Source organism: Gallinula chloropus (assembly GCF_964237585.1).
Source record: "Gallinula chloropus genome assembly, chromosome: 15".
In the NCBI taxonomy this organism is placed as follows: Eukaryota; Metazoa; Chordata; class Aves; order Gruiformes; family Rallidae; genus Gallinula; species Gallinula chloropus.
Genome location: NC_140100.1, coordinates 6,288,727 through 6,416,487, shown reverse-complemented (window position 1 = coordinate 6,416,487; position 127,761 = coordinate 6,288,727). Strand labels below are relative to the sequence as shown.

At 51.1% G+C, this 127,761-nt stretch overlaps 3 protein-coding genes across 5 annotated transcripts in view; 1 reads left to right on the top strand and 2 right to left on the bottom strand.

The window, feature by feature from the left end:
* Positions 1-12,080: 12,080 nt before the first annotated feature.
* Positions 12,081-20,702, top strand: FSCN1 (fascin actin-bundling protein 1; the record flags this gene model as incomplete). Its single annotated transcript, XM_084270880.1, has 5 exons — positions 12,081-12,903; positions 19,206-19,362; positions 19,843-19,964; positions 20,226-20,393; positions 20,500-20,702. The coding sequence occupies 5 exons, from the start codon at positions 12,081-12,083 to the stop codon at positions 20,700-20,702; spliced, it is 1,473 nt and encodes a 490-aa protein (XP_084127006.1).
* Positions 20,703-26,497: 5,795 nt separating this feature from the next.
* RNF216 (ring finger protein 216) lies at positions 26,498-88,537 on the bottom strand (the record flags this gene model as incomplete). The annotated part of the gene is made up of 16 exons (XM_084270995.1): positions 26,498-26,957; positions 27,587-27,656; positions 35,819-36,041; positions 38,472-38,569; positions 73,278-73,356; positions 73,809-73,957; positions 74,899-75,036; positions 75,993-76,043; positions 76,996-77,135; positions 77,435-77,549; positions 78,473-78,637; positions 79,383-79,485; positions 83,484-83,560; positions 85,244-86,098; positions 87,183-87,319; positions 88,471-88,537. 16 exons carry the CDS (start codon positions 88,535-88,537, stop codon positions 26,638-26,640), a joined length of 2,787 nt encoding a protein of 928 aa, XP_084127121.1. The 3' UTR covers positions 26,498-26,637.
* Positions 88,538-111,613: 23,076 nt separating this feature from the next.
* SMURF1 (SMAD specific E3 ubiquitin protein ligase 1) overlaps positions 111,614-127,761 on the bottom strand; it is a 42,365-nt gene continuing 26,217 nt past the window's right edge. The window contains exons 2-18 of one of the 3 annotated variants that reach the window (XM_084271143.1): positions 127,101-127,139; positions 126,332-126,440; positions 125,596-125,729; positions 125,412-125,477; positions 124,480-124,555; positions 123,875-124,113; positions 122,942-123,063; positions 120,627-120,805; positions 119,164-119,368; positions 118,899-119,002; positions 117,601-117,715; positions 116,517-116,695; positions 115,572-115,709; positions 115,033-115,153; positions 113,408-113,609; positions 112,501-112,585; positions 111,614-111,748 (exon numbers count right to left, since the gene is read on the bottom strand). In XM_084271143.1, the coding sequence (XP_084127269.1) occupies positions 111,649-111,748; positions 112,501-112,585; positions 113,408-113,609; positions 115,033-115,153; positions 115,572-115,709; positions 116,517-116,695; positions 117,601-117,715; positions 118,899-119,002; positions 119,164-119,368; positions 120,627-120,805; positions 122,942-123,063; positions 123,875-124,113; positions 124,480-124,555; positions 125,412-125,477; positions 125,596-125,729; positions 126,332-126,440; positions 127,101-127,139 (2,213 nt within the window). In that variant the 3' untranslated portion in view covers positions 111,614-111,648. The remainder of the gene's footprint in view (positions 111,749-112,500; positions 112,586-113,407; positions 113,610-115,032; positions 115,154-115,571; positions 115,710-116,516; positions 116,696-117,600; positions 117,716-118,898; positions 119,003-119,163; positions 119,369-120,626; positions 120,806-122,941; positions 123,064-123,874; positions 124,114-124,479; positions 124,556-125,411; positions 125,478-125,595; positions 125,730-126,331; positions 126,441-127,100; positions 127,140-127,761) is intronic. The other 2 variants (XM_084271145.1, XM_084271144.1) reach the window with 2 other exon arrangements.

Below are 127,761 nucleotides of genomic sequence, written 5' to 3'. Positions count from 1 at the left end.
AACAGCTGCTCTGTCACCCCCAAATGTCAGGGTACAGCTGCCTGAGTCACTTCTTTCCTTTTTCCCTTTTTTTTAAATATTAATGATTCAAATGACTCAGGACATTTCATCATCTGGAGCTGCTCTGGAGTCATCTCACCCTGCCCCAGTGACTCCTCAGCAGCCTGGGGCTGGGGACACATCCATCCTCCCCCTGGGGGGGCTGGCTGCTGCAGCTTCACCCCCAAACCAGCTATGTTTGGCTTCAAAATAATACAATAAACCAAGAGGAAAATCCCCTCCCCCACTCACGGGGAACTGTTTTGCCTGTGGCTGCTTGTGGCAGCTCAGGGTGCTACAGCATCCTGGGGCGGGGGGGGGTGGGGGGTGTGTGCTGGGGGTGATCCCAAACACCACCCTGGGTGGGAGGGCCCTGTAGGACGAGGCACCGCCATGGGGGTCCCAGGGGTAATGCCTGGGTGTCCCCCAACTTTCCACACACCATCACTGCTGTGACCCCCAGGACCGGCCCTGGTCTCTGTCCTCACATAGGACCCCTGTCCCTCCCCGGGGACCCAGGCATCCCCCCCACCCTCCCATTTGACCTAACCTCCTGTCCATAAATGGAGAGGTTTGAGAGCTCGTCCCTGGGGTGGAGGAGGAGGAGAAAAAAAGGAGAATAATGCCAAGAATGCAGGACACAACGTGAGGAGCCTGGTCCCAGCCCCCCCCCCCACCCACCCACCCAACGCAGGCTGGGGCTATGGGGGCGACTGCCCCGGGTGCCGTGGGAGCCCAGCCAAATCCTGTCCCCAGCCCCGCAGGCTGCTGGAGGGAAAGGCACCGGGTGGTTTCTCTCACTCTGCATTTCCCACCGGCTGGGGACTTTCCAAGGCCTGGCTGCCTGGTTTCTACCCTGGCCCTACGGAGCCGCCCCAGGGTGCAGGGCAGTGCCCCTTCCCGGGGAATGGGAGGGGATCCTTTGGAGCAGTGTGCCCCCTGCATGGCTGTCACCTTGCAGCAACGTGTCCCCGTGCAGAAGATGCCCTCACCCCCACAGCACTGTGTCCCCCCGCAGAGACATGTCTCCTGCAGCCCCTCTCCCTGTGGGACCCCCAGCCTGTGGGAAAGCCTCGCTGGGATGGCTGTGAGATGGGGGGGTGGCTTCCAAGGCAGGTGGCACGGAGGGTGCCGGCAGCCGCACGCCCCGGCTGGCACCGTGGGCTGGGCCTTGGCTGGGGGCCAGCGTCCAGCTCCTTAAAATAGAAAGTGAAAACATGTGGGTGCCCCATCCGGATGGGGAGAGGGGAGTTGATCCTTGCCTCCACCAGCTGCACCATGCCCCAGCCTCACGCCACCCGCCCCGGTGCCCAGCCACCTCCAGCCACCCTGTCCCCGGCCCTCTGGTGCCTGTCCCCAAGGTCAGGGTGGATCCCTTTGGGTTCCCTCGGAGAACTGCTCCAGCGGCTCGCTCGAATCCTCCATAAAAGGAAAAACAGCCGGCAGGTAGCACTGCCAAACTTAGTCATCCCCAGTCCGGCAGCGCTCGCGGCTCCGTCAGCAGCAATTTCCTCCCCGCGTTCCCCTCTGCGCGGGGGGGACAGGGAGGAGCAGCTCTGCCTTCAGCAAACGCACCCTGTGCTGGCTGTGGCACGCCAGGCTCGGCCAAGGACCACTGCTGGGCTCACTGGGATGCTGCTGTGGTCCCACAAGACGTGGTGGGGCAAGATGCACCCAGGGAACGCAGGAAGCACCTGGTATGGCGGTGCCCCAGTCGGTCAGGCACCAAAAGTCTCGCTTTCTACAGAGAATCCGGTGTAGAGGCACGGAGGTGTAAACACACCCCACAGCATCTTGAAGCACCCAGAGTTAGGTGGGCAAAGCCTGTTTGCTGCCCATGGGACAGGCCCCATTGGAAATCTATAGGACACCCAGCCCACCCAGAACACAGGGACCAGATCCTGCTCCCCTCCCATCACCAAGAGTGACCCCCAAGCTGGCCAGCACTCCATCCACACCCAGGGTAGGATGTACAGCATCCATAAGTCTCCCCGTGCCACCTCCTCTAGCCCCATCGCTGCCTCATTTCCTGGTGGAGGAAGTGGGGCTCGTTGCCCACTCCACCCTGTGGTGGTTTGACAAGCCCTGGAGAAGCCACCACAGCTCTGCTCATCCCTGGTGGGGATTGCCCGCCTGACACATTCCCCTGGGATTACACCAGGGAAGCAAAAGCCGCAGGGCACGGCAGAGGAAGCGCCTGTCTCCCATCACACCAGAGGCAGCCAGGGTGTCGGTCCTGGCAGCTGTATCACCCACACATCCCCTGTCACCACGCTGCAGACAGGGCAGTGCCCTGCAGTTCAGAGCCTAAGCTGGAGTGAGGGGCTGGGAAGGAACTGAGGTGGCGGCATCCCCATCTGCACGATGGGGCAAGCACCCCAAAACACTGCTAGGGAGGCCAAAGGAGCAGCAGCAAACCCTGCAACTGCCCTGGCAGTGGGATTTCAGTGGGGTTCTTGCTCCAGAGCTTTCCCAAATTCTGGCTTAAGACACCCACCCCTGATGGGCAGCCCCAAGAGGCAACAATTGGGGTCACACCCCCATCAGCCTCCCATCTGCTGTACTCCCCTTTTGCAGCCTGTCCCTGCACAGGACACTGAACCATCAATGCTTCATCAGCTTCATTTGGGGGGTGAGACCCCCATCCTGGCTGTGCTCAGCTGGCACCAGCTGTTACAGGCAGCTGCCTACCCAGGTAAATGATTCATCCCAGCAATAAAAAACCTGAGGAAACATTCTCATGATGTCACACAGCATCAAAGGTGCGTCTGAGGCCACAGGGTGGGCAGCATCCCAGGGCAGGGGTAACACCAAGGGCTGGCCAGGGCTGCTTTGGGTACTTTGTGCTTCTCTAGTCCAGTTCTCCTACATGTTTAGGTAAAGGGTAATAGAGGCTGTGCCAGGGCCAGGTGTTCCCCCAGTCCCTCCAGCCAACAGGGAACACCAGTGTGGATGATGCTGAAAGCATCACATGGGATGAAGGGTCTGGGGGACCCACAGACTCTCTTGTCCCTGTGCTGGGATCACAGTCTGGATCAGGCTGCGATGGAGCGAGCGGTTACACCATTACCTTGAGAAAGAACCAGCCTGAGCCCTCAGGTTGGAGCCAGCTGTCAGCAGCACCGAGCCCTCAGCTTCACTACTGGGGAGCAGCTGGCACTGGAGCACCCAGTTGCTGCCATGGTGATGCTCACTCCCACCCCGGGACCCTGGAGCACCCACTTCTTGTCATGATAAAGCTCGCTCCCACCCTGGGACCCTCATCCTGCAGCACCAGCTGCCAGACTGCTGCAGCATCCTGGTTTGCACGTGCCAGCGGTGCTCAGGAGCAAGGGATCTGCTCTTGGAGACACGCAGCATCCCTCGAGGGGACAAGACGCTGACACGGGGCCTGAGCAGGCAGGGAAGCCTCCACCCTCACTCCCCAGAGCCGCTTTGTCCGTCTCCACGTTGGCCACCCTTCCAAGGGTTTTCAGAAGCTGCAGCACCCGTCCTACCGCTGCAGAGCGCGGCCGGGCTGCTGGGTGGCAGTGTTGGGATGCACACTGGGATGCACACTGCGCTGCGCGGCGCTACGCGGCGCTGCGCACGCCGGGATGCGCAGAGCTGAACACGGGATGATGCACACTGCATGTGGGATCACACACACACAAAGATGCACGCTCCACGCAGGGTCACACACGCCGGGATGCAGGCTGCATCTGGGATCGCACACACCGGGATGCAGGCTGCATGCAGGGTCACACACACACCGGGATGCAGGCTGCACACAGGGTTGTACACAAGATGCAGATCACATGTGTGCACCCTGGCACACATGACCCCAACACTACATGGGACTGTGTGCACCAGCGTGCTCAGGGGACTGCACACAGCAACATGCATGTCCCCAAAGGGCTTGCACAGCGAGGCCCATGTCACACGTGGGATGACACACACCAGGATGTGCAGCACACACACAATGACCACACGTACCGAGGTGCACACAGGATGCCATGTGCCAACACACACACTGCACACAGCATCACCTGCAGAGGCACATGCCACACACGGGATGACACACACCAAGGCGTGTGCTGCAGGCAGGACCATGAACTAACCCCAGAGCTCAGCACTCCAGCCCCGCACGCCCATCCCGGCTGTCCAAAACCCTTCCTTTGCCCCACAAGGCAACACCAGACCCTGCCCACCACCCCGCACAGCCCCGCGGGGACTCTGCGGGGACCCAGGGCCCTCCCCCCGCTGCGGGGAACCCAGTCTCCAGCGCAGCTTTTCGGGCTCAAGCCCTTGCCGGGGCGGGGCTGGGGCAGGGAACCGCTCTGCGCCTCGCACCCCCAGCCCCGCACCCCCCAGGGTTTATTCCCTCCGCTTCCAGCAGCGGGGTGTGGAGGAGGGGGCTACCAGCACCGCTGCTCAAAGGGCGGGGGGCTGCACCGGCGAGCCAGGACACATCCACATCCACATCCTCATCCTCCGCCCCCGCGGGCGCGGAGCCCAGCCCGGGCGGCGCAGCAGCCCCTTCCCGGCCCGAAGCCGAGGGGCCTCCCGGATGCCGAGACCCGGGGCCCCTGCGCGGAGGTTTTAGGTTTCAGCGGCGGCCCCCCCCCCGCCCCGCCCCGCATTCCTGCCTTCCCGGGGGCCTCCCTGCAGCCAGCCCGCCCGCCCGCCCACCGCCCAGAGCCGCCCCGACAGCCCCCGCAGCGGCAAGCGGGGGATGGAGGAGGTGTCCGCCCCCCACCCCCGTTCCCCTCCCGCTCCCATTACCACCGGCGTCACCCCAGGAGTTGCCGAACGGGCACCTGCTCGCAGAGCACAAGGAGGGGGGTGTGGGAGGCTGTGCCCTATTCACCAAAGAGGTCCCCATTTCTTGCTGTCCTCTCCACCCCCACCCCCCCCCCCCCCTTGCAGGCCCACCAGGAAGGGCAGCCTCCATTTTCATCCCAGATGCCCTTTTCCACGTGCTGCTGGATGGGGAGCACAGCTGGGCATCCCCTGCGTGTGGCTACCTGCAGCCGTGCCTCAGTTTCCCCCATCTGCAAAGCTCCCTCCAGCCTCACTGGGCCCCTAAGCCCGGATACTAAAGGGGGATGGATGGGGATGTACCTAAGGAGACACACAAGGCACTGCAAAGATTCCCAGGGGTTCAGGCTGCGGGTGAGGGGGTGGGGGTGCAAGCACACCAAGGAAACGCAACAGGGAGTGGGCTAGCCAGCCACCTGGGGACCCAAATCACCTCTTCCCACCAGCTCCCCCATTTCTCAGCCCCAAGGTGTGATAGGAGCCCCCTTCCCTCCTGTACCTAAAACCAGAGTGGGGGGACAGTGCCCCAAGGAGGCAGAGATCCGTCCCCCAGGAAGCAAGGGACCGCTGGGTGGGAGGTGCAGGGCTAATCCCCAAAGGCCCCGTTCCTAATCCTGACTAATGGACTCTTTTCACCATCGACAATGGAGTTATCCATCTGGAAGGGGATCTCCAGCCCAGGAAGGCACAGCTGGTGGGGGCTGTGCCAGGGCAAGGAAGTTTGACCCCCCCCCCCCCCCCCCAAACCTCAAACCACAGCCTCCAGCCCCTTCCCTAGGCCAAAAATCTCAGGCACTCACCCCAGTGCTCCCCACTGTGGGTGTGGGCACAGCCCTACAACCCACCTTAGGTTACCCCACTACCACCACCAAAGAATTGAATAACCTCTTACCTTCCTAGCCCACAGACTGTTAAAGCCATGACCACTCTCCCCTCCCAGCCCTTTATAGGGATCCCCTGAGGCTTTCCAGCTGGCTCCTATTACTGTTCCTTAAAGAGATGGGCCCCCTTGCTCTGGAGGTCTGGGGGAATCCCTTGTTTCTGTTGGGGCTTGGCCTCAGTGTCTCCCCAGACCAAGCCTCAGCCTCACCCCACTGCAGGGGTCTGCACACAGACCCGTGCCCACACAGGGTACAGCCCCCAGGGTTTGGGGGTCTTGGTACCAGCCCCTGGCAATGGGTATCCATGCACCTACCCCAAAGCTGCACCTCCAGCCCTCAGTGAGATACTGGGGTGATGGCAAACACAAAAACCACAAGCTGCCTCCTCATCCTCCTCATCCTCATCCCCCATCCTGGGTGGCTTCCTCCTGGCCCACTTGCCTTTGCTCCCTGTTGTCCCTCTCTGCCATTTCCAGGCGCTCCAAGGCTTCTGCATCCCATCTCCTTGCGTTATGCTGTTCCCCATCCCAAGGTGAGACGCAGCCAACATGTTGTTGCCGATTGCAGTAGAGTCACCCCAGGGATGTCACACCACCCCAGCCACACTCAGGTCAGCTTTTCGGCACACCCTGTGTTTGGGGATAGGAGCTGAGCCCTGGGGCTCAGACAGTGCCATTCCCCTGCCCACCAAACCCTTGGGCAGCCCTGGACAAGGCCATGAGGAGAGGTGGCACTCTGGGGCCGTGCATCAGGCTGTGGAGGGAAACATGGATCCAGGCATGAGCGAGGGAGAGATCGGGAGCAGAAAGGAGCTGCTGCCGCACGCTGAGTCACCTGCTCGGGCTGGCGCTGCCGGGCGGCTGGGGCCCTGTTATTTCGGAGCTGTGTGGGCAGATGCTGATAACACACTTTATTCTTCCTCCTGAATTCTTCCCTGCTGACTCGGTGCTGCGCTGGGGAACTAGAAGTGGGGATGTGTGGCGGGCAGCGGGGCCGGCACTGAAGTCTTCCTCTTAGCCCCCTGGTTTGGGTGGCAGCTGCGGCTCCCCCACTGAGGGGTGGAAGCTGCAGATGAGAGCTGAGCACGCGCGTGCTCGTTGCACCTCTGGGCAGCAGCTTCCCCTGGCATTACCCTCCTGCCACCACGGACTGACCCAGCCCCAGCCCCGGCCAAAACCTCTGTGCCAGAGCAGCCCTAGGGGAGGAGGGCAGCCGGCATTGCCCGCTGCTGGAGGCTCCTCTGGAGCAGTTTTGGGGCTGAGTGTCACCATCGAGCTCCAACGGGTGCCCAAGACAAGGCAAACGCACTGCAAGGGCCAGAGACAGCCTCCCCCATCACGTGTCAGGGACCTGCCACCATCACATGGACATGGCTTATTTCTACCCCTACCCCCCAAAAAAAAGACTACAAAAAGCCCCTGGGGCTCTTGCCCCCTTTGCTCGCAAAGCATGCTGCAGCAAGATGCGCAGCCAAGAACAGATGGGGCCCTACTTTTTAGGGGATCCCTTGGGGTTTTTTTGGTCTTTTTATTAAAGGCTGGGAAGCATCCCAATGCTACTGGCTTGGTTTGGCCCTCCAAATGCCCCGTGCCTCTTGTCTGTGGCTCCTGGGTGTCTCCATGCGCTACAGGTGCCTCATGCCCCAACAGAGTCCCTAGGGACCAGGCAGGGTGCAGCATCCGGGACAAAGAGCATTGTCTCCACCACCAAGGTCAATGACTGCTATGCAAAAGCTTGCCCAATAAAATTAATTATCCCAACGGATGAACCAGGATCTATCCCCCTCCCTGACCTCTGCAGGGTCCTCTGGGGGAGGGGCTGGAGGAAGGGGCAGGTTTCCACCTTAGCTTCGGATAATGGAAAAGCCACTCCAGAAAACAAGCTCGAGCAGGAAGAGAGGGACAACGTTCCCAGCCCGGGCCCAGGGCTGTCCGGCTGTACGTGCTTTCCTGGCCTCTTTCTTCCTTCGTTTGTTCCAGGCTTGCCTACACACAGCACCCAAACCCTTCCAAACAGCACCCTTCCAGCATTTCCCTCCCACCCTGGAAGCAATTAAATTAGGGCAACAGGATAAACCCATCTAATAATGCACCCAGCAAGCACTGGAACCGGTACTGTGACGGTTCCTGATGGCTGCGAGATGCAGGGACCTGTCTGACACGCACTCTGCCTCTGTCCCTCATTGCCCAGGCTGTGGAGCTGAGGAAGCCCCCTCGGGGCAGCATCCCCTGGGAAAACTCCCCCCAGCACGATCCAGCCCCTCTCTTAGGGCTGCTCTTTGTTTCCCCTGGTGCTGCTGGGGTTTTTTTTTGCTTTTTAAATACCGCCTAATACAATTTTAATGAGGCCGGGGCGCCTGCCAACTGTCGGGGGAGCCGCTGGAGATCCTCTGCTGAGCTGCTGGGCGGTGTAAGGCAGCGAGGCCGGGGCGGCCGTGCACCCCGGGGTGTCCCTCACGGCCCCCGGCTGCGGCAGGGGACATGTTGGGGTCCCCTGGGAGATGCAGCCTCTGTCTGCAGCAGTGCTGTGGGTGTCCGGGCTGTGCCCGGGGCTCGTTGCTGGCCCTGATCCGGTGGTCCCTGGCTGCCAGGTGGTCCTGGAGAAGCCCTTTATCCTGCTTGCTGGGGTGTATGGGGTCGCCCAGTGCTGTGTGAGGGCTCCTTGTCACCAAAGCCTGGCTCACTTAGGGACACAGGTGGCTGGAGAGATGGCAACCGCCTGGTCATGTCATCTCCAGCCTCTGCTGAGCCCTGTCTGTGGGGTGAGGGGAGCACCGCTCTGGGGGAGCTTCCCAGGCCGGCCTTGGACATCTCACAGCCGCTGCCATCACCACAAGGGAGGGACAAGGACACCCCTGAGCCATCCACCTGCACGTGCCAGTGACATAGAGCTGGGCTTCACAGCACACAGGGGAGGAGGTGGCTGTAAGCCAGCCTGTCCTCCCCGTGCCATCACAGTGCCACTGGGATGAAAACCCATGACAGACCCCTCACAGCGAGCCCCCAGACTCACTCCAGCAAGGCCAAGGCGAGTCAGGCCAGGCTTGAGGTCAAAGGACAGCTGAGGGGGACCTGGTGGCATTGGCTCCGTACGCCCAGTGACACAGCAGTGCCCAAAGGGGCTGAGTGTACCCGAGGAGAAGAGGGGACTGAGCACAGCCCAAAGCATCCCCTGGCTGCTTCTGTGGCCTCTGTGCTGCCCCTCCACCCCGGGACCTCTGCTGCTGCCCTGGGACAGCTCCTCTGCCCTCCATGGGGACACTGGCATGAACCAGTCCATTGCACCCCAAAGATGCTTCACCAGACATTGCCCCCCTGCCCCCTGCCCAGCCCCTCTGCGCTGGCCACTGGCACCCTGCCAGCGTGCCCTGCCACCCACCCTCCCTGCAGCCGCCCCGGACACCCCCTTTCTCTGTACTCCAGGCCTCGGGACCGCTCGCAGGCGGAGCTGAGCTGCCACAAAAAGCACCCAGGCCAGCATGAAAATCCGAGGGCGTTCCTGTGCCCCAGGCAGGCAAGACAAGGGGTCACTCCATGGCCAGGGCTCCTTTTCTCTTGGCTTTTCCTTTTTGGAGCCGGGGTTTATTTGAAGTCCCAGCGGGTGAGTCACACAGCCCCTCCGAGGGGGACAGGGCTGCGCTCCGGAAAGCCCTTGTCATGGATGCGGTGCGCCAGGGATTGGGTCTCCTGCAGGGGGGCGGTGGGAGGGCTGCGGATGGGGCTGAGGGGGGGCAGGGTGACCTCAGAAGCGTTTAGTCACGGTGGCTTGCGGAGACGACGGGAAATGCAATGTAGTGAGGGAAGCCCAGCGCCTTTCTTCCTGCTCCAGTGCATCCGGCACACATGGATGCACATGGGAGATGGGGCTTGGCTCCTGCATCCCCTGACCGGGGGACACCGCTCACCCTTTGCCACCGCAGTGACATGCAGGAGGGACACCCCAGCCGGTGTTTGGGGCTCTCCCATCCCATGGGATCTGAGGGTGCAGGCAGGGTGGGTGCAGGCAGGGGGGTTGCAGGCAGGGTGGGTGCAGGCAGGCTGCCTGCTCAGCGAGGGCAGGCCCTTGAAGCCAGGCAGTGCCAGCCATCCGCACCGCTGCTGGGTAGTGGGAAGAAAACAGGGTGGGTTTTTTTCTTCCCTCTGCATAATTGCTTTTTTTGTGTGTGGTGTTTTGTGTGTGTGGCAGAAAAGCTGCTTCTTTCTCAGGCTCAGCACCATCTGCCTGCTGAGGCAGGAGAAGGCAGATCCCAGCAGCTGTAGGCCTGGGCAGCTGCTCGGCCTCGTGGCTGGGTCCTAACGCCCTGGTGCCTTTAGCAAGAGGAGCACAAGGGGTTTTGGAGACAAACACTCGGATCTGCCTGGCTGGAGCTGGGAGGGATTTGTTTCCAGCCCGGCTGAGAGGCTGTGGGGTTGGCTCTGGTTTCAAATGGTCGCTCTGTCTGTCTGGATTTGCAGGATGGTGTGGCAAGCATGAGAACCAGAACCGAGCAGGACTGGCTGAGGCATCCGGGAAAACAAACCCCATCCGGGGTTTGCCCCGGGGCAGTTGTGCCAGTGACCCCCCTGGGGCAGGGGTGGCTGGTTGTGGTGCAGCCCCGAGGTGGAACTATCTCTCTAACCAGTATGGCCAGTGTGGAACCAGTGGAGCCTGGAGGGCCTGGGGACATGGGGGCTGGATGCAGCCCTGCCTTGGGGTAGCTGCGAGCCTGGGGACGGTGTCTGTGCCAGCCCCAGGTACGCCCTGTCTCACCCGTGCCATGCTCCAGCCCTTCCCCTGGCTTTCTTCAGCTGGGGCTCGCCCTGATCCATCTAAAAACCATCCCTGTGTCCCTCCCATCCCTCTTCAGCTTTCTGCTTCTGCACATCCCTCCAGCAAACAGCCCATTTCCCCAGGTGCCCCCCTGAAAGCACCTGGCAGTGTGTGTGCAGCCGGGGGGGGCTCCAAATCTGCCACCCCAGCCAGGCTCCTCTTCATCTGTGTCTGCGTGAGAACAGGCACAACAAGTGTCCCCATCCCCAAGGAGCAGAGCCCCTGGGCAGCATCCAGCCTGGTCACCTTGCCATCCTGGGGTCGCTGCTCACCCACACGCTGAGAAGTGGCCTCAAAATGGCCTGGAAATGCAGGGACCACCCGTGTTTGCTCTGGGCTTAGATGGAGGGACTGTGGCATCCCCAGGGCCAGGCACCCTGGCATCACCCGAGCCTGGCACAGGGCGCTGGGCAGGCTCAGAGGTGGCAGGGGGCCACCCACCCCTGTCCCCTTCTGTCCTGCAGCCCTGCAGCCTGGCCAATGGCCCGGGGAGGGGGGGGATAGAGGGGTGCAGGGAGGGGTCCTGCAGTGTAGGAGGAGCCTTGCAATGGGATGGGGTCTTGTAATGCAGCTCAAGGGGGTGTCTTGCAATCTAGGGGGTGGTCTTATAATGGGGGGGGGATATTCTGAAATGCACATGTGGGGGTGGGCCTTGCCATGCAGGGGTGCTCTTGCAATGGGGGGGGAGTGTCCTGTTATTCAAGGGGGCTCTTGCTATGCAACGCCAAGGGGGTTTGCCATGCAGAGAGAGGCCTGAAATGGAAAACATCCTGGCTTCCATTGAGGGAGAGTGGCCTTGCAATGGGGGGGGAGCCTTCAAACGTAGGGGGCCCTTGCAGTTGGGGAAGGGGATCTTGCAATGGGTGCAGGGGATCTTGCAATGGGTGCAGGGGACCTTGCAAGGTGGGACCTTGCAATGGGGGGGGGGCTTGCAATGGTGGGGGGGCCTTGCAATGTGTGTGTGGGGCTCTTGCACTATGCACAGAGTGTCCTTGCAATGCAGGGAGGGGCCTTGCCGTGCGGTGGGGGTCTCGTGATGAGTACAGGGCCCTGCAGTTCAGCGGGGCTCTTGTGATGCAGGGAAGGGTCTTGCAATGTAGAAGGGTCACGGGGTATTTGGGGGTGGGGGGTGTGTTGCACAATGCAGGGAGGCTCCTGCGACGCGGGGATGGGTCTTGCAATGTGGGGGTCTTGCGGTGCGGGGGAGGGGGTCCTGCAATTCGAGGGGACGTTTGCGATGCAGGGAAGGGCCTCGCAATGGGTGTGTGTGTGGGGGGGGGGGATGGTCCTGCAATTTAAGGGGGGCTCTTGCTGCGCCAGGAGGGGCCCGGGGCTTCCTGAGGGAGGGTGGGGGGGCGCGCGGGGGGTGCAGCGGCGGAGGCCGGAGGGGCGGCGGGGAGGGGGCGGGCGGGGGTCGCGGCGGGGGGCGGCCCCGACGGGCGAGGATGGGGAGGGGGGGCGGCGCCGCGGCGGCGGCGGTATAAAGCCGGTGCCGGGGCGGGCGCGGCGGCAGCGGCGGTCGGTGGCGGCGGCAGCAGAAGCAGCAGCAGGATGACGGCGAACGGGACGGCGGAGCCGGTGCAGATCCAGTTCGGGCTCATCAACTGCAGCAACAAGTACCTGACGGCGGAGGCTTTCGGCTTCAAGGTGAACGCCTCGGCCGCCAGCATGAAGAAGAAGCAGATCTGGACGCTGGAGCAGGACGGGGAGGACTCCAGCGCGGTGCTGCTCAAAAGCCACCTGGGCCGGTACCTGGCCGCCGACAAGGACGGCCGGGTGAGCTGCGACAGCGAGGAGCCGGGGCCCGACTGCCGCTTCTTGGTGGTGGCTCACGGCGACGGGCGCTGGTCGCTGCAGTCCGAGCCCCACCGCCGCTTCTTCGGCGGCACCGAGGACCGGCTCTCCTGCTTCGCCCCCGCCGTCTCGGCCGCCGAGAAATGGAGCGTCCACCTGGCCATGCATCCTCAGGCCAACCTCTACAGCCTGGCCCGCAAGCGCTACGCCCACCTGGGACCTCGCCGGGACGAGCTGGCCGTGGACCGCGACGTGCCGTGGGGGGTGGATGCCCTCATCACCCTGCTCTTCGTGGAGCAGCGGTACAGCCTGCAGAGCTGCGACCACCGCCTGCTGCGCAGCGACGGCCGCCTGGTCCCCGCCGCCGAGCCCGGCACCGCCTTCACCCTCGAGTTCCGCTGCGGGAAGGTGGCCTTCCGCGACGGGGAGGGTCGCTACCTCGCCCCCTCGGGACCCAGCGGCACCCTCAAGGCCGGCAAGAGCGCCAAGGTGGGCAAGGACGAGCTCTTCGCCCTCGAGCAGAGCTGCCCGCAGGTCGTGCTCCGAGCCGGCAACGACAGGAATGTCTCCACCCGGCAAGGTACCAGGGCATGGGGGTGGGGGGGTGGGGGGGTGGGGGGTGGGGGGCGAGGCTCCGCTGCCCCTAAGTCCCTGGGGTGTCGTCGCCCCGAGGTGCGCCCCTGCATCCCTTCCAGCATCATTGTCCTTTGGGCATCGCCCGCCCCGAGCTGCATCGCTCGGGCATCACCTCCTCTGCATCCCCTGCATCACCCCAGAGTCGTCCCCCTGCAGCACTGCCCCGCGACAGCACCCCCTCCACACACACCCCCATCCCTCCAGCTTCCCCTGCCTTCTTGCAGCAGCAACCCCACAGGGTGCCCCCCTATACCCCCCCGCCATCACCCCTTTAGTCTTGCCCCCCTCTTGAGCCCCTCTTCACACACACCCCTCCCCTTAATTTACCATTTCCCCAGAGCACACACCCCCCCTCCAGCATGGCTGCCTGCAGTCCCTCCCCCAATCCCTCCATCATCGTCACCCCCCCCCCCCCCCCCAGCATACTCCCCCCCCCCCCCCCCCCCCCCCCCGCATCCCTCCAGCACCGCCTGCCTGGGGGCCCATCCTCCAGCACCCCCATCCCTGCAGCATCGTCTCTGCGGGGTGCCCCGGGTGGGGGAGGAATGGCGAGGGGCCTGCCGTGGGGCGCCGGGATGGACGGGGGCGGGGGCCGAGGCGGGGGATGCATGGATGGATGGATGGATGGACGGATGGATGGATGAATGAAGTCTTCCCCTTGCCATGAAGGAGGCAGGGCTGCCATCTCGCCTTCGTACCTGCGGAGCTCATTGTTCACCCAACAAAGCCTCCACCAGACTCCCCCTTCTCCCTCCTCCCCAGCATCGCTGAGCCACACACCCCACAGAGTGGGGGCCCAGGGTGGGGGGGGGGGGGGCGGGGGGGCTGTGGTCCTCCCCGGTGGGTGGGTGGGGGTGTGTTAACATCCCCCCCAACCATGGCAGGGTTACATAAATGGCTTCGCCAAAACGTGTGGAGCCATGACCTACATCAGCCCACACAAAGGCAGCTGCCTGCACCCATCCCCTCTGCTCTGCAGAGAGGCCACCATGCCACCTGCCTCCAGTGCAGCCCCTTGGGCACACGGGTGCCCCCTCCCCCTTCAACCACACAGCACCCCAACTTGAGGGGCGCTTGCTGGAGGACAGGGGGATCCCCGCTCCACTGGCAGAGTGATGCTGGAGGTACACTCAGCCAGGATGCTGTGGGAGCCCCGGGGCCCGAGTCAGGCCGGCGCACGCCGGGCACGGGATGGGTGCGAGCACGTCTTCCTGCAGCCCAGCCCCGAGCAACACGCACCGGGGGATTTTCCAGGCTCTCGATATAAATGTTTCCAGGTTGCAGCTCAGCCCCGGTCTGTGCTTGGGCAGCTCCTGGCTCCGCGCCTTCCTCCATCCAAGAGCAGACCCTGTGCTGCTCAGTGGGCCCTTAAGAAAAAAAGCCCACCCCAAAAAAGCCTGAAAAGATGGGTGATGGGGATGATTTGTCCAGGCGCAGGGATTTGGGGAGGAGGAGGAGGAGGAGGAGGATGGTGATGGCGGGAGGCTGGCGGGAGGCTGCCGCAGCGCCGTGGGGGAAGGGAAGGCTGCTGCAGCCCTTTGTCACTGGAGATGGGAAAACCAGATGTGGGGGGCAGATGTGCAGGCTGGGGTCCCACACGGTGGGGTGGGAGGGTGCGGGGGAACCCCATGGCGCGGGTGGAAGTGGTGCTGCTGGACCCGCTGGCTTTGTGTGATTTGGGATGGCTGGGGGTTGAGGGGGAGAGAGGAGGGGGGGGGGGCCCAAATCTCCCCAGCAACAGGGGGCTGTGGGCTATGCCCGGCCCTTTTCCAAGCCAAACCCAGCGGGAAGGGCTGTGCTGGGGCTGCACGCCCTCGCTTAAGTCCGTTTTGGCCGGAAAAGCCGTTTCCACCCAGTTTATCCTGCCTGGCAGCAGTGAGGGGCTGGGGGCTGCTGCAATCTGGGGTTTACTCCCCCCCATCTCCCGTCAGGAAAGCTCCTTGTCCCAAGGTTAGCAGGCAGGCAGCCGAAAGGCAGCGGCTGGAGGAAGCGGTGGCAGACAGCCCTTTCCCCCGCCGAGCTGATAAGCGCCGCGCTGCCGGCAGATGTGCCGGAGGCCGCCGGGGATGGGGGACGTGGGCAGGGAGCGGCTGTGGCTCAGCGGGGGCTGGTGGGAAAAGGCAGCTCCCGCCTGTGGAGTTGGGGTGGGAGCGGGGCTGGCAGCGGCTGTGTCCCCCCTGCCCCGTGGGACGGGTGGCGATGGGGCCGTGGGGCCTTTTGTGGCTCCCCTGGTTGGGAGCTGGAGCCCGTCCAGCCTTGGGACTGCGCTGTCCCACAAGTGCCGAGTCAGCTCCTGGCCTGGAGCCGCATCCCTGTTCCCGGGATGGGATGGGATGGGATGGCCAGCGTGGCCATCCCCTGCGCGTGGGGCGCTGGGGCACCGACAGACTGAGGGGAGCTTGAGGGGGGGGTGCCAGACAGCAACCCTGCCTCCAGCCCTTTGCAGTGGATGGGGTCCCTGGGCAGCCCCAGGCTCTGTGAGATCCCCCATCTCCCCTTTGCGCCCTCAAGCAGAGCAGAGTCGGGGTGCTGCTGGCAGAAAGCAGCCTCCTCCCTGGCTCAATGGCCCCTTTCTAGCCCCCGCTGCAGCAACAAAGGGCCCTTTGTGGGCGCGAGGGTCCCCGGGGGCAGAGCGCTGGCATCCTCCCCGCTCCGCTGGGCCCCTGCCAGCCCCCCGCCCAGCAGAGGTGTGCTGCCTGCCTCCCCCACCGTGGGGGGGTGGGGGAGGAGAGGATGGGCCGAGTCTGGAGCGAGGCATTTTGGGAAATGGGGGTCTGGGAAGGAGGAAGGGGGGGTGTGAGTGAACAGTGTGGTGACGGGAGCGCGCTGGGCACGGCTGGAGGCACGTGGGCTTGGCTGCTGGCTTTTTACCCTGAGATGCCAAGTGGCATCTTGGCACTTGGTGGTACCATGAAGCCACAGGAAATCCATAGGGAAGGGTGGGGTGGGTTTTCCAGGAAATCCATGTTTCGCCCCCATCTGTGACCCCCTCATGGAGCAGCGCCCCTGGCAGAGGAGCTGCATGGGTGCTTTTAGATAGCAATGTGCTTGGATTTAGGTAGGGGTGCATCATTAGCCTGTCCGAAGGGTAGGGAGGGGACAAGGCTTGGGGCAGCATGGGGCAGCGTGGTGCAATCCCCCCCTTCCCCCCCCACCTCCAGATTGCTGGGGCCACGAGTGCCCAAAATCCTGCCCTGCTGCCCAGGAGGGCTGGGGGGCTTTGCAGGGGTGCTGCTCCCTCAGAGGGTAGGGGGTTTGGGTTTTTCAGGCACAACCATGGGGTTTTGGGGGGGATCCTCAGGGCTCTGGGGAGTTGGAGGATGGGAAAGGCACAGCATCCCGTCTGTCCCCAGGGCTGGGCTGGGGGAAAGGCAGTGAGCAGAGCCCCTGCATGGGCAGCTCTGGGGGTCTAGGAGGGGTGGGCTCCAAGGGGCCTGTCCCAGTTGTTGGCTGTGGCCTTGCTGGCATCCTGGGATGGCTGGGGAGAGGCCTCTGTGTGCCGTGTATGCCGATGGGATGTGGTGGTTGGCATGGCCACAGCCAGCTGCTCCTTCTGATGGAGAAGCCGTGTCCGTGGGAGGTGGGGGAAGGCCTGTGCGTGCTCTGGGGTGGCCATGGGCCTCCATGTCCTGCGCTGGGATTAGCGAGGGCTGGGGCATCGCTCCTGCAACCCGGGGGCTTGGAGCACCTGGAGACCTCAGCAGCCGGGGCCTTGGGAAGCCCCTGTCTGCTCCTGTGCCGGCTCTCCTGCCCAGCACCCTTCCCTCCTCCCCTGGGACCTCCAGCCCAGGGGCTTTGTTTGGAGGGGGCTGGGTGTTAGGAGGCCCTGGGGACATACACGCCTCAGCACCCCCCCAGCTTACACCTCCCCCCCCCCATCATCCTCCCCAGGACCCCTGTAGCCAACCCGTGTTGAAGATGGTTGAAGACGGAGCCGGCGGGGAATTTTTGGGGGTGCCTCCGCCCTCGCCCCTCCTCCCCGCCTCCAGCTGTAATTAGCAGCTTCATCAAGGTCAGGCTGAGTGGCGGGGGCTCCAGGCTGTCAATTTACCAGGAGTGGTAATTAAAGCCTGACGGGCGCTGCGGGACGCCTGCTCCCCGCAGCCGCCAAGCGCCAGGCTGGGGGGTGGCTGGAGGGGCAGCCTCTGTCCCCCCCATCCTGGGGACATCTCTCTTGGACTGCCATGGGCCTGCTGCCCCTGACCCCCTCCTCCCCAGCCATCCAGCCCTTTGAAGCCCCCTCCTCCTCAGCTGTATCCGCATTCCTTGCCGCTGAGTCGGTGTAACCCAACCCAGCACGCTCTGAGGAGGGGGCCCTGCGAGGCACCCCGAGAGGAAAGCCAAAGTGCTGCGCATGCTTGGGGGGTGTCTGGGGGCTCCTGAAGCACCCCAGGGCTCCTGAAGCACCCCAGAGGTCAGGGGCCTCACCTAAAAGTGTGGTGAGGAGGAACTGCCACGTCCCGCCTGCTCCCACACAGTCGCCAGCAGCTCATACAGGTTTGGGGTGCCAACAGCCTCAGGCGGTGGGCTGCATCCCCCAGCATCCCTGCCCGCTGCCCAGTCCCTCTGTGACCCCCCCCAGGGTCCCTCTGTGAACCCCCCAGAGCCTCTCTCCCCTTCTGGCAGTTGTATGGCTCTGGGGGGCTGGAGCAGGCTGCTGTGGTGCTGCTTTCCCAGCGGGGGTGCAGAATTGGGACCAAATGTTCCCACCAGCTGCTGGCTCAGTAACAGGGGCGACCACGTGAGCCAGGGACTTGGCCTGTGGGGCTGGGGTCAGCTGCCTTGCAGCCCCCACCCCGTGCTGCCCAGATACCCCAGGGATGGCAGGGGGTGGCTGAAGGTGTGGTGGGATGCAGGATGCCTGGCAGGGAAGAAGAGGCACCACGGGACAGTTTGCATGGGGGGAGATAAGATTAGGGCTGACAAAGCCAGTCCTTCAAAGCCTGACCCCTGTGGGGAAGGTGGGGCACCCACATGCAAAGCAGAAGCTGCACCCTGGGTTCTGCTGGATAAACTGCCTCTTCCCAGGTGGCAGGATGGGGTGACAGACACAGTAGGATGGGGTGACGGACAGAGCCGCCTGCCCTGGGTTGGGATGCTGGGGTGGGATGTGGGAGGAGCCATCACTGGCTCCTGGGCTGGTGTGTGCCCCAGCACCCAGGGGCCGTGGCCGCGTTGTGCTTGGGAACACCCATCCTGTTCCCCTGAGCTGCTGTCCCCTCCTGGGCTGTTCCCACTGGTGATGGACCCACCGTGCCCCACGGTGGTGCTGGGCCTTGGCTCTGCTTGTCCCAGCTGTGGGCAGATGGGGGGAGCGGGGCTGGGCGCTGTGCCTCGGTTTCCCCCCCGCCGCGCCGTGGCAGCGCCGCCGCTTTCCTTTGGCTCCAGCCTGTGACTCGCATCCCAGCAGCGTTTTTAGGCAGGAATCCACGGAGCGGGAGGGCTCTGGAGAGGACTTGGCCCTGGTAGCCCTGACTAAGCAGGTTCACTTGGGCTCTGTGCCTGCAGCTGGATGTGCACGTGGCTGGGGGGGGCCCAGTGCTGGCCCCAGGGCTGTGGCTGGTGGCCCCAGACTGGCTGCACCCACCTCCGAGGCTGCCAGAGCCCTGAGTGTGCCTCTGGTTCCTTTGGTGCTGGGACGTGTCATCCTGGCTGGCAGAGCTGGGGGACAGGCTGGTGCCAGTGGGTTTTTTGGGAGCCAGGGAAAGGCTTGGCTGCCCCAGGGCTTTCCTGAGCCTCTGTTCCCTCCAAACCTTGCTGCCCCAACGGGCTGGGACAATGAAAAGTGGTTCCATGGTCCTTAAACCATGCCCAAGCTGGGGACTCACAGGTGGTGAGGTGGCCTCTGACAATGGAGTGAATAACCTGGCTGTCACCTTGGTGTTGGTGGGGACACACTACAGCCCTTGTCCATGTGCAGTATCTAAGCTGGGTTTTGCTTGGTGCTTACTCGTGGCGAAGCTGCAGAGCCCTGGGCTGAATCTTGTGGTCATGCCAGCCCAGCCCAACCCTCCTTCCTGAACACCTGAGCGGCCAAATGAAAACCTGGATTTGAACCCAAAATTCCAGAGGGGAGAAGTATGAAAGGGATACAGGGGTCACCACAGCCCACCCAGGGGAGCAGGAGCCCCTCACAGTTGGGTTTCGTGGGCTGCCCCCATACCTGGACCCACTAGAGGCAGGTTGGAGCACCTCCCCCTTTCCCCCCCTGACACCCCCCCACCTCCGTCTGCCTCTGCCCCCCAGGGATGGACCTCTCGGCCAACCAAGATGAGGAAGGTGACCAGGAGACCTACCAGCTGGAGATCAACAAGGACACCAAGAAATGCGCCTTCAGGACCTACACTGGGAAGTACTGGACTCTCACCTCCAACGGGGGCATCCAGTCCACCGCCTCCACCAAGTGAGTCCCTGGCCGTGCGGGGGGTGAGGGGGCCATGCCTGGGTTTCAGGGACCCCTCTGCATCTTCCAGGGGCCTCCAAGGTGGGGGTTTCCAGCCTAGGCACTAGCCCCAAAATGCTTCCCAGCAAAGGCAGCAAATTCCCCAACGAGTTGGGGCTGGGCTGGGGCTTGCCACTCGCCCATGATGCTCAGGAAGTCCCTCGGGCCACGTAATCCTTCCCGGGGCTGGGGATGGTGAAATGCTTTACCCTGCAGTTCAACCCTGGAAACTCCCAGAAGTGCCTTTGGCCGGCTGCCTGCCTCCTGCCTGCGAGGAGAGGGCTTCCCACCAGGATGGCTGCAATGGTGTGGCTCATCCTGCAAACTCAGACTGAATCAGGGCCCCCCCCCAATCCAGCCGTGGCCCTTTCGGAGCCGGCGGGGCGGCAGGGGCCGTGTTCCCGTCCATCCCGCCCCGCTGACGGCTCTCTGCCCCCGCAGGAACGCCAGCTGCTATTTCGACATCGAGTGGTGCGACAAGCGCATCACCCTGAAGGCTGCCAACGGCAAGTATGTGACGGCGAAGAAGAACGGGCAGCTGGCGGCCTCCATGGAGACAGCGGGTAAGGGACCCCCCTCCTTAGGGACCCCCGTGTCAGGGGGCGTAAGGGGATAGAGTCATCCGCCCCCTCACACTGGGCTCTTCCCCAGGGGATGCTCAGGGATGCAGGCAATACGGTTCTCGGTGCCTGTTGAGATGGGAGGGGATGGGTGGGGTGGGTGAGGAGCACAGCTCCCCCTCCTCACTGCTGTCTGCCAGCTGTGGTGTCCAGGCCCTGTGCCCCCCAAAGCTGCTCTCACAGCCTCTCTTCCCTCTGGCGCAGGGGAGACGGAGCATTTCGTGATGAAGCTGATCAACAGGCCCATCATCGTCCTCCGTGGGGAGCACGGCTTCATCGGGTGCCGGAAGGTGACCGGCACCCTGGACTCCAACCGCTCCTCCTACGACGTCTTCCAGCTGGAGTTCAACGATGGGGCCTACAACATCAAGGGTGAGTCCCCAGGGGTGGGAACAGCCCACGGCAGCGGGGGTGCGGGTGCGCTGGCCCTTGGTGGTGGCTCACGGGGCCACCTCGTCACCTCTCCCTCTGCCTGCAGATGCCACTGGGAAGTACTGGATGGTGGGGAGCGAGTCGTCCGTCACCAGCAGCAGCGACTCCCCCGTGGACTTCTTTTTTGAGTTCTGCGACTATAACAAAGTGGCCATCAAGATCAACGGCAAATACCTGAAGGGCGACCACGCTGGGGTCCTCAAGGCATCTGCTGACGCCATTGATGCCTCCACCCTCTGGGAATATTAATGCACTTTAGCGTACCTCCCGTCGCCAACTTTTCTTTCCCCTCCTTTGTCCTTGGTTTTTTTCTCTTTTCAGTTCTGTTTCTCCTCTCTCTCAAGGATTCTCAGACTGGCTCGTCCTCCTCTCCTGCCCGAGTTGTGTGGGAGGTGGGTCTGGTCTCCATGAATCTCTGTAAGAACTGGAAAAGTGATGGGGCAGCTGCCTATAGCTTTGTAGAGGGGTCTGTCTCTTCTCCCATTCCCACCCCCCACCCTCTTCTGCCACTTCCCTCCAGGTTTGCTGGGCTTGGAAACTGCCGTAACCCCCATCCCGGCCCTGAGCATCACCTTAGGTAGTTATTTTCGTCTCCTTGACTGGAAAAAAGGGAATGAGATCACCTCTGTGCTCGCTGCTGCCATATCACTGCTGGCGCCATCTCTGTGCTGCCAGCATCCCCTGGAGCACCTGTCCCATCCTGCTCCAGCCAGGTGCAGAGTGAAGGTGCTGAGCTCAGCCGGCTCTTCCTGGCTCCTCCCAGCAGCTTCTCTCTGCTCCTGGCTTTTGGGGCAGGATTTGTCCCCAGCTGAGACATAAGAGGTGACCTTACATATCACAGCAGCCCCAGGGACAGGGCTGGCGTACGCCAGCACATGTCCCTGCAGAAGAGCCAGCAAGCCCACATCCCCCTCCCCATCCCCACCATGTACCTGGAAACGATGTTTTAGGGTGATTCCCATCTGGAAAGCCTCAGCCTTTCATCTCACAAAGCCCCACGCTCCTTGTGTCCCTCCTTGTGCCTCTGGCTCTGGAGGAGCATCGTAGACCCCCAAGGTGGGTCCATCCCAGCAGGTGCTCGCCCGAGGCTGGTCCTGTTGCTGTGCCTGGCAGGCAGGAGTGTTTTGGAATAGGGGGACACACAGAGCAAGCCCATATCGGGCAGGGGGCTTCATCCAGCCTGCCTCCAGCACCTGGGTCTCTGGTCCTTGCAGGAGCCCGTCTGGGTGATGCGACCTCCTGGGGCGGTGACTGGAAGCATCAGCTGCAGATTTTGGTTTACAGAATAGAGAAGTTCCTTAGCAAACTTTGCACAGTGATACTTGCTCAGTAGCTTTGTGGTTTTGCTTCCCCCCCCCTCCCTTCCTTCTCCTACAATACTGGAACAGCGACACAAATCGCTGAGCACCTGATGCTGAATTAGGAACTGCCCGTTCCCACGGGCTTCCCCCAAGGAGAGCAGCTCCCGGTCCTGCTCCCCATCCCCTGGGGCACCTGGGCTCAGCCTCTTGTCATCACAGCCCTACTGGAAAAGGAAAAAAAAAAGATGAAAAAAGACAAAAAAAAAAGACAAAAAAAAAAAAGACCAAAACAGTATTTTTGTTAGTCTCTATTTATATACGCTCCCTGTGGCACTGCGTCCCCGGCTGTTGTCCGTACTAGGTCTGCGTTAGAGATTCCGCTGTTTGTAACGGGTGATGCCGACGTGTTTGTTAGGGTGTTGAAGGGCACTTTATCCTTTGGGGCCTTCCCAGGGCTGGGATTTGCTCCCTGTGAACACACCAAGGAGCCTTTTCGCTCGTGGGTCCCCTCTGGGGAGGGAGCACCCATGCGTGTTGTTCCCATCCCCTCTGCGCCCCATGCCAAGGGTGCTCATGGCATCGCTGCCGTGCCAAACCAGGGCCGGTCCCTATCGCCAGAGGTATGGTAGGGGCTCGTCAGCCTTAAAGCCATGTGGAGGGGTAACCCGGAACCCTCCGTAGGAGCTTGGTGCTAAACTCCCAGCTGGGAGAGCGAGTGACCTGTCCCCTACCAGGGGGCACGCGGGCCGGGGTCCCTCCCCGGCGCAGGGGATCCCAGCTGGGACTCTACCTCGGCTCTGCGCTTACATCCAGGGGCTGCCTGTGCTCGCACGGGCTCCACGCGCCCGCCCGGGGACCACGATGCCTCTTGAAGGACCGAGTGTCTTGATGAAGCCCTGAGTGACCCTGTGACTTGGCACACACACTTCTCGCTGGCCTTCACCCCCTGCTCCCCCAATTCTGTGTCGCCTCCTCCCCGTCCCCCGGTGTAACTCCCGCTCTGGCTTCTTCTGTGTGACACTAGGTCAACATCTCTCCTGTCTCCTTTTATCGGGTGTCGTGACTCTCTGGAAACATCTCACTCTGAAGATTTAAGTTTTGGGTTCTTTTGGGGTTTTTTTTTGGGGGGGGGCTTTTGGTTTTTTTTATTATTATTTTTTTTTTGTAAGTGCCATTTGTATAACTTAAAAAACCCAAAAATAGCTTCAAATGGAGAAAGATGAATTAAAAATAAAACCTGCATTCGGATACGAGCAGCAGCGTGTGGTCTGTTGGGGTGGCAGCAGCTTTCCACTGAGGAGCACAGCTCCGGGCAGGGAGTGCTGGGAGGGGGGGCAGAGGCTTTGGGGTCAACTCAAGAGTCCAAGCTGGCTCTAGAGACCCTGGAGGATTTTGGGTAGGGGGTGGAAATGGTGACCCACAGGCTCATCTCCATAAAGCAGGCTCCAAGCCACAGCTGACTGGGGGCTGAGTCACCTCTGGAGATGCTCAGAGCAGAGTTAATCCACTGGGCCCAGAGGCAGCTTTGAGGATGGGTGAGCCACGGGGGGACCCTGCCCCCCTTTCCCATTTCCTTTTGCTTTTAAAGCCAAATTCCCTATTTACCATCACTCCAGCATGGGGTGGGGAAGGTCCCCCCAGCCGTTCCCCACACCATACACATCCTGGTTTCCATTTGGAGCGACTGGAAACCATTTTCTCTCCCATCCAGTTTTTCCCCAGGAGCATGTGGAACACATTGAGCTTTTCCAGGAGGGTCAAACGGGTTTGTGCCTGCGAGACTTCAACCACACAGGCTGCAGGTCTGGCACAAGGGCCCTGCCCATTCCACGCTGCAGCCAGGCATCAGCCCCAGCACCAAGTGGGTGCAGGAGGGATGAGGTGAGGGACACACACACAAGGGATGATGTTTTGGCTGTAACAAAGCACAACAGGTAAAAGCCAGATTGCACAAATTTATTTACAAAAATTCAAATTACAATATAATACAGGAACTTTTTACACACAGAATAGCCCAACAGGTTACTACTGGAAGGTCAAGAAAAATATTTTTTGTCTTTTTTCCCCCCCCCTTTTTTTTTTTTTAATAAACCACCTATGTGTTTTCCCCTATCGTTATACAAAGTTGCAGAACATGCACATCTTTACAGGGTTTCTGTCTTTTAATATAACGTTTTGCTAAGTGCAAATACTACAAGTATTTCTCTCCACCTTTAAGGCAAGTAGAACGGGACGCTGCAGTTAACTGTATGGAGTACCTGGTGAGGGACCGGCCTGGGCACAGCAACCACCCTGCTGCTTCTGAAAGGATAGATGGTTCCAAGGATGGTGGGGCAGGAGGGAAATGGGATGTGGGAGTTAGGGACCTGATAGGGGGTAGCTTTGTTGGGGTCCCAGCTGTCCCGATGCCCCAGCTGCGGAGCAGTTTTTGGGGAAAGGTGGAGTGTCTGGAGCCCAGTGTCACCCCAGGGCCGGGCAGAGGGCTCAGCCAGCTCAGGGCTGGCAGAGCGAGCGCCCATCTCTCCCTGACACAAACAAGCCCACAGCTTGTGGGACAACAGCCCCCTCTCTCCCCCTTACCTCTACTGAGCTCCTCCAGGACCGTGACAGCTGAAGACATCACAAAGCAGGACAGACCACAGGCACCACCCTCCATCCCTCTTGCTCCATCCCAGCACATCCCTCTTGCCAAGGCTCAGCTCAGCTCTTGACACACACACCAAAAACCAGGGTGTGAGCACAGGCTCTGGCCACTGCTCCCAGCCACGGAACACAGCCCACTCAGGCCACCAAATCCACAGCCAAGCTGCATCCCAGCTGCCTGGACCCCCTGCACACGCTCCAGGGAGCCCAGAGGGCTCGTCCAAGCCCCTAAGGTCTCGTCTGTTAAAAACCCAGGATGCCACATGCAGTTCCTCTGACCCAGGTCTATCCTCTTGCTTCTCACTAAGGCTGGGAAGGACAGCCCTTTCCAAACCCAACGGGACACCCTGCCCTGCCTACTGCAGGAATCACACACTGCAAGCTGGGATTGAAACTGGGCTGGGGCCCAGCCGAGCAGCAAGTGGCAAAAGCTCCTGCAGTGCCCAGACCACTTCCAGAAACAAATTAAAATTAAAAGAGTAAGGATAGCAGCAAGGGAATACTGCTCAGTTCTTAATGCTGGAGACACCACAGTGCTGAGGAGCTGGGACACAGCACTCTGCAGGAATGCCCGACCCATGGGTGATGCCCAAGAGTGAAGAAATTGCTAACTCAGCTCCAAAAAGCATGAAAATCCCCTCTGGGAGACCCTCCTGGGCCACAGAGGATGCTCTGGAAGCTGCCTCTCCCTGGGAGCATCCCAACAGCCCATGCCCATCGCTTGCTGTGCTGGGAGCAGTTCCAGGGAGCTCCAAGGTTTGGCAGAACCAAGAGGCGGAGAGGGGGAGTTTTACCTAAGCCCAAATAAACCCAAAACAACCACTGCAACGCTCAAATTCCGGGGAGGGAAAGCGCACCCCAGAGGTTTTCAGCAGGACAGAGTAGGACACTGCCCAGACCAAGCCACACCAGCACAACCAGGCTGTAGAAGTTACCCCAGCATTCCCAGGAGGAGGGTTTGTTTTCCACCCCAGCCCTTCTCTCCTCCGAAGGGGGCCTGTACCCAGACAGCCCAACCAAGGGCTGTGGGGAAGGGGCTTTGTGCCAACGCTCCTCCCACAGCCCAGCAACCGCCCCTCCACCTCTCACAAGGAAGATCTTTCCCTGAACCACTCACTCCCTAAGCCCATCAAAACTCACATTTGCCTTTTAACACACTTTTCCAGAGCCAATTAAAGCCGAAACACACATTTTTTGGAAGTCCTTAAGCACAGTGGACACAGCCAGCTTCCCTCACACGAGGCTACAGCTGCAGGGGCTCAGCTACGGGGGGCTCCCGGCTCGCTGCCGGCCTGTGCAGCTACACGGGGGGCTCCTGCCACAGCACACACACTGCTGCCCAGGCATCTAACCAGGTACTTGGCCCAGCAGTTTTGACAACAAAAGGTGTGGGTTCGGCTCCAGGTGTTTCTCCAGCTGCTGGAAGGAAAGGAGGGGATGGGATTTGGGATGCTGGATGAGAGTGGCAAAGCCAAAGGCCACGTTTGGGCAGGTAAGGGGCACCTACTTGTGGGGGAAAATAATAAATATGGAGCCCTTCAAAGGGGGTAAGTTTGGTTCTGGCAAAGATTTGGGTGCTGGATTCTTCTGGTGCTTGCTAAAGCCCTGAGGGAGAATCCAGCTTTGGGTTGCCTGCCCTCAATCTGCTTGCAGAGTGAGAAATGCTGAGGACATGGCACTGACGTGGGTTTGAAGGGTTTATTTCTGCTGGGAGGTGCTAACAGGTTACAGGGATGCAGGAGAACACGGGAACTCCAGCCTCCTGCCCCTCTGCAGGCAGAAGGGCAGCTGGCTCCTCTGACTTATTCCCAAAGGCCTCTCCTCCCTTCCCCCAAGACTCACTTGGTCATGCAGCAGCTGCTCCAGCAAGCAGGAAGGCAGGATGTGTTTTTGGGAAGTCCCTGAGGAACGGCTGCATCCCTGTACTCCACAAAGCCTCATTTTCCCCTCCCAACAGCTGCCCCACTGGGCTCTGCCAAAGGAAAATATCTGGATGCCCAATGTAGGGAGAGAGCCCTGGAAACGCAGCGCTGAGCCCTGCCACAGCTCAGCCTGAAAGGTTTGGCTGCAAAGGTTCAGAGAAGCTCTAGAGAGGGGTGCAGTGCAGGTATGCTGTGTCAGCAGGCCTCCTTGCAGCTGGCTAAAGGAACCGGGGTGGGGGCTGGAGCGGGAAGAGGGGTGACATTGCTGGGGTGGCTTTGCCCTGCAGTGACTCTACTCTAAGTGCTGTTTGAGCCGGGTCAGAACCGGTGTCGGGGCTGAGGGCCAAAGTGCATAGGCAAGTTGTGCTCCAGCGGAACGTTGATCTGGGGGAAGTCGTAGTTCACCCTCATGTTGGGTAAGGGGGGCACGTAGGGGGCAGGGATGGGCCCGATGTTGAGGGGGATGTTGTTGTACATGGGACGGACAGGAGGGAGCGGGAAGGGAGGGTGCACGAAGGGGTAAGGGGGCATCCTGGGCTGATGGAGGTTATGAGGAACAGGTCTAGGGATGACCTCGATTCTCTGGATTTTCTCCACGGGCTTTTCTGCAGGAGGGCCGATCCGCTTGAAGCTGTTCTCTGCAGAGGGGGGACAGACAAGAACCCGTCATCCCACCAACACCAAACCCATCAAGTCCACGGTTTTGCCTTTGCAACTGGCACCCTCTGGCCCCAGGACATTCCTTGGCACACTCTTCCTCAGCATCGCTCCCTGCTCCTTCCATGCTCCAGAAGTGCAGCACCAGCTTTGCAGGCTGGCTCCTTTCCTCAATACCATGCCACAGACAGCAACCACCACCTTTTGCAGGGCAGCCCCTTTCATGCCCCTGTGCTCACCCCCCACCCAGAGCACAGAGGTTTTGCTACCCCTCAGCTCCTTTGCCAAGCAGAGAGGAAGGAGAACAGCTCTGTGCACCCAGGACACGTGGTGCCACATGTGAGCCAGACACCCATAGTGCCCCAGCACACAGCACCGCTTTGAAGCCAGACCCATTCCCAGGAGGGACAGGGTGACAGCTTGTGCTCCTCTCCAGAGCAAGATTTGGGTGATGCCTGGCGCAGCACAGCAATGCATGGAGAAGCCTGCAAACAGGCAGGTTGTGGGGAAAACCCAAGGTAGATCCAGAGGCTTGGCAGGAGCCAGGAGCCCCGTGCTCTCCTGATGCACTCTGCCTGGTGTCTCAGTGCAGGTAAAGCCTGTGACTTACCCCCATTTTTCTTCTTTTGCTCCTCTTCTGCCTCCTTCTGAATCTCCTGAATTATCTTCTCATCGTCTTCCTAGAAACCACAGGAGTGTCAAGAGTCAGTGGTACAAGTCCCACCATGGCAACCTTCACACAGCTCTGCTTCTCAGCACCCAATCACGGGGGGAACGAAAGGTACGTTCGGCTGGACCGTCCTCCCTTGGGAGTGACTCAGGTTTAGTCAAAACCAAGGCTGAGACTAAAGGGGGAGCGCAGCACAAGCCGAGCCTACTCTCTGGAGTACGATTAAGAGGCTTTTCCAGGGAGATGACTGCTAAAATTCATTGACTTGATGGAAACCAGAGAACAGCAACCCAGCTCCGCCCAGCCGAGGCGCTGCTGGAGAGCAGTTAATCTTTTCAATGGCAAGAGGCTATTAAATATTTACGCTACACTGGCACTTCCAGAGGTTTTTGGCCCAACAGCTGGAATTAACACAGCTTAAATCCCGGCTCTAGTAGCTAAACAGTGCTGTGACGAGGCCATTTAGATCTTATCTGTAACTCTGAGGAGGACATAAATTGCAGTGTGTTTCTCTAATGTCTATCTAGAGGTTGTAGCAAGAATATTTAGACCCGCTACTCAACAAGAACAAGCCAGAAACTGAAACTGTCCTTCTGCCTCTCATCATCTGCCGTTCTCTCAGCCCAACGTAGCAGCAGAAGGCCAAAGCCTCAGGTGGCTGCAGGTATCTACAGAGCTAGCCTTCCCACCACGATGGACAAAGTCCTGGAAGAAGGCTATGCAACTCCTGAGCTAGGAGAGGCTTTGCCTGGAGGGAGAGCTGTGGGCACCAAGGGCTTGTAGGGTCCAGGCAGCTCTTGGGCTTCACACCAGCACTGACCTAAAACCAGAGAATCACCCTGACCCACGTCAGCACCGGCTGTCCCCTCCCAACAACGGCTGTGAAAACAGCTCTTAGGGTAACGACACCAAGGAACTGAGGAGACAACTCCCTCCTCGTGCCAGGCAGCAGATGCTCCGCTGGCCATATGTGCAGCGATGGCAACAGAGATCCTCCTGCTCTCTGCTGGGCCGCATCTGCTGCTGCTTCGTGTCCACTGGGACCAGGCACTACCTGGAGCTCTCAGAAAACAAATGCGCCTCCCAGACAGCGTCCGTACTCGTGTCAGGAGGTATTAGGGAAGAAGGCCAAGAACAGGAGCTGCTGGGTGACGCACAGAACCCCCATGAGCCATCCTAGGTCTCCCTACATGCACAGGAGCGCTTGGTTTGGTTCATGGGGTCACCTGCAATGTGGCAGTGTGGCAGGAGGGACACCCCAAGCCCCACGTACCCCACAAGTACAAGACTTTCTGATGTTACTCATCCCAACTCCAGCACTGCCAAGCCTGTACTTTCCTTCCCAAACACTCTTCACATGGAGAGCACCCTCTCTTTCAGAGAGCTCTGGGGCCGAATCCGAAACACTTTACGCCCGCAGCCACGCTGGAATTATTTCAAGCCCAGCCAGCTTCCCAACCCCGATCTCACAGCCCTGCACACGTGCAACAGTAACGCCTGGGAACTCCATGAGATGTCCCCTCCTCCTGCCACCAGATAAGGTTTTTCCTTGGGAGATTGGAGTTACCCTTATCTGCAGAAAGCCAAACTCAATGCTTCCCTCCCTTATTCTGGAAGCCAATGTTTAAAATTAAGACTTTCCAGGACACACTTCGCCCCCACCCCACCCCCAAAGCGGGCTGCTTCCACGGGCTGGTAATTACAGCCTGTCTGTCTCCATAAGAGCTGCCAGAGAATGGCTCCTTGAGCCTACACAGAGCTCCTAACCACCCCCAGGTACCTGGCTGCGACAATCCCCAGCTGGAAAACAACCCAGGCACACTCTCCAACACGCAGCCAAACATCCCCTGCTCCTTTGCTGCCCAAGCAGCGCTCTCAAAGGGCAACCCCAAAGCTTCAAGATGTCCATTTATTTTTCTTCATGGAACATTTCTGTGCAATGCTGTTGAAAATGGAGACAGCTTCTTCTCCCATCATGCAGCTGATTACTGGAAACCATGCGCCCGAAGGCTTTGTGTTTAGTTATATGACAAGAAACATATTCTAAGCTCAACTGAACAACATCACCCCGTCTCCTCTCCTCACACAAAGGCAGAGACCTCTCCTCTTAAAGCCTGGGAACATAAAAACATTCCTTCTAACTTAAAAAGGCTTTACTTGAGTCTCAGATTGATTAACCCCCTGAAACAGCACTTTCCTGGGACACCACCATCCCACCACCACTTGAGATGCTGCAGCCCCCACAAACCCCATTGTTGAGACCACTCAGTCCTGCAGAAGTCAGGGGAGTGAGACACATCAACAACACAACTTTACGAGATCCTCCCGTGGAGAGGGCCCCAGTTTAAACTGCAGCTGACCTCTACGCTAATGAGGGATCGACAAAGCCATCTGCCCCTGGGGCTGGTGAGCCAGCTGCACACACACCCAAGGTGATGCTGGCTCCAATTACCGCATCTCCCTGAGCTCCGGGGAAATGTGCAACAGCAAAGCCCATCTGCCAGGTCCCCAAAACGGTATCTATCTTGCAAGGACAACATAAACCACATCCCATCGAATGCAACAGCCAGAGATCCCTACTCAACCCCATCCCCTCTCAGTCTTCAAGAGGGGGAGCACCCTGCAGCACACCCAGGGTGCATAAAACCAGCCCCGGATCGGGATGACGAGTTCCATGACCGCAAATCACAGCAGCGGAGTAACAAGCTGTATCTTCAGGAGCAGAAGTTACTGGCTTTGTTGCTTCTCTGCTGATAAAAGCATGTTCTCACACTGGAAGGCTGGGAAGCGTTTGTACTTAACCCCACATACCAAGCCTTGGCTTACAATTTTTTTTGCATCAGTGTATCTGGAAAACCAGCATCTGTTAATATCGAAGGGAGAAAAATCCACGGCACAAGGTGCACCTTCCTACCAAAGGAGCCACCATTGAAACTGGCAAGAGATGAAGACACAGTACAGCTCAATACCTGCAGGATTTAGGAAAGATCCATGTTCCAGACAGAACAAAAACCTAATGACACATACACAGAGAGATAGTTTTAGACTATTTGTGAGGGAAAGCTGATGCCAAAAGTTCTGGTTATTACATATCATACTGGCGCGGGTCATAATTTAAAAAACCCCAAATGTTCAACACATGCAACAGTGATTTTTGCAAACCCTCTCTAATTCTCTGAGAAGCAAAGGCTGGGTTTTGATTCCACAGTAATTGGAGATGACAGATTCATCTAAGGGTGAAGCACCCACACCAAGCCCCAAGTTTTCATCAGCGCGCTGCTGGCTGGCTGCTGCGATAAGAAACCGTTCGATGGCACAGGGGGCAGAGGCTGCAGCACGAGTTCCAAAGCCTCTTGTGTCCGTTTTCCTGAGCGGGTTCAAGTCCCTTAATAAAGGATTAGATTATAATTTTAATAGCCTGTTCGCAGGCTGTGTGGATTGAAGGGATTTATCTTGTCAAGGTAACAGTCATCTTCCTGTCAGCTGCCTTGCCTGCAGCAAAAGAGAAAGAAAAAGGCGCAGAAAGCAGCCCCCCCAAACCCTGGGGGGGGGGGGGGGTGCTCAGCCCACATGCTTTTTGAGCAAGGATGTAACTTGGCTCTCCTCCCAAGAGAGAAAATGCTACAGCGTGGCCCTTCCCTGTGCTCCGCTGCATCACGGGAGAAGGGAGGTGGCCAAGAGAAGAATGCAAAGGATCTATAAGATGTATTCACCCTTCTTATCTGCAAACGCTGTGGAAAGCAAACGCTGTTATTAATAGCTGCTGCATTTTTAAGTGGCCAAACAGGACCAAGCTTCCCCCACACCTGGCCACAGGATGCTCTTTGTAGGAACCGTCTCCAGTCCCTGTAGCCAAAAAGCCAAACATTCATCCCCAGCCAGCGTGAGAGGGGCTGAGACCCTGCCTGTGTGATCTATGAAAAGATCTGGGCATGGAGGCGGCTTTTCTGTTCAGCCCTCTCCCATTGATCCCAGGGAATGCGGCGAAGACGGAGCCAATCACAGCAGGAAGGATGGCTCGGCTCTGTGGATGGATTAACTCCCGAGCTGGGCTGGGTTGCTAAGCAAGGCACCTTTTCATGGCAGGGACACAACACTGGTGCAGAGAAATCCCACCTGACATACACGCAGGGCCCAGCATGCAGGAAGAGCTGCCAGAGAACCCCACATCCCATGGAGAACACGAAGATAGAGCAGCAATGAAGATAAAAAGCTCTGCAAGTCACACAGAGACAACTCCCCCCCCCCCCCAATAAAACCTCCTCTTCCCAGAACAAAAGTACATTGACAAAGCTTTAGGAAAGCTCTGTTTTTATCTGCCATGCTTCTCATTATCTTTAATTATGAAGTGTCACAGGAAAACGGCTGCCCGCCTCCTGAAAGAGCGAAAACAGGAGACCTGGTGACTATTTCTGGGCTGTGAAACCCCTCCCCTGTCTTTAGAAAGTGCCTTCCCCACCTCCTCCCCCCCCCCCTTTCTGGCTTTTCAGCGCTTTCTTTTTCCACATACGTGTGGCCACAGCCGTTCCTAATAAACTTGAAATGATTTTTCACGACAGAGGCTTCCAAAGGACTAAGGGGTTTTGTTTCAAATCATTCCCAGATCAGCTGCGGAGAGCCTGAGCAAGAACAGGCATCGGGCTGTCTCCGGCGTGTTCCTCCATGCAGCAGGAAGCAGGGGATAAAAGCTGTGTTGTAACTGGAACAGGGCATCCGCAGTGCTGCAGGAAAAGGGGGGCCGCCACAGGGATGAGGAACACGCCGGCGTTTCAAGGGAACGCGGAGTTATTTTAGCAACAGGCAATTCCTTATCGCTGGCTGGCTGTGAACACCACAGATTAACTGTGTGCTTATGATTAAGGCAGTTATAGCACCAAAAAACCCCTCCTCTCTCCAAACACCCTAAGCTTAGGGGTGCTTCTTCCCTCCTTTCTGAATCCTAGAGGCAGTGCTGTGTGCTTCATTCATGCATTTGAAGTTTTACACCCTTTTTGCTCCACATCTTCTAGCGCTGGAAGGAGGGATAATTGCAAACACCTTAAACTGATTCATCTCCTGCTTTGAGTTTTAATGATGGGCTTTTGGGGGTCTTTTAACAGTTTGCTGAAGACATCTTAAAACTTGAAAGCCCAAAAAAAGGCCTTTATGCGTTATTATTGATAGCCCAAAGATGAGTATTCAATTAAAACCAACACATGTGAGAGCAGAGCTGGGTTTACCAGAACAGAATGCATTAGTCAAATTGCACTGAGGGATTTCAGCCTCAGATTTGCACCCCCTATACTTAGAAAACAGGGAGAACGCAGCCCCCGAGTCCCAGAGCCTGTTGTTTGCAGAGCCAATTCTCACCGCTCCATCCCGAGCTTTGTCTCTGGCAATATTGCATCAGCCCCTCCCGCAGCCAGCAAGGTCTGGTGAGCGGAGCCAAAGCCAGCACGGGCTGCAGAACAAGCACACGAGGACTTCTGGCCAAGCAGCTTAGTGACAAGAGCTCCTGGCCCGTGTTCATGTCCTAGGGGGGTGCAGGGCACCGATTAGCTCTAGAAGAAACGCGGCGATTAAGCGATTACTGGCTGCTACCCTGGAAGCTGCTGACCACAGCTTGATTGCAGCTTGTCTCTGAGCCAGCAAATATTGCACCGATACTTCTAAATCAGCCTCTGATTACAGCATGGGACAAGATTTTAACTGAGCTTTTATTGTGGGAAATTCTGAAGCGTCTGCTTTACTCTCTCAAGATCATCTGAGACAAAGACTAACAGATGCTGCAGTTCCTAAAGGACTGTCTTTGATTTGGTTTTCACCCAAGCTGATGAACAGGTTTACTGGTGCTTTCTCAAGAACCGTTTCTGAGTCAGGAAGCATTAAACATCTGGCAAAGAACAAAGGTTCCTTCTTTTAAAGAAACCCAAATTTAGCTGTAAATAACGGAGACCTAAAATAGACCCTTCAGAAAGGTGTGAAATTATTACCCAGGTCTGACAGAGCTGAGGTCTGCCCATGGCACTGTGACTGTGCCACCAGTCTGCTGTGAAGACAGTTCTGCAGTTGAACGTGTACTCAAACGCATCAGAAATCAGATGAGGAACATCCCATCACCCTCTGGCAGCCAAGCTTAGGTGCCACCCATGTACCCCTGCCGTTCTGTAGCAAAGCCCAATCCAGGGAGAGGAGCAGCAGCTCCAAAGCGATGGGCTCCAAATTCCACGGGCAACGAGATGACCCAGCCTCATGTTCTCTGCACTGGCACACGCAGGGCACAGCTGCCAACACGTGTGAACCCACACTAGATCCTCTCTTCCTACATACACAGCATCAGCTGTCTACTGACTTCAACAGGATGGAAGACATGGAGCCAGAAGAGGGAACAGAGGAGTTGAGAATGGCATGAGAAGATGCTGGGATCCCTCAGATGGACTTTGTCCCTGACAAAGGATGAGACACTACTGATGCAATGACGTTTTGCTCTTTCATATCCCCAAGCCAAGATTACAAATTTCAGCCCTACCACATTAACTCCTGTTTACATGTCCCACAGGAGAGGGCAGATCACCCAGGTGGGACTGGGTTGGGGTCACTGAGCCCCTTCAGAAGGGGCACGGCAGACACACATCTCCATCATTTCAGTCTCAGAAGCCAAGAGCTGACCTTCACCTTACTCTCTGCACGACAGCAAGAACAGTCACCCAACTTCACCTCCCCAGCCCACCAGCACTCTGTCTCAAAAAAGAAAGGAAAAAAAAATAGGGGGAAAAAAAAAAGGAGCAGGCAGTGCCAGGTCTTTGCTGACGGTGGGAAATTTCTCTTTGCCACAATATTGGTTAATTAGAGAGCTGGAAGGGGCCTGGTGACAGTGCAGCCTTTGTGCTGCTTCTTTATTTATTTATTTTAAAGTACAGTACGAGCTTTTTGAGAGGCCTCATGTTTTCTCTGGCTCTGAACAAATGCCATCACCCAGCATAATCAGCAGCCTGATGGGAACAAAGGACGCCAGCGCTGCCGAATCCTGAATTGCATCCTGGTGGAAAACAGGGAGGAGTGGGACAGGAATCTGAGGACCGAGACAGGAATCTGAGGAGTGCATAACCAGGTGTCAGAAACGCTGCAGGGTGCCTGGAAGGAGGTGTCTGTGTTTAGTTTAACACCTTACATCGATGGGATAACACAGGGAATAAAGGCAGGCAAGGACTAGGAAGTTTACACTGGGTGGGACATAATGGGGAGATTCCAAGAGCCTGCAAGTAGAAGGGAGAGATTTAGAGTGGCTTTTCCTCTGCTCCATGCAAGCACAGGACTGTACCTATCATCTGCAGAACAAGGGGCTGGCAGCAGCCTCTGCAAGCTCTCTGCAAGCTGCAGCAGTCTGAGACAAAGAAGCATTGGAAAAATGAAGCTCAGATGAGCCCTGGGAACGCAGCTCCACATTCAATCGGCTCCACCGATTGCCAAATCCAGGAAATTCAACTCCTGCTCCTACCTACTCCCCTTCCAGATTTCTGGTCTATGAAGACCTCTATTTACAGAGATGCTGCACTAAGTTTTCCCATGCTCGTCACAGCTACAAGCTGTATTAAGTTACTCCATCTTCCCTTACAGCTCAGGCCATGGCTCATTTCTTCCTTTGCAGCTGTTGACAACAGCTGTGAGAACGGACCCAACTGTAACCTCAGCCCCTCAGCCTGTGGGCAGAGTTCACCGTCTCTGCCAAGGGACTCTCAGAGCGAGCAGAAGATCTGGGCACCAAAGTGACATGACTCCCCTTGTGTTCTGACACAAAGCTGTACCAACCTGTAACTGGGCTTCAAAACCAGGAATGGGGCCCAGTAATCCCAACACTGGCTACCGAGCCCAGTACCAGCACACAGTCCCTCAAACCAGCTCCTACCACGAAACCACTCTGCAGGACAGCGCTCTGAGCGCTTCCAACCTCATCTACCAGGGGCTGGCTTTCCCCAAAGCAACACCAGCCCCTTCCCAGTTGTGGTCAGAGGTGACTCTGTGCTGATGCAGGCTTCCAGTGCGATTTTTAGCTGCCTCAGGAGAGGAAAAGAGTTGTGCTGCCTAAAACCAGTTGTTTTCCTCTGGTGGAAGACATGTATTTCAACACTGGCTGCACAGAATGGTAATTAAAATCAGAGCACGAAGCGTTCGCAAGAGTCCTTCGTTACTTACTGTGGGATCTGTCCAGAGGGAGCACTTTGCACAGTCCTGGCAGGGAGCCCCGGGCGAGCGGGGGTGCTGGCAGAAGTGGTCGTACCCGTTAATGGCAGCGCGGCAGAGGTAGCACATCTGGGCACCGCAGCGGCAGGACATGCGGTTGCAGCCCTCTGATTTGATCAGGCCCGTCCCGCACTTGTGGCATTTCCTAATGCGGGCAGCTGTCATCTTCTCTTCTCTGCAACGCAACAGGAGGGAGAAGAATTAAGAGATGAGACCTTCGCAGTCACCAGCCCGTGGTAACATTACTGCCACCTCACCCCAGTGATGCTTTAACCCCCCTTTCCCAGTGCACTTCTCCCCTTCTCTTTCCTCCAACATCACCCCGCCCCAGTCCGCTGCTGTTCCAAGGAGGTCTGGGCTCAGCTCCACTTGGAGCTGACCCACAACAACTCAAGAACAAGTTAAGTGAAAGAAAGTCAATCACTGGCTGCACACTGCCGGCCCAGTCCCAGTTTCCATGCGAGCTGGAACGCCGCGGTGCCCGGCTCTGGCTCGGGAGGAATGTAAGCTGTGAGTCGAAGGACCAAAAGGCACGTGGGTGCTTGACTTGGCTGTGGAGAAACACAGCCTGGGAGATAAAGCTCAGGAAAAGAAAACCCTTGGCTGTCATCTGCTAGCTAGTTTTACGTTTGCCTGTTGCTCTGGCTATAAAGTTACCACAACCATTTATAGATATATATAATCTTTAATATTTATAACCAGATTCATTTGGTTTTTGTTACATTAAAATCAGCAACTGAAAAAGAATCACATTTTTCTGGGCTTTGCCTGGTCTCTTTAAGATTCCCTACACACATTTTCCAGTGGTGACTGCTTCAGGCTTGAGATTGGTTTTACTCTAACAGCACAAACGGGAATCAAGGGCAAAGCGCGGTCCCTGTCCCCGAGAGACATCCTGGCAGCGACACGCGCTCAGTGCAAAGGCACAGCTCACAGCAATGCTATTTTGGCCCAGAAATGGGAGGAAAGCCTCAGTCATTTAATTAAAAGACTTAAGAATATAAGTTGTCATCCTAAGGGCCAATTTTCTGACCGCTGGAGATCATGTTACAGTTTAATTCACAACCTAGAAGTGAAATCTGATGACAGAAGAGTAACGAGGCTGATTTCATTGAGGCAAGCACAGTTCTCTGGCTGTGCTGACCTGACAGCAGGGAACGATCTTCCCTAGCCAGGCATCTCCACCCAACCCCTTTAGTGGACCTGCAAAGTCAACATATGTTTGGGAGATGACAGGGAGGTATTTGTGAGGAGGATCACAGCAGCAAACCAGGCTACAGCACAGCCCCACAAACCGCTCCGTCAGCGCAACCGGAGGAGCAGGGAACGGCGAGGTGGGAACTTCAGCTGCCTCGCAGCCACACCAAGCTCCCACGCAGTTATACCTGGTGTGACCTGCACCCAGGAGCTTGGAGAAACACTAAAAATAGAGACAAAAAAAATAGAGCTTGAGCTTGACTTTCCTCCGAGCTGCAGCTGCTCTTCCCTCCGCTACTCAACAGGATGCTGCCGATGCAGATTTTCTTTTCCTTGTGTTTTTTTTTTTTTGGAAAGTTTGAGCAAGGCAGGAAGCTTGGCCTGACCTCCAGCTGTGCTTCCCTTTCCTTATGCAGGGCTTCAAAAGGAAGTTATTATTGTGCCAGGCAGTAAGACTCATCTATCCATAGCAACGTTCTGCTAAGGTTTTGAAACTGGGTTGGTTTTCTTTTTCCTTATTAGGGACATAATTCATTCCTCTTCCCTTTCCACCCTGCTTTCCTACAGGGAAAGGAGAAGCAGAGGAAAAATGTAGAATCAAATGTGTAAAGATTTTGTTCTGAACTTGGGACAGTGGGATGAGCAAAGAACAGTCATTCAGCCTCTCAATGGTGGTAAAGCTTTCCAGCCTTTCCTCATCCCAGAGAGACTAAATCAGAAAGGAAATGGGGGGGGACAATGTGGACAAGTCTCATTTGGCTGGACCTGACATGCAGCTCCATGGATGAGTTTAAAGGCAGAAACTTCTGTTGTTTACTGCAGCTAGTGAGAGATGAAACTTTAGGAGATTCGAGGAAACACTCGAGATTGACCCCTGAGTACTTTAAAACACACCAATTCCAACAAAGACATGCTTCTGGAAGAAAAAACATCCCCTCCCATGGAGCCAGAGAGCTCAGTACCTGAGCAAACTGCTCATTGTCACCAGTCCAGATTTTCAAGGGGTAATAAGGACTCCCTGTGACTTGCGCAACACCTCCCTTCTTCCCCGCAGCAACGCTAATGGAGGTTTCTCACCTCGGAGCAGGACCAGGTGCCAGTCTGAGAGACACCGAGACACCGGGCCAGCCAGAGGAACAGGCTGGTCTGGTGACAACTTTCCCACGTTCTTCAATTACCAGCTGGATGGGCCGCCAAGTGTCTTTCACAGAAAGAAATCCCATCCTGGGTGCCTTCTGGCCTCTCAGCTTTGACACCCCTAGGACCTGCCGGTAGCGGCACCCAGCAGAACTTTAGGGCCTCTGCAAGTCCCAAAACCAGAGGGGTTTCTCACCCCCTCCACACCAGAGTGTGCTGCCCTCCCTAGTTCAGCCACCCACGGTTTTGCCTGGTTGGGGAATTTCCTTACATGGATGTCCTGTATTTGATGTCATCCTTCTCAGCCAGCTGCTCACAGGTGAGGTTCATGTGCTCCTTCCACAGCCCCTGGCACTTCCGACATGTTTCCTGAGGTGGATAACAAGTATTAAAGAAAGAAAAGACCCAGCACACTGCTAACAGCATTAAGAATTGGAAAAAAATCCCATCTCTTCCCCCACCATGCTGCAGGTACCCAGTTGAGGGTACCTGGCAATATAGCACAGAGGTCTGCAGGCCTTTCCTCTACCAGGGACCTGGAGAAGTTAATCAATAATGAATCAAGGGTTTTTCCAAGGCATGAGAACTCAGGTACAATCCTAGTTCACCTAAACTCAGGGAACAGCTACTAAGTTCTCTGGTTACTGCCCCGAGGTGACTGCGCAGTGCCAAAGGACATCAGGTTCATCTGTTTCCTGGCCAAAGTCCTTCACCTGCATACAAAGGGCTTTAGTGCAGCTGCATCAAACCCTGACATCACTGTACGTACAAACAAGTCCATACTATGCTTTGTAAAACCTCAGAAAACAAAGTTAAAGCAGTTTATATGAGTAAATAGCTTAAAAAAAAAAAATCAAGATCTGGACAAATGTCCATAAACCAGAGGTGGGATATAAACAAATATTTATGGATTTAACCAGGAGAGTGGACCTGAACTCAGAGCAAGTGGCTGCACAATCCTGTTCTTGTACACTCTTTAGGAATCAGGCTGGAACCTGGGACTGGTAAAGCTGCATGGAGCAGGAGAGCTGTGGAGGCACTACTGGCACAGGAACACGGGCTAACGCTGGGGATACAGCTGATTTTTTCAGTTGGCTGGCCAAGGAAAACATAATTTTGTTTTGGGTCAAACAAGAGATTTTTCCTTTAATTTAAGGAAGATTAAAAAAGATCCAAATCAAACTTGGAAAAAGTGCATGTTTCACAATCCAACTGTTTCATCTTCAGGATGGCTGGGGCTCAAGCTTTCAAATCCAACTTTCTCCCCCCCGGCAGGAAAACCCATATGGCTGTGAAGCATCCTCTTCCCTTCCACACCAAAGAAGGTCCCAAAAGAGCTTTGCCCGAATCCGGTCACACTATTAGCAAGAGACAAGAGCTGCAGGGACAGATCTTCACTGATTGCATTATCTTCATCTGATTCTATTAAAGAAGTTGGACATTTATGAGATGTGATAGAAGTAACTGCTTAGAGACACACGTAGGCAGCGAGGCGCTTTTGATCACAAATCAGACAAACAGGACGAAGACCAAAGCTTCCAAGGAAGCCACCCCTAGGAGGGGGTGCTAAATGTTGACTTGTTTGTATTTGTGCTCGCTGGGAGACGTGCAACAGCTTGTGCTTTTCATCTGCAGAATTACAGGCTCCTGGTCCTGGCTGGTGAGCCGGACGTGTTTGCACACTGCAGGGTAAGGGCTGTAGCAAGAGGAGAGCCAAGTGTGCGGCAGTGCCCTGAGAGCTCAGCACAAGGTTTTGGGATCTCTCACTTTGCAAACTCACCCTCTGGCAGGCAGGGACTAGTGCTGGGGGGCAGTAAATGCTTTGGTCTTGCTGATCCTTGTGAATCATTCACCATGCCCCATGCTTTCCTGCTAAAGCCATTCAAATGGGCGCCATTCTGCATGTGTTCACTGGCAGGCTTGGTCCTGGCTGTTATGGGCACAGGAGGAGCAGGCTTGGAGCCATTCATGCACCTCGATGAGGACCCACCTTCCCCTTTGATTCTCGATGCCTGGCCACATGCCATTCCCAGATCAAAAGTGCTGCAGTGGGGTTTTTTGTACCTACACTGAGGGTTAAAGCCAGTCCCTGGAGCCCTGCCACACAGAGCCACTTTCACACGCCAGCAACAAAGATTTAACAGCTTTTTGCCAGAAGGGCTGGCACACTTTCCAGCCAGGAGCCTACTATTCCCAATTACTGAACTCCAGGAGCCTCCTTCGCTGCCGAATTAGAACCGATGCCCTTCTGAAGCAGATGGTGCCGCTTATACTTTTGTACCAAGTCATTCTCTTTGCCTTTTGTCTCTGCCACCAGCCTCGCTTTGCAGGCTGCAGCTATTTAAAGCCAACGCTCTCCCTTGAGCTGAGGCTGCTGCTGTTACTTGCCAAAGAGTTGTCTCCTACATCCGGGAAAAGGGATTCCTGTGGAGGCAAGGAGACAGGGAAGAGGCATGGCCATGCAGATTCCCTAATGTGCCAGGACAGTGTGAGATAAAAAGGGGTCAGATTCTCTGTGCTACTGTGACCACTGCCCAACAAGTGCTCTCGTAGCCGTGTATGTTTTGGGGATCCCTCCCCAAGGCGTGTTGGCCACAGGCAGCTGCAAACCCACAGGCAGCTGCAAACCCACAGGCAGCTCTGCCTGATCCAGCACACCCCGTGAAGATGTCCCCATGGCTTCCTAACTCCGAGCGTCACCTGGTGCTGCTTCTGACCAAGCCAAGTCCTCTCCAAGAGCGAGGCAGGAGGAAAACAGACCACACAAGTACCATTAGCAGGGCTTGATGCAACTTCTCCTCCCCTTGTCCTACACCAAAGCAATGGTACACTGTTTGGAGCGACAGGAACCTGCACTGGACCACTCTGCACAGAAGCAGGGAGAAAGCCCATGGTTCAGACAGAGGCAAATGCTCCAGGGCCATAACTGAGGTCACAGCTCTCACCCAAGAAAAGGGACATTTTAAATTTTCCCTCTTCCTTGAATCCAACTCACTTGGCTGCCAAAGGTTTTGCACACCTCATCTGATGACAATTCTGATTGCTACAACTTCCACAGGGGGTTCTTTTATTTCAGAAACAGCTTTCACTTTGCTAAAGAAACACACTGCACCATTACCATATTAATTAACCTACACAGACAGTAGGATGGCTGATTTTTCACCACCAGCCTGTATCACTCCTAATTCCAAGAGCAGCACTTGGCACCAGGACTGGCTACCACAATATAAGGCAGCGCCTAAACCCACACGAAGAGGGAACGAGTCCTTCCCAGCTCTCAAATCTCCTACTCCAAACCTAAGGGCTGAGAAACGAGCACACCAAAGACCCTGCCCAACTCTTCCAGCAGACACATGGGTACCTGATGTGGGAAAGCACCTTTTGGTTTAGTTTTAACAGCTTTTCTGTTAAGTTCCTAATCTCTGGAGGCTGCACATTCCACCAGCCTTTCCCCTGCCTGCTCCTCACTGGCTGGTAGAGCTAACACAGCTCTCTGCACGAGGAGGAGCAGCGTGTTTGCAAGCCTTGGCATCAGCAAACGGCGCCAAACCAGGCACGGATGCAGGAGATTAAGTATCTGCTGCCTCTTACATCTGCCCAAGCTTGGCAGGCAGACTGGGACAGTCCATTAATGTGCCGGCCTGGGACAGCAGAGAGAGGATGTGATGGAGAGGGTGTTTAATCACACACTGTAATCTCCTCACTGTACATCTGTTAGAGGTAGTGGCTCCGTTTCCTCTCCCTGGCTGCCAGGAAGCAGCCGGGATTAACACAAACATGTTTGGGTTCAGGAGGATCCTTTGTTCCCAGGGTCAGCAGTGCGGATATGCAGCTTTCTGTGCTCAGGGCCAGCCTGGTTAAAGGCGGCCAGTTTGCTTTTAGCATGGGCACTGCAATCCTTAAAACACCCTTGTTAATTGTCCCTGCACCCAACGAAGGTAGACCGGAGCGTTCTATGGAAACATACCGCCTTCCTCAGCGCTTCCACTGGTACTTGCAAGGGATCCTAGAGTTTTAAAACACTGCCTAAACTTTTTTTCACTCTGCTGTCTACTAAAAATAACTCTACAAGGTCCAGCTCACATATCAGGTGGGGGAAAAGCCAAATAATCAGCTTCTCCCTGCCAGTCTCCTTGTCCTTTTGGCTACAGTCAGGCTGTTGTACGCACTGCTGGCAACGTAGATGCGCTGGCTTTCCTGGTTTCAACCCAAACAAATGCCACATGGATAAAAACATCAGATGATAAGCCCAGCTCATGGACCGCCTGCCCACGGCATTCCAGTGTGCCCGCTTCTTCTGTAGGAGTTTACACGAAGCCATTTACTGATTGAGCAAAACGCAAAGGGAGGAGGGGAAGCTCAACTTAAACAACAACAGGCAACGGACCAGGCTGTCATCACCGCCCTCCAGCTCTCAGTGGTGGCTCAGAGCGGAGTCCAGCGCTTGCCTTAGCTCTCCATATGCTGGTTAATTAAATCCTTTTGCCGCTGTGCTCTGCAAATCCCCATGTCCCCCAGGAAGGGCAAGCTGCACACTCCAGTGGTCTCTGCCGATCGCACACGTCTGCTGCTGCGCTCCTTGGCCAGGGCAGAGAGGGAGGTAAAACATACCGTGTATCCCCGCGGTGCTCGCTGGGACGGAGCCCCAGTGATTGATTCTCTGCTTCTTCCTGCTTTAAGACACACAATAGCGCAGACTAACCTCAAACAGGCCAAGTTTTACCCAAAAGCAGATGTGAATGCAATAGTCTCAGAATAGCACCTCAGGGCCAGTCCATACTGCGCTGGTTTAATTAAAGGGCTGCAATTCCCAACCAGACGAGTTAATGGGAAAACAAAGAACCACACAGTTTCCATCTCCACAAAGTCTCCACTGTCTATAAAGCTGCACTGACCTTAACTAAAAATGGACACAGACGTAGTTAAATGAAATGAATGCAACCTTTAAATGCAGATACAGTCTCACGAGCAAACTCCTTCAGAGCTGTTTCTGGGACTTCCTATATGGATAAAGAAACTATAATCCTGACCAAGACAATCCATGGGGGTGAGAGACCCCTGTCTAGAGATGAGCAATGCCCAGCTCAGGGAAGTGAAACCCCAACTCCACAGGTACTCAACTGCCCAGTGTTCCCTGCTCTTTGCAGCACAAACTGCTGCAGCAGCTCTCTGGTCTCGCAGCTGCCAGCATTGCCACATGCAATGGGTGAGATCACAGAACATCAGTTGAAAGGGATCTCAAAAGATCATCCAGTCTGACTCCCCTGCCAGAGCAGGATCACCTAGATCAGGTCACACAGGAACACATCCAGGTGGGTTTTGAAAGTCTCCAGAAAAGGAGACTCCACAGCCTCTCTGGGCAGCCTGTCCCAGGGCTCCATCACCCTCACATGATAAAGTCCCTCCTTACATTTACATGGCACCTCCTCTGCTCCAGCTGCACCCACTGCCCCTTGTCCTGTCGCTGCCATCCCTGAGAAGAGCCTGGCCTCATCCTCCCGACTCTCACCCTTCACATGTTTATACGGGCAGCAGATACCAGCTCCAAACGCCCAAAAATCCAGTGAGAGAAACGAATGCCATGCCTCAGACTGGCGAGAGGGTCAGCAGCAAGGGGCTGGGAGAGCACGAGTACCGCGTGGTTTGCGGCTCCCCGCGGGGAGCTGAGCCGGGTCCTGGGCAAAGCTGTTCCCCGGGCGATGCTGTTCGCCAGGCAGCGCTGCCGCTCAGCGGCCACCGGCCACACCGCAGCTCCGGGCCCCGAGACGAGAGGAAGAGGCGGGCCGCTGAGCGAAACCCAGGAAGAGCTGAGCTCTCTCGGTAACAGGGCCATGAGTTCTTCTGGGAGGAGCTGCAAGGAGAAATAAAGCAAGGGCACAAGCCTTCGACTAGGCTGTAAGAACGTGTCAGGTTGGAAAGAGACCGATGGAGAGTTAAAAGCTGGATCAAGAAAATAGGGATTTATATCCAGTACCCACTGAGAGGGCTGCTGAAGGGGCTTATAGCCACGTATCACACCTCACTACCAAAAGCAACGACTCCAACCAATGCCTCCTGCTTTACACGTTGTTAAATTGAGCATATTGTACTAAGACCCTGGAGATACACAACCCCCTCTTGCTACCAGAAACACACCGGTTCCCACAGAGGCTGGGGTCACCCGAGTTAGAAACTGAGAACCAGAAGCGTGCGGTAACACCCGCCCCGCGCTTGCCTAAGTCAGCAGGGCTATCTCACATCTGTAATTCAGAAGTTCCTGAAACACACATACCAAACTAAAAACCAAGCTTTTTCCTTTCCCCTGAACCTGACTTTAAAAGGCCAGATCAGCTGCCGGTTTGGGTGCGGTGGTTAGCAGCGCTGCTCAGCACCCGTATCACCCCGCCCCGGTCAGAGGTGGAAGCTGCTAGCACAATTAATGGCTTGCTGATCTCACACTCACTTACTGGAACTGGAGTTAAGAGAAGCAGGTCTTTCACTGAAAGGGAATCATGCTTTAATGTGAACTTGTGCAAAGCTTTAAAGAATTTCATTATTTGGGATGTTTTGAAAGAAGCAGTTCTATTTCAAAGCTGCTGCCTCACTGGTCTGGAGGCAGGAGTACAGCAAGAGCTGCAGGTCAGCTATGTAAATGAACACTCAAGTATTTGCATCACACATCCGTCTTGCCACAATCCCTTCTCCTAAACTCAGAAATAAGTGTTTCTTGTAAGGATAAGCTTCCCCTGCCCCAAATAACATTGTCCAGGAGCTAGTCCCCTGCCCTGAGCAGACTGACAGAATCACAGAGTCACTAGGTTGAAAAAGACCTTTAACATCGAATCCAACCATTCCTGTCCTGTGCTAAACCATATCCCTGAGCACCTCATCCACCTGTCTGTTAAACATACCTAGGGATAGTCTCTCAACCTCCTCCCTTGGCAGCCTGTTCCAGGCCCCAACAACTCTTTCAGTGAAGAACTTTTCCCTAACATCTGACCTGACCCTGGCCTGGCGCAGCTTGAGACCATTTCCCCTTGTCCCATCTCCTGTCCCCTGGCTGAAGAGACCATCGCCCACCTCTCTGCACCCTCTTGTCAGGTAAGTGTAGGTGGGGAGAAGGTCTCCCCTCAGCCTCCTCTTCTCCAGGCTGAACATCCCCAGCTCCCTCAGTCGCTCCTCATAGGATTTGCCCTCCAGACTTTGCACACATCATCTCTCCAGCTCAGCCCAGTGGGAGCTTTGGATGTGGCCAGGGTGGATCGGCTTTGAGACTTACTCAGAGGCACACCCACCAGCTTCCAAGAAGAAATCTCCACTCGGTCACTTTATGAAGGCAGGTTAAATATAGTCTGTGGCCTCCCCCTGCTGATGCTGTCTTAGTCTGTATACCTGAGGTCTCACTGCTCCTTCTCAGGGCAGAAAGTTGAGAAAATGAGCACATGCTACTGGAAACATCTGCAGCTGTAAGCCACAGTTCTGTGATCTGTTGGACTGATTGTGGAAAACAGCTCCATGCCTTCCCAGCCAATGTAAATAATGAAATCCTAGCAGACTAGTTCAAAGCACTCGGCAGCTGACACTCTTGCATCTTCCCCACAATGAGAGTTGCCTTACCTCATTCAGCAGAGCAGATCTAAGTTACCCATTTAATCCTACTCACCACTTCACACAACAAGGGATGCTGCTTCCAATGGCTGGAGCTCTAACTGATGGAATCTAGCAGGGCTAAACAACAGGGAACTGATGGAAACAATAGAGACCTTAGGAGAGGAACAGATTTCGATTGTGACAAGCAACTATTTTTAAATGATAACTCCAGAATGTCACTCAAAGGGTTGCATCCAAGGACATCTAGAAGGTGGAGGTGTAACAAAAGCCAGGTATCTTATTTGCAGAGGTACCTGCTAACGATGCATTGTAAGACTGAGAGGAGGAACAATTACTGAAGTTAATTTTGAAACTTCCCTCTTACACCACCACATGATAAACAAACCCCCCACCTCTCTGCCCCAGACACAAATCCCTACCCAGAGCTTTTGGCAGCAGGAACTGGAGAAAGCATCTTCCAGGCCTGTCCTATTTTTCTCGTGGTTCTCTCTCCCCCTACCGTCTCCCAGATTTTACTGTATTCTGAAAGATCACACAAGGAACTCTGCTGCAGTTGACTGGGGAACTAGAAGAGAAATGAAAGCAGAGTGATACCCGACCTTCTTGAGATCTCAAAAGTTCAGATAATTTATTGTTTTAATGCCTCTGTGGTACAGTGACTCTCATCGGCTGCTCCTGCGGAGAGCTCTGTACAGGCAGCACAGCGCTCAGAGCCCTGAGCCCTGCACTGCACACAGGTCACAGCAGCCAGCCCTGTGTCTATAGTATTTATAGCTATGGTGTTTGCAGCAGAGACGCCAAAATTGGCCTTCTGAACTGCTAACCTCCATCTCCCATATTCACCGACAAGACAGTGAGTCATCTGCAGCTCGTTTGCCACGCTAAAATAAGCTAGTGTATAAACCAGAGCCGATGGCCCGTACCAGCAGCCTGCTGAAGCTTCCTGGAGAGAAAGAGCACTGTGCAGGCTGCTCAAAGGCCAAAGCCATGAGAAGGGACATGTGTTGGAAGAATCCACACCTGAAGCTCCATGCAGACACACGCTGGATTTCCTCCTGTACCGCAAAAGCTATTCAGATGCCTGTTCAAAAATGTTGTTATTAATAAACAACAATAACAGATACCAAACTCACGAGTATGCACCAAAATATAACAGAGGAAAGTGCTGAAAACTAATTGGGGAAATAGATGCACCAGCAACTCAGCTGTTTCAGAGGCCCCAGCTGCTTCCATTCCTCCTGTACCTAAGCACCCATAAACCCAGCCCAACACCAGCTGGGCCTGCGTTCCTCTTTGGTGCTGAGGTGGCTTCTCAAGCCCTGCTATGGCTGTTTGCTCCTGCAGCTTTAGTGGATGCAATATGCCTTCTCCCTAGGGCTCCTTGAGGCACAAGGGCACTGGGAGGGAGAAACGGTGAGAAAAGTGTTGTCCAAAACCATCAGGCTGCAGCCATCAAGAGCATCTCGTATCCAAAGCACACCGTGCAAGCAGGGGAAAACACCAGCCTCAGCCCTTGCCAGCTTTATGCTGTCACATCCCTGTAGAGGTACTCTGCAGACAGGATCATGCCAGCCTTGAGGTTCTGAAAGAACAGAGGAATGCCCAGTGCACACCCAGCAAACCCACCAGCCCCAGCAAGGAGCACAGGGGAAGGGACACAGCGATTCGGGGCCATTGCTCAAAAGTACCTGCTTACCCCCAGAACAGCCTAAGCTTGACCAAAGCTGATCAGCCATCCTAACTCCTGAGGGACGACAGGCAGGTTAAATAACAGCGGTGCCACAGTACCCTGCCAAACAAGGTTAACTCAGGACACATTTGTCTCCTAATTAAGAAGAGTTTTTTTAATCTGCAATTTAATTTTCATTTAAGTCATATAATCCCTTTCAATTAACTTTTCTTTTTAACTGGCACAGAAAAACGTGGGGCCTGGAAACACTTTGTAGTAAGAGAAGGACCATCTTGGATGTGGGGACATCGAAACTAAACTGAATTAGCAATCCCATTGGGAGCCCCTCCACCTGTATGGGCTCCAAAACAAAAGCTGGTAATCCAGCAAGACAGGCTCACTTCTGCACAATCACATGAGATTGGGCAAGTGGCAGGGAAAACGAGACTGAAAACAACACTTTGAACCCTGTAACATTTGTCAGGTCCCAGCACCGTGCAGAATGTGGCCCTTTGTCAACAGAAGTGAGACGGGAAGAGCACACTGCAACCCTGGGCATTGTGAAATCCCAAGACAAGCAGTTCCCTTTCTGTTACACTTACAAACACTCATCAGAAAGTCCGGTTCCCCCCTCTATCCCCCTCACTTTAGTAGAGCGCCCAACAAGTTTAATTAAGCACACTCTTCAACTATTTGCATGGTATGACTTGTCCGTGAACCAGAAGTGTTGCAAGCCTGTTTTCTGTAAAAGCCAAAGCCCAAAAAAAGCTCAAGCCACCACGTCTCCAGGGCTCTGCTGGGGAGCCAGCAGCCATTCCTAAGCAGCCATGGTCATTTCTGCCACCGCCCAACCACAACAGCAAAACAAACTGGAATATTTCACGTCGTACCACCGACCTCGATTCAGTTTTGAGGGGAGGATCCTGGCTGGTTCAAGAGAAGGAAAAGCCATTCTACCACCTCAGGGCCACTGAGGAACACTGTTCCTGTTGCAAGAGGGGGTCTGCTGGTCACCTTTGCTGTGCACAGAGCAGCCCCCTCCTCCTCCTACACTCATACTGCAAGAAAAAAATTAAAAGAACTGCAAGTAGAGAGCATTTTGGTCTGGTTGAATGTAGGTGAGGATCCAGACTGGTGATTTGGGGGTTACCTTATCAAAAGGGTGGATTATTAGGTTATGCTGTACAAGCAGTTCCTCTGAAAGGATTAAGCACGATACCCTCAGAGGGGCACAAACCACAGAGAAAAATGCAGATTGTGGGATACTGAAAGATTAAATCAAAAATTTTGGCAGCACAAGTGAAGTATTTAGAAACTGGGCTGGTCTTGGCCATTCCCCCAGCTCCAGAGCAGCTTACAGATCCTGTTCTCATTTTCCCAGGACCTCTATTGTAAAGACAGGGAGAGGAAGTAAAAAAGAAGTGTGATCAGACACTAAACCAGTGCTGAAGAACATGCAGATGCTACTGAAAACCGTTTTTAAACTGCTTACCCAACATGTAGGGAAGCGTTTAGTAACCCTTGGGAAGAGTCCTTCCACGTCAGCAAACCCCACTGGCCTTCCTACAGTCAGCCACCAAGGCCTGGAGATCTTCAAAATACCTTGCTCTGGAAGAGAAACCCCAACCATACACCAGCCCCTAGAAGCAGGGATCTAGTTAGGAGTGGCTGGAATGAAACACAAGATCCATAACGTACTGAGATGGTTACACGGCCTACACGGAACCCACGGCCTACACGGAACCCACGGCCTATGCTCTTGCTTTCAATGTCCAAGCTTTCCATTCAAAGGTGCAAGTAGAGAAATAACAACGAGCTGGACCAGGTAGGAATGGTCTTTCTGTTGCCTGCTAGAGGGAAGAGCAGGGGAGCCCATAAACGAACCATTTTGTTTAGGTCAGCAACTCCTGGAAGCAAAGGAGACTCATGGACCATCTGGGAACATCGCAACAAAGTCTTCCAACCTGTTACTCTTTTTTTGCCCCCTCTTCCCTAATTTCACAGCTCAGGTTCTATATTGGAACCAAAACTAAAGCAGCAGCCAACAGATTTCACAGGGCAGAAACACGAGCTGTGCAGCTTAAAAATGGAGCAGTGGAACTGGCTGCCAGACAAGCCATTTGCATTAGTGCCATGAAACAGGATATTAAGCACTTTGTAGCGAGAAACAGGAGATTCCCTTTATTAGAAAAATACTTTTAAGGTTGAAATTCATCAAACCATTTGCAGCCACGGATGATTTGTAAAACACATCATTGGCCAGCAAAGCTGGCTTTGGCTTACCAACACCATCCCTGGCAATTACCATCCAGAGGGACATTACCTGTTCCCAGCTAAGGAGTGAAGCCAGTGCCAAGCCTCAAGCACAAAGACCACATTAACTACTATGGAAAATGCCTCTTTTGGATCCAGGAAGAAAACTATTCTAAGATATCCATAAGAGATCAAGACATTTACTTTGGTGTGTAAAAGATACCAAAGGCAATTGTCAGAAAGAAGCAGGTATTGTCTTCCTATGCTTATCTAGATTCAATCAGAGATATCTAGACTCAATCAAAACCATCCTGGGCTTGGAACAGATAAACTTCTCACCATGAAATTAAGGAGTCACAATTCCTAATTGCTGTCTTAAGCAACAACAGGAAACCTAAGGGACCCCTCAAGCAAACAAAACCAGCAGCTCTTGGTAGATGTTGTAACTTGGCTTATTTTAGCCTAGAATTTACCATGTTGCAAATCACATCCCCACCCATTGGGAGCTGGTAAGACCAGCCCCTTCCCCCTGCCCGACTTCTCCCTTCCACTTCTGGCCCAGGATTTTATTGCGAAGGGAAACCAGCGTTATTGGCCATAAAAGGAAAAAGACCCATCTGTCACATTTCTGCAGAGGGGAGTCAACGAGGAGGAACTTCAGCAACTTCCTTAAAACTCCGGAAACATGGCTATGGTCATCCTCCCCTAGAAGGATTAAAGGCTTTTTCCTCCTGTTTCCGTCAGGGATTCATGTAGGCAATGACACCAGAGCGTGGAGAAGCACAGATGTCTCATTTTAAAGGAAGACAAAAGAGGAGAGAAACAAAAAAACGAGTCAGGAATGAACAAGTGGGGTCAGGCAGTGTTTGGGGAGCTCTGTCCTGGGGTCCTGTGCACAGCCCAGGAAGCCTTCATGAGGGCACATGGCTGCACAGCACAGTGTTTCCAGGGGACTCCTTTCCATGCAGCCAGAGTTAAACATCATTTCCCAGCAGATGCCTAACAAGCTAAGCATTTGAAATCAGGAAGGCATTTGGTGTTTTAATTAGGGCATGCTTATGGTTGCTTAACAACCCCTTGAGTTTCTTCATCAGATGTTATTCTGAATTCCTAAGTTTCAAAGCAGACATGTTCAATTGAAAAATAAGAGCAGTAGGAGCAATGTTATTCAGTAACTTGGCTGCTTTTGTTAGTGAAACAGTAGTGGTGTAAATGTAAGAGAATAAACACGGCTGTACTTAAACCCACGTATGCAAAGACCAAGAACGAATGGTCCTGCCCTTAAGATCACTTATCAGCTCTGTACACCTTGCATTCCAGATGCATCAACAACAGAAGCTTCCAGGACAATGACATTTTTGTTTGGTGCTTGTTTCACTTTCAGAATCACCAAAACCAATGCAGCTGTAGTGGGTGGAAACCACAAAACTGATTATGACCCCAGAATTAATAATGAACCCGAGCTTCAGCTTGTCAGGTCTTATTAAGGGAGAGGATGCTGCACGATGGCATTTAGGGAGAAAGGTCAGCATAATGCTCGTAGGGCACGTTAAGGTTCCAAGACATCAGCTACTGTAAGTTTTTTTTGGAGGATGCAGCTATTACTGAGAAAACCACCTAGCTGGAGCTTGCTGCTAAAAAGGCATTTTGGGGAAAGCAAAACCACCACCACCTCACATGCACACCGTCTCTGGGCTTCTCCCCTACTGTGCTTCCCACATGTGTGACTCTTGAGGTGCCTCCCTGCTCCCCAGCATCGACCTCTCAAACCAGAAGACTTTCAGCAGGAAGGGAGCCAGACAGCACCAAAGGATCCGTGTCCTTCCCACCAAAGGCAATACCACCCCATCCCACCCCAGTCCTTAGGACAAGGTGCTTTACTCCGTGCAGCTCCTGAACATCACCAATTACCCTCCAGCCTAAGTGCCACCAGCAGATCACTCAAGAGCCTTCAGTATTCATCTTGAATTTCATTTAGCCTTTTCCAGGTGCATGAGTTTAACCTTTGGTAACACCCCCCCCTCTCCCCAACAGCTGAGCACCTCTGTGAAGTGGCTCGGTGTGGTGGGCTGGTTGATGCCTGGCACCCAGAGGGAGCAGCTATTGAAACCAATAACCCTTTTGCCCTATTTCTTCATTATAAAAACACTATTACTTAACTTCTGAGGCATACTAAGAGGACACAGTGTAACAGAAAGCCCACAAAAGCTTCACTTTTAAGTTTTGGCCAAGGATCCGGAACCTCTCCCTTGGAAGGGCAGCTTTTCACAACCAGCCTGAAAAACACCTTCACAGCGTTCCAGGCTTAGAAGCCAGTCTCACTACAGGACAGGTGAGCAGAGAAGAGTTAGCCTTCCTGAGAGACAATAAGCTACTAGAACTAAAAACAGCTCAGACATACCAGACAGCTTCAGGCTGGAAGGTTTCCTTGGGTGTATTCTTTGACCCATATTCTTCTTAAATCAGATCTTTTGTACCCAGCAAAGGTTCAGCTGGTTGTGGGTCCCCTGCTAAGCCCAGTGCTGATGTCCTTTTGTAAGCAAGCCAGCTGTGTTAGATACCCCAACAACTTCCAGAGCCTGTTTATTTTATGAAGCAACATCCTCAGTATGTTCAGTTTGAAAAAAAAGAGGAGAAAAGTGCAGGTCCAACACTTCATTTGACTCTTTTCAGACACAAGACCTCACAAAACTTTTTTTGACGTGAGGCTGCTAAAAGTAACCCAGCCTTAAAAAGCCCTGTTATTTTTATACAGTCACAAGAATCACTGGATTGCTTCTAATTATCCCATCCTTCCTTGGAATTTCTATTTGTGCTTAACAAGGCACAAGAGGCTGCGACACCAGCGCAATCATCCCACATCTTGAATTACAGGCAACTGGGTAAAGTTTAGTTTCTTCTCCCGTAAACATTTGTGGGAGGGGCACAGTTAAAATAAAGCCTGTTTGACCTTGGTGTCTGCAAGTCCATGTTAAAGAGGGACAAGCTTACAGCTAGGTGCCAGATTAAGGCACAAACAGATCTTGCTCTGACTGTGCTTGAAAACAAAACCGGTCTCTAACACAGATTCACAGCGGGACTGAAAGTGTTCCAACTAAACAGGACCAACAAGGAGATCACCAAAAAGCCCCTACAGCAGGACCAGGTCTACTGGACTTCACTATCTTTCCTGTAAATACATCTTTACTGCTTCTGGCGTCCAGGGGACGTTTACTTTCCCCCCAGACAGTGGTAATGCTGAGGAATCCGCTCCAGGCACAACAGAAATATAAATAGTTGGCCATCTGCACTGTGCCTGACATACCAGACTGGCAGCTGTATCTTCAGTGGCGAGCAGCTCGCAGCACAGCCCCTGCTCTCCCTGTATCTCCCATGGTGGGAGTCAGCAGTCAGCTATTACTGGAACTCATCACAGCACGGCCAAATATTTGCATGGAAAACTGGCTGGGCACTTACTCATAAGGTGCCTGGCTCCTGCATGATCTTCTTAACACTCCCCTGACTCCCCCAAGGGAAGGCCATTTCCAGATTAACACCCACAGCCCCACGGCTTTTAGCAAGCCACTCCTACTCGAAGCTACAATTCCCACCACAGCTCAGCTGGTATCACTTCACACCACTACTTCTTCTCCTTTGAAAAACGTGATGCTTTCATCTCCAGAGTCATCCCTTGCAATTTGTATTGTCATGGCAACACGACTCCCTCCCCTGTCCCAAACCCCATCCCCACATCTCATTGTGTTGGGTACCAGACGGGCGGCGCAGCACGCTGCATACAGATGAACGGTGCCTCTCAAAGTGGTCTCAGGCCTCCTCCCCCTGCTGCTGTGCTGACACAGCTCCTGCTTCGGGGGTTTACTTGCAACAGGACAAGGGAGAGTCTCCTACTGCCTTGGGTTGCTCTATTCAGACAAAGAAACTTTACCAACACACAGCATTTTTGCACTATGGACAACCATACGGGTTACAATAGAACAGCCCAGGCTCGTAACCTGTCTGAGCAATACAAGAGAAGACCAAATGCTTAGCACAGGTGTAAGAGGGTTTTGCTAAGGCAGCTGGGGGATACTGGTAAAGCAAAAGGGGAAGATAGCTCCACAAAGGAGCGTGCTCAAGAACAGGGCTCTGGAGCCCTCTGACGGCAGCTCGCTCTCAGCTTCGGCGGAGCAGAAACCCACGGAGGGCTGGAGGTGTCACAGCAGCTCCGTGCAGGAAAGGATGCAACGGTGTGGAGAGGGGGTGGGAAGGAATATCGGCTGGCTGGGACTGAGCTCTGACAACAAAAACATTAAGACCCCACACCTCCAGCTGTGTGACTGCTCCTGACCTGTGTGCAGAGATGGGACAAGCCCTGTGCTTCAGGGGGTCACCACAAGACCAGCCTCCAACACCCAAGTGTGGCTCTAGCAATAGAAACAGGAGGGGTGCTAAGGAAGTCACTGGAAGCTACTGCTCCAGTACCAATAACTGCTCCATAGGGATGCCAGGCAGCCCAGTACCACACAGAAAGCCCAAACTGGTTTCATACCAACCTTTTCTTAACGTTTCCTGGCCAGGAAGGTCCAACAGCCACAGAGCTCCGTTATCAATAGGTCAAAAATCTGCCCAGGGAACATTCAGGGCAGGAGGCAGCTCGCTGCTAGCAGGGATAAGCATGGCTGCTGGGCTCCGAAGGGGTTACAAAGATTAAACAGCAGGGAAATATTTATGGAGGAAAGATGCTGAGCTGTGCATGTTTCCCAGGCTGGAGATGGTTTTAATTTACCTCTTGCAAAGGCTGTGATTATTTGCTGCTGGTTTTTGTTGAAAGCAACTATTTGAGGCTCGCTTGCTCCCTCTGCTGTCACAGCTCTGCAGCTGATTTACAACACAACCACTCCCCAAACCTACAGAAACTACAAGGAATTCTGCTTTTGTTTTTTCTTTCCTTCCCAGTCTGGGAAAGAGGGAACAATATTTATAAGCATTAGTTGTTACCACGGCCTGGGGAGGCACAAAGCTTTGTTTGACTACAGCACTCTACAAACATTGCAGATAACTCCTGGAGTTTGGAGCTACAGCCACAAGGACTCTCCTCTTTTCCCAGCTCCCACCTTTGCAGACTGGTCTCTGCCTGACTAGCTAAGCAGCACCATCCACCACACTCCTCACTAGGTCTTCCTCTGAGTGCATGGATCACACATCTTGACATGCTGCTATTAAAATCCTGGTTTAGACCTTTTGATGAGCAGAGATTTGAAAATCTAGGAGAGCATCCTCATCATTAGCTAGACTGGTGTCTGGCACCTCAATCTCCTTGGGACTAGCCAGACTCTGGGGTAGGAAGACATACCCCTAGCCTTGCATCACTCCCCAAATGCCAGAAAACTGTACAGCCTCACTACAAAAGAAGGAGATTCAGTCTTCTCCATGACTAAACCGTATCACCTCCCACCCAATACAGCCTGCCCAGGCACTTATTACATGCTCCCTCACTGTCTAAGCTCTTTTGCTTCTTTCTTTCAGCCTCAAGCTGCTCCTCCTCTGCTCTGCCTTTCTTCTCCTTCACTCTCACCAGAGTTGCAATGTGATGATACTGTAGCACTGAGGGCAACTGAAACACTGGCTCTTGTCCCCCCACTTTTGTGAACTGAGCTGAGCTGCCCCCCTCTCCCCTGGGGGATGCTACACAGAGGCTGCCCATCGCCTGCATCCCCTTCCACATGCTCACTGTCACTGCAGCGGCTGCCCTACGCCTCCTTCCCAGGCTGGCACAATCCCTTCTCAGCTCCTGTGAACAAGGTTTCCAAGCAATCCTCACAGTACATCTACCCCACTCCACATTCTGGGATTAATCTGTACCTTGAAGGGAACCATAAATATTTGCCTGGACTTTGTGTTAATCTTGCTATGACACAGCTATTAGGATTACTGAAGTGTGAGTTGATAAGCAATGGGGTGGAGTGCTGGAGTGTTTCAGGAGATGACAGTAACCCCTTGCTGTATTTTACTGATGTGGATGCCTTGGTGACTTGCACTAATCCCCTTGGAAATTACTATGAAGGAATAAAGAGTCTTAAAATATGAAGCAGGAGGTGGAGTGCTGCGGAGAGGAGTTGATCTCCAGACCGGCCTCTTCTAAGTACACACATAAATGTCTGTATTCAATGTGAAGTGGAGCAGAGAAGAACACAGAACAGGACCTTCCCACACACCCACACACATCAGTTCAGTAGCAGGAGAAGTTGGGGAGCTCTAGTTTGCAGCACAGCCTTTCTCTTGGTATCTATGTCCAGAAACAGCTGCACCTTTGGCTTGGGACAGCAGCCATCCAGCAAGTTGTTGTGCTGGAACAAAGGCTGTTATGCAGGGTTCAAGCCAAATGTGGTTTGAGTTTTAGATGCAGCAATTCCCTCCAGTCCTCTGCTACTGGGTATCAAGATGATGCCAGTTTTCTCCACCAAAGTCAGTGTGACTCAGTGTGGTGTCACTAGAAATCCATCTAGACCTGTGTTGCTCCCAGCACAGGAAGACACGGGGCAGGTAGGAAGCACCTTACAGACAGGACAGGCTACAGACCTAGTCCTGCTCTCTGTGGGCCTGGGACATTCTGCACCATCAATGGTACTTTGTCTAATGGCTCTCTACTTCTCTGAGTTTATCCTGTGGCCTTTGAATCATGTTCCAAGGTTGCCTCTCCCTTGGTAGTGCTAATTAACAGAGCTCACTGTCCCCTGGAGAGCATTACCTGTTGAATCCAGGCTACCACCTCTTGAAGCTCTTCAGCTCCTCGGCTGTCAGCCAGCCACATCTGTTCACACCTAGTCTGGCTTAGCCTGGACCATCTCACTGAATCACAGCTTGAAATGGTGGGGCTACAGATTGTAATGGTGTTAAAGCAATAGACTTCAACCTAGAATGAAGCCAAAAAGTGACCATTAAAGTAGGAAAGCCTATAAAAGCATCTATCCCCTGTATCAAAAATTCTACTGACAACTGAAATCTAAAGTCGCCCTTCCTCCCTCTCAATCAAGGTACCCAAGGAGATCCAGAAGCTCCAGGCTGATTCAAAGCATGGCTTTTCAACCAGCTTTACCTTTTAGACATTTAAAACTATATCTTATCATTCATTACCCACTACATTTTGGATGTTACATACAAAAAGCATCCATTTACAGACCAAGTGTGATCTCATAACATTTTTCTTTCAAGAGTTAGCTTTAACCTCTTACAGCAAAGCACCACTTCTAGACTGTGGAGAATACTTTTAAACTTCTTCTAAGGGTCTTCCAGCTTCCTGGCATTCCTGACTAAGAATCAGAACAAAACATTGGGTGTCACTGATGCCGTAATACAAAGAAAACAAGAACTTTCTCTGGCTCTGCATGCCCCAGCAGGCAAGTCCAAGGATTACAGCAGCTTTCCTGGTAATTGCATTGCTTGCTTTTACTTCTCCATGGTGATGTATGAGACTTCAGGGATACTGTCCACTCCAAGTTTTCAAGATAGGATCTGTCACAAGCCTACAGAAAGCACGGAGAGGACCCACTGATACTGCAGGTGTAAGAGAGAGGGAGACACTGTACAGAAAGGAGCCTGGAGTAACATGCACACAGACAGTGGGAATTTTACATCGTTCTGACAAGCAGTTGTAACGAGTCCATGTGGGAGAAATCAGAGGACCTCACTGTTTTAGTACAGCTGTGCTGTTGCACAACTCCCCACATACAAGAACCATCCACCCTATGTGTGGAGTAAATACCTTTCAGTTCTACAGATCAGCCAAGCCTTCCCCAGACCCTGCAGCTCCCCAGCATATTTGGGCTCCTTAGGGTCAGGGCTGTTTATCCAGTCTTGCAGGCAGTGAAAGAATTAGAGGAAAGGCATACAGGACTAGCAAAGGAGTGTGGATGTGCAGGCACACACTCCACACACACACACTCTCACTTTCTGGACACCAGAGATGACTGATACCCATTTCTATAAAAAAAAAAAGCTGAAGAACAACCCTCCATCTCCAAATAACAATAATTGATTGGCATCTTCACCATGGCAACTTGCTACCTGTAACAGGATGCAGGCGAAGGATAACATGCCTCTTGTTTAGCACCTACTCCATCCCCATTTACCTTCCAGAGCTCACAGGAGGGAGCAGAAGAGCTAACAGCTACAGCTAATGCACAGCAGCTTTCGCCTGACTGGGTCAACTCATCCCTCAAGCTGTCTCTGCTGGCAGCTGGACTTTAGGGCTGCCCCTCACAGCAACCAAGATCTGAGCCCAGCACAACATGAGCCAGTGTGGACACGGTTACACGCACGGCCACGCACAGCCAGCGCTTGCCAGTCATCTCCCCCCGGTACGAGTCGCCCACATTGGGACTGAGATAACTGGTTTTGGGTTAAATGTGTCTCCTTACGGAGGGGAAGCAGAAGGAAGGTAACTGCAAGTGTCAGAGCAACACGTGAGAGTTCAAATCTCAGACAAGGAACTCCATCCACGTGTTTGGCGAGTACCTGGGGCTTGATCCTTGGGGATCACCTGCACTGCTCCACACCATCGCTGCTTTGCCTTATTTGCACACGTCGAGGTCATCACAGGATCAGGAAGAGGGAAGTAAATATGATTAAACAGAAGGCACCGCCTTTCCAAAGGCCACCTTAAGAACAGTGCTTGGGGGTTTTTAGATCAGGGTCAGTTTTGACTAGGTAAAGGGTGCTCTGCTCCTGGAGGACCAGCTCAAGCCAGCTGTGTTAAGTCTCCTGTGGAGAACATGGTTTAGTCTGGCAGATGGAGATGCTAAGTAAAACTCATTAATCTGTTATCACTTTCACCCACCCACAAAAAAATCCCAGTGGTCTTAAGTCATGGTTTTGACACAAATCTAGAAATCTATAGCTTGTACAACAGCTGCAACCAGAGTGAAGTTCCAGGAGGAAAAAAAAACCCACTTCATTTAATTACATGGGTAGGTCAGGATTGTTCAAGACAAGGATCTCTTACGGTAAGAGAGATTTGCCTCTGAAAATATCCGCGTGCTCGTTTGCGTTACGGAACTGGAAAAGTTGCACAAGGGCTTTGGGGAAGTCATGCCTGTTTGCTCTGCACACCTGAAATACCCCACAAAAAGGGTTAAAGCCACAGGAGAACAAAACACTCCAAAGAGCAGTTCTCCTTACAAAATACCCCAGGTTCCCTGTGCAGACAGAACAGCTGCAACAACAACTCTCATTCACACCACCTCATTGAGCTATCTACCCCTCAACACAGGAACAGTAAGATCCAAGGCTGAAAACAAAGCCAAGAAGCTGGCAAGCTGGTTGGTGCTGTGCCTATCTCCATATCTAGAAAGGTTCAATGCGTTCATTCTAGGTGGCCAAGAGAAACTAAATATAGTAGCAGCCTACCAACCAACACACAACCTGGCACGGCTTCCAGCTACCTGAAAGATCCATCCCTCCCTTCGCAGGCTGCTTCGATAGCTGCAATCCTTTCCCTTGTTTGGGGAGAACGTGCCATACAGAGGCACTTTCAGGTCTTACTTACATGGATAATGGCATGCACAAACTTGAGGATGGAGGTAATGCAGTAACACCTCCAATACTCCTCTCCTGCCCCACTCAGGAGGGGATCAGCTGGCTCTTTCAGATTGGGGGGGTTTAAGCCTGACATCCGCTCACAAACAGGAGGTAGTGTCCTTGTTTCACGTGCCAGGAGCTGAGGCTCTTACAGCAACTGCCTCTGAGCAGAGCAGAGACACCATCCAAGAGCATCTGTTTTGTTTTAACCTCTGCCCTTTAAGGAGGACCCAGAAACAAAACCAAATCACATTATAGCTGCAGCCTAGGCTTTGGTGGTTTGTATAGGGCTAGACATCATGGCAAAGCTTTTTGATACAGAAGAGTCCTCCAGGAGAGATGCTCACCCCTTGGGCTTCTGAATGGCTTCTCTGCCACTAACAGCTCGCAGATATTGTGTTTTAAGCAGCAATACCAAAGACAGACCCCAATTTCAACTGGGCTTCGAGATGTAGCTTAAAGGCACGCATGCTCCCAACACAAAAAATGAGGTCAAAAAAGCTTCTTTTGAAAAAATAAATAGAGCAATAAAACATTCTTTCAGATCAGCTTCACAGAGGATAAATCACCGAACAATACAACCATCTTATCTTGTTGGCAAATGGTCCATTACAGCGTCCAGCTTTATGGGAAATAGTTGGTTGGTCTGGAGGGCAAACCGACTCTTCATTGTCTAGAAAAATGCTGCTCTTTACTTTTTACAAGATTTGTTTGTTTTAAAAGAAAAAAAAAAAGATGATGTCTAAGCAGTGCCAAGCCTGCTTTGCCTCCTGCCTCTCGATGCTTTCCCTGGATGCCTTGGGACTTCCTAGCAACCTCGCAGCAGAAACGTGATCTGTCTCCTTTTAGGAGAAGCATAACGCACTTAAAGCAAGAGCCCAGCTGCCCTCCTGCCATTCCCCAAACTGGTGGGACACAGCAACCAGGAGACCCCACAAACACCAAGGGGGGAAGGTAATGAAGCAGGCAGGGCTTTCCCAGCACACAGAGGGTTTGGGGAAAGCTTTGCCTCTGCTTTCAGCCTCTATTTGCCTCTTCTGAACTCAAACACTAACAAAAGAGCACCCAGGGAGGAAAGCAGTCCCCGAATAGCTAATGGGTGGTTACTGAAACGTCGCTGGCCACGGGATCCAGCAGCAGCTATGCCTGTTCAGTATTTTGGCACTGATTTATGACAAGTGTACTTGCGTTTCCATTAGCTGTGGCTTTCTCAGTTGACCCCTCAGCTCGCAGAGGCAGACTCGACATTAAACTCCCATCAGCTTTCAGTACCGCTGACCTCATCCCCAAAACTCGCGGCGATGTTTTACATCAGCCGGGGCCAACGCATTCCATTAATGCTCCCCCAGCTCGGGGAAACATCTGCTCTGTTTACACTGGTAGCAGCACAGAGACCACTTAAGCATCACCTCTGCTCCCCGAGCCCGTGGTGAGAGGTGCAGCCGCACACGGGCCGGGCTCTGGACCTCCCAGCCCCCAGCACGACGACCGAGCCATTACTTATTCAGCAGGGCACAGGTCGTTTAAGCCATCAAGGCACAGGAGAGGTGGTGTGTAGTAGGAAAGAAGGTGGTTTCCCTCAGGCCAGAGAGCAGGCTCGAAAGGGGTATTTGTGCCAACTTCAGCTGAATGGGCTGATGGGGAATAAAGAATTAAAATGCACCAGAAAATAATTAATTAACCCCAGTGGTTTCACAGATTCATATGTTTGAGGCAGAGATTCAAAGGCTATGGATGATTAATGCAGGTTAGAGCTCATGCACTGAAGGCACTTCTCTGTGCCACCCTGTCCCATGGAAGCTGGGTGCCAAACCCACCCTCACACCCCACCAGCTCCACTGCTGAGGCTTTTCCCACAGGAACAGGAGGAGACAGGATACCTCCCCATCCACAACAATCCCCCCGGCAACACTTGTTGCTCCCACCATTCCAAGGTTAGATATACATTAAATTACACCACCCCACCCCCCCCCCCAACATCTGTGGGGGCTGCTGGAAGTTTTCTTTGCTATTAACCCCCTAGTCAAGGCTATGGATGCTAACAGGCCCAGGAAGACACATAAAAACATCCAGCAGCCTTGGAATACTTGACAGGATCTGTCACAAATAGAGACGGAGCGCATCACGTACGAGGGCATTCAGCAAAGGTCACTTTTTATTACAATGAGGCCAGGAACACAACCAGCCATCTCCATCACCGATCATTTTACTGGTATGTGGATTTGCTGCATTTCAGGTTTTCAGCTTTTTGCAGAGCTCAGACCACAAGCTCACCATGAGCTCACCCAACACTGAACACAACCAGACCAGGGAACTACCTTAATTCTCACAATGGTCCTTGGGCACTAAACCCAGTATTCAAACATGGAAAACAAAAGACAGAAATCTGTCCCCAAAAAGCCCTTCTTTTCCTTTTTTAAAATTTTAACTGCACACCAACAAAGGCTGGTTTGATTTGGGTGGTGACAGGCAGTTCATTCAACCCAACCCTGCCGCTGCCGAGTGTGATGGCAGGTACTGGGGCAGGAAGACAATAAAAACTGTATTTGCTCTCTATCTTCAGCAATACATCAAGGATGAGTGACACAACCTGCACAAACACTCCCTGTTTTTCACCTAGTTCCCAGAGTCCGAGGTGTGGGCAGCTCAGAGCTTTGCCAGTCCCACCACAAAGCTCAGGCACCGACTATCAATCAAAAAGAGGAAAAAGAGCAGTAGAAGAGGAAGAAGCCACCACCAAGTGAGACAATTCAAATTGTCCCTTTCCAGTTCCGTAATTCACATATTAGGGGACAACTGCAGCTGGGAATTTCAATCTCTGGAGCAATTAAAGAAAATTAAATTCAGCGAACGAGGCCCTGTGCACTCAAAGCTTCATTAACCCTGTCGCCTTTTAATTAAATATGTGCACATGAAATTTGGGCCTGAGAAAGCGTCTTCTTTACTCACAACACTCAGGTTTAATGGCAAATCAGTGCTTGCCTTTTAAAAAAGCAGAATACCCAGGTCACACACTCGACCTCCCCCATTCCACACGGGCTTTATTAAATACCTGGTAGGAATTACTGCCTCTCATCGGCTCCCACTCAGTGGGAACGCCTGCTCTCCCTCAAATGCCCTGCGCTGCACTAGCAAAGCTCTGTTCTGAGCTTGCTTTGAGATAACAGACAGCCCTACCAACATCACGAGTAAAATATGAGCTGGGATTTTAAGAGCCCTACACACTTCTTATGATCAGTTAAAGGAATCACGTTGGCCAGCTACAGCAGGATGGGTTTTTCAGCCCATGGAGAAGAAATTAGAGTAGCCAGCTTCTCTTTTAAAAACCGTTCATCCTTACAAAAGGCTCAGGCAGGCACCAAAGGCAGCGTGCGACTAGGACAGTTTAAAGGATAATCTTTGAAAGGGGATATTGTCGAGTCTGCTGAGCCTAAATATCCAGCTCACACTGTGTGAGTTCCCATCTGACTCGCGAGGCAGTCACGCTGCTCATGTGCCAGCCTCCTGGCTTGGTCAAGAATAGAAATGAAGCACTTTACTCGTTCCAATGGCCACATGACTGCCCAGCAGGGACTGAGCCCAAACTGCTCCGATGCTTCCCCGTTACTCACCCCAAAGCAGTCACCGAAGAGCTGGACACACAGGCCATCACACAGACTGGCACCAGTAACAGAGGGAAGGAACTCACAGACACTTCTGTCTGCAGGAGAGTGAGAAGTCTTCCACCTTAAGCCACCCACCTCACCCAGAGACATCCTCCTGTCCCCTCCTCACTACTGAGCACATTTACACAAGCCTCTTACTGAGTAACTCTGGGAGAGACGAGGCTTCAGTTTGTCTTTTTTTCTTTTAAAGCATCTTTTTGGGAGATGCACCTTTGCCAGCACATGCTGATCGATGCTGTACGTCTATTTTACTGCTTACCTATGTATTTGAGCTGTTTTAACTACTTCAAATGAGAGAGCAGTGGCAGCACACATGTGAAGAGATTACCTTCTCTGTCGCTTACCAGGACAGTGGATACGTTTTGCAGTAAACACCACTTCCCTTTTCACACTTGCCCCTCTCTCACAGAACAAGCTAACACATGCACAACTGCTCCTGCATGGCCCCCAAGGGATGCCAGCCTCCTGAGGGGATGCTCTGCCCAACAGATTGAGGAGGCACAGCTCCATTCATCACAAGCAGGAGACAGGCGATTCCTTACACTTACAGCAGCCCAGCGCTCACAGGTTAATTGCTGCATCCCCAAAATCACGTCCTTGCTCTGATTTCACAGCAGCCATGTTCTCTTGCATGCAGCACAGATCGCTGTTTGCTGCTGCAGGATGCCCTTGGTACTACCAAGGACACTGTGAATGCATCGAGCGTGACAGGCTCCACACTGAATGCTAAATAAACACAGCCACTTACACCTCCTCAGTCTTCGACACCAACAAGGGAAGGGGCTTCTACTACAGCACCAGCAACGAACAGCACATGAATTTTGTGATGTTTGAAGTACTACCAGACAGAACACAGCATTCCATCCCTCTGCTCCTGGAAGTCACAGGTGTGATAACCTTTTCGTGTGGGCAAGATGGTCTTCTCCCTTGCATGCAGCAAACAAGCAAGGATGATGCTCATGGTGACCATGTGCAGATACACTGCCTGGTAGAGGAGGCCCTTTCCAACACAAACCTACTTGTCCAAGGAGTCCTGCTCCCCAGCTCTGATGCTATCATTTTGTGATGATAACATTTCCTGACCCAGTTTCTATCTTTCTCCTCACTCCTCTGCTACAAGTAGTAATTAGTAATGTCAGTGTTCTGGCTGGATTGCTACAGGCTCATTAATAATGCAAGAGTAGTAACAGAGAGAGAGAGAAGGGAGGTTTGAAGGTTAAAAGCAGTAAGAGAAGGCATTTGGGGGGGCATGCGAAGGGGAGGGGGGCGAGGAGAAGAAATGCTGGCCTACTGAGATTATAAACCATAAGCTTCAAAACATATTGTTCCTTTCAGGTGGCAGCGGTGAGTCAGCCATGGCTAATTAGAACATGCAAATCAGAATGACACACAGAGGTGATTTTTACTAAATTAGAAGAAAACCCACTTCTGTTCCACCTTCCCTTTCCGTCCCTAAACTTGCTGCCTCACCACTCTGTGTTCCTGTTCCTGTTCCCCATGTGTCAGGGGTCACTGGTAACCCAGCATCCCACACGTGACACGCAGCAGTTTCCTCTCTCCACAGCAGCCTCTGCAGGGCCCAGCCCGGCCCTGCCCATCTCCCGCCACTAATCAAGCTGTTCCTCATGCACCTTAACCTGCGCCTCCGGAGCTGTTTATGACACGTACTCTGGACCTAACATAGCTGGATTGGGGCAGGTAACCCAGCGTCCCTCATGCTTCCAAAGCTAGGGAGTCTTCCCCAAAGCCAACAGCAGCTCCCTCAGCAGCAACAGCCTCACTGCTTGCTGAAGGCTCACAAACCTCCCACAGCGCTGCGTCACCTGGAAACTGGTTTTCCCCACCTCCTTTTCCTGTCCAGCACAGAAATAGAATTAAGAGAGGAGCTTTCAGGTTTGGTCTCCCCTCAGCCTCCTCCAGGCTGAACAAACCAAAGGAATTCAGCCTCTCCTCATAGGACTTCTCCTCCAGACCCTTCCCCATCCTCTGGACATGCTCCAGTATTTTTATGTCCCTCTTGTCACGTGGTGCCCAAAGCTGCACCCAGTGCTCAAGGTGAGGCTGCCACAGCACAGAGCAGGACAATCCCCTCCCTGGACCAGCTGGCTATGCCATGCTTGATGCACCCCAGGATGTGTTTAGCCCTCCTGGTTGCTTGGGCACGCTGCTGGCTCATGGGTAGCTTGCTGATGACCAAGACCCCCAAATCCCTCTCAGTACAGCTGGCCTCCAGTGTCTGATCCCCCAGGCTGGATGCACCACCAGGGTTGCCCCTTCCCAGGTGCAGAATCCAGCAGTTCCCCTCATTAAACTTCATGCTGTTGGTGATTGCCCATCTCTCTAACCTGTCCAGGTCTCTCTGCAAGGCTTCTCTACCTCAGTGGAGTCAACAGCTCCTCCCAATTTGGTGTCATCTGCAAATGTACTTAAGACACCCTCTAGTCCTGTGTCCAGGTCATTTATCAAAATATTAAAAAGAACTGGACCCAAGATGGAACCCTGGGGAACCCCACCAGTGACTGGCCTAGAAACAACCCAGGTCTCTGCCCCTTGCAATAGATATGTGATCAGATGATATATCAGCTTATTTGACTGCAGCACAGCTCCCTCTGTCACTTAAGAGAACTGCTCCAAAGTCCCCCAGCACTAAGGGCTCAGATGATGACTCAGAAGGGATGGAAGGCAGCAGGCTCACCAAGATGAGCTCAGGAAAGACCAGCAAAGAGGTAAAAAAACCCCCAAACCCAACCATAAAAACTGGGAGAGATCAGCTTCACAACTGCATTGCTTTTTCAAAGAGACCTTTCAAGTCTCACTTCCTCTGCAGAGAGGAAGCGAGAGGGGAGCTGGGGGTTCTCGATACAAAGAGCTTCCCCTCCATGACAATGATACAAAGGATGGATGCTTTTAAAAAGAAAGAAGAAAAAAAAAAAAAGGAAAGCAGGCCAGCCCTGAGCACACTGTGACCAAATTAGGAAACAAACTCTACCCACAGCCTCCAAAATGGACATCGTCTGCAGCAGCCTTGTATTAGCTCAGGGAGTCTGATGACTCTTGTCATCTGCTGAAACCTGTTTATGTGCAAACAGAAAGGAGAAGCAAAACACCTCCTGGCACCACACACGCCAGGTTAGGCCATCTCAGTGCTCTGGCCCGAATGAAACTACACTCATCAGCTGCCCTGAGACAACAACACCCCCCCCTCCACTGCTGACTCATGCCCCTCCAAAGATAACTCTGCCCTGGAAGCACTAAGGTGCAGCAAGGTGAGGTGTACCCAGAGAGCCTGGAGTTTTTAAGTGCATTTCTGGAGCAGCTCACTGTGGCAGATGAAACTGAGGTTAGAGATCAGTGATTACTACGACAGGAATGTGAGGGGGAGGAAGGAGAAGGAAGATGTAGCTTCTTGACTAAGGTCAGAACAATGTTTTTAATTTAGCTTGGGAACAGACTTTTTCCATCCTCTCCAACCTCCAATTCCACTACAGCAGCAAAATGATAACCCTGGGCTGATGCTCTGCGAGTACAAGTAGCGCCGAGTAGTTTTAGCCTTAAACTCATCCCTTCACTGAGCTCCCACAGTGGTCCCAGGGCAGCTCGGTGGCATTGCTACCTGTTGTCAGGACAAACAAGTGACAGAGGCTGAGTTGCTCCACTGTTTAAAAAAATCAAGCAAATCAAGAGGCCTGAGCACTCTGCTCTGCGAGAAGGTTTAGGGTTTCTCTCTGATGTTGGGGTGATCACGTTACATTACTCTCTGCATGAAATGGAAGAACACTACTCCTCCCTTTCTCTTCCAAGGCAATCCAGGAGGAAAATGCAAAGCTCAGAGCTCATCTCAGCCTGCAGCAGATCTCAGCCTCTGCTCACTCCTCAGCACAAGTACAGGGTCCTTCCAGCCACAGCAGTTTGGGTACGGGACCATTCCAGCCACTCACCACGTTCAAGGTGACAGAGGACCTCTCACACCCTGATACCACTCAGTGTTCTTATCTAACCCCTCAAGGAGTCATCAGCTTCTCTCCAAGAACACTGCCACCTCATGTCTACACCAACCACAGGTCAGCAGCTGCTCGCAGCAGCTCCTGTGCCTACCCAGCTGCAGGCTGAGCCCAGGGGGAGAAGGGGGGACCAGACAGCTGAGGCTGAAGTTGCCATCCCCACATGAAGCTGCGTTCACCTTATCACCCCTAGACCTTTCCTTGGGAAAGGACAAAGCTACAAAGGAGCACTGCTACCTCTTACAGACCTGGCAGAGGTATTCATTGGTCAGCAAGTACTGGGAGAGCTTCCTTTTCACTCAATGGGTATTGCTATATAAGGCAGAAAGCAAGCACAGGAGTAAGCTTTGTTGCTTGAAATTGCACTGACTGACATGGTCTATTTTTAAACAAACTAGTTTGAGGTCTTGCTTTCAGCAGGGCTTTTTCCCCCTCTAAGAGACAGATACCCCATTTAAACTGTCCTCATCCCTCCGGTCCATTTCCAGGCTGGGCTTTGCCCTCTCCTCTCTGTCAGGCTCATTTATCAAGTGGAGCATTTCCACATACCACTGCATAAATAGACTTGACCTTGTGAAAGCAGCAGCACCTGAGCTCCCACTGATGGAGTCTCTCTACCTCACCAGAGCAGCCCACTCCTACCCTCTCTCCAGGTGAGGTATTCTCAGAGCTCCTGCACATCCCAAGGAAGGGGGGCAGGTACACAGACAAGGCAGGGAGTAATTCTGGGCTGATTGTTGTGCCTTCTCTCTGGAAAGGGGCAGCAAGGAACAAGCTGCTCCGAGCCCAGGCAGAGCATACACTGAAGAGCAAGCTATGAGGGAGAACAACTCACAACTCCCTCCTGGCCTCTTGCTTTTCTGGATGCTCCCTCTCAGCCAGGGAACAAGCTGTGTGCGTTCCAGGGCCGCAGAGCCCCCCAGCACATCCCTTGTGCCCCCTGCAGCCTACAACCACCCCTCCCACCCCCAAAGGTAACTATCCTGCCCAGCATAAAGCTGGGGATGAGATCACCTCCCCACTCTCAACACTTCCCACGCAACTTTGACCCTACACGCCTTGATGGGATGGACCACGTGGTTTAGCATGCGCGTGTTCTTCCGACACGGGACTGGACTTTTAAGGCTCTGCTGTACTAGAGACACTCTCCTGTTATCTGTCTTCCTTTAGGACTGGGCAATAAAGCTTACAGGGGTGTTATCTGCCGCCGATAATCACCTCAACCCCACCTTCGTCCTTGGTCCCTCCCTCCCGCCCATCCCTTTGAGGAGAGATCCAGAAAGCCCGGCCGCTCAGCCTGCAGCACTCCTGCCTGCGCTGCCACCGGCAGCATCGCCGCTCACCCTGCCTCCTGCACAGCGCTGCTGCAGACCAGTATCAATGTCCTTTTATGGAAGAAGAATGAAAATCGGCTGCCCAGGCGCAGAGTGCAGCGAGCCCGGCCCAGACGGCAGACGGAAACTTGCCATTTGTTGTGGTTTTGGCAGTGAGAGGGGGAGCCCGTTCCCATGCGCGCCGCTCATTTAAAAAGGGTGCAGCGAAGTAACTGAGCTGGAGGAGAAAGCTTGAACGCTCCAGAGCGGGAGGTTGCAGGGATGCAGCAACGAGGAGGATGGTGGTAGTTGTGAAAAGATGGTTTAGATCGTTCTGCTGGCTTGGACAAGCCCTCGGGACAAAAGCATATGTGGACACAAGTGCTCCACTCCCAATCTCCCCAGTAAGGACCTTGCTACACACCTCCACACCACATTTCCCTTTCTTCCTCACTCCCACAAAGTCCACTAAGCTGCATTCACACAGAATCAGGAGAATGTTCCCATTCTCTGTTTAAATGTGGGAGTTGGTTCTTGAGGTCACTGCTGCCAGAAAGAAGTTACAGGGCTCTGCCATAAGCAAGCACCACCTCTGGCTCTGCTCCCTGCTCAAGCTGTGGGGCTGTGCTCTAACAATTGGATACAAATAAACATGCTCCAGGAAAAGCGTACAGAGAACAGCAATAGGAATGGCTGAATAGAGTGAGATGGGGCCATGGGACCTTCAAAATGTTTGGGCTGCTGTCAGGAAGCTGAATGAGACAGCAGACTTCAACAGCTGGGAAAACATGTTGCAAACCAAGGAGAATTAAGTAATTCTCCATATGCACATCCTACTCTGAGGCATTTTAGACAAGCTCAATTTCTCCAACCAGAGCAATTTATTTTTTGTTGTTTTTCTCTCTCCACGTTGTACACACACCCTGCCAGTGATGAGTCTTGATATGGTTTAAACCTAAACCCACAGCACATCTGGAGCTGGGCAGGACAGCTCCGGGCAGCGATGCACCAGCCTCCAGCACAGAAGCAATGGGCCCCGCGGTACGTGTTGGATGACATCCCGTTGGATGGAGGCTGTCATCCTGAGCACATCCCCTGCTGCTGAGGATCTGATTACACAACCATTTCCCTTTGCACCCTATAAAACGCTTGTAGCTGGATCATAGCTGGCCAGGGCCGCCTCGATACCTGCCCCTGAATCCAACAGCTCCATGTCCCACTCCCGCCCCAGGCATGGAGATCGCAGGCGTTGCGGTACAGCCCTTGGTGACAACTCCTGACTGCAGTGAGGCCGCTCACGTCGACGCTGCCGCGAAGCGTACAACGTGCCTTACGCTTGTTAGCACAGGCTGCGGATGCAGCCTTAGCACCCTGCTAGGAGAAGCCATGTTCAGACACAGCTCGCCAGGCAGAGCTCTGTACAAGCTTAAACCTGCCTCGCTTCCAACAGAAAATGAAGGTTAAAAGCAGCTGGGTGCATCTGTTCCCGGCTGGCACCTTTAAATCAATCCAGAGACATTCTAACAGCTTAAAAAGCAGCCCCCTAAAACATCACGTCTTAGTCCTGCAAATTAAACACACGCACAGATTGCTGTGGCCAGAGAGCCTGACCCGAAGGTGAAAAAGCAGAACTGTGGAGATTTTATCCACCTGACATAGGCACAGCAGTGCTTCTCTATCCAGTGTGGCAGTTCGGGGTCCCAGCAGGCAATCCCACCCCCCACATACAGCGTCATTAACAGGAACACACTAAGAAGCCCTGAACAAGAGCAGCAGCTGCCCCATCCAAGGGCAGCGTGGTTTAGTGCCACACACCCACATTCACCATCACCCTTTTGCACCCAGCCAGCACCAAGGTAGACAACAGCTCAGCCCAAGCAAGTAACAAAATCCCTAAGCTACATGAAGGAATTTTTAAGGAAAAGTCTTGGAAATACAAGTCTCTGCAATGTGGCCTGGCTAGGAAAGGAGCATTGAGGGTTTTAAGCTCTCCTGCACCGGAGGGACAGCGCTGCTCCATGCATGCATTATTTCCATGGCAACGGCAGCTTTCACCTCCCCATCTCTTGGCTGGCTGAAAGCCCTGCAGTGCTTTGTGCTGAGACTGCAAAGAGGGGAGACCATCTCCCCCACCCACAACACAGCGCCTGGGAGAGCAGCAAGCAGCCCGGGAACAAAAGCCTTGTCTTCACCAACAATACAGGGTCTGGGGAGGAGGAAGGCAGCACAGAAAGGATGGACTTCCTTTTCTGGTGGGAAACAGTACTTCCCCCAACATGCAAAAGTACATTCTGGCTTCTCAAGGCTGCACAAGTCAAACAGCATGCTCCTTTCCTAGCTCTGTCAGAGCATGGGAAGAGAAACACGCATGGTTAGAGATGAGAAATTCAAGTGTTGCTTCCACACTGGGATACCTGCTCAGAATAAGATGGAGGTTGACTGAGCAGGCTGGCAAACCCTCCCATCACCAGGAAGCCTGGCTCCATGCACAGACAGTGGGACGTTACAGAGCGACACCAGCTCTGAGCCGAAGCTGCCTCTCCCCTAGCGCTGGCTCAGACCGCACACACACGAGAACGCATCGGCAGGGGGGCTTGAGCAACATTTTTCCCCCTTGCTAATGAAGCTTTTCCTCCACCCTGCAGCTTGTGATATTAAGATTCAAGCCCTGGCCACCTAACTAGGAGCCAAACTTCACGGCACACAGCTGGAGCCACAGTGGCCCTGGCAGATGGTGCAGGCTCATCTGCATGCTCTCCGTGCAGCCGCTCAGCCACAGAAGGTGACCAGTAGCTCAGCTTGTTGCTGAGGTTACAATTAGCTATGTTTCAGTCCCTGCAAGGTGCAAATGAGTGGAACTACAGGTGAGATGCAGCAGCAGTGACCTGGGTGTGCCTAAAGCTCTTATTATTGACCCAAACTTACACACAGCCCAAACGAAGGCTTCCAGCTGGTTCCCATCACTTACTTCAGGATACATCCATAGCTGGCCCTGATACATACATATTTTAAAGGAAAGCCTGAGGGCAATTGACATGAATTATCAAAGCAAGACAAAGGATGCAGATGACTGAGCACAGAAATACAACAGGTCCACCACCTGGTCCTCTTCTCCCCACCCTCAAAGGGCCTGGAGGTTTCAGGAGAGACATTTTGACCTTTCCCTTTTCACACTTCCCCTTGCTTTAGGTTCAGCTGTGTGAGTGCAGCCCTTCCAGCCAGAGAGGGACTCCTTCCAGGATCCGTCATCACCACCACTGAGGCTGCCAGAGGCACTGCTAGCAAAGCCAGCACATCCTCTCCAACCTCTGCAGAGTTCCCCAGATTAGCCCTTTCCTCCCTAAGGGCAACAATTTCCTGCAAGCAAGAGCATTAACTGAAACTCTTCATTCTAGAGAGACAGAAGATAACGGGAATATGAAGAACTACCACAGCTGATGCTGGGAGACAACACCACATCCTGCTATCCGAATTCCTCACCCTCAACTTCAAATCCTAGAGTCGTTCAAGACTTCTAAGAAGAGCACAAAGCTACTCAGCAGATTTTCAGCTAATGAATCAACACAAGCTGTCCAGGAAACCAGAAATCCAGCCCACTGGAATGCTGCAACCCCAGGGAGAGGGGGGAGACAGGCAGTACGCTAGGAAGGAAATGAAACAGCAAGCCAGAAGGAAAAGAACGTTCCAGCACTGACCCCTCTTCCCAGTTACAGTGACACATTACACATTTTAGGAAACAAAGCGACTTCATTTTGCACACTGAAGCATTCGTGTTCTTACAGCCTGAAATTCGTTCTGTGGTGCTGACACACGTACAATTTGAAAACAACTTGGGTTTTAGAAAAAAAGATATAAATATAAACGTGAATCAACATTGCCACCTAGTGACCGTCCTCACTCGTGACGCCTGGGTGATCCATCAGAATCACATTTCTTCCCCAAATGCCAGAGGTGGATGTTCACAAAACCTATTCAGAGACTGGACATCTAAAATAGAATTGTGCATGTTTCATAAGCATGCTTTTCCACCCTGGTAAATTCAATTTTCACTACAGAATGCAAAGTTCACTGATGGCAACTTCAATGTTCCCAGACAGTGTGAGACTTCCTACTCCTTCCTCCAGTCAGGCAAATGGCAGCATGGCATCAACAGGAGAACCCAAAGCTGAGGCAGCAGCAAGGACAAGGTTAGTGATCTCAAGAGGAATCTCAGTGATTAGCAGGAATCTCTGCCAGGGGACAAGCAGTTCATGGGTGCTGCAGGGGAATTCATTGTTGTGGCTATGGTTGCACAAGACACTTTGTAGCTTCAGGGCTGAGGACTTGATATGATCGTCCTTGGCTCGCTGGCACCCAATGTTAGTGGGGTTCTGCCCACATTCAGGAGACTGGGAAACACATTTCTGCCCAGAACAGATGGTGCAGAAGCAGCAGCAAGTTCTCCCCACTCCATCCCCCACTGGGCCTGATGATTCTCCAGTTATGGCTATTAGCAAACTTTGAGAGAAGCACAAAGATCATCTGCCCTTTGAACAGGCACATTTCAGTGAGCTCTTCAAACGGGTTTTTCCTCGCTTCCAACTGAACCTCTATTCAGGCAACAGCATAAAAGGAAACCACAGATGCCAGTTCTCTTCAGGGGAAGTTTGTTTCAGCTCATTCCCCAGAAGTTTTGTTAGATAAAAGATTACAATTTGGTTTTATGACTTTTAAACCCCCAGCTTCCTGTTCACCTAAAACATTTCTGTATATGCAAGACAGAAACCTAAGGCACCCAGAAGCTTAATTTAGGCAACATCTTCCAAGGAAGGAAAGGAATACTGTTCTCTTATCAATAGTGCCCCAAAATACCTCTGTCCAGCCACAGTTTTACAGAACATCAGCAGGATCCAACAAGTGCTTTGACTGCTGCCCCACACAGCCACCTTTGATACTCATCCACCTGCCACTAGGAAGTGTGAGTTGTCCTCCCAGCTCTCCTGCCCAACACTCTGGAAGAACCCAAATGGGAAGCATCCCCCCTCCAATTACCTTTCTGCAGCGGGGATTAGGGCAGCTGAACCGCTTCACATCATTGTCCAGAAGAGCTGGGAAGTTACAGAAGGGACACCTGCAGCCCAAAAGATGATACCATTAATGCAGCATGCCAAGCATATCTTTGCTGAGAGCAGAGTCAAAGAGCTGTGGGGTAGTTAATAAGGCTGCCAACCAAATGCAGGCTGCCAGGATGTGCTGACTGCTGCCTTTCTGCTTGTATTTCTTCGATCACTTCCCTGTTTGCAATCAAAATATTATATGCTCAGCACTGCTTTTTACCATGTAATTTAAAGGATCAGCACAGAGCCAGCAAGCAAATCTTGGGGGAGACAAGTCTATTGAATTTTAATCTCCTAGTCAAAGGCAGCCCAACTTGAATAAAAACAGACCTGGAAAGGCAGAAGCCTTAATTTATAACACAGCTTTCTGAAAGCTACCTATCTCATAGTCAGCACACACTCATGGTTTCAGGGAACTGATTCCTACAGCAGGACGTGCAGTCTGCATCCTCTGCCAGACACTCACCTGACGAGCTCATCTGCACAGGCAGCAGCCACCTCCTCCTCAGCTTTCCGCTCATAGTATTTACAGAGGATGTTCTCTGGAAGCACTTTCTCCAGCTCGCTGGTAGGGAATGAACACGTGCAACTGCCTTCCATGCAGCTGAGCTCTGACTAGGGGTGGAAGGAGACAGCTGAGGTTCAGTACAATGCCAGCAAAAAGCGAGACTCAGTACCCAGAATATTCCCAAAGCAGCACAGAGCCTTGCTTAGAGACAACACAGCTTAAGTCAGCAGATGACTGCCAGAGAATGGATCTGCTATAGAAAGAAGACTAGTTAAACAGATCAGGCCTCAAGCAAACTCTAGGCATGAAGATGCTGTTCATAGCTGGGGTTCACCAGATCCAAGTCCACTGTAACTGCATTTCAGCCCATCATTCCTGTATGGTCTCTGCTCACAACCAGCATGTTGCAGTCTTGTTGCTGCAGTCATAAAATAAAGCTGCTGATTTGTACATTTACATGAAATACCTCCTAGTTTGATCAGCACACCTTGAGGCAAAGGAGCACATACACCTCAGAGCAGGTGACTCATTCATACCCCAGCTAAGCACCAGGATAATTGCTAGATAAATTGGAGACTAAGAAGGTTAGTAGTATCATAGAGGAAACAACCCCCAAATTAATTAGGATCACAGCGACATCATGAAGGACAAACACTCTTAACTAGGAGGAGACTGGCACAGGCAGAGATAAGAGCCTCTTCTCTGTGCAGACGTCGTAGGATTATTAAATAGAAAATAAAGCCAGGCAAATGCAAGCTCGTGTTGTCACCATGAATGCTGCAGAAAGTCTTCCAAGTTGCTAAGCACAGAGCACAAGAGATGGCTGTCAGCAAACTGCAATCCTGCTCGGCAAAGATCCTGCTGTGAAGTTCCCGGCTGCACTTGATGGTGACACTGACTTGCTGCATTTGGATTTCAGGACATAATTCCACTCAGGCATTTCCTGACAAGCGCAGCTACACCTGATTTAAGCAACACTATGCAAACAGTGTGAGCTCCCAATGGCAATTTATGCATTTTGCCCCTTACCCAGTTGGGAAATCCTTACCTTCCCAGAGCCAAAGACTGCCTCCTGAGCATATTTGATTAGGCACTCCTTGCAGAACAAGTGACCATCTGCACACTGAGTTAGCTCTTCAAAGGCAAACTCCCCATAACAGCAGCGGCACTCTATCATCTGACCATCCTGCAGCCATCAACAAAGGCATCAGCATCAAAACAGTGACAGCTACACCAACATACAGGCACAAACAACTGCAAGCCAGAAACAATGCCAGCACTATTATGTACACCATTCCATTAGATACTCTGGTGGTCAAAGCTCATTAAAAGCACAACCAGAAACTCAGTTGTAAATAGCTTAACAGCTACATGTCCTGCTTAACAGGTTCCAAAAAGTTAAAGAATTATTAAACCACTGTGTATTCTGATCTCCAGGCAGAGAAGCATCTTGGGGTCAGGAAGCTGCAGTCTCAGGGAGGCAGCAGAGAGCACACACCATCTGCATGGGAAAAGCCAAACTTCAGATCCATTTCCCTCTAAAGGAACATGTACCCATCTGCCTGGGGAGATCATGTCTGAGCCTCTGCACTACAGAGGCAGGGGAGCTTGCCACGGTTGAAGAGTATGCTCACTTCTTCAAAGGTCCAACATCATCTCCAAAGTTGGAAGAGAAATGGGAATTGAGAAAAAAAGGTAACTCCACACTCTCTTGGCTTTTGTGTCTTTATTTAAAAGGAAAAGACCTGATTTTCAGGTTTTTAAAGAGTCCTTTCTGCAAATGGAAAGCCTTTCCACTGGCAGAGCTCCAATGACAGCAAATCTGTTTTAATGGTGGTAGCAAGAACAAACCTGGTCCTATCCTATTGCAGTGTTTGCTCTGGCCAGTAAAGATACAAGCAGCAGCTGCCTGAATTACTACAGATCATTACATACATCAATACTGTCTGCTGGACGTGGCTCTTGTCTACCTTCCTTTCCAGAAGCCAGCACATTGCTCTGCCAGCTCAGTGAGAGCAGCATGGGGCAAACGCAGCTTCAGAAAAGCTCCATCCCAGGAGCCAAAAGAGCCTGTAAAGTAACGAGTGTGAAACAGTGTCCATGCCTAAGCTGAACTGAAGGGACCACATTATAGATACTGACCTTCTGATACTGCTCCTCATTCATCTGCAGAGCAAGGAGAAAGTCTGCGTGCTGTAAGAAAGACATGTGCATCTGTATTTACAGAATAAAGCCATTTTCCAGCCTCCACGCTCTTTTACATTATCTCAGGACTTACAAACCACCATAAAAGGCTCACTGTCTGCTTATAACATCACCCAGCCCACCCTTCCAATCCATTAAGCTATTTATGATTCAGCTAAAACAGATGGGAGAAGCAAAGGCAGCAAGAACAAAGAACTGAATTCTGTATTATGGAGAGCTGCTGGTTCAGGTTTCCATGGGCAGAGATAATCTCACCCAATGGGCCCCTCCAGAGAAAGCCCTGAGGAACATTAGCTTTGTGGTTAAAAGGGGACACTATCCATCTGCTTAAGAGACAAGGATCTTTTGAGACAGCACTTCAGGAAGGTCTGTAGGTGCAGAGCTGTGAATTCAGTCTTCCCTCAGACTACCCAGGGAAGACAAAACACCAGTGGGTGTTGCAAGGTTCTGCTTCAAACACAGGGTCCTCAGCAGAGGACAAGATGTTCTGGAGACAGGACTGCCAACCTGTGGAAGGCACAGTGAGTGGACAGACCGCCTTGGGTCATTGTTTGTCATAAACTGAGCTGCAATTACAAGCCCTAAAGCAGCAGAGAAGCCTGCTAACTAATTAAAGAATTAATTTTGTAGGAAAAAAACAAACCCTGGAAGAGTGTAGTACCACAGACTATATATCCACATCAGCAGATACCTAGAAGGTTTTCAGCAGCTATATATTTAGGTATATGTGAAACACTGGGGGTTTTTTTCCCTCCAAAACCAAGTAACTTGGGAAGTCTCATACATGTTCACTGGTAAAGGGGCAGAGGTGGTCAGCCACTCAATGTTCTGTTCAGCATTTAAACTTCTCTAGGAGGCAGATTTTCATGTTTAGGCCCAAGACCTCTGCAGTAGTTGAAGTTTTCTGCACCACAAGATCAAAGCAGCTCCTATCACTCACCTCTGCCATCTCTTTGACTTTCTGCTCATAGAATTCCTGCTCCAGCAGCACGGGTGGCAGAAGGGAGAGCTTGTCATAGGACCTCCAGTGCCGCCTCTTATTCTCCAGGAAGAACATGCGCTTCTCAATTTTCACATCCCCTAAAGCCAAGTTAAAGGCACAATGAAACGGGATGGAGCAGCCAGAACAAAGCTTAAATCCTTCTCCCTCCACACAGCACCAGCTGCACAACTTCAGCATCTCCAACAGCACCGTACCAAGCAGAGGTACTAACATATACTATCTCCAAAACAGACACCAGGCAGTGAAAGAAACAGCTGCTTTGGGGTCACATCCCTTTTCAGAACAGCTCCCTTTTAAGAACTGTACTTTCTTCTGTGAGCCAGCTCTGCTTACAATAACGATGCAGAGAGCACAATCCATTCAGCTTGGTATTTACCTTGCTCAAACTTGAAGTCTATGTATGAATATTGATTCATTTCTTTCCTTCGTTTTCTTTTCCCACTGGTTTCAGGAGACAGCTCCTGCCATTTTTTGATAGCATCTGAAAAGGCCTAGAAAACAACAGACAGACTTAAATCCTGTCTGCTCCTGGAAGAAAGCAGCAGCACAGTACAAGCACATGCATAAGACTGATCTGAAACCATACAGAGGCAAGTACACCTCCACCTCTTTCCCTCACTCATCCTGCTGCTCTGCAAACTGAAAAAGCCCTCATTCCACAAAAACAAAATAGTTGAGCCACACAACACCTCAGCTATGAGCTCTGGCACAGCTGGTGTCCACTGTGATGCAACAGAGCTGGTTTGGCTTTTTTTGTGAAGTTGGGTTTGGGTTCTGTACTAAAAAAAGCCCAAACTCTCAGTGCTCAATCAAATGAGGAGACACAAAGGTTTTACTTTAGGCAAGCCCTGCAATAGCAGAGAGAAGCTCAAGCAAGAGGAAGGTATCAAAGGGGCAGATCCAAGCCTAAAGCTTGAAGCCAGGTTTATGATGTTTGCTGATACATAACACAACTGTCTTTGCAGCTCCATCACACTGGAACTCTTTCATGAGGAATATAGGATACATTCCATAATAATAATGAACAGGACAGTGAGACTCAGGCTTCTCTTTAGTCACACACAGTCAGTTAGACCAATAGCAGCAGTTGAGTGTTTGAAGATTTAGCAAAATGTCTAGGCTTTATTGGCAATTACACTGCACTTCAGTGCAATGTACAGGAACCCTTCTCAGTTTCATGCCATCACCTAGCTAGAGCCTCCCCTGTTCTAACAGAAATAAAAACTTCCTGCAGCACGTCTGACCAATGAAGTTTGCAAGTCTCTATTAACTGGATTAATACTTCTTAAAAGGAAAAGTAAGATCATGAAAAAATAACCATAACCACACATTAGCAGATGGTACAGTAAAGCAAAAGACATCCCACTGCTCTCCAGAGACAGCCCTAGGAAAGAAGTGAGATGAACTGGAGAACCTTTCGCGTGATTGCATAGTGTCCCTTGAGTTCATGTAGTGCCCACTTAATGTCTTGGCTGCTCAGCATCTTGAAGTCTGCCATAAGGAGGTCAGCTGCCTGAATAAAGCACCGCTGATCAAGGGGGGCAAGCTTGGAAAAGTTGAAGTAGTCCACTTTAGGCACCTAAGGAGAAAAATAGGAAAGATATAAAAAAAAAGGTTGCTACAAACACACACGAACACCCCAAACTGCTCTTACAGTGATCAGGTCCTTCTGAAAGGCCACCCAAAACGGTGGTTACAAAGCACCCAGTCCCAGGGGTGTGAAGCCTACTAGTCTACGCACTTGTGTGGGTAACCTGCACCAGACAGGACCCAGGCCACACAGTTTACAGCCACTGTGTGACTGCACAAGACAGCAAGGAGAGGATCTGTTTAGGACTCTGCCAACTTCTTTGGCTTGAGGCTGAGATGCTTCCAAGAATAGAAAGAAGTATCTGACACTTCTCTCTCAGGCCACACACAGCTATTCCAACATACTCAGCAGGGAGATTTGCAGTTTGGAGGCTGAAAGGCCTAAAAGCTACACAAGAGACCAAGGCTACTTCCTGTGACAGAATGCCCAAGGAATTCCTGTATCAGTTATCCAAAGGAACACTTTGGACAGGGTGCTGGACAGGCAGGGTTGAGGGTCTTGCTGAAGGCAAGAGAGAGGACATGGTGCAGCTATACAATAGCAGAACAGGAAGTCATCTTGCAAGCAGGTAACTTTTGCTGTTTAACACCACCTTAAATGCAGCCAGAGCCCTGAGTACAGCTCAGCCAGGCACTCCACAGATACACACTAACAGAACCAGATGTGCCAAGATCTGTACAGCTTGAGTGGACTGTTTGGGAGACACGTTGTAGAGGAAGATACTCTCACTTGCCTTTGTCTCATCTTGGCTGGCGAGCAGGCTGCTGCTGGGATTTAAAACCACTCTGCCTTCCTTCTTTGGGTAATCTGGGTTTTCCAGAAGAAAGTTACAAAGTCTGAAAAGATAAATGTAGTTACTTCAGGGTTTAGGAGCTCAGGTTCATTCCTTGCTTGTCCAGTTTTTAGTATCATGTAGTTAGGACAGACAGGCAAGTCACAGCCTGCCCTGTAAGAACCCAGAGGTCTCAGACTAGAGCAAACTGAAAGTAAGTAACTGAGAATTAAGGAAGGAATGATGTCTGCAGAAGGAACAGCAAACAGATCTGTCTTTCAGCAGTTACATTTACATAAGAGAAGCCTGTATGGGCAAACTACTAACCACCATACACCTCTCCATGCCAGCCCAGAACAGTCAGGCTCACGTACCCGCAGGTAAAGCCACGTCAAGCGGTACCTCCTCCCAGCACACCTCAATGCCACACAACTAAGAGCCAAGGAATACTAACTTCCCTCTACTCTGCCATTAACATTGTGAAGACCATACAAGGAAGAACAGCCACAGCATTAATCAAAATCAAGTTACCATCTACTACAGCTATGGAAAAAGCAGCACACAAATCCCTACAAAACCTCTGAAAGGAAGATTACAGACTCAAATTCCATTTAAAAGCCTCCACCCTCCATCTACTGTCACATTAGAGCAGAGAGAAACACATTTAAACTGCATTTACATACAGTATGTACTCTGACCACAGGTTTCATTGTAGGAAAGCTTGAAATCACACCAGCATTGTCCAAGAACTCCCACTAGACTGGTTTAACGAGAAGAGAAAATAATCACTAAGAATTGCTGAAAAAATTGCATACTGGCCTGTAAATGCAGCATACCCAAGATCCTACCACAAGCAATCACAACTTTTTCAGGTTAAATTTAGTTTCACTGAGTATTTCAGCTCAGAAAAGGTTCCAGCAAGTAGTTTCAGAACACCCAGAGGTCCACCAATACTTGGGAAACCCTTCTGAATGGGAAGCTTGCTGAAGGCTGTGTCAATCAGCCTGTCAGAGCTTAGTCTGAACCCTCACTAGCCAGCTGTGCTGGCTGGGTCAAGTAACACAAGCTGTTCCTCAGTTTCCCCAGCTGCAGAATGGAGCCAGGAAAAGCAATTAACATTTGTAAAACTTTCTTCAATGCTAAGGTGCTAGGTTGCAGCAAACACATAATTGCAGCTAATTTACATTCCTGATGTCAGAAATCAGTCCCTAATTAAGAAATCTGAACTGGCTGGAAGCATTAAGCTGCTATCAAGGCATGATTACTTTAGCCCCGCTTCCACATTCAAAGCAGAGGCATTTCTTTCTGTTTAATCAGGTATTGACATATTGAGCCAGAAGCTTTTGACTGAGCTGAATGCTTCTGCACACAAAAGCTGAATAGATGATACCCTGCTAAGAGGAGCTCCCACATCTTATCTTTCACATCAGTTGAAAGTTTTTAAAGACCATCATTTGGGAAAACAACAAACTATCTTGGCACTGAGTGTTTAATCGCTTCCAGCCCTTCCCCTGTCCCCCCCATCCCTTTTGTAGGAGATAACTGTTCTAATCCAACAAAACCGAAACTTCAAGGAGCTCAAATCACTGCAGCTCAAACTCAAGGGTTTCAGCTGGGGCACACAGCCAGGATACAATCTGAACTCTTCTGCATGTTGCTGTTCCAATGCCTGGGCTTTGCAGAGATGTTAACCTCCAGTGTCTGACAATTAGTTAAGTGGGTCCCGGCGTGCAACGCACGCACACTCGCTGCACTGTTCATTAATATCTGCACCACAGGACACAGAGCCACTTAAAAGCCTCATCCCTGCCCAAACCCAGCCACCCTTATTTATTATATTTCAAGCCTGATTCAGCTTGACATACCATGGAGATCAAAGAGACCCTGCCAGCAAAGCTGACCGCTACTTTGACCCGTTTGTTCTCGTACAAAAGACTCAGTGACAACTCAAAAGACAGTTTGGTTAAAGGCATAAAAATATGGAGAAGAAATCTTTATCATCCAGTAAGTGGGTAACGCGCCGCTGAGCAGACACTGGAGATGGCCCACAGGGAAGCCTGTAAGCACCTTTTCATCTCACTGGGTCTGTGGAACACAATAGGAGAGAAGAGATTTCAGGAGCAAAAAGGGAAGGAACACATTAAGACCAATAGAAGCTGATAGTGGGGTTTAATTCTATCAGGCTTTGCTAAATCCCCCCCAGGACACAATTTTTTTTCCACACAATCTGTGTGAGGATCCTGCAGCCAGATGCCTAACTGCAACAGCCCTATTGCCCCAAGGAATGGCCCTGGCCATCATCTTCTATATTCCCTGTGCCACCAGCCATGCCAAAGTGCATGAAGCACACAGCACAGGCACTTGAAAGCTCCTGTCCCACTGACCACACCACCACTGCAGGGACAGCGCTGTCAAACAGCAAGAAAGAAGCTGCAGTCTGACGACTTCCTAACCAAGCAGCCCTGCTCTGCAGGCATGGCTTCACAGCACTGGCAGAGGCAGCAGAATAGGAAATCCATGCCCAACGGATGGCATCATCCTTCCTGCCTTGCCAGTGAACTTGTTTATAGTCCAATAACTAAGTCCAAGCCTCACACACTTGAATGCCACTTAATCAGTGTGCCAGTTAACTGGAAAGGGCATTGGATTCGGACAAGACAAAGTAAATACTCCAGCAACCAACACCTATTCTTCATTCTTGTATCACGTAATAAGTAGTTTCAACGTGTTTGAGGTAACAAGTGACAGCTGCAGAGAGAGAAAGGGAGAGAGGGGCCACCTAGCATCAGACACAAGTCAAGTGATTTGCTTCAAACCTCTCCCCTCTGTGTTGCTGGTGCCAACACACACAATCCTTCACTCCTCAATCACAGAATTGTAGGGCTTGGAAGAGACCTCCAGAGCTCATCAAGTCCAACCCCACTGCCAAAGCAGGGTCGCTAGGACAGGTCACACAGGTTGGTGTCCAGACTGGTCTGGAATATCTCCAGAGAAGGAGACTCCACACCCCCCTGGGCAGCTTGTCCCAGGGCTCTGTCACCCTCACCAGGAAGAAGTTCTTCCGCATACTGGTGTGGAACTTCCTGTGCTCCAACTTGAGGCCATCGCCCCTTGTCCTGTCCCCAGAGACACTGAGAAGAGGCTGGCCCTTTCCCCTTGTGTCCCACACTTGAGATGTTTATAAAGATTAATAAGATCCCCTCCTAGTCTTCTTTTCTCAAGGCTGAACAGCCCCAGTTCTTTCAGCCTATCTTTGTAGGGGAGATGCTCCATTCCTTTATTCAGCTGTGCTGGCTTCACCCAAAGGGTACAGAGATGACACAGCTTAGCAATAACGTTCATGCTTTGGGCTTTTTAATTTTTTTTATAAAATTTTGGCTCTAACACGACTCCCAGAGACATCAAACATGATGAACACTAAGGTGGTCTTGGGCTGCTAACACAACTGGGAAAGCAACAGTCTTCACGCTGATTTTCCACTCCTTTTATTTCCCTTCTTGGCTCACACTTCTGCTCAATTTCACCAAAATCAGTCCCTCAACAGGTATCTAGAATCAATCCTACCACCCTTAATTGCATTTACTCTATCTGCAAAATGTGATGTGAGAGAACTCAAACAGTACCACTGCTACTTGATTAAGCAAAAGAGATCAAAGCCAACATGACACTAAACCAGGGAGTCCAAAAAGCTGTCAAGCTTTACTTGGAAAAAGCCAAAACCCAGTGAAATTAAGAGGTAGGAAGCTATTTTCTTCAACTCAAAACTCACCAATCCACTTCTGTACTATGTTTTAAAGAAGTCATCTCAACATCTTATCCTGTCACTCACCCATTTTAAGAACCCTAGTAATAGATAAGAGGAAATTAGATCCAGTATCTTTAAAAAGGAAATGATTTTTGAAGCAGAGACAGTACAGCACAATGTCAGCATTAGAGAGGGTTTAAGAAAATCCCCCAGCCTGGATATGCTGTAGAACTGCATTGTTAGCAGGTGGGGAAATGGAACCATGACTGCAACCAGGCTGTTGCACAGCACACCCTTGCTCTTCACTCTCTACTTACACATTTAAGTCATAACAGTTCTTGCTGCTGATTAGATCTTCAACATATTCCTCCTTCACATCCGGGAATCTTGCTTCCTACAGTAGGAAAAGCTAAAGGTTATGTAGGTATTAGAGAAGCAACAGCACCAGAGACAGAGACCCCTGGGTAATTACACAGCACACTCTGGAAACATTGGCCAAAGTGGATTTCAAGGGACCATTTATATCCATCTAACCTGGACATCACAAGCTGCTGGCTTTCCTTTACTCTACAGGATGATCACTAACAGCCCTTTCTCACCAGAAAAATATGGGTAGGGATCTGAATGGTTGGCTGGAAAGAGGAGAGGCACACAGGTAGGATCTACAACAGCAGCAAAGCTAATATTTACCCTCAGACAGATGATGGAGTTCCAGATTGCATGCAGAAACACCACATTCCAAAGCAAAGGGAAAAACCCAACAGTACATACACCCACCCAAACACACTACCTGTGAGATCAGAACAGAAAACAAACCTTTTCTGCCACTCCTGTGAAGCTCTCCCACCACCACCACCACCCACCTAGCAAAGAGCACCCTTTGCTGCTCCCTCTTCAGTGGGTTTCTGTACAGTTAGGGTGCAATCAACTGTGGCATATGATCTCTTGCTTTGCAAGACTGAACTGGGCAGGGTTGTCACCCTTAACAATCCAAGAGGAGCTACTCATCCATCTCAAAGCAAATCACCAGTCAGCGAGGTCTTACTCAGAGAACTGAGCTTTGCTGGACTGGTACTAAAAGAGTATTTTCCTCAACCCCAGTTTTCCCTGATAGAATCAGATATGGGATGTGGAAGGAAGCCTTGAGGGGGATGGGGTAAGATATAGATGTAGTAAAATATGCTTCCTTGTAAAAAACTATTTCATAAGGCATCATGAGAGACCCTTCATCCCCAGCAATCAAGGGGGTGTGGGTGCTGGAGGGGAAAATGTGAGACATGGAAGCATGACCATGTTTTTTTTGTTTTTTGAATACACACCATGTTGCCCCAGCTGTTAAGCATGGCAAAGCTTAAGGACTAAATTCTGTGACTACCCTTCTCAGTGGTTCAGCTCTTGCCACTGGTGCCCCTCACGCTGCCTTCACATGCAGTCAGAAAGAAGCACATGGAGTTTGCACATTGCTTATCCCCTAATTCCTCAGGGCTACTGCTTGGAAACCTGCACTGTGAGGGCAACTATTACCCTGACCACTACAGTGGCCTTATCACAGCCATGGACTACTTCAGGGGAGGCAGCTGAGAGCAGCCAGGGCTCTCAGCCACAGGTCTCTAAGCCCTCTCACCCCCACCCTCTATCCCTCTACCAGTGCTTAATGTCTCAGTTTTGCTCCCAAACCAGCTCTACAAAGTTGGGTTAGGAACCAGCCAGACAAAACCGAGCTGGCAGAACTGGGAGGGCAGTAGCCTGTAAGGGAACAGGCCCATGTTACCTCACTGTTCCCTGCAATCCGTTCTGGTAAATCTCTCTGGCTGAGAGCCCATCCCAAATCAAACAACAGCCTCCATATTCACATCCTCTCACCACTTCTGCCACAGTGCTGGGCTCAGCCTTTCAAACCAAGGATTTCTACGACTGTTCATTCATGTTCCTCACCTGGTGCATAGCTGAGCCTCAGCCAAAACAAAGAGGATTTGCTGCTGAAGTCAACAGGGCTGTGCTCTGGGCATGTGAAACAGTACATGCCCTGAAAAACCTGTCTGAATAACATGTACACTGAAGCCCTGGGTATACTTACTGTCTCTCTGATGAGCAGTGCGGTGAGGTCTTGGTCCTGCCCAGCAGCATTTTGTTCTGGCACGTTACTAGAGCCAAGTTCGTGAGAGCCCTGTGTGGGGAACGCTGGGCCTGGCTGCTCATTGTCTATCGCTGCTCGCTGACCCGTTTCTTCTGGTGGATGTGCCAGCTGGGGGGAAGCAGGACCCGGAATCCCATCCTGCTGTGGCTCAGGTCGGGGGAAGGCTGGCCCAGGAGCCTCCTCTCCATATGCCCTCAGAGGTCCTGGCTCTGCTTCAGGCTGCCCTTGCTGAGGAGCACAACCATTTACTACAGCATGTGGCTCGCCTTCCATGGGCTGCAAGTATGGGTGACCCAGCTGGCTGTTCTTCTGGACCTCCTGGTCTGCAGTGGTTGCAGCAGCTGCTGCTCCGAGGTTTTGCTCTGGTTCCGAGTCCTCTCCTTGCCAGCCCTGTGCTTCCACCTTCTCTGCTTCTTGTGGTGGAAGGTCTGCTTTCTCCATACAAATAACTTCTCTGTTAACAGGCTGTGGAGTGATCTTTGTTGCTGGAAGCAAACTTGGGCCAGGCTCCTGCTTATCTGCAAGCTCAAACCTGGGGGCATTAGGCTCAGATGGTCCAGGCTGCTGCAAGGCAAAGTTCTCACTCTCATCCCTGCTCGGCCCAGCACTGCTCTCCACAGCATCATTATACTGGTCTCCCTGGCACAGCAGAGCTGAGTTCTCATCTTGCAGATACATGTTCCTCAAGGGCCCAACAGCACTTTTAGAGCCTCCTTCTCCCACAGGGTTTGTGCCCTGCCATTGAGCAGCAGGTCTGATGACGTTGGGACGCAGAGGCTGCTGATGCTTTGGGGTCTAAAAAGAAGACAGACAAGACTAAGTATGGAAGCTCTTGCCTGGACGTCACAATCCTCACTCTGGATGATCTTTTGCACCTAACAATTTCTGATGGGAAACATAAAAACTCTGTTTAAGGTGCTTACAACATAAAACTGCAACCCTCATATTTTTGTGTCCCTGAACTCCATCCTCAGTCTGTCCCTGGGTGCTAAGAGAGTATCTGGCAGAACTGAAGTGCACAAGACTTTCAGACTGGAATAATTTCCTGAGCTCACTCCAGTCCCCACTTCACTCCCAATAAAACAGCCTGGAAAGATGAACTACCTGATGGCATGTTTGGATTCATATCAGTTTATTTAACCAGGCAGCAGGAACCAAAGCTCAAACCTGTTAATCTCTGGCCTTGTTCTTGCCTCTGGCAGGTTAGGACTGCTGTGTGCCAGAGTCTGAAAATTCCCTGCTCCTGTTTTCAACTCAGAATCAGAAGGGTCAGCTTCACAACCCGTTTTCTCAATGCCTCTGGTTACTTTAACAGGAAAGAGGAATATATTCTTATCATAGCTTAGATATTAAATGAGACACTTAACCATGGGAAGCCATGGTTAAGCTTTTGGCCCTCCTCTGTGTGATTGCCTGTGCCAGTGGAAAGAGATTTAATCAGGTGGGCTGGCTTTGTACTGCTGGAAAAAAAGCAACATAAGCATCTGCAACAGCCCAACAACAATCCAAACAGCACAGAGGAATATAAAGCATACAAGGTCAAACAAGCCATGTTTTGAAAACTTGCCTTCTAAGAAACATCAAGTCCTCTCACAAAGCACACCACCTTTCTGGGTTTAGACAGACAACTTTATGGAGCTACAGCCTTAAAGAACTTTAAATGCAATGAGTTTAACAGTCTAGTTCATCCCTTCTGTCCCCAAAATACAATTAAACACTTAAAGCCAGCAAAATCTGTCATTTCAATGTTAACTTCAGGCATCCTAAGTAAATTACTCTAACTGGATAGGGCTCTCAAAGGAACACATCCAATATTTGCACGAGGGTCAGTCATAGAAGCCACAAATAAAGCAGGACAAGTGAAAGAACAAAAAATTACCTCTGCCAAGATCACTACATCATCATCATCTTCTTCCTCATGCTGCTGCTCTGCTGGTGCTTCCAGCAACAAAGGTAATTCTTCATCCGAGGAATCTGATATTGTGATAAGACTGTCGTCCCTGCGGTTTATCCAGTCTGCAGTACAGCAAGTAAAGGCAGCTGTTTGCTCAAGGTAAATAACTGAAATTACAGGGCACCAGCACTGAAACATGAAAAAGCAATCTCCAAATTTGCATTGCAGCAGGCAGCAGTGCTCAAAGGTCACTGGTTCCTCGGCAAGTTACTGTTACAGCCACTCCTACTCCCCCTGGCCCTCTGAGCAACCTGCATGAACTACAGCTCACCAAACGGCACATGCATGAAACACTCCAACACCTGTGCAGGGATTCTTCTATCCCAAACTCCCAGCCTGAGTCAAGCTGCTGTAAAGATTACTCCAAACAAGCCACATACAGAGCACTTCCTAATTTTGGGGGAAAAGTCCTGAACTTTCAGTATCTCAGGGACATTTTCTTTTATTAATGTACAGCACATTCTAGAGGAGAGATAAGGTTCAGTGTGCAATTCCAGCTCTTCTGAAGGAGTGTGACTTTGCTCTTTCAAGTGACTTTGTGTACCTTATGCAAGGTTGAGTGTCCCTGACTGTGGGCACAGAAGATATCCTGTTATTAGATGATGACAGCCTTGTCCCCCAAGGCTTGACAAGAGTGGCGTATACTTGAATGCAGCTGCTGGAAGGCAGGAGGGACACCCCGAGCCAGAAACAGAGGGTTTCTGTGCTGCAGAGAGTGTGTACAACCATGCTCTCCCTGTGGTGTGACACAGTGGTTTGGTTTATGCTTTAGCATTCATGAGTATTCATTTATCACCTTCCAGGCATACACAGAAAGATCGCTTTGAATTCCACTCGTGGAGGAAGGGGTGCCACCACGTACAGCCCTGTGAGGGTATGAACACAGAGCCAGCCTCTCCTAGGAGGTCCTCAGAAGGGTGGAACACTGTAAGCCCTCAGATCTGTTAAAATACCTCTACATGCTGTTTGAGAAGCTCACACTCTGCCTTAAGGCAGTACAACAGGAGAAAGACGAGTGCCAAGTGTTCTGCATGTCAGCATTAAAGGAGAGAGTTTTCTGTGGGTGGTGGTGCAGTGGGTGTAACAGAGCAGCAAAGGACAGGGCAAAGCAGGTCCCCAGCTGGCTTCTGCTAGCAGCTCTTCCGAGGCCAGTGGCTGAATCCTGCTGCTGACAAGCAGAGTTTTACAGAGATACACACAGGTCTGTACTCACCTTTCCCTCGGTGGCTACGGAAGCTGTTCAGGTTGATGACTTCTTCATTGCCACGCCTCTCTGCCATCTTAAACAGCTGCACCTCAGGGTGTCAGTGCCGAGGCATCGCAGTCAGGCTCACACCAGCAACTAGAAGACACAAGAACAGGAGAGAGTAAGGCAAATGCAGCAGTGCCTGAACCCAGCCTTCCCAATCGAGCCCCGCAAGACATTTTGGGGCTTCTCCTGGCTCCCCCAGCAAAACCTCTCCATGAGGATGTCTTCCTGCACCAGCTTCTCAGCACCTAAGAGCAGACATGTTTCAGTTGTCTTCTGTTCTGACAGTTAAGACTGAAGAGTGCCACCAGGCCCCAGAAGCTTCACTGGAGAGTAACAAAGATGCTTATAGCAACGCTATCACAGAATGTGTGTGTGGGGAACACAATTCTGTCCAGCCAGGACTCAACATACCCCCCCACCATCATTACATGGGTTTTCTTTCTCCAAGTAGTCAAACCTGATGCACCAACTCACAGTGGTGTTGCTGCCACCAGCTACTGGTGAGAGGACCAAAAGCCGCTTGCCTGAGCTGCCACAGGGCAACACTGTGTAAGCCCACATCTCACGACATACCAGCTGACGTCATTACAGCCATCCCCTATCACACTTAATGCCATGATGTCATACCACACACAAGTGCTTGTGGAAACGCCATCACCACAGTGAACAGCCAGTATTATGGGTCAGGACTGACAGCCTAACTGCCCAGGAGCTGAACTGTGAAGCGAGCTATGCTGCTGAAGTGGAGACACTGGCATCACACCCTGACTCTCCCTGCGTGCCGCCAAGCTAAGGCACAACTTCAGAGGGACCAGGGGTGCTCTGAGCTCATTTCCACATCATCCATGCTGTAGACATGTCAGAAGGAAGCTGCACCCCTGTCAGGGCCATGTACAAGTGCGTGGTTTGTGCCCACACTAGGAACAGGCACAAGTCACATTTACAGCACATGCTTCCTTGCCACCACCTGCTATTTCAAAGGAGACCTCCCTGATTTAGAACACATCCCCTCCTCAGTGAAGGTTTGATACAAATTCCAAGGTACACCACCAGCTCTCAAACCAAAAAGAGAGCACAACAGGAACCAGGTTCCTTCACAGGACTGAGCTTTAGGGACTAAAACTTGCTACCCCGACCTGTTCTCAGAGAGGCACAATGAGCCGGCTGGAGGCTCCCAAAAAGGATTAGGAGATCAGAGGAGTCACTGCAACCTGAACAGTAGGTTTCCATTTTCTGCTCTGTCAGCTTACAGCTCTCAATTCCCGCTATCAGAGCAGCTGAATACCTACAGGAACTCAGACCACAATTTGATCACTGGAATGAGAAAGGAGATCTTTTTATAGAGAAGTATTCATCTCGGTATTACAGTATGGAGGAACCTGTGTTATCAATATTACTGATAAATACATTGGAAGAAGATGGTGGGATTGCTGTAAAGTCATGTTTTCTAGTGCACAAGAGCAGTATGAATCCCCCCTGGACAATTGTGCTTGGCCACCTCTGCAGGGAATGCGGTTTGCAGCCAGGACAGCAGATGAAGATATCAGTTCAGATACATACTATGTACTTACATCCATCCCCTCCCCAAGGGCACTGGTCATTATCATAATCAAAATACTGTAATACAGGATAAAATAGTAACAATTTTAGAAGTATAATTTAGCACTTTAAAAGCCAAAACCCAAGCCATGTTTCACAGAAAGCACACGTGGCTTTGAGCAGGGTACAGCCCCTCCTGCACAGACACAGCCCACAGCCACACACATTGGCAGCAGGATAAGCGAGCAAGGCAGCAGTGTTTCCCCCCTTAGCAGGGCAGGACACTTGCTTAAGGAGCCAGCAGCACAGCTCAGTGCCTGAAGCAGCCTCTTGCTGAGAGTGCTTCTGCCATAAAGGTTTTTCAAGGCTTGGCTACCAACAGCCATTCTCACCTAGTCCCAGCACCGGTGATGGCCCAAATTTGGGCTAAGGAAGCACAGAGGCCTCTTCTAACCAGCACTCCTACAAATACCCAACTACTCTTATATTTGAGCCCCAAAACCTCGGTGGCACACCCTATTTCCAGTAACAGCTACAAGAGTATCACAGGCATACTGATGCCTTGAAACGCCTTCATAATCAATATTTTGGGAGCATTTCCACTAGGCTCTTCAGCTTCTGCCTCATGAGCAAGGACAAATAAGTCTTACTTTACCTGCCAGAATGGCATGGAAGTGCTGTTCTCCCCACTGCAGACATGTGCTGGGGCAGCAGCTCAGGAGCTGCATCACTCTAAGCCTACCTGGTGAAAGCCCTGGCCTGTTTAAAAGGTCACATCCACATTACTGCATCTGTATTTTCCCTGGTACTCATGAACAGCTACCACCTAGAACCACATGGCTTTTTTCTATCCTTAGCACTCCCAGTCCTTTAGAAAACAAGATCAATACACCTCGTGCCACTTAAAAGCTGATGGAAGCACAGAAAGGACCAGCATGGCCAAGGACATTGAGAGGCCCAGCAGCAAAGCCTGGAGTGGCACCCTGGCCTCCAGCTCAGGCTGGCTGGGAGGAACAAGGATGACTGTGAAAGCCACAGTCAGCCCTGGCAGCATCAAGTGGTGCAGACAGAACCTAGACAGGAATCTGCTCGGATCTGCCCTGTGCAAAGCTAAGTGGCTGGGATGTGCCTCCCCACAGGGGTACAGACACATCGGTGGGTGGGTCAGTACCAGAAATGCTCGGCACAGTCACCAAAAAAGGTGTTCTCCCAAATAGTTCACGTGGTGTTTTGTCCAACACTGGCTAACCCACAGCTGCTCACTTCCAGGAGCAAGGGGGATGTGAACAAGGCCAGCATTAAGACTGTGTTGTCCATAGGCAACTCCAGTCCCTGCAGAGGGGGCCTTGGGCACCAAGAAAGAGTTGCAGGAAATAATGTGAAATTCAATTCAGGATAACACACTGTCTTCCCCCCTGCCCTATACAAGAAAGAGATGAGCACATGTCCCCAAAAGACCCACAGTGGTCTAAAAAAAGCAGAAATAGAATAAACCACATTAACTGCAATCCCCAGTCAAGGCAACAACAACAAAAAGCCCAAGCCTGGAAAGAACTGGCAATGTACCACTCTTCTGTTTCAAAACAGACAGCACACAAACCCAAGCAGCTTCACAAAGCACTGCTTTGAGGGTAAAAGCCAAGCTTCCACCAAGAGCTAGCAGTTCCTTTTGTCAATACTCAACGCAGTGCTCAAGTTTAAACAAATATCTCCAAGCATGGGCTGGTTCCATCTAGCGGCTCGAGCAAGAAGTTTATTCATGTTTATCACATGAGGCGGCCAAGAACGTGAAGTAACAAGACCAAAGCCACCCCAGGGTCTTGCCCTACATAAACAACACAATGAAAAGCAAGGCAGATGGAGAGAAGCTATCCCATGCTACCTCTGCTTTCAGCGCCTGCTCCTAGGCAAGGAATAAGGCCACCTACAACCAAGCTCTAACATCAGCTTTTTCACAATCATAGAATCGCCTGGGTCAGAAGAGACCCTTTAGATCCTGCAGTCCTAACCCTGCCTAGCCCATCTCTAGATCATGTCCTTAAGCACTTCATCTACACACCTTTTAAATACTTCCAGGGATAGTGACTCCACCACCTCCCTGGGCAGCCTGTTCCAATGCCTGACAACACTTTCAGTAAAGAAATTCCTCCCAATCTCTAACCTAAATCTCCCCAGCGCAGTTTTAAGCTGTTCCCTCTTGTCCTCTCACTTGTCACCTGAGAGACCAACCCTGACATCTCTGCAACTGCCTTGTAGACTAACAAGCCCCAGCTCCTTCAGCTGTTCCTCACAGGACTTGTGCTCAAGACCCTTGTTGTGGTTTTGCCCCAGCTGAGAGCCGAGCACCAGGCAGCTGCTTGTTCTTTAAAAGGGAGTGTGTGAGACGGGGGAAGTTAAGGGAGGAGGGACAAGGAAGGAAAAGGAAAAAAACACAAACCCAAGGAACCAAAACCTCATAGGTTGGGATAAAGATAGTGTACTGGAATAGCAGAAAGATAGATATAACAGGACTTTATAGCAAAACATGTGAAACTGGTGACACACAATGCAGTTCCCCACCGAACAGCTCAGGCTGTGCAGCCCAGAGCCACCCCGAAAAACAGACTGTCCCCAAAACCATGCATCCTGCAGCTGCCTGATCCTCCCCTCACCAGCCCCCCTTTTATGCTGGGCATGATGTAATTGGCATGGAATACCCTCTTTGGCCAGTTCAGGTCACCTGTCCTGGCCGTGCCCCCTGTTCTCATTAGCAGGGAAATATGAACAACTGAAGAGTCCTTGATTGCTTGGCAACAATTAGAAACCTCAGGGTGTTATCAGCACTGATCCCAACTCCAAACAGCATGCCATCTGCTATTAGAAACAAAATAAACCCCAACCTAGTTAAAACCAGGACAACCCTTCACCAGCTTTGTCACCCTCCTCTGGACAGGCTCCAGCATCTCAACACCCTTCCTGTAGTGAGGTGCCCAAAACTGGACACAGTACTCAAGGTGCAGCCTCACCAGAGCTGAGTATAATGGAACTATCACTTCCCTGCTCGTCACACCATTCCTGACAATACAGTTGAGGACAGGTTCTTAGAACTGCTTTAAAAGCAAGAGACCTGGCAGCAGGCAGAGAAACACTCAGCAAGCATTTTTTTTTCCCCTCCCCTTTTTCTTAGAACCTCCCTCCTGCACTAAGGCACACAGACCAGACTTGAGACCCAAATCCCTACACAGTATCAGGGTGACAAAACCCTTGTCAGAACCTCAAAGCCACTTGCAGACAGCACAGTGAAAAGATGAGGTCCCACCCGATCTCCACTCCATCTCCTGCATTACTCCATGTAGTCACAACTCCACACATCCAAGTTGTTTCACCACACAGGCAATAAAATGCTCCCTGTTAATGCTTTCCCTACAGCAACTTGGGATGAGAACCACCTATTAACAGAAGAGCTACTGGGAAACAAAATAATCAGAGACCATCAAGGACTTGTGTGGAACTGTTCTGAACCGACAGGATCTCAGCCCTACAGCTGAGGTTGGCTGTAATTCCCTAACAAGCTTCTCACACATGCAGAAATACAGTGTACAAACCCCCTGGTCCCAACCGCTGCCGTGAGCCGATGGAAGGGGTGAAGCAGGTCGCAGGTGCACATGAAATGCTTACACAAGGATTTCCAAACCCCATCTGAAATCACTGCAGACACCTCATTATGTATTTTTAGCCCAACCTAAAAATAGCAGCACCGGTTCTGTGCATCTATTTAAACTCCCAGCATGTGCAGGCTTTTCTGGGCTGTAGGAATTGAAGCAGGACTCAAATCCACACCCTCCACCTCAGGTTGGTGCTGCAACGAGCCTCTTCAGACAGTGCTGGAATTTAAAGTGACAATTGAGGGGAGACACTCCCCACCCTCCTAGACACAGTGTAATGTATATTTTTTCCCCCTTCACAGCATTTGAAATCTTGAACTCCCACATACCCATGAAAGGCCTAGACTCAAAGTGCTCTTTGCTGGTTCTTGCTCAAGGCAAGAGGACCAGACAGAAAGCACCATGGGGGAGACAGGAGCTGAAATCCCAACCAAACAAGGTGGGGGGGGGGGGGGGGGGGGGGGGGGGAAGCATTACTTGAAAGAGATGTCAGCAATATGAAGTCACTGTGTGTTTTAGCCTCTCCCCAATACAGCAACACCGCTGTTGCTCACCTATGTTGACAGAAGAGCATCAGCTCCTACTTTATGCCTGCGGGCAGCAAACATGTATGCTGGTAGCCTGCAAGCAAGGTGAACCACTGGCTTGTTTCAAGGTGCTAAAACAGAGAGAAGCTACTTAAATAATGCATGGCTCGTGAGAGCCAGTAATATGGACCGCTAAAAATTCACCCCCAAAAAGAAAGCAGCACAAGGGAAGGGAAACAAACCAGCCCAACTCACTGCTGGGCACTTCATGGAAGGGTTTCCAAGGGTTCATGGCTTGCTGGGGCTGCTCCTTCTAATGGCCACTTAGTAAAAGCAGGGAGAGTTTAGCAGTGGGTGAGCATTTTGAGCAGCATCATCCCAACTGAAAATTAGAAATCCCTTCATCATAACCAGCAAGAACCACTGGGCATGAACAGGTCCTAATGGCCCTGCACAAGGTGGCCACTGCTGCTGCGTTGCACCTTGCAAAGGAGTAAAGCCAGAGGTTAAAACACAGACCTGTGGCACGGTGTCTGAGCAGGTTAGTACAGAGACCGGCCCACAGCTCTGGCACCAGTGGGAAGCCACAGGGAAACAGAAGTATGACTGCATGGTTTCCAGCAGCAGGAAAACAGCACAACCTGCTAGAGATACCAAGCAAAATATCACAGACTGTGGGTAGACTCACAGCAACTGCAGCCACATAGCTCTCCATAGCTCTGGACCTGTGGTGTGGGCTCAAGAGGAACAGCATGCTGGAAAATCATTTAAGAACAGAACTGGCTCGGAAGCTTTAAGACACCCCTCAAGTGTTTCAGAAGATGTTAGCAGCTGGCTTGGTTTACCAAATTATTTTGGACACACATATATGTTCTCTGAGAAGGCAGGACTCCTGGGATCTGAGGAAAAACAAATAAAATTGAGGAACAGAAGCTGAAGCAAAGGATTTTTTCCTCCCTGAGGAGCCAGGTAACACAGCGCTTCCCCAGGCGGCCAGAGCGTCGCTTTCATCACACCAACACACAAGACAAACACCAGAGGTGTTTTGTGGCAAGTAAATCAAAGCTGAATGTTTACCTCCCCCTTCACACCACTGCTCAGAAACACCTCAGAGGAGCGGCCACAATTGATTTCTGTGCCCACACCAGCATCATAACTGGCTTCAGAAGCAGCAGTCCAGGCTGGAATATTATTGACAAAATGGACAAGGAATCTTCCAGCTTCTCTGGCAGCAATCAACCCACAGTCACCTTACAGAAGTTCCCTACTCCTCACAACCTCTTGCCCAAAAAGAAAAGCTGCACCACAACACGTGCACCACCACAAGGGCTGCCCTTCCCACCCATGCTTCCCATCCATGTGAGCTCTCTGGGTAACAGCAGAGCACACAGTGATCACTGCATTGAGGAAAAGCAAACCACAAGCTCACTGGCACGGGGCTGTCCAGCTTTCCTAAAAGCCTGCTCATGGCTAGAGCAAGGAGCACATGGTGCAGCTCTGTGTGGCACTCCACTGTGCCATTTCTGTGCCAATTCTCAGTCCACAGTGTTACCAAGCAGGTACTGAAGATGCTTTGACAAGAGAGGCTGCAGATTAACAGGGAGTGAGCTACATCTATGCCTCACTGCTCCAGCCTAACAAAAATTGGTCAGGAGCAATTAAAGGAGCAGGGTTTTTTTTAGGGATTACTTGGGATCCCTAACTGTACATCTCCATTTTGCAAGTCAACTCTGGACTTTCTAGAAACATCTGGACCGCCTGTACATCACAATCAACCTCACTCACAGCCTGTCATTCCAGGCAGGTGACAGTACCACTTCATTGCAATGTTTTTTAAATACCCACTGTCCCTTTCTACTGCACTGATACTACACAAAGCACCAGGGGAAGAAGTCTGACTGTTTCACCTTGCTCAGCTAACAGCTGGCCAGCCACAGCAGTTTTCCTAGTGAAACCCATTTCTGCTCTGTGAGCTCTTTTCTAAAAACATCATCTTCTCTGTGTGAAACACACATACTTGTTTTCTAGAACTGGAAGTTTCTGATGCCTTCAAGCTATTCACGGTCAACTGCTGGACATCTCAGTGCCTTCTGCTAAACAACAGGGCACCTCTCTGACCAGCATGAGACTGCTAATTTTGATACAAAACCCCCTCTGCACATGGTTCAAGAGGTGGGGAGCTTCGGATCATTTGCCTCCCCCTGTCAAATTCAGCCCTAAAAAAGAAGAAAGTTAAATTTTAAGAAGCATGGTTGGAAATGGGAGTTAACAGCATTGCCTTGAGCTACGTGTTTTGAGAGCAAAGTGAAAATTCAAGGCTTGGTGGGGGAAAGGAGGCACCTCTGCAGTGACCTCCTGCAAAGGGCACTACTCCAGGCTTGTGGCATGTACAGGATCATACACTACAATCCCCAAAACCCAAACTCTCCCTCCCACATCACAAAGATAGGTGCCAACAAGGTATTTCACATTCAACCAACAATTCAAAGACCAACTAGCAGCTCAGCACTTTGCTACAGCAGCACACACACAAACCAACCTCTTTGGGTTCACAGACTATTTTCCAAACCACCATCCCACCTCAGACCAGCTGTGAGAGCTGGACTTCTTCAGCCTGGAGAAGAGAAGGCTCCAGGGAGACCTAATTGCAGCCTACCAAAACTTAGAGGGGTCCCACAGGAACATGGGAGGGGAGCTGTTCACCAGGGAGTGCAGGGATAGGACACGAGGACCAGCTTCAAGCTAAGAGAGGGCAGGATTAGGTTAGAACTTAAGAAATTCTTTACTCTGAGGGTGTTGAGGCCCTGGCACAGGGTGCCCAGAGAGGGTGTGGAAGCCCCATCCAGCCTGCCCTTTAGCCCTGGCCTCAGGCACTCTGGGTTAGTGAGGGTGTCCCTGCCCATGGCAGGGATTTGGAACTAGCTGGGCTTTGAGGTCCCTTCCAACCCAACTCAGTCCAGGATTCTAGGATTTTAATTAAAAGTTTTGCTCTGATTTTGTGGTTATAAGGGTTAGGATGAACCAAAAGGCACATGAAGCCATGTGATGTGCAGTTTTGCCACACCCAGAGCAACTTTTACTTCCAGTTTTCTTTCCCCAAACTCACATGTATCTCAAGAGAAGGGGCAGAGGCTCCTTTCTCTGAGCAGCACCAGTATTAACCCCACTGATGCCTGAAAGAGCCGGGCTCCACAGGCTGCCAGCAGCTGCAGGTACTTCACAGGGCTCCACATAACATCAACTGCCTACTCTGCCCCATCAACCCAGTGGCCACACAGAAAAGAACAAGAGAAATGCCCCATGGGCCCCAGGATATATATGGGTGCTCCTGTCACTTGTACTTTGCAGAGCTCACCAGGAGAAAGGATGCTGCATTTCCTCTCCAAATCCACGGCTTCCCCCCCACCCCTCCTTTTTTCTTTCACTGTTTTAAGGGACCCTGAATGTCACCTTGAAAAGGTGCAACAGAACAAAGAAAATCAAGCACAACTATTTAAGTAGTGATTTAACAAGTTGGATGCTCAGCTTCAGGAACCTTCTTAGTCCCATTCTTCACCAGAGAGGAACCAGAGGAGCAAAGGAGTTTACAATCATGAAGGATGGAGAGGTTGCAATGGGATTCTAGGCATTAAGCTGCTGCCCAGCTTCTCAAGTCTGGAAACAGCCCTCTAAGCTGCACGTGGGAAGCTGTGCTCCAGAAACCACATAATGCATCCCTGGGAGCAAGTGTGGGAAGGAAGGGGGAACTTTAAGTTTTATTTTATACATGACCCAAAACTACAGCAAGAAACTTTGCTTTCAAGGATGGCTGGAGGCTGCAAAGCACCCCTCACCTCACTTCACAAAGCTGCTGACAATCTAAAAGCTAAGACTTGACCTTGAGGTGGCACAGAAAGGAAAATAACCACAATGTGCTGCAGTAGCCCACCTAGGCACAAAGGAAGGGCTTTGTGTCCACCTGCACAGCGCTTAGAAGCACTGACATGAAAGTTTGACACCAACCATTCCAGGTGGCAAACAGAGCAGAATTAGGAACTTCCAATAGAACAGCTTCACAGGTCACATACTCTGGTTATTGTGGCTGTACCCTGGCTTTTTTTTTTTGAGCCAGGTTAAGCATCTGCACTTGTCATAATTTCAAAAGTCAGTGGCTGGTGAGAGCCAGAAGCTGTGGCTTCATGTTAAGAAGGGTTTCACCACAATACCTACTTGAGATGGTCATGCTGCCACACCACAGCTTGCCACCTCCTTGCACACTGAGTTCCACCTGCATCTGGTGCAGCCTTGAAAAGAAATGCCCTGGAAAGCTTTAATTCACAGGAGACACCTTCTGTCCTCACACACCCATTCACTGTGGGGTAACTGGGAGAGAGAAATAAGATGCTAAAATCAACTGCAAGAGGGGAAGAGACCTTAAACTGCAGCTCACAGCTGTGCAACCACAGCCCAGGCACCCAAGTGGCACTCAAATTATAGGTGCTCCTGGTCCAAGAGCAGGTGCTGCTTCTTAAAGATGCTTTTACACACTCAATGGACTGTTCAAGACATACAGGAGCTGGACCAAGCTCACCTGCAGTGAAATAAGTCTTACACTGCCTTAAAGTACTGAAAGTAACAGTGTATTGGTAGAAACCTCACAAGGCACACTCAACACCTGAGCAGCACAGCCACAGTCTGCACCGATTCCTGCTGGAAAGCCCACTGCCCACTGCACCCAGCACACCCCAACAGGAGGGACTGTCACCAGCCCATCTGAAGAAGGGTAGTTAGTTACTGCTCAAGCACTGCTGATGACCTGTTGTTACAAGATTCTCAAGCCTGCCAGCAAGTGCTTTTGTAAAACAAGGTTTTATTTTGCTTGCAGCCACGCGATAGCCTTGCAGCCAAGGGATTCCAGCCCAGCAAGCAAGCTCTCAGCAGCAGACACCAAGGGCAGCCTTCCAGGCTCATGACAGTTGTCCAGCCTGACTCCATCCGGGCCACGTGGCAGCAGCCATTGCAGGGTTTAAGCAGAATGTGCTAAAATAACAACAAGTCAAGGAGGTGGCTGTATTTGAGGTGAGCACACCCCCTACATCAGGGCTGGTAACAGTGAAATCGGGTGACGGCCAGATTTAGACAACCAGGTCCTGAGCCTGATGAGTTGATGAATGAGTTATCTGCTGCCCAGCTAAACAGCAGGGAAAGCCACACCACACACTAATTCCTCAGTCCACAGCCAGGCAGATTTAGGAAACTGCAAGGCACCTAATGATGTCACCCCAAAGGAAACAAGGATTTTACATCAGCAAGTCTACAGAAAGCACTACGGGCAAAGAGGTTACACAGGCTGCAGCCAGGGCAGAGCGTGTGCTAAAGACACAACTGCTTCCACCCTGCAGACCCGTGTGCCTACCCCTCAGTCACCACAGTCGAGCCTCCAACACTACTGAGGCCTTTCACACAGCAGAATAGAAATTCTTTTCCTGGGTGTTGCAACAGTACAACATCAAACAGCTTATTTAACCATCTGGGACACGGGGTCAGTAAAAGCAGCCACAAAGTGCTAAGCAAACACAGAAACATGAAGCTGAGGAGCACTCTTCAGACACCACGTTGGTGTTGGAGGTGCGTCCCAGCCATCACAAGCTGGTCTGTGCTAGTCCTGGCTGCTCCAAGGGCACCTCCCAGTTTACACACAATGAAGCCTGCTCTGCTACAATAGGATTCCGGTTTAACAATATAGAGAGAGGACACGAACTATTTAAGCCAGCCAAGTTACTGCTAATGGCTCCTGCCAGTCTTGTTCATCTCTAGCTGGAAATCCTAGCAGCAGGGGAGGTATGAAACGCCCTATGCTGCTGGGTTCTTGCAAGGGAGAAGAATCTTCTTTTCTTCCCTGCCTCCCTGGTATGCTGCTGCTGCTGTCATCCACCTCAGATTGCATTACAGCATGCTACAGAGAGGGGAGGAAAGTCTTCTCAGCAGCATCACAGCTCTGCTGCAGGCAGCTGTCAACAGCACTGCCTGCTCCTCTTTGCTATCCCACCCTAAGGGGTTTAGCCAACAACACTTGCTGGGGGTACGTGGGTAAGTCATCCTCCTGCTGCCGGCCTTCAGCTGCCTCCAAGCAAAAATGATCTGCAAGAGAGGTCTCCCTCTCCCCCTCCATCGCACACAGAAGTACATCCCATCATGGTGAGGGTATTTGGGAATACATGTGTGAATTTGTTGCTCAGGCTGGTTCTGCAAAGGCTGCACAAAGCTGCCTGCTGCCACAGGAACAGTGCCCACGGCTCAGTACTGACAAAGGGGCCTGGGAACCTCGTGTGAGCAGTGCTTCAGACAAAACATCCTACTCGAGGCCATTTTCCACCCTTCTGTTCCCCAAAGATTCCAGCTAGTACAAATCCTGATCACCTTGTACTACAGGGCAGTACCACGTGATGCCTCTACAGATCTTGTCCCAATGTTTATCTGAATAATGCAAACAGTAGCTTGGCCTCCTCACAGAGACAAGCAGACTGAGGGTGAGCAACTCAGCACTTGGCCCCAGAAGCCAGCTGAAACCATTTCAGGTCACCCTGACACCTACATACACTCCCAGATTCATTTCAGCTCATCAACTTTGGTTCTCGTTACGAGCGACGACAACAGCCTCCAGAAGTCACCCTGCGACCAGACAGGCACCATCAGCATTAGCAAAGGAGTTGGGCTTCCCAAAGCCAGTGAGGAAGCCCCAGTTTAAATTTACCGCCCCCCCCCCAGACCCAGGTCAGAAACACAACAAGACAGTGTCGTGACTCAGGGTAACAGCTGCCCCACACCAAAAATCTCTCCCTAAAGCCCAATGCTTCTTCCATGTACTCAGACACTGACAGTTCCCCTTGTGAACACGGGGAAGGAACCATGGCAGTGCTGGTAATGAGGAGGAAAGTGTCACTCAGAAGGAGCACGATTTCTGGTCCTCAGGAATTAAGCTTTCTTGAGGATCATTACAAATTTAAAACCACCACAACCTCTTAAGCACTGACCCAGAGAAACACATCACTCCTGAGATCCTCCAAAATAAACCTGAAATCCTACCAAAGCAACACAAAGGCTGCTGAGAGCCAGATGATCCCAGCTCAGTAAAACATTCCTCATTATCTCACATCTCAGTACTCTGGCAGGGATAACTTATCCCTGTCACCAGGACACTGCCATTGCCATTCTCCTTGCCTACCCCTCCCTGATTTCCTCGTCCCAGTAACCTCCTTAAAACCGACCTACTCAGCTTCTCATCGGATCACTGCTGGTCAGGATGCTATTTAGCTCAATTTCAAACACAGGAACTACCACGGCTTTTCATAAATAACCTTATTTCCTGGGCTGCAACTGGAAGATAACTACTGTCCTGAGTCAGCTGTATGTTTCACACCTTCCTCTGCTCACTGTAGTAAAAAGAAAGGCACCTACCCAACTGGGGACAGATTCTACTGAGAGTAACCAAAGTTATATGCAGCAGCTCAAAAAAGCCCACCCATCTATTAATAGCAAGGAAGAAAGGCGATTATTTTAGCGTGCACGCTTCTGAGACTATTATTGCCTCTTCTTTAAGAATTCAGTAATTTAAATAGAGACTTAAAATATCTCCAGACCAAATCCAAGTGCAGAAAAAACCCCACCCCACCAGGCTTCCAACGGGACAAATTAGCGGTGAGGTTCTGACTGTCCCAAGAAGAATGCAGCCAGCGGCAAGCCCTGTCACCCATACCCACGCTATGACACAGTAAACCACTCAACAAGGACTTTAAAAAGAAAGGAAGAAAATTAAGACACCCATTTCAAATTAATGAATGGGAGTTGCTCCCAGCAGGCACTAAACACCCCAAGGACTCCACATCTCCACACACAGCGGTTTAAGGGACTCCGGCTCGCTAACGGGCTCCTGGCCCCTGAGATATGCTTCCTGCCTCTCCAGCTGCACCCAAGCTGCCCATGTTATGTGCTCACTCCACCTATTTTTGCCACAGGACTTCAGCGATTTGTGTCCGATTTCAAAGCACGGGCCAGGCTGCCAGGGATCGCAGCCTGCCGGCGGCAGCAACGCCCACTGCATTCTCAGGCAGACAAAGCATGGACTACCCAGGAATTTGGACTTCCGAGGCAGCTTCTGAAACACAAGCCCTGAACAGGCTGCCAGCACCCCGCTGCAAACCAGAAAGTACCTTATCACCAGTAAAACCTGTCACAACCGCTCTTCCAGGAGCGGTTATTCGTGCCCTGACTTACCCCAGAAGGAAGCCTGTGGCCAGGCCGACAGGAGAACACCGTAAGGAGGAAAGCGAGAGATGGAAGGAGGCCTGTTACCAAAACACAGCACCACCATCTCCACAGACCTTCTTGAGGAAGCAGGTCTGCATCCTTCCCCAAACCTTGGTATTCCAAGCACAGACTCCAGTCAAGGCAGTAGCTTATTAACAGGGAGTCACCCCACGCAGACACCCCGCACGTGACACCTATAAAGACATTTACCCTATTGAAAGGCCTGATGTAAGGCAGTGGAATCTTTGCACAGCCTGGAAATTAAAAGCTCAGGTGGAAGTTGCAAATGCCACAGTTCTGTAGTTAAAAGCTGTCCCCACAATTCTACCAGGCCTAAAGAAAACAGGGCTCACAGTGCAGCCTGTGCCTCAGCCCCGACGGCACGGTGCCCACACACGGGCCTACCCGAACCTGCTCAAGATCTGAGTCTACAACGTGATGGGCCTCAAACTTCCCCCCCTCACCTCCCACACAGGTCTCTGGAAGAAGAAAAAAGCTCTCAGGCCACCTTCTCCAGAAGCAGGAGGAGGCCACTTCGTGACAGAGCACGCAAAGTCCTGTCTATCTATCCAACCAGGGCCTTCTCCTCTGCCGCTACCGCTGGAAGCCTGCAAGGCTCCCAAGCACGTCAAGCGGGAGAGCAGGAACTGTAGGAAAGAGGAACCAACTGCCACAGAGCAGAACAGAGAAACCAGGACCTGCTCACAGGCCTGAGCACCAACACCACCCTGGTCTCTCAGCTGCTGAAGCAACTAGCGTAATTAGGTAATTAACCCTTCAGGGTTGCTCCTCGAAATAAAGCACAGAGAGGCTGTTGTTCTGGAGGGCAGTCAGTAAGAAACACAACAAGACAAACCAAAACGCACACAGACGACCAAGCTGCAGTCCCTCAGCATTACACCTCAGTAATGGGAATAAAAGCGCCCAGCAGCAACGTCAGCTTTGCTTTGGTAAAGCATCAGAGGCCTCAGAACAGCGCTCAAACCCTAACACCTCGTGTAAGGCCCTGAACCTCGCTTGATGAGCGGTAACCAAGCCAGAAATAAACACCGACAGCTAAACTCATCCACATGAAAGCTAAGTTTCTGGCATTAAGGACTCCAGGACAAGGCATCAGAGGCATCTGAAGACAATGCTTCAGGCCATAAAGCAAAGAAAACCTCCCAGGCCAAGCTGACAGGCACAAGCGGCTGCTGTCAGCCCCACAGCCACGCAGGGGTTCCAGCGAGCGCAGCTGCAGAACCCATGGAGCCAACAGCAGCTTCATAAGCCAACCTACATTTCACCTGTCCCAGGCTGGCTCACACTCCTCTCCCCTCAATTTCACCTGTCCCAGGCCGGCTCACACTCCTCTCCCCTCACACACACACCACAGCTTGCCACGATGCTTCAGCCTCAGAAGACCCTGCCTGAGGGGCCAACCCTTCCCCAGCTGCGCAGCTCCAGATGCATAAGCACTCCGGGTCACCCCACTTTATGAACACCAGGCACGCCAGCGCTCCCAGCCCTCACTCTCTTCCCAGCCGAGCTGGCACTGGGAGCAGCAGAGCGGGGCCAGGAGTGCCCGAGCTGCAGGGCCAGCCGTGCCCCAGGCTCCTGTGCTGCAGTGCCCGGGCGTCCCGGAGCGGTTGTTTCCACAGCAAGACGGAGGTCGGGAGCGAAGCCCAAGCTTACCCCCGCCTCTCCCCGCAGCTCCGGAACCGACGCTGTTTTTCTTCCTGCGTGCGGACACGCGGCCCGGGGTGGGGGGGGTGAGGGGGCCGAGCCGGGCCGGCGGAGGGAGCCCACTGGGAGCAGCACCGGGAAACCGCGCCCGGGCGCCCTCCTCGGCTCCCGGCTGGGGCCTCAGCGGGACCCCGGGGGTCGGGAGGGAAGCGAGGGCCTCACGCCCGCTGAGATGGGAACGGAGCGTGGAGGAAGGACCGGAGGGGTGACCCCGGCCCCGAGGGGAAGAGCGGCGGAGCGAAGCCGGCCCCGGCGGAGGGACACGAGCGGGGACGCCGAGCGAAACAGCGCCGAGGCGGCGGGCGAGGCCCGGGGGACAGGCGAGAAGCCCCAGCCGCCGGGGCCGGCCCCTCCCCCGCCGCCCGGCTCACACCGCTCCCCCCCCCCGCCCCGCTCGGGACGCGGAAACCGCGCTCAGCCCGGCGCCCACCCCGAACGCCCACCGGCCCCAGCCCGGCACCCCTCGAACGGCCCCCGAGCCCGGCACCCACCGAAGAAACACCCACCGACCCCGAGCCGCTCCGCGCCGCCGGCCCCGCTTCATTTAGCCGCCGCTGCCCGGCTGCTTCCGGCCGGCCCGCGCCACGTGACCGCGCCGCCCCGCACCATAGAGAGGAGCGGCGGGGAGCGGAGCGCCACGAGGGGAAGGACGGGCTACCCGAGCGGTCCCGTCTCGGCGGCGCTACCATAGAGGCGGGGGGAGGGCGGGAAGGAAGGCGGCCCTCCGGGCGGGCACTGAGGAGAGGGGCGGGGGCAGAGGGGAGGGGCGAGGGCTGCACGTGCTGCCGCGGGCGGGGGGCGGCGCGGGGTCGCCGGTGGGGTACGGGGAGGGCGGGGCTAAGGTCATCTTTGGGGTTCAGGGGGGGCTAAGGACATTTTTGGGGTGCCAGGGGGGCAGGTCAGCTGCGGCTACGCTGCTGGGGGGGGTCTAGGGTCATCTTTGGGGTGCTGGGGGGGGGGGCTAAGGGCACCTGGGGGTGCTGGGGGATGCTAAGGTCATATTTGGGGTGTGGGATCTCAAGTCATATTTGGGGTGCTGGGGGTGGCAGGTCACCTCGAGCTGCGCTGCTGGAGGGGGGGGGCTAAGGTCACCTTGGGGTGCTGGGGGGTGCTAAGCTCATATTTGGGGTGCAGGGGGGGCCAAGGTCATCTTTGGGGTGCCAGAGGGCTAAGGACATCCTTGGGGTGCGGAGGGGCTAGGGACAGCTTTGGGATGCTGGAGGGGGGCTAAGGACATCATTAGGGTGCTGGAGGGGGGCAGATCACCTGGGGGTTCCAGGGGGTCTAAGGTCACCTAGGGGTGCTGGGGAGGAGGGCTGAGGTCATCTTTGGGGTGTGGCGTTGGGGGGGATCTAAGGTCACCTGGGGGTGCTGGGGGAGTGGTGCAGGACCCCTGCGGGGTGCTCCAGGGAGAGGGGTAGGATGCTCTGCCAGGAGGGGTGGGCACAGCACCAGATTGGTGGGGGCTGGTTCCCCCCACCCCTAAAGCTCAGCAGTCCATATTCCCCCCGCGGCCGTGGGACAGGACAGCTCCGGGGACGAGACACCAGCGACAACTTCTGTGGGGGTGGGCTGAGCCCCCCGGGAGAGCAATGCCCGGGCCACATCCTGCTCCCGGGAGCCTCCCAGCGCTGCGGAGCGGGAGAGGCTCGGGAGGTGGGGAAAAGGAAACTGAAAAGGTCGGTGATTAAACCCCGGCGTGGCGGGGAAGCGCCTGACAGCAGCAGGGAAGGAGCCGGGCAGGTGGCTGGGGGGGGTCTGCAGAGGGGTAAACCCCACCTTTTCCAAAGGCTGAGCCAGGGCAGGAGCCCAGCAGCAGCCTCACAGCAACCACTGCCCCAGCGCTGCCCACAGCAACCCAGACTGGTTTGGGTGGGACCTTGGAGCCCCCCAGTGCCGCCCCCACTAGCACCCTTCCCTAGCCCAGGGTGCCCAAACCCCATCCAACCCGACCTTGAACCCTGCCAGGGATCCAGGGGCAGCCACAGCTGCTCTGGGCACCCTGTGTCAGGGCTTCCCCCCTCCCCAGGAGGGATTTCTGTCTCCCAGCCCCTCTCCAGCTGCCCTTCTGCTGCTGAAGGCCGTTCTCCTTGGCCTGTCCCTCCCTGCCCTTGGCACCAGCCCCTCTCCAGCTCTCCTGGAGCCCCTTTAGGTACTGGAAGGTGCTTGAAGGTCTCTTCAGAGCCTTTTCTTCTCCTGGCTGAATGACCCCAACTCCCTCAGCCCGTCTCCAGAGCAGAAGTGCTCCAGCTCTGGGATCGTTGTCATGGCCAACTCTGGAGTCACTCCAACAGGTCCATGCCTGTTTTCTACTGGGGACTCCAGAGCTGGACTGAGCACTACAGATGGGGTCTTAAGAACAGAGCAGAGGGGCAGAATCCCCCCTCCCCAACCTGCTGGTCACACTGCTGTGGATGCAGCCAGGACACGGTTGGCTTTCTGGGCTGTCAGCCTGCATTGCTGGGTCACGTTGAGCTTTTCATCCCCCAGCACCCCCAAGTCCTTCTCCCCAGGGCTGCTCCCAATCCCTCAATCCATTCTCCACCCAGCCTATTGTTGTGCTTGGGATTGCCCTGACCCATCTGCAGGACCTTGCACTTGTTGCACTTCATGCAGTTCACATGGTCCCACCTCTCCAGCTTGTCCAGGCCCCTCTGGGTGCCACCCCTTCCCTCCTGTGTGCTGGCCAACCACACAGCTCAGTGTCATTGGCCCACATGCTGAGGGTGTGCTCGGTCCCACTGTCTGTGCCTCCAACAGAGACATGAAACAGCCCCAGTCCCAGTCCTGACCCTGAGGAACCCCACTCCTCCCTGGTCTCCATTTGGACATTGAGCCGTTGACCACAACTCTTGAGTGTGACTGCCCAGCTAATTCCTTTACTCTTCAAAAGAAGGCCAGAAACCAGGAATACTTCCCAAAAAGCGTTTATTAAAGCAAACAAAGGGCATGACCAGTGTCTGACAGACTGACGGACCAGGAGCATTTCCTGCTCCAAACCACCAAGCACGAGTTGTTCAGTCCCTGCTGCTGAGACGAGGGGGTGGCCGAAACCAGCTCCCAGCCCTTTGCTCAGGGATCACATTGTGAAGTTACTCAAAGAATAACAACCAATATTGAATTGTCTATATTCCCTCCCTTCCCTTAAAGACATCCCAGCCCAGTGCTCGGCTTTGGAGAGGGACACCGTCGCCAGCACCGCTGCACCGTCCTTCTCCCCCTGCCACACACTAATTACAGCAAAACACAAAGAGCAGAGATTCAGCAGCATCATTGAGTCTTTTCTCCAGCCCTCATTCAGGGGGGGAATTACCAGCTTTTTTTTTCCCCCAAATGGGGATTTTTCAAGAAATAACAAGGCCTAACAAAAATAGAGGGGTGATGGTTAAGGCTGGCAAGTGAGCTGTGGAGGTCTGAAACAACATCACCTACCTGGAAAGGAGGAGCAAGCACTGGGTGCTCCTGGCTTCAGTTGGTAGCATTTCTGTACCTTCCCCACCAACCCCATGATCCCTCTACAGCGACAGTGGTACCTGGAGCAGTGTGAGACACTCATGAGAGGACAGGGATGCTCAGCGTCGCTGACACCAGGACAGCTCCAGCACCAGCAAACCACTGCCCTGTGCTGTGTGACACTGCTGGATTTTTAACAGAACCCACGTTTTCCTGTGGCTGCTGCCTTCATCCTCCACCCCACGACCACGCTTTGGTTTAAGAGCAGATCGATTTCCCCATGACTCCCCACAAATACTTCAACAAACAGAATGGGGGGCACCAAGATTTTAAAGTTGTGAGTTTATTGCATATGTAACAAAAATGAACATGACCTCCTGGGTCCAGCCTACTATACAATCACTGTTTATTCCAGCTGGTTCCATAACCACATTAAATAGAACTAGTATTTCTTTAAATACTTTGATTTAGACATAAAATGAAACATTAGTGTACAACTTTCACAAAATAAATCTGCAATAAAAACAGTGGGAAGAATAACAAGGATAGCAGCAATACTTAAACATGACATTACAAAATAATAAATTAAAAAAAAAATACATTATAAAGTGGTTGAACAAAAAAAAAAAAACCAAAAACAATTAAGAAATTAAAAACCAGATCCATACTGTGTGTTTCTGGGAACTTGCTGTGCCACGTGGCCCTGGACCTGGGCACCGGGAGGGCCCGGCGGCCGGATCGTTGATTTACAAAATCTGTTGGATTTCGTAACCACCTGGAGTTGAACTGAGCACAAACTGCTGAGCAAAGGGGGGGGGTTGCACCATCCGGAGCTTCCAGCAGCCTCTCTGAAGCAGGGTCTTGTCTCCTGTAATGCCCGAGTGAAGGACGCTGACGCTCGGAAAGCAGTCTCGTTTCTTCCCGATTTAAAACACGAGCAGAGTGGTGGTTTCCTACATCCCTGAGCATATAGTATAGGCTGATGAGCAGTATCAGGGCAAGCACTGAAGGTCTGTGCCAACGGACCAGCTTTTAGGTTTGCCTTTAGGACAGGAACAAAAAGACACGCGCTGTACCTTGTTATTTCCTTCAGGTCAGATCCAAGAGTATCCGTGTACAAGGTGGAATGCGTAAGGACGAAATGGACACCAGACTCGATGTTTTCTTTGGGCAAGTTTGAGAAGTAACAACCAGTTCAAGTGCTGGCAGACCAAGTGGGAGAGAAGGTACAAATTCCCACAGCTGAGGTTATCCGAACGGCTCCCGAGACCTCCGAGAGTCAATGGCTCAGGCCGGACAAACTCCTGTTTGCATTTCACCTCCTTCCCTGGCTTTGAAACCGGCCATGGGAAGAACAACCCATCCTTTAAACCCCATCCCACCTGGCCTCTTTATTTCCCCCCATGTCCCCCCAGCCTTAAGGCCTGCCTCGGACGCATGTACGGAACAACACAAAAGAAAAGGGTCTTCGTCGTCGCTGAAGTGGCACAAAACTGCAAAGACAACACGATGGGAGAGGTGGTGAAGCCGTTTAAGGGAGAACTGAAATCATGAAGAAGACGTGCCCTCTTCTCCTCGCTGTCAGCACGGCGGAGGTACCTCGACAAGGGCTTTAAATACAGCAAAAACCAGACGGACTTTTCAAAACAATGATCCTCACCTATTCTTATTCTGTGCATTCAATAAACACTGACCTAGCAAAGACATTGGGAACTATCATCATGTCAACCGCGTCGCTGACATAAAGCTACTTGACCTATAGATCTCCAAACCAAGGGCCTTTACCTTCACCTCGCTTGGGTTTGATGAGCCAGTTGTGCTGCACGTAGAGCTTGTGTGATAGGGTTTCCCTTAGTGCTGGGCTTTAGTATCTGTTAGTTTTCAACTCCTTTAGTGAAAAAATCCATGTGAGACGGCATGCAAAGCTTCCAGGCAATAATCCACGTTGCATTTTCCCTCTCTGACTGGTTTATCACATATTTGAAGGGACTGAAAGGGTTAAATACACTCTCTGAACTGGTATGGCTTCACAGCCAGTTGGAAAAGCCAGGGCTGTGGGGATTCTGCTCCTCGGCCCGAGACCGTGCAGATGCTTCTCTGCAGACAGCTGCGCTGCCTCTCTCTTCTTCAAGAGACTCAGTCACACAGTTTCATTGACGTGCCAACAACCAGTACTGCAGAAACTGGTCCCCAAGTGCCAAAAGATTCCTCCAGACCGGGATCTGGAAAGGCCTGGCCTGTACAAGTCTTGCAGGATGAGCATCTTCAGCCACCCTGTGCAAACCTCACAATACGGAACAATTTTACACCTCCGATGCAATCCTCACTCCCAACAACAAATCACAAGGATTATGATCAATGGAGAAAAGAAAACCACAAACAAAACAGAGAAAGATGCCAGGGTTTTGACAAGTGTCTACTTTCTGTCCTATCACAGTTTAAAGCTATTATCAAAGTCAATTAAAAAAAGACAAAATAGAAGTATTCCAGTAGACATCTCCTAAGAACGATCTCTCACCCACAGCTGAATTTCAACGCACTATTCCATGAACATAACATCCGTTAAATGGTTCAGTAATGAATCTCTCTAAAAAATCAGGCTTGCCAAAGAGAAACAGATCCTATGCAGGCAAGTCTGCTTCACTTACGTTTAGACATGTTTGATAGATAACCGGGTCGTTCTGAAGCTGTGTTACGTGTTAAAATACTGTCTCATCCTGGTGTGCAAACTGGAACAAAATGTTAGTGACTCAGGTATTTGATTTGCTTTTGTTTCCCCTGGGAAGTCGTTTTAGCAACGTGTTAGAGAACAAACCTTTTAATATTAGTTTCAGATATTTGAAAAAAAAGTAATAATATAAATAGCCTTATATGGCTCTCTGGAGAAATTCTGATCCCTACAGAACTGAAGTGATAAATTCTTCCAATAGCTTTCCGTAACATTTAGAGTGTACTCACTATATGGTTACCCTTCTTTTACCTCAACCTCTCCTGAGGCTGTAAGCTTCACAACAGAGGTACACTCTGGTAACTTGCTTTCAGCCATTTCCCTGTGACCCTCAGAATCTGAGACACACAAACACATCTCAGGTAAGACAGTGGCACAGAGATCATAGCTTTGGGATCAACTGGATTTTTATCCTCTGTCTCCTCCTCACAAGGCTTCTCTGCAAGGTACTTACATTTGAACAAATTATGGAAAGTAATTCTGCAGGAGAAAATAATTGGTTTCTGTGTGCAAAACAATTAGATTTCAGCCAGGACAACCAAAAAGAAATCACACAATACCAGTTAAAGCTGTCCCAGATTCCTTCACTTTTTCTCTAGGTGAGCCACAGCTTCTACTGGGAGCTTCCTGCTAAGGCAGAACTGGGATTTCTTCACGTTTCAGTTAAATGTTCATATGGAGGTATTTTCTGCTAGAAGTTTCCTTTTTTACTCAGGTGTTTAAAATGTGCAATGCAAACTCTAGTGCCAGTCAGACACTCTGCACCCGCCGGACTCCACAAAGGCTCAAACTTGATTTAAGACAAACTAACCAGGTACACCTACCAGTTGCAAGTCCTCAGCAAATTAAGCTCATTCTTAATTGCAGTTTGATTCTCCTATTAAAAAAAAAAAAACCCACAGGTCACTGACCCTATCACAATATGTGTTACAAATCTAGCAGAATATCCTGTGTAACCAAAGCCAAATGCTGAACTTGGCTGCATTTCGTTTTACGGGGGATGGAAGAAGAGGGAAGGGGTTATTGTAACAAAGGGGAGAAAAGAAGAGTTGGAAACCACCAACAAAAGCCCCTACCCCCACCCTCATCCACCAGCGGCGGAAGGGAAACAGCCCCATCTCTAAGTTGTCTAGAGTTCCGATGCTTCAGACAGCTTAGCAGGAAGTTCACAGCAAGCTTCTTCTAGCTTTTGATTTGGTGGTCCATGAGCTAGCATCTGTTTCCTTTGGTTGCTTTTTCACTCCACAGCAAACCCACATGTCTCTTCCACAGCTGTCAACAGCTTCTCATAAAGCTTCTCGTATGACTCGTAAGGCGGAATGTCAATCCGGTTAAAGCTGGAGGTAACAGAACAACACAGTGCAGCATATGAATCTAGTACAGCTATAAAAATTAATCTCATATAGCTATTAACAAAATAATCTAGATCAGCTATGGACAACTAGAATTTGTAAAGAAAAATAATAAAGAAAAATCAAAGAAAGCCTCATCCCCCTCAGCAGGCAAAGGAGACGAGGTAAAACCATTCTGCACAGCTCAACAGGATGGTGTTTGGGAGGAGGCAGCAGGTGGCAGGTGCAGGAGACTCACAAATAAAGCAACACATGAGGCAGGCCCACTCCCTGCTCTGCTGGCAGAGCCACACTGAGAGATGATTTCCTGTCTCTGGCAGGGTGAGACCTCTGTTCGAGCCCTCCGTCCTGTGCCTGTACTGTACCAAAACCTACTTGTCGTACACAAACTAGTCTATTCGGTGTAACCCTGGATGAGGACTCATCACTGTGTCATTTCTCAGTGAATACTTGTGCTGAACATGTAGAAATAAACTGTACAAACATCTCACTGTCCAGAATAATCAACTCTGGGATAGACAGAAACTGCAGACAGCACAGAAGGCAAATCAAGCTGTAAGAGAAGCTGATTATCTTGCTGACTGCAGAGCCCAGGTATTTCCAAGCTAGCAGAACACACTTTTGAGTCATCTCTGCCTATCACACGGTTAATCCATACCCCAGACAAGCAGAGGTGACTCCTTTAAACCAATACAAAGGGAAAGCAAGAAGTGACATGCAGAATGTTTTCCTCTTACCAAGTGTGGGCTTTTGGAAGGTTGTCCGTGTTTGCATCTATTAAATGGATGGTAAACAGTCTGGGTCCTGCAGCGCCTGTAGAACCTTACAGACAGACATTCTAGTTAATGCACTTCAACAAAACATCATTGAGGCACACAGATTCTGCTGCTTATAAAGAGGGAAGACAGAAAATTACAGTTCCAGCTGCAAACTATGTCAGAGTTAAATCTGTGGATCAGATTTGCAGCTGATGGAGGGATGGCAGACATGCCAGGGCTCTTCAAGACACTGAATTTGCAGACTAGCATGTTGGAAAGCTGGTAAATTTTATATTAGCCAAGTTGCACCTTCAAAACTGGGAAGGAGTAAGTGCAAGAAGGTTTTCCTTGTAAAATATAAACGTTCATTGTCATTTTGAGCATCAGTTTGTTGCCACCCAACAGATGGAGTGTTACCAGGAGAATCACAACAGTCCAGGACACTGTCACCTTTCTCTGATGAAAAAAAATTTGCCATTTTAAGGAACTTGCTTAAATCTAATGGCTTGCTGCCAAAAATTGAAGGGAATACAATTTTCACATGAAAAAGTCGTTCATTCAGCTCCATAATCATTTGCATGCTTGTACACAATGATTTTAACATCAGTCCCCAGAGTTGCAGGGGACTGACCAGCTAGTATTGACACCAATTGCTGTGCTACATGATGAGAGATTTATAAGCTTCCATCACTATCAGAAATGGCTGAAGTGTTCTCCATCAGCAGAGCCGCTGACGAATGAAAATCTGCTCTGGGGATCTAAATTTTCTAAGTGCTCGAGTTCTCCAGTGAAACACTGATATTTCACCAGGGGGTTAGTAAACACCACAGGACTTTTTTATCTCCCACCTCCCACCCCAGATTAACTCGGCCTCCACATCAGTCACCTTGTAAAGCCTTGAAACCTTGAAGCGGGACACGTGTGGAGCCCGTCACGAACTGCAGCAGCCTTGCCCTTCTTTCTTCATCAAATGTTTCCACCGCTTGCCAGAACCACTTCACAATATTGCTATCTGCCATGCAGTGCTTTAGACGCGTGTTTGACTTCCAGTCATTCAGGTCTATCTTATCCAGGCCTCCTATGATGAGCTGTGAAAGGATTAGAAAAAAAACCCTTCAGTGCTGAGAGTTGTTTCAGGTTTGCAGCTATAAAAACACCCATCCAGCTATTTCATGAAGCCAGCATTCTTCAGGCGCTCGAACCACCTTTCTGATGCGTGGTAACGCTCCAAAACAGTTTACAACAGGCAGTAAATCTCTCCAGTTAACTGCAAGGAAACTGAAGCCAAGGAGCACGCTTACCAGAACTAGAATTTTCATGAGAAAACAGAGTCAAAGGCCCATTCAAAACCTGCTTGTAAAAAATAAATCCTATCCTACCCAAAAAGGAGAGCCTATCTTTATGACTTGGAAGAAGGTGTGCCATCTACTATGCTATGCATCACTGTCCCAATACCAGCCATGGCAGAACCCTGCCCAGTTTATGGTAACATCCTGGTTGTTTTCTTGTTCCAAAACCCCCAACAAACTACAGAAACTTTTCCTTTTGTTTTCTGATGCCCTCTGTGAGAAGCTCTGACACAGACCAGACATATTATTTGAATCTCTTTTTCAGATGACAGTAGGTTGCAAAATACCCTCGGAAGGAAGTCACTGCTGGCCGTGAATCTAACCACCTCCCACCACCTCCCCTGGCAACCACAAATAAACGGCACAGAGAAAATTTCACTGCTCAAAACAAAACACACATTGTGTTTTAAATCTCCCATGATGTTTCCTATTGAGGGTCACGTTTCTGAGAGCTGCCATTTAGCAGCTGCCTTTCTGTGCCACCAAGACAGCACCCACTTGCATGCATTAGCATTACTAGGACAGTTGTGACTGTTCTGATGCAGGCAGTATTGAAATATTTAATGGATTTTTAATCTGCCTTTTCAAGCAGCTAGCCAACAGAGCACAGTAACTTCATGGGATTAATCAGTATGCACACGACTAGCACAAAGTGAGGGCTTCCAATACCACAAGTGATCTGTATTCCACAGGTTGCAAAAGCTGCTACAACAGGAATCATTTTAAGGAATTATTCTGCACCCCAGGATTAAATGAGAAGACCAATTAATTTCTTTTTTGTATGTTCCACACACTTTTTTTAGTCCCTGAATGCCAGGCCCTACGTGTGTGCAGGAACAGCCACGTATGAAGGCAGTCACCAAGGGGTAGATACATGTCAGGTCTTGCCAGCAATTCCTCAGGCTTGCAGCTCTCCCCCTGCCCAGACCACCTGCTTTGAGCATTACTCCTTGCTTAGACAACAAGCTGTATTTGTCTTTCCCTGTTAACCCAAAGAATGTCTAGAACAAACCAGAAAGGGTTTGGTTAAACAAATCTACATGCTTCTGGTATTGCAATAGGGTTTGTGGCTTTTTTAATATATATATATATATTAATATCAATGCTTGATTGAGGATCAGGCAAATTACAAAACAATATTCCATGTGGATAAAACATATACCTCAAGTTCCTTCTGGTCAAAAGGCTTAAGGAGATGTTGAGGAATAAGTTCATTAAAACCTTTCTGCAGAGCCAGGAACTGTGCCTCTATTCCTCTCATAAATCGCCAGTTTACATACAACCTGGGGGCGTGAGAAAGAAAAAGTCAGGGATGATGAGCTAGACAGGACTGGGCTTTTTGCTAGACAGGACTGGGCTTTGAGCTAGACAGGACTGGGCTTTGTAGAGCGCGGCTGGAAAATGCTCATTTTCCAGAGGAACTGGTTTCAATGCACACATTCTGTATTATGGAAGAAGTCCAGATCAGTTCCTTTTTCCATCAACAATTTATTACTGCATCATCAAGAGAAAAAGCAAACTACAATTCACAGCTTCATCTTCCCAGGTCTTACAACATGGCATTGAATAAAAAATGCTCTAGTCATTTATGACTGAGGTATTTTCCCCCAAATACTTATTTCCTTTGATTAAATATATACATAATTAAACTGCTACTTTCTTTCCACTATATTTGCAGAATAGACTTTTGTTCCACAATACCTGACATATTCTTTCTTGTTCTCTTCTGTCACTGGAATATTCCTGCCATTTGGTTTGAGCTCATGCTGTAAAATCCTCCCAAAAGCGTTGTGTTCCACACAAAAGGTGTGGTCCAGAACTGGGGTGATATCGTTCTCTCTGGCAATGGAGAGACAGAGGGAAAACCTTTATTTGACTTGATTTTTGGTATCTTGATAAATCCCAGTGCTGATGCTGACAGTTTGTTCTGTGAACACTTGGTCTTCTGGTAACTAGCTGGTAACTATCCACTGGCATTTCACACCTCTAGAGGAATATTATCCCAATCACCAATTTCAGTATGGTTTAACGAATAGCTCCACCAGATGTGAGGCTGTTCTAATTCTAGCAGCAGCCAGGACAATGAAGAACTAATTAAACCCTATATACACACAGAAAGAGAGTAATAAACTGATCTGCTGTCATGTATCAAGCAGGGGAGAGATCACGTAACTTTAAATACAACTCAGAAGAGTATTTAGGGGAAACAAAAGTCGTGATAATGCAAAGTGGTGCTGAGAGTCCCAAGGCTACACTGAACACTGGATTTTGTTCTGAACTGTAATTGTACAGAAGCCCAAATTACTTTCCATTTTAATCACAGTTGGTTTTGTTTTGAACAAGGCTGTACTTCCCCTCAGAACTCCGTTCTGAGTTTGGGCTCTGATATTCTACCATCCCCACACAACGTTTAACGATGTTAATACCCTCTTCACTGCAGGCGACCTAACACAGAGCCTGCAGTGAGAACTCTTCCTCAAGTACCTTGGCCTTTCTGTCACAGAAACAGCAGCTTAATTATTTTGTACAGATGCCCCCCACTACAGGATCCCTGCACATGGTTTCTGTAAAGCATTGTTTCTCTACTACCACCAGAGCCTGCCCCAGCCTCTCTACAGCGAGGCAACCGGTAAGTACAGTACTTACAGGATCCAGACTAAACTTTTGTGTAACTCTGGGTCAACAGATTCCAGATCAGAAAGCTGAATGGGCTTCCCCAAAAGCTGTTTGTAAAAGGGAACTGTGAAACCCCCGTTGATATAGTGTCCATGGAACACAGCCAAACCCATTATCCGACCAACGAAATGGAAATAAGACAAATGGTCCTACAGGGAGAGAGGAGAGACAAGTCAGGGAGCAGGAAGACACTGACATCTTGTGGTTGTGTCTGCGGCGTCGGTCCCACACAGTGAAAGTCATCTGGGCAAGAGAGGCACCATTCTTCCTCATAACATAACCAGAACAGGAGCATTTAACGATTAAATGCCTCCAACAGGTCTCTGTGCGTTGCCTGACTAATAAATTGGACATAACTCCTCTAGCTCTCTCAAAGGGCAAAACTCCTGGAAAGAAAATCACCATTAAACCCCTCAGAATCCAAGATACAACCATTCCAACCAAGTTAATTTAGTCCTTAATCATAAAAATATTCATGTCACTTATAAACTGATGTTTGAAAACTGAGGAGCAATCCTACAGGTGAGATGCTGCCAATCTCTCCCCCAGCTTACAGGGGAGATGTCAGGAAATTTCACGTCAGGAAAAATCCCCCCCCAACTGCTGCTCCTTCCAGGGTCTGCATCAATACAAATCCTCTGGGAAGGGAAAAAGCAAGCAGAGCAGCTTGCTGAGGAAGGGCAGGCAAGGCACACAGGTCGCTGCAGTGATGGGGTGAACACTGCTTAGGCTGCAAAGCTGTTTACACAAGCGCCGCATTCACAGGGGAGGTGGATTTCACCCACGTGTATCTTCTCAGAATCACTGTGCACCCCAGTGACTACAGAGGAGTCTCAAAGGAATCAGATCCTTATGAAAAGATACCTCCTCTCTCATGTTTTTAGTTTGTGAACAAACCCTCTCTGTTTCATACTTTATCAACATCAGACTCCTTAACACATTCTTATTCAGCTTCACCCTTCAGTTCACACTCCTGTTGTGGAAGAACAGCTAGAACAAGAACCACAGAGGACAGCTGTTAAAGTAGGTATGTCACTCAGAAATTCATGCTTACAGGATTGATAGAAGAGTCTGGATTAATTTGCAGCGTGTAAATATTATCTGTGGAGTACTGGAAGAGTCCATAATAGGGATTCAACATTTCATGGCACAGTAAATACAACCATTCTCTGGGGGAGAAAAAGAAAAGAAGTATTTTAGAAGGGTGCAACTTCCACTTAAGTTTCAGACAACATAATTACGGTGAATCATCAAACTAGTCATCACTTATGAAATGCTTATTTCAACATGGGATCACCTTGCACTGCCCCCCATGTGCTGGCCAAAAAGGTGTGCTTAAAAAACTACAAAGTGTCTTACTCCACTCACAGGCAAACTTGTTTTAGTTTGGAAGTACTGAAGGATTAACATCAATTAGAGAAACTCCAGCAAGCTGTTATGAAATGCCATTATACTCCTCACCTGTTCCTGAACACTATCAGAGACACGCTTAAACAAGTAAGAGTCTGAACAAGACCTGCTCCCAAAACAGCCTGGCTTTGTACTGAGTTCAGATATTTGGAGAGTGAGAAATCAGCCCCTCTGCAGGGGGACATACAAAAAAAAATTCCAGGACATACAATCCCCTCCAGAACTTCAGATCTGATGTGACCCACAAGGAGTTATTATTTTTAAGAGGGAGGAAAGTCTTCTCTAGAATTTTAGCCTCTGTTTAGGATTAGCTCGTTGCCACTCCTGCTCTGACAGATCAGAGGACTCTCCTGAATGTGGCTGAGATATACAAAGAACCCCTACCATCTTGCAATCCATTCACTGGAAATCAGAGAGGGGTATTTAACAAAACCTTTACTGCAATTTGGACTTTACTTCAGCGTCTATATCTTTCTTCAAAGACTTCCCCATCTGAGCTGATCACACTTTCCCACTTAGGGAACTGGAGGCTGTTGCTGGGATCAGCACTTTCTTCAGTAAGATCAATAGCCTGCCCTAAACAAGGCTCTGAGCTCGCTGGGAAACGCTGACGAGAACAGAGCACCTATGGGGAGAAGGGGGAACAGAAACACCTCAGTCTGGTGCTAATTCCAGTAACGTTCCCAAACACAACACACACCAGGTCATTCAGAGTGAGCCTTGACACCAGGAGGGCTGTGGGACAACTGTCACATCACATCCTTCCACTTTCCAACCTACCAACCTACAACCACAACCTATAAACCAGATCACAACCAACTCACACATAACATTAACAGGTAATTTTAAAGGGAATGACATTAACAGGTAATTTTAAAGAGATGGGCCACTTTAAGGACAGTGTTACAGTTAAAAGGTGGCAGATGAACTCCCAAATCTCACCTTGCTACTCCTCCATAATCCAGGCCTTCCTCTCCTCGAAATTTCACCATCAGCCTCTTTTTTAAGTCCTTTGGCCGCATCTTCATGATCTGACGGTAGGATTCCTGCATGTGTATTTGTGCAGTTAGACTTTTCATTTCCTTCCTCTAATTAAGTCTTCTAGGATGCACTACTGTCATGCACAGATTGTCACTCAAGTACAGAAGAGCACTTTTACCTAGCTATTGAGTCACAAAGGTGCTAACAGTAGTACCAACTCACATACCTCAAATATTTCCTCTCTGGATACTTCAATGCGACAGTGACCAGCCTGTGGTTGCTGGAGAGAGAGCTCATGTCTAAGAACTTTCAACTTCTGTACCAAGTCTCTTTCATATCTCTGTGCAGGCAACTCCTCACCATCTTCTAGTGAGCCCTCATTCGGAGCTGGCAGAGGTTGCTGGCTGGGCTCTTTTAGCTGGCATTGATGGCTTTAAAAGAAAAGCGACTCATTCTAGTAGCATAACAACAACAGATACGTGAAACAATGATGGAAGAGCTGATTCTCTAAAAGGAACCCAGAGTAAAATGGATATTCATCTGGGTAAGTTCTATAGCATCCCTATCCTATGCTCAGGGCTGTGAGGAACACAGGTATTTACATTCAAGAGTTCTGGCATTTTTCAGCTCAGTTTTTATACAGCAATATATTGTGGAAGCTGCAGAGCATGGTCACTGAATGCTGACTGAGCAGTAATTAAAAAGTTTGTGTGGTATCTGTCCCATATGGAAACAACTTTCAAGAGTATGATACAAAGAGACACCCCTAATGGAACAAAGAGCAGCTTTATAAATGGAACCATCTCACAGCTGCAATGAATTTCATTCCAGTCCCACGCTGAGGATTCTTGACACAGTAAAATTACTGCACCTATGGTTATTCACAGAGAAAGAAGTACTTGTTCCATATAGTTGCAGCTTCACACATTCATCTATCCTTATCTGTCGGTGCTTTATTTGGGTTGTGGAGCAAGGGGTTTTTTTTAGATACAGAGATTCCCCAGCTGGCCTCGAGCACAGACAGCTCAGATCCGGCACGAAGTCTGATCTTGGACACAAGCAGCACCATGCTGCTGCTCTCAGGGTCAGTTCTCTAGCAGTTTGGCTGTCTTTGCACGATGCAGACCTTGAGCTTATTATATCCTGCTAAACCCAAGCTGGCTGCACACAGCACCAGGCAACCAGACTCCAGCTGGCTTTATATTCCTGTCTGTCTGGAGCAAAAGGGAGCAGGAAGCCAGCTTGGGTCTAGCACAGAGCTAGAACTGCAAAGCCAGACAGGCACGAGCTGACCAGTGTGGGACTGCCTGGCAGAGCCTCTGCCCCACACACCAGCATTCCCAGAACTGCACATTTGCTCCAGCACAGCTTGGTGCAATTTTGTCAAACCAGCTTAAAGAGATCAGTGTTGTGCTGAAGTAAGCAAGCCCTCTCTTAAACCTGAGGACTTAAAAGCACAGTAAAAATATTTGTAAGAGTCTCTGTCTCTGCAAAAAGCTCTGATAAAACCATCACTGAGAACCAGTGCTTGCACCCTGACTAGAGCTGTGGTTGTATCTGCTCCCCAATACTGTTACCATGCAGTTTTTCAGCCCCTCATGACTCCCAGGCTATAGCTGAAACTGGACAAAAATAAAAGGTTTAAGAATCCAAACTTGAGACAAATTATTTATCAGGTCAGGTTCTTACTTCATGATGTGATGTAGTCGTGGGTCTGTGAATTGTGTGGTCCTGTTGTTATGATCTACAAAATATATTCTTCCTGAAACTGTACTTCTGACTTCCCAGCCCGGGGGCAGAGGTCCTAGTTCATCACAATTCACACTGTTAAGGTCTCTGAGGAGAAAAGCAAATAAAAAGTTAGAGCACTGCTGAAGAGAAGACAGATTAAATTCAGGGGAGAGGGGGAAAGGAATTCAGTGGCCAGTGGTTCCAGGCTGTGAAAGTCTTTGGAAGGACAGAACAGTGATTTCATGCTGTCTTGTTAGAACCCTCAGTCTACACAGTGCAGCGCCCTATGTACAGAGAGGGGTAAACTCAGCAAAACATCTTCTGCCTTTGAGAGGCTTTGAAGGTAATAAATCCATACTGCTCAGAAGTAACTTCAATGTGCAACATCATTTAGGCCACGACAGTGCTTCTGAGGGCTGGAAGGGAAGGATTTCTTCATAGCAAAAATTTCACACACCATTTTCCATTAACACTGACATGATCCACATCCAGCAAACAGAACAATTCAGCAAAAGCCTCTGCACCAACCACTGTCTCCAAAGACCCAGTAAGTTAAGAGGCTAAAGCAGCCAAATAGCAAAATCACCTAAAAACTCCCTAATCTCCTCTTTAATTAGACATGGTTAGAATCCTAACTATGTGATTTATAAATCATTGGGAGTGAGGCTTTACCAACACATTCCTGCCTTTCATCCTGGATCAATTCTGGGGATCATTCTAAGTGCTGCTAAAGGTAGTCACTCACTTTCAGGTAGTGTTTGAAATCAATACATAGGATGTAGCTGCACCTAGAAAATTGAACACCTAATAGAGGAAACCACTAAGAGTGGTAAGAAACGGAAGGAGGGAAACCTGAGGATTATTTTTAGACAGAAAAGCTGTTGTTAAAAAAAGTATTCCCTAGAGAACTGGCATGGATTCTCCTATTACCCAGGGTGGAAGGCACCACTCTATGTATTTCCTTACCTCAACTGCACAACATTGGTGAGGGTGAATAAACCAAGAGGTTTTAGAAAAGGTAGAAACACTTTGTACACCAAAGGCTTCGTTAGTGAGTGTAAGGCAGCAGGGAGTGCACAGGGAGACAGACAAGCCTTTGTAAGGCTCCTTAAAGAAGATTATGGTTGTAACCATTTGTTTCAATCAGCTATGCATCTGAAAGTACTTTAGAGATCTGATTACACCGAGTTTTAACCTACATCGGTGCAAAATGCCAAGGTTAGGTTTTGGTAGTAAGAAAACCACCTTTAACTAAAATGAGTGACCCGTGTCTCACAAGACACTGCTGTGTCCACTTAGACCTGGCTCTCAGATGTGCTGAGAAGCAGCAATGCTTTGAGTAGGCCAACCAGCATCACTTGAAGAAGAGAAAAGGCTTTGGGCACACAAGCCTGACATGAGGGAATGATCAGTGTCATTTCTTCTTCCAAAGATACAGCTAATCTAACATCTGCTATTTTCTCCCTCTCTCTCAACTTTATTTTTCATATCCTCCCATATACTGTGGCTTTATCAACACTTTTGCCTACACTACTTCATATCATTTTTCTAATATCCTGTATCCCATTCATGTCTTATCCAGTCAGCACGGCAGCTGGAGAGTTATAAACGTGTTTCACTCTTCAATCTGGTGTGCAGGTGGTCCAGGGAAACAGCCCAGATTCAGAGCTCCTCAGTCACAGTCAAAAAGACCTGGATTAACTGCAGGTTAATGTTTAAAGAGGCTTTACCAAACTAATCACGTGGAGGATTCAGATTTTCTAGCTGCAAATCATTGGTCTAAAGCATAAAACCATCCCCAACACCACCTCAGGTTTAAAGATGACAAGTAATCTCTGCTTCAGTTATAGGCAAGTGAGTGCTATTCCAGGAAAAGCTACAAGTTCAATAATTGAGGAACAATGGCTGTAAGTAGGCATTTCTTTCCCCTTCAATTTGCAGTCCAAACTGTTTTTATACCAAAAGAAATTGAAAATTAGCTAAGATTCAGAAACACATAGCTTCACCAAAAAAACAAAGTCACACTGACATTTTAGGAAGGATCTGTCAAATAGAGTTCTTGCAGGATTATGTTTTTTTCCTGCCTTTTGTTTCACACAATTCACAAGTGGAGAATTAGTTCTTTCAAAAAGAGCAATCCTTAACATTTGGTGAATAGGTAACTAGAAAGATCCAAAATTATTCCTTTGCTCATAGCTCTCCCTTTAAATTTAGACAGTCTATTTCATAGATTTTTGCTCTCAAGGATTCAGCTTACTGCCACCCAGACACACACATAAAAACCCTGAGTTTGTAACTATAAATACATACCTTGGTATCCTAGGGTCGTGCCACGTGCTGACTCCAGTCTGTGTGTGCAAAAAATAAACCTGTCCCTGTACCGTTGTTCTTTGTTCTATGAAACAGGAAGAAAGATTGTTCTTGATTACAAATCTGAAAACACCAGAACAGGCAGTTTGTTCAAAGCTGTTCAAAGTATGTCATCGTTCTGTCAGAGCCAGGAGAAAGTACTTGAGCCATCCTGCCAGATCTCTTGCAGCATGGACTGATTTCTCTTTAAACACCAGCTTTCAAATTTACTTGACTAGACATTTCGGTGCTCCTTTTGGAACTCACAAATCCATGCACCAGTATGTTTTAGTCTGTATATTTATTTTTAGCTTTTGAGCCAACCCAAACCCCCAAACTGGATTTCTTTACTCCTAGATTTGGTGTGCTCTTTTCCGAGATTTCAATTCGCCTTAATCTCATCCTCCCTAATCTTCTCTACTACTGGCTTCTTTGTTGCTTTCGTATTTTCCTGATCTTTTCTCAAATGTGGGCTCAAACCTACACGACATGCCAAGAGGGAAGGAAAAAAATAGCATTACTGCTCCAGTTTAAAGAGCTCTTTACATTTGTTCTCCCTAGATACACAGCCAAGATTAGCAGTGAATTTTCTGTAACAGCATCATACAACAACCTCATGTTTAATTTACCATCGAGCCCTCAGTGTATCCTGGCATAGCCAACTGCTAATTAGCCAGCCTCAAACTCCCATCTGCACTGCTTAGTTCCTTTTCCAAAATGCAGTCCATTAGATGCACATGGATGCTGCGTGCTCTAACAGGTAAACCACATCTATATATTCAAGCAAGAGATTTTTTTCTCTGAAGCCTTTTGAAGAAAAGAATTAATTCAACTTGATAGTTCTGGAAAGCTCTTACCATAGCCTTCTGGTAGGTCAGGCGACTGGTGACCGTGGGGTCTGTTCTGAGGGGTCTGTACATGACCTCTGACTTCAGGAGTCCGAAGCCGCTGTGCCTGGAGCCTCTGATCTTGACTGGGGGACTCTACGAAGCGACAGTTGCCTCCGCCAGCAGCCCCTGTAGTGTCTGTATATGGTGCTGGTTCTTCCATGAAGCAGCTCAGGGGCCTCCCTGGTCCAGAGTCTTCATAAACCGTTCTGAAAATGGGGAAACTTCAAGAGTTTCCATCACAAGAGAAGTGAATGCAGAAATAACTATTGTTCTCTCTCCCTCTCCATTACTTCAAGTCCTACAACTTTTAACCAAAGACACACCACTTTCTTAATGTTTTTATTCCCCAAATTTCTCATGGAAGTGCCAGAAGCACCAGTAACAAAAAATATGAAGTTCTACACAGTTTAGCTGCACACTTACTTGAAGAAAATAAGCTATAACCTTACAACTTGACACATACTCCCAGACAATATATTAGTCACACCGATATTACATATTTCTAGTGTTGATTGCATTCTTTCCACACATAAACTAGCTTTCTAATTCAGTGTAAAGAAAACAATACTTACCCTTCATTCTCCAAAAGCCCTCTACAGTCTACTACAGAACCTCCTGTGCCTATTCTGTCCCGTGTCTGTAAACTGACTGAAATTGAAAAAACAAACAACAAACACAAGTAAATAACAGAAGAATAACTATTTGCTTAAAAGCAGCAGAAAGCTAAAGAACCCATATTTATACAGGGTAAAATATTAAGGAAAACTGTATCCTACATGGGAGAACACCACTTACCAAAACTCCTTCTACAACCCTGAAACACCACTGTTTTTATAAAAAGGAAGAAAAGAAACCAGAGGCATCACCCCCTCAAAACTTAAGCTGAGTCTGTTTCTGCAAATATCAAAGCTGGCCGGGTTCTACACCTGTGTTTCAGGAGGATCCAGAAGAGTAAGCTGGGAAGAAATGACTCGCCACTAGATGTCATCATCAGTGAGAATTTGGGGGTTGCCAATGATATTTAGGTATCAATGAAAAAGCTGGGGTTGGGAGCGGACAGAAAACGGGGTAAACTGGGGCTAGTACTGCCTGGGTGGGATCTGGAAATGGGTTATGTGAGTCAAAGGGATTAAAACAGCAATGTGCAGAATTTCCTTTAACTCCTCCAGATCCTGTTTCCCATGTAAGAGTCTCTCTGCCTGTCACGTTGGTCCAAATGCAATCAGCTTCACAGCAACATTTACCCTTCCAGAGCTGCATCAGAAACCTTGTTGGATGCATTCCCTCTTCTTAATATTGTTTCCCATTATCAACTGAGAGCAAACAAACTCCTTCACAGGAGCACAATGAAAATGTCCAGGTTAGGTAATTTAATCCCATTAAAGTCAGAAGAAACAACACAGAAAGGCACAGAAACAATAATGACCACAGGTTTCTTTTTTAATACAACATTTGTCTGTGTATTTACCCAAGGTGGTGGGAGTTTAGCTGAGGTGATTCTTACCCACTATTTGGCCTCGTACAGCATCGGTATCTGTGGGATTGAGTTTGCATAGATCCAAACGCTGGTCTGCAAATGAGAGTTGGAAAGATCAACAAAACACTGGAGCAGGTGAGGAAATACTATTCACTACTCAGATACAAAGCACCGAGGGCTCCTGATTGCATCAGGTAGGAATTGCTCTTACATCCAGTATCTTTTAGCCTGCTGATGGCATTGGAGAGGAGTCGGACACACCCCAGGAAGCCAGCTCCCTGTTTCTTGTGGATTTTTTTATGATTCCATACGCTGATGGTTATGGAATCTGTCTTCCCAACATATCTAGAAAAATGCAGATCAGAAGAGTAATTTTAGAAAGAGCAATCTCTCTATGCTTCATCTGGTACAAATTCTGACACATTTTAGTTCATTGGTCATGCTATTTTATTATAAATACAGAAGTGCTTAAGCCCCAAATGGTGTTATTAATGAATTACTGCACTACAATTTGACACAGCACGTTAAACTGATATTGCTGCAGCATGAATTTAACTACAGCCAGCCTCATCCAAACCCAGGCAACAAGCTGATCAATGTACAAAACTTTAAGAACTATGTTTCCAATCATTTAAAGAAAATAAATCACTACAATGAGGAGAATTTTTGGTAAAAGCTGGACTGCCCTGCTGCAACAGAGCTTATCCTGAACAGTTGTGGAGTGTACCTGGCACACAAGTATTTCCAAGTCCAAACACCTAAAAGCCAAGTACCATTCCTTTATTAGCAGGTTGATTTCTTGTTAGAATAAATCAGTCATCCTCAGCAAACAAGACTCTTCTCACAAACACACATGGATGCTGCCGTGCCAACCCCTTGCATACTGTTTACTAGATAAATCCCTGGAGTTTTTGGATTTTTTACTTCTGACTTTACAAATAACTCACAGATCGTAATGCTGGTTCCATTTGGGGTCCAATGTGTTCTTCACAGTGTCAGTTGAATGGCACTGACCCGACCCATCAACAACGATTTTTGCGAATGGGTCAGGAAGTCCTGTGGAAGGGAAAAGGTGCTAATATTAGACAGAGTACTTGTTGGTTTGTTTCTTCCAAGATAATGTTATCATAAGGTCCTGCTTGTTCCCCCCCTTAAGAAAGGAAAGTTGGCACGATCCTAAAACTATTTAAGTAAATCCTAAATAGAGAACTGAGTTCCTGAACAGATGATGTTCCTCTGCCATACAGATTGATATCAGCCATAAATTGTGAAAGTTTTTAGAAAACAAAAGGTTAAGCACTGTTAAATTAAACAGGCTTAACTGACCCATGCACACCAATTAGGCAGGCACTTTGATTGAGTCCATAACTCAGTATTGAGCCAGGAGCACTGGGATACTTCACTCGCACCCCTGGCATGATTTACAGTAGAGCTGGCTGAGATGGGTGCTCCTGGTACCCTGCACAGAACTGTAGGCAACCACCTGCTTGTGGTCTCACCAGCCAGACTTCCAACCAGGACTGCAAAGCCCTTGGTATTTCCAAGCCTGGAGTCTGCATGATCTAAATATAATGCAGGGTAACGTGTACTCACGTAGTAACACAATGTTACTACAGAAGGAATGATTTACATAGATGAGCCACGACAGTAAGGGGCAATCTAAGCAGAAATCTCATTAATCAAGAGCAAAACAGTTATAAATTAGGCCATACTCACTGAAGAAATCTTTCTTTGCAAGATTCTTGGCACATAATACTGCAAAACAAAATATCAGATAAAGAAATCTTAAAACCACTTTAAAAAAAAAAAAAAGGCAGATTTCCTGCAATCATACCAGCTACAATACTATTTGTTTGTAACTCAAAAAACCACCCAAATATTGGATGCAAGCATTGTTTTCTTTATCTGTGACTGGAACATATATTTAAAGGGAAAAATTAATCCTTTGCTTTTGTTCCAGTGTTACAGAAGAGTCAATGAACGTTCCTTTGCATTAAAACCTCCTTGTTCTCTATACTGTGTGCTTCCACAGACACCAAGCCAGAAGGTTGTGATGCTGTTTCAGAACCTGCCCACTTTACAGCGAGGGCTGAACTGTTTCTGAACCCAGAACAGTTCTGGGACTGGGGGAGGAGACCTCTACGTCCCATCAAACCCGGTGCAGACTCTTTGCACACAGAGGGTACGTGGTACATGGTAAAGCACAACACAGGAGGGATGCTGTGACAGTGTAAGCAGTCTGCAAATACACAAAGGTTTTGTGGTAAGTGTGATAGGACCTCACTCAGCAGAAAAAAAAACCTACAGTAAAAAGAAATGGCATCGATACATTTTCTTTTGAAAGGGCCACAAATGAGACATCATTTTCCCCTCTCCA